Below are 144,179 nucleotides of genomic sequence, written 5' to 3' on the forward strand. Positions count from 1 at the left end.
ATTCACACTTTTAACAACCACCCTCACATAGGAGGGCCCTGGGAGCCACCAGCATACAAGGCCATTCTTGGCTGTATCTGCCACTGTGCTGGCCTCTTCAGGCAGTGGGCAACTCCTCACTCACAGGTCCCTCCTTGGTGTCAGGTTGGGTCATGAGGGGTGTGAGGGCAGGGCCTTGTCTGTCCCAGCCCTGGATTGTCATTACCCAAGGAAATGTCAGGGTTTCAAGAGAGATTTCATTTGAACTAAGGACTCCAAAAGGATGAATCTGAAAACCACTGAATTTGCAAAATTTTAGCAATGGCAACCCACTCCAGTACTCTTGCCTAGAAAATCCCATGGACAGAGGCACCTGGTAGGCTTCAGTCCATGGAGTCGCAAAGAGTCGGACACGACTGAGCAACTTCACTTTCACTTTTCACTTTCATGCATTGGAGAAGGCAATGGCAACCCACTCCAGTGTTCTTGCCTGGAGAATCCCAGGGACGGGGGAGCCTGGTGGGCTGCTGTCTATGGGGTCACACAGAGTCGGACACGACTGAAGTGACTTAGCAGCAGCAGCAATGTTATGGTAGTAATGTAATTTAAGCCTAGACTTAAGTTATATATGTATCTCTGGGCTAGTCATTTCAAAGTAAGACAGTTTTTACACCAAAATACTGAATGTGGCAGCTTCCCTGGAGAAGATGCTTTCAGAAGTCATTCAAATATTTCTTGAGCACCTACTGAGTGCTAGGCACTTCTCTGGGCACAACAGAGGATATAGACTTAAATGAGGCCGACTCAAATTCTTGTCCTCATGGAATTGTTGACTTAAAGAAATGCACACTGTGACAGTTGTGAGTCAAGTTTTACTTAGGGCAAAATGGACTATAGCCCAGGAGATAGCTCTGAGAAACTGCTTCAAAGAGGAAGGTCAGTATATACGTGTGATTCTGGTGAAGGGGGAGCACATGCAATCAGGCACATATTTTTTGCAGAAGTTTCTGCTCGTCATGTGAAGGTTACCGCTAATCACAGGGAACACACATCACCATAAGTGATTTTAGTGGTTTTCTAGATATGAGGAGATACACGAATTGGGCTCATAAAACTGGCTCCTGAAGACATCTAACTATCTGAAGCCTTGTGCTGCCAGTTCTCCCCGGAGCATAGTGTGCCTCATTTCTGCTCTCTCCCCTGGATTCCTTCAGGGGGTGTTGAAAACTAGCAGCTGCAGCAGCACATGATCTAATCCTCATAGAAGCAGGTGCCAATTTGTAGTTGATAAAAGTTTATATTCCAGTGGGGACCCTGAAAATGAAACAGACAAAGAACCAGAATATATTATCAAGTGTTAACCACTAAAGAGAAAAAGAGAACAAGGACGAGTATGAAATGCGTATGGATCTGAATGTTCCGAGTAGGGAGGCAGGGTGTTGCTCAGTGTTGAAACTGTAGGTGAAATGGCTGGGGGAGGGCTCATGGGGGTGACGGCTGAACAAGGTCTTGAAGGAGGTGAGGGAGAAGATGTGAGGACTGAGATGAAAAGCACTGCAGGCAGATGAACAGCAAGGGCCAAGGGACCGCTTCTAGGTGTGCTGGGGCAGCAGGACAGCGGGGTGTGTATGTATGTGTGCTCGGTGGGGAGGGGGCAGAGGGGCTTCACACGGGTGTTATTTAGTGAGAAGAAAAGCCACTGAGTTTTTAGAACGAATGGGACCACTTTGACTGCTGCTGCTGCTAAGTCCGACTCTGTGCGACCGCATAGACGGCAGCCCACCAGGCTCGCCCATCCCTGGGATTCTCCAGGCAAGAACACTGGAGCGGGTTGCCATTGCCTTCTCCAATGCATGAAAGTGAAAAGTGAAAGTGAAGTCGCTCAGTCATGTCCGACTCTTAGCGACCCCATGGACTGCAGCCCACCAGGCTCCTCTTTGACTACTGGGTGTAAATAGATTGTGATGGGGTACAGGTACAGCAGAGTTCATGGAAGAGTCCAGTAGACCAGGTGGGAGATGGCCTGGTGCCATGGACCAGGATGGTGGCCCGATTCTGAATATCTACTGAAGGTGGACTTGATGGCCTCGATGTGGCATGGATGAGAAAGAGAAGTCAAGACTGGCATCCATTGTTACTAATCCAGAGGACAGGTTAAAGGAGTGGACCAGTTTGCAAGCCTGCTTCAGAATTCTTTTTAGCAAGATAGAAGATCTGGTCTCAACTTTAAAATGAATGTTCATAAAGATTTTTAAAAGCTTGTTAGTGCTTTTTTTTTCTTTCCTGTAACCTCGTGCTTAATCTCACTATCAATTAACTCACCCTCAGATGCAGAACAGTGGGTTTTGATGAGCCAAAAAAGGTTTCAATTAGTCTAAATTGTTTCAGTTAGCATAACTGCTTCTGCACTAATTGTTGGTGATTGACTTTTAAGATCCAGCAAATGTAGATACTGCCTGGAAAAATGCTCCTGGGGCTCATGTCTGCTCCAAGTCCTCAAAGTTGAAAGAGGAAGGCAGAAAGCTTTGGCTCCCAAAGAGGAAGGGCTCTCTCTTCCCAGCCCCAAGGTCCAGAAACTTCCATGAGGTTCAGGTTCAGGCTGTGGCCCGGGATGGAGGTATGACAGTTAGAGCAAGGCTGGCATTGCTAGATTCTCAGAGTCAGGACCAGAGCCCACTTTACTTGGCTTCCAGCACAAAACTCACAGCTGCAGCCACCCTCATTCAGCAAGATCACGGCTCCTGAATTAAGGTCACCTGGGAAAACTGAAGTCCATTCATTGCTCATTTCCCCACCCCACACCTGCTTGTCTGATTGTCTTACTGGATACAAGGTTCTTCTAAATACATACTCTGAAAGGGAAGCCCTTTTCAGGAGAGCAAGCAGTCCAGCATTTCATATGGCTGAGAAAGTGCACAGTGGTGCAAAAGTAGGGAAACACTGCAAGGAACAAACCCAATGACAGCCCCTTTGAGGGATCCCCCAGGGCTCACCTTGACTACATTGTCCCTGACCCCCAACACACACAATCCACAGAGTCTGGGCCCCCACGGGGCAGAGAGCCAGTGCACATTTGCTCTTGCAAACAGGCCCCCTTCTCTGCAAACCCAATAGCACGTGACCCAGGGCTAGATTTCTCCATCCAGCATTCACAACAGTAGTTCTGCAGTCTTCTTTCTAGCCAAGCTGGAGTGGATTTAGATTTTGAAAATAAAAAATCAAGCTTTTTTCATTTAACACAGAGCCACACCATACCCTACCCCCAACCCCCCAGGCCCAGCACAGATTCATCTGCCTAAAGCTCTACTGATGGAGGATTTTTTTCTTGTTTTCAGATGAGGACATAGCTTCTTTAGTAGTAAAGGACTGTCAGCTCTGGGTTAGACATGTGTCCCACCACAACACTGCCTGTGTGTCTGAGTCCATTTCCTGTGCACGTCTGCCTCCAGAGTCAATGCTTTACTACGATAATATCTCACCTGCAGGAAATGACATTGAACAGGAAAACGAGAATGGTCGCAGATTCTGAACCCAAGTATCAACCAGCACAGAGAAGTCAGGCCAAGGACAGACGACTCCCACTCAACCACCTCTGCTGGTGACTCCGAGGAGTAAAGGAGAAAGCTTTTACTTAGTCGTTTACGGACCAACCTACTAAAATCTGAAATCATTCTGTTCAACCAGGTTTCAGAAAAGGAAATGAACTCTCAAGGAGAGCAGAAAAAGAACTGATTCAGGTGACAGCTCTCCCCTCTCTAAGCTAGAGCCTCTTATGTTTCCTGCATAATAACTCTCTCAGCCCTCCTCACAGCCCCACACAGCAAACAGCTATGCGTACTTCGTGCTCTAGCTGTTGGACCGATAGCCCAGTTCTGATACACGTCCTAACCTGAGCAAAGAATCTTAAATGGCTACACAGATGATGTCCAAAGGGTTTTGGTAAATCTACATATTGAGGTACACAGGAATGCTGTGAATCTCCCGATGCTAAGTAAGAATTGTGTTTTGTGGTAAATACCCCAAATGGGAAAATGTTGAACAGTGGACAAGAGATTAAAGTAGAAAGATGAGCAAAGGAAAGAGAAAGAGAATGGGAAGGGGGAGTGGAGGAAAATTTGAGCTTGATAGGGTATTAAGCAAAATTGGTGGTTGAGGACAGAAATGGTTTTGTGGAGACAGACAAAAATCAGTGCTGTAGTCGACCAGAGCCTGGGAGCAGTTTTCATGCCTCTTCCTCCCCTCATTGTCATCTCTAGTGCTGGCAACACCCTCCTCAAACACAGGTCTGCAGGCACAGCTTCTCATGAAGCTAAGTCATGGCTGAGAAGCCTAGACTTCCTAACCTGGCTGAGAATCTGCATTCACAAACTCCAAAGTGTGGGACAAAAAGGAAAGGTCCTGCCCTATAGGGCGAGGGTTATGTACAAGCAAGCATTTCCTGACGGCAACAGACTGTTTGGAACTGTGTTAATAAGTAACTGAGTGCTCAGATGGTAAAGAATCCGCCTGCAATACAGGAGACCTGGGTTCGATCCCTGGGTCGGGAAATCCCCTGAAAATGGGAACCCACTCCAGTATTCTTGCCTGGAGAATCCCATGGACTAAGGACCCTGGCGGGCTACAGTCTGTGGGGTTCCAAAGGGTCGGACATGACTGAGCGACTAACACTTTCACTTTTTCTTCTTTTTTAAAGGACAGTAATATTTAAATTACCTTAAGGGTGAAAAGAGAGAACACAAAAGGACCTCTCTTAGAATAGAGCCTGGCACATGATAGGCACCCAGCAAACGTGCTATCTTCCCTGGAAACACTGAGCTCCAACCACTGAAGTCCTGAAGGGCAGGTGGGCAGAGGAGAGGCCTGAACCCCCAACACTGGACGAGGGAGGCAGGCTATGAGCCGTGGAGGGTTCATGAGAGCACGTTTACGGACACTTCACCAGAGCAACATAAAACAATGCCTGCTAAATTCATCTTTTCTGAAACTTTGGTATTTTTAATGACAACTTTTAACCTGTTGTCAGTAAAAATTTTGTTCAGAAGATGCTTCCCCACTCTGGAGTGGGGCGGGAGTGGGGAGGGCTCAGCCTTTCTATGGCTTGAGCCAAAATATCTGTTTTAGCAGAGGTTTTCCTAAGGGGGCTTTCAAAACTTTGCTGTCTGAACATCAAAACTCAGTAAACTGGCTTGAAGGGTGCACATACGTGAGCATTTTTCAAAGTTCCAGTGATTCAGTGTGCATGCAGGGTTGGGAACTACTGTCCTAACTCTCACTGCTGCAAAAGGTTTAAAAGGATGTATCCTTAATCATGCAAGAAAGGTCTACCCTCACAGCTGGGAGAACAGAAGTCACCAGCACCAGAAAAACTCCTGGCAAGAGGTCAGGGCCATAGGCTCCAGCTCTCAGGTATTTCCTGGTGATGCTCCCAAATAATAACCAATTTCCAGGAGAGCCATTAATCCCTTCCACATGATCCTAACACAATTACTGCTTAGACGCAACCCAATAACCGAGATTTATTGAAGAGACAGGTGAATTTTGAGGCACAATAAAATTATTCATCCATTCATATGCTGAATCTTCAACTAAACTTCTTTGGGGTGGACAAATGCCAAGCAAACAAAACCTGCCTTACACATAATCAGACTATCAGCAAAGATGCTGGTGCAAGGCTCTTTAACGTGATTGATGCTATCCAAATCTCTTCATCCTAGCTCCTCCCAAGAGATGCAGATTAATAGTTATCCCTGGTGATAGGAGGTTAAGTGCAGCTGCATCCAGAGATAATTTGGATTTATTTCTGGTTTATTTGGTTCTCTTGTGAATAGACTCCACTAGGCAAGACAGTCACTATCATTAGCCTAAGTTTATATCGGTTAAGGGATTAATAAATAAGGGTCTAGAATCAAGGGATTTGACAAAATGATTTTCAAATTGTTATCACAAAGACCTTTGAACATCTGACATCTCTAGTACTATCTGACTAGTAGGATCATTTATTTATTTATATGACTTCACAATGAATTCTGGAGCACTCTATATTATTTTATTATGAGCCATTAAGCAGTATTAAGGTTCTGGACTCCTGCAGAACTCAGGCACCAACCACCTCTCTAGACACAACTCCTACTTGTCTGAATGTCCTGAATTCAACCTGTTTTCAAGAAACTACTGTTTTCTTAATGTACATTGCATGGGAATCAGACTGTCACCCTTCTTCCTATTTTTGAGAATAATGGAGAACAGGTGTGACAGTGCTACTGTCCGGGACAGTGCTACTTAGCCAGTTCCCAAGATAGCCCACAGTTTGATACAAATGCATAAATGATGGGCTGCATAGCACATCAAGCCAGAAAGTCCCTGGCTTACACACTGGACTTGAACAGAAGAGAGGAGTTGTACACACAACTCTTTAGTGTGTAGAGCCTCTTTAGAAAACAGCTCTTCCCCTGCTTGCTTAGAAGCAAGCATATGACAGACAGAACCATTGGCTATTGACCCAGCTTCCCCATGCAGGTAATCAATCACTTGATAGGCAGTAGGGGCTCTTTGGGGAGAAATCATGCATTGCGCCTAGAGGAAAGACCAGAGAAAGCAGGGCTTCTAGAATTCATATCCACCATCTAACATATGACAAATGTGTTTGCCAATGAAAAGTGAAGAGAGCTTTGGTTCCAATCCTTTTATGATCCAAAGTAGATAAATCTACGTGTTTAATATATTTTTCCTATTAAGCAGCTCTTAACAGTGCCTGAGGTTGGGGTGATTGACTAGGGAGGTGCTCACTGTGAAAAGTTAAATAAATGTTAAGTAGTAAAGACAACTGCCCCCTTATACCTCTGTCCCAGCCCCAATGTGAGAATACTAGAATATACACCAAGTTAAGAGCTATATTATAAGGGGTGAAAAAAATACCTAGAAAATAAAAACTCAAGTTTATTTAAAAGCTAGTTTCTTCTAATTTAATAATGAATACTTTAAAAAGCATAGGTCAGAGGAGAAATAAGCATCAGTGAAATGATTTATACCCCAGAGATTTGTTCAAAATCAAGACTCATGCAAAGTCTATTTACTGACTACATACTGTGTACAGCACTGTGGTAGGCACTATTGCAGAAGAGATAAAGATGAGAGAATCCCAGTGGGATTCTTCAATTGCGCTTCATTCTCAAGACAAGGAAAACATTCTAGATATGGCACCCCACCCCCCCTACTGTCTGAGAGGACGATGGGATGCTAGACAGTCTTAACACAGCAAATAAATAGCTGGTCAAACTCACACATCCTGAATTTCTTCCTAACAAATGAACACATGTGTTCTGACTCTATACAAAATCATCATAGCAGTGAAGTCCCTCAAAAGCGGAGCCAAAAACTACTAGGCTAAAATCAAAGACACTGTGACAGTTGAGAAGTGCTACGTCAAGACACGGCAGATGGGGCTCCTCTAGCATCAGGAGTTCAGCCATGTCCAGGGCCATCTGGGAAGCCAAGCACACCTTAGAATTAAAATAGACGGTTTCTGTTGATGCACCCCACCTGGACACTCTGAAGAGCCGAGTGTCATCAGGATACTGGGGTGAGCAGCCCTGACCCCCCCCCCAGCAAGTCTCTTCCTTCTCCACTGCTTCTGCAGCCTCCTCCACACCGCAGCACCCCCCAGACGCCAGTCCCCCTACTCAGAGACTGCTGCCTCTTCAGCACAATGCATCAGCTCAGAAAAGGAGAACAGAAAAGGCAAATCCATAGAGACAGAAAACAGGAAGCGGGTGCTTTGGCCTGGAACGCGCATGAGATTTCTTTTAGGAGCGACGGAAATTTTCTAAAATTGGATGGTGGTGGCAGTTGCACAACTCTGTAAATACACTACATGTCATCAGCTTGTTCAGGTTGAGTTTTACGGTCTTATGACTAAAGTTAAGTTTAAGGTGTATTCACTGTTTCACATTAAGTCATGAGTGTCTACCCAATGTCGGAAAAATAGCAGAAACAAGAGCATGTAGGTTACAAGTCTGTTCAGAATTCCTTCCACTTTAATTGTGGGAGTAAGATCAGGCAGCCACTGAGGATAAAATGTAGTCCTGGGGAGGAACTGAGATGCTGTTTTGTTTTTTTGTAAAGTGGACATGGTAAGAGTTATTCTTTTATTAAAGCAAATGGTCAGAAGTTGCCAAAACTGTTCTCATTCTTCAATTGCCTCTTTTTTCCCAGTTTCTTGACCTTCGAAGACAGGATATCTGGCCTCCACATCTGCCCACATGATGCTGCCATTGGCCAGATCGCGGACAACACCAGGCAGTTCAGAGACCTGGGGTAAAAGAAAAGAGAAGTCCCAGAATCAACCAACTGGATCAGGCTGTCAAAAAAAGAGGATTCACCCTGAACTCAGGAAACGACATAGTCGAGTCCATGTCTACACAGTGACAGGATCCCTCCAAAAACTGGTCCCTACGGTGTGTTTCTAAGTGACTCCCACCGAAGCCTCTTTACCTAGTTATGCTTACCTCCCTCCCAGGCTGGGGTCCTGCTCTTCCTCCAGCCCAGAAGCCCTGCCAGCTCCCCTTGGTACCCCAATTCCCCACAGAGCCTTTCCTAGTCATTCCAAGCCTCCAGGCTATCTGAAGTCACTTCATTCGTATTAATTCAACTCAGAACCACGGTCAGTCAAGTAACAGGAGTGAAGGGAGTCAGGAAACTGAAAAGGCCCTAAGGAAGGGGCCAGCTGTTCATCAGCCAGAACCAATGGTGGCCACCACACAGCAGGGGTTCTCAAACCTGAGTGACCAACCATAGGAAATCATCTGGGAGGCTTGTTTCTTTTTTAAAGTTTTTTTTTTTTTTTGGATGTGGACCATTTTTGATGTTTTTATTGAATTTGTTATAATGTCATTTCTGTTTTCTGTTTTTGGCATTTTGGCCGTGAGGCATGTGGGATCTTAGCTTTCTGACCAGGGACCAAACCCGCCCCTCTGCATTGGAAGCACAGGGTCTTCACCACTGGGCTGCCAAGCAAGTCCCTGGGGGGCTTGTTAAAACAGTTCTGCCCACCCTCTTTCCCTCTCCAAACCCCAGCTCCATCCCAGTTTCTGACTTAGCAGGTCTGGGGTGGAGATTTCTTTTCTCTAACAAGTTCCCAGGTGATGCAGATGCTACTGGTCCAGGGACCACACTCTGAGAACCCCTGCCTGACTGGAATACAGGTTCAGAGTAGCCAGATCTGGTATTGTAAAAAGATGAGCCAGAAATCTGTGACCTCTAAGGTAGACTGAAAATTCCTTTGGGAAAAAAGCAGCCTTTCACTCCTGTTTTCCCTATTACAAACTCTTAGTAATAAGCAAAACAAATGAAAGATATTCAAAATACAAACTCGCTCAACATAAACTGGTCAGGCAGCTGTCAAAGTGGCCACTCTTTTCTTTCCCTCCTGTACTTTTCCCATCTCCATGGTTCCCTTCCGATCAAGTACAATTACTGAAATATTATTCACTGTTTTGAAATTGATTAGCATGGAGAAGTTTATACATACTCGTGTGTATACTTACATGGAAATATGAAGATAAAACTGTCTAAGCCCCCCAAAGCCTGCCAATAAAACTACGGCAACAACCACTTGCGATCATATTTCTCTTCCTCAGATAAACAATCATAAATGCAAACTGTCAGAGAATGAGCCCAGAGTGATACAAACGGCCGTAAAATATTAGAGAAGTGTTCATGAATATTTTCATAATTAAGCCTAGGGGATTTGGGAAATCTGTGCTCTGTCTGATCCAAACTTACGATTAAAATGAAAAGACAAAAACAAGAAGGGAAGCATAAACACAACAAAATCCATCTCAGCTCAGAAGCAACCAGCATTTTTAAGACTACAAATGCCAAAGCGAAGGCAGCCACCTCTGCTCTGATCTGCCGCATGGAGTCTCGATCCCGCAATGTGGCCGTGTGAGGGGTCTTGTTCACTGTATCGAAGTCAATGGTTATGCCGAAAGCCACACCAATCTCATCAGTCCTGGCGTAGCGTCTTCCGATGGATCCCGAGGAATCGTCTACTTTGTGAGAGATGCCGTGCCTGGTCAAGGCCTCCGCTATCCAAAATAAATTCAGTAAATTAAAAATGTCATATGAGCTCAGGAAACTTATAACAGGAGCTGACACTAAAGAGCAAGAAGTTGCAGCTGCAAGAGACAGAAACATTCCCAGAGTTTAAGCCCTTGCTGGAGCCCAAACCCTCACTCATCCCTGTACCTCATTCGGCTATAGGGGCATGAGCAGCCAAGGTGAGGAGACTGGTGTGGCCCCAAGCAGCTCAGTGGATGCCTCCCATCTCCCAACTCTGAAATGTGTGGCCACACCAGACGGCCGCAAAGATCCCTTTCAGTGCTGTGAGTCCAGCGGCTGCAGATCTGCAGGGTTGTCACCCTCCATTCGGTGTCCCCTGATGAAGTGACCGGCAGGGTCAGCAGGAGAAGCAATATGCAATCTGACTCTTCGGGTCTATCCCAACTCATTCAAATGCTAGGGGAGAACATCCCGAGCAAGCATACTCTTTATTCAATACTTTTTTTTTTTAAGAGACATTTCCTAAAATTCAGTCTGCCTGACAGTATTCCCATGGAGATTAACCAACTGGATTTACTTACATAATTCTTTGACGAATGGCATGAACTCTTGGTTCTGGCTCAATGGAAGGACGGAACATTTGAATGGAGCTACTACAGCAGGGAAACTGAAGAACTAGACGATTTAAAAAGACATCCAAATGCGTTAGTGTATAAAGATTTAAACATTAACGTCCAAATTTCACTATCAAAATACCGGAAAATAGGACGTTAAAAAGCAGTGTGATAAAACAGATAGCGAGATAACCAGAGTTAGAATCACAAAGATCTGGTTTTCAGTTTAGAATCTGGACCAACTCAGTGGACTCTACCTCTCTGGATCTTAGCTTCTCTGTCTAAAACGTAGGTCTCTGCTATCTGCTCTGTCTACTTTGCAGGTCAATCATGAAAATATTAAATGATGTAGAGTATTTTGAAAACTGACATCTAAGATGGTAATTATTTGGTACTACTTAAAAGCCTTACTTCTTTCTGTGGAGATCCCTAAGAACCTCCCCCCAAATCATCAGAAAAGTAGTGTCAACATTGTGACAAAATTCCATTCTGTCCTTTAAGAGATTCAACAGAGTTGAAGGATGTCTGAGTCTTAGTGACTAAGTAAAACAGAACAGTTTAATTAGCTTACAAATGCATGTCCCAAATAAACAGTAGGAAGAAAACAAACAAAAAACCCAAAATGAGGTTCTGTATACCCAGAGAGAAATACAGCCCTCCTAAACTGCTCCTGAAACAGATTTCAGAGTTACTCAGAAATAAAAGAAAGCGAAAATATTTGGCAGAAGATGAACAATTCTACCATTTTGGATTGGAAATGAGAGCTGAAGATAGTTCTTAAATAGGATCTGTACAAAAGGTTCACTTGAAGACAAGAATATGGGACTCAGAATGAATAGGTCCCATAAAAATAATGAATGGCATGGGGTCCAGTTTGGCTCCCCAAAAGCCTAATTAATCTTAAAATGTCAAGCAATGGTGAATATTCCACTGTAAGTAAACCCTAGACTGCACCAATATGGCAAATGAATTGTGGAACACTCCTAATTCCACTCCTCTCCTCCTCTTATGATAATTCCATTTAATGTGAGAGAGAAGTGGGGAACTGACTGTATAGAAAAATGGTGTTTTTTTTTTTGTTATCGAACCAGCAATGCTTTTATACCAAATTTATAGGAAAGTGGATCGAGGGACTATGTCCTAGTAATTTAGAAACATTTTTGGCTTCTTACAGCCTAATCAAATTCCTTTTCATGGTGAAATCTCTATGTAATTCATAAAACACTATAACTTATTCTTGCCTAGCCTTTAAGAAATTTCTATTACAACTTTGGTTTTATCACGATAGAGTCAAAGGAATAGCTGAAAGCTTTTTTTAAAAAAAAACTCTTAATTAGAAAAGTAACCAGGAAAAGTTTGAAGCGAACTTGGTCTCTAAAAAAGGGCACATTCAGTAAAGTATGATGTCATTCCTCAGGAAGAACCATCCCTTATGTCTTATCTCTGGGGTCCAGGCTCAGGTTCCTGCTATCTGTTAATGAATGAAAAGCCACTCCTTAAACGTCAGGAAATGAAGATGTGACTTTAGGGCACAGAATAAAAGAGTAGCTTTATTAGCTGTACATTATCAATAGTTATGTCAAACTTTTAAAAATATTGGTGCCAAGAACTCATCAGTTCAGTTCAGTTCAATTGCTCAGTCATGTCCGACTTTTTGCAGCCCCATGGACTGCAGCACGCCAGGCTTCCCTGTCCATCACCAACAGCGGAAGCTTGCTCAAAAGTCATGTCCATCAAGTCAGTGATGCCATCCAACCAAGAACTAATCAGTTCATCTTTAAGGCTAAACGCCCTAGGATAAACTACAGAGCTGATGTCCAGCATTGTGTACACACTCAGCTTTAGTTGGTCACACAGGTAAGAATGCTTCTTTCAGTTACTTTGACCTGTACAACCTTTCCTCTCTAGCATTCTTCTGAGTGATCTTCCTGGAAACCTGTAGTTATACATCAAAGGAGTATAATTTCCACAACCCGAGGTTAGGTGAGGAAGGTGAAATAAGCCATAATGAAGAGCTATGTGGAAGACATGGAGCAGCAATTCAAAAGCACTGGAGCCAAAAGAAAGCTTGGTGGATGAAGACTTCCTAAAAACATGCAGCGTTAGCTAGGTTTGAATGCTGGGAAAGCCTACACGTCACATACTTCTGCTCAATTTATAATATGTCAATCTCCCACAAGGGAATCATCTGGGTTTCTTATAAACACACATACACACACAAACCTGGATCCTGGAGTCTCAGACCTAGTGAATCTGTATCTCTGGACTAAAACCTAGGAATTTACATCTTTACCCTCAAAATACCCCAGACAACTACATGCAGTTTGAGAAGGTTCCTTTTAATGCTTTACCAAGGTATAAACACAGTTACAGACAGCTCTCCCAAAGTAATATGTTGTCTCAGAACTCAGAAGCAACTAAAACAATGGCATCTGGAATAACCTACACATTCGAAAGCACAAATGAGATAAGGAAGTGCTTTGCTTCGTAAGCAGTTAAGCAAAGGTGTTAATATTCCAGTAAATAATAACTGATTGTTTCAGAGTTGTCTTAACATCACTCAGGAGATGTCATTCTCTGACACTGCAAGACAACAACAGTACACTTTGCATGGCAACTCACCGTTCTCTGTTCATCTCCCTCGCGAACCTGGAATGTATGTTCAAATACCGTATACATGATCCTGCCCAGGCCAAAAGAGGGTTCGATTACACTTGGAATAACTTCTTCCACTGGAAGAGAAACAGAAATTCAGTAAGACTCTCTTAAACCCCACATGATGCACTTCGGGTCCTCTCGAAACAATTCTAACTGGCCCTAAAAATATCTCTATTCTAGAAGGATTGTGATTGATCCTGTACAGCAGGACCAAAAAAAAACTCAGAACATTCCTAAAAACCATTTCCTGGTAGAAAACATGATGCCTTTAAAGAGGAAACAGAAGAGGAAAACTTTTTTTTCCACCAAATTTAATTGTTTATATACCATAAAAAATAAAACAAGATACCAGTGTATTCCTTCACCAAGTTGGTAAACTATGAGCAATGCCTTCTGCCTCACCTATGCAGAAAGCATTGAAACTCTAGAGCTTCTGTAAGACTTTGCTAGAATTAAAAATCCACTACCGCAGCTGGCAAATTTAATGAAAACAACTCCTACATACAAGTATCATGTGATTCGTGCTTTACTCTTTATCTTACTATCTGGATGAGAACTCAAGACAGTCAGGTTACTGCTATTGTATTTCCAAGATTCTTGGGTCAGGAGTCCGTTAGAGAAGAGCTTGCTCAGGTACCAGAAGTCAATCAAAGACCAGGAAACCCACAGCTCTTCCCATGGGTGCAGTTATACTTGTGGTATACATAGGAATTGTCTTCATTATCACTTATTATTCAGAAAGGAACCATGGCTAAGCACTATCCACATCTAACTAAACTGACCCTCACCTTGAGAGCTTGTTTCAAGAGAAATGAGATAACTGGAACCCAAAGCTCGCACATGCGAGTAACATTTGAGAAATGACCAAGGCATTTTCTGCCCATAAGGTGGCATCTTGAAGGACAGCTCTAAGCCAGCTGCCAGGATGTGGCTAAAAGGCCTCAGAGCATGAAGAAGGGCTCCCCTGCTCTCTCCTATCACTGCTCTGACTGCTTTTACAGCTCCATGTGGCCTAGCAACAACGAGGCAAGCCAAAAACAAATGGAAAAGGAGGCCAGCACACTCCACGGGCAGTAGTCTCAAATACCCACTACTTGCAGTTTCTAGGAGCATCAATTCAACCAAGAATCCTTCATACCTTCTCCAAAATATTCACTTACCAACTCATAGAATTTGTCCTACAAAACAATAATCATCTCCTTGGCTTTTAAAAAGCATGAACGACCACTAGCCTAAATGACTTTTAATAAGTTAATCTGCCAGAAAAGACAGTGTGGATAAGTTCTCTCTTTTGCTTAAAAAATAAAAGAATTTTTCCTTAAAGTGAGGGAAAAAAAAAAAGATGCTTTTAATCAAAGAGATACTCTTCATATGTGCCTTGGTCACAGAACATATAAAGATGGCATTATAAGTTATTTTTAAGTATGAGTATAATTATGTTTTTTTTTTTTCTTTTTTAAAAAACAAGGTAATGTCTTGAACATATTCATCAAATTTAGGGCTATAACATTAAGGATTCATTTTCTTCTTCAAATTTTCCATAAAATAGTTATGCTATGAAACTTAAAAAAAAAACAATGCTGTTAAGGAGTAATGATTTTTGTCTGCTTGTTCCTTAATTATTTTTACAAATTTACCATGTAGTGTTTTCTGGAATCTCTTCACATTGACCATATCTTTTGTCAACTGAAATGTTTTCCCTTCAGTTTCAACAGTAAATTCCCTACAATGAAACAAAGCACATATTAGTGAAAACGCATATGCCCATGCCTTAATTTAAAGGAGTTTTACAGACTGCTAAACCTCTTTTCATTTTATGTGTAATACAACTTGGTCAACAATCCAGATATAACAACTGAAGTCAAATTTAAATTCTTCATAAGGAGTACCAAATTAAGCATTATTCTAACAACAGCACCAAACAGTATTTTGGAAGGCACCCAAATATGTGGCTAGTCTTATAAAATTCCACAAGTGACTTAGTGACCAACTCCTTGATTCTGAGATCAAGATAAAACTAAAGAAAATTTTTTTAAAAACTCAGTTATAGAATAATTACATTTGTCAGAAACAGGTCTGCTGGCAAAAAGACCACTGTTCTCATTACTATCCCAACAAATGTAAAAATGACCAACTTGTCATCTTACAGAAAGAATTTTTAAAATTCCCACTTTTTCCAAACTAAAGTTTTATACTTATGCTGATGAAGATCAGCTTAAAAGAAGTTTAAAGATTCTGCTTGATATGTCAATATAAAATACTATCCCCCACCCCCCAAATCACTGACTGCTTCATGTTTATATCCTGAGATATGCCCATTCCATTTCGGGTTATAAGAATTCACCTTTATAAAGCACTTCATGCAATACCTGTATTTTAGCTTATGAGGCATTTCATTACATTATGATCAGTTTAGATGTGTCTGGTCTCACGAGCAGCTTGGTGCTGGGAAGAGAGCCCTCAGGTGGTTGTCCTTGGAGCTGTATGGCTGCTACATGGTGCACTGCATTCTGCTAGTTTCTAGCACTGATGATCTCACGCATCATATGAATGATTTTCACTGATTTCTTCCAATTTTACTATTCTGGAGTTTGTGCATGCATGTATTAAAGACTCCACATAGACAGTATCATATATATTTTCTCTGTGACCACAGTCTAAGTGTAGGGTATGTAACAATTATAAAAAAGCTGAAATTAGCAAGGAGACAGTTACTATTTGAGAATAATTTTTAAAAAGCTGTCTTGTTTGTATATAAATCTGTTAGTAACCTATGTTAACTTTAATGGGATATGAGGTTATTCTAGCATAAACAGACATTAATTCTAGGAGACCAGAAATGTTTTAAAATTTTCCTATTGAAATAGATAATTTTATTTTCAACTTCGAAGTGTTCATCTTGCAATAGCTGACAAATACCTATACATATGCACCCACTATGGCCCCGAAAGTTCCCCTGGGGTCCCTTCTCTCTCGATCCCCTCCGTTCTCACTCAACCATTGATGTGCTTTCTATTACTCTAAACCAGGTTTGTCTTTCCTAGAGTCTGGCATATAATCTTTTGTGTAAAGCTTCTTTCACTTAGCCTAATGTCTATGACAAGGTTTGGCAAACTTTCTGTATAGGGCTAATCATGAAATATTCAGTTATAAAATGTGCTGGGTTTGGAGACCATAAGCAGACTCCCATACTGCGTTTTTTAAAAAACAGCCCTTTGAAAATGCCAAGTCATTCTTTGCATTGTGATACAAAAAATATGAAAGATGTTCCAAATGTATTTAAAAGTATATACTCCAGTTATTAGGTATTCTACAAACAACAAGTAGGTTGATAAATAGTGTTTATACCTTCAAACTCCTACCAATTCTTTTTTGTCTACCAACCACTGAGAGGGGTATAAAAATCTCTAACTGTCACTGTGAATTTGTCTAATTTTCTGTTCAGTTCTGTCAAGTTTGCTTTACATATCTTGAGGTGATTTTTAGTGGCACACATGGCTAGAAGTGATGTATGTTCTCGATGAATTGATGATCCCTTTATCATTATGAAATACAACCTGATAATTTTTCTTGTTCTTAAGTTTCCTTTGATGTTAATAAGGCACTCCACCTTCTTGATTAATGTTTTTATGGGGAATATTTTAAAAATTCTTTTCCCTTTAAACCTAAAATTTGAGTAGAGGCATACCTTGCTTTCTTGTGGTTCACAAGAAGCACAAGCGTTGCATTTTTTGGCAAATTGGAAGGCTTGTGGCCACCCAGCGTTTGCACGTCTATCAGCGCTGCTTCTCCAACAGCATTTGCTCACTTCATGTCTCTGAGTCACATTTTGGTAACTTTCACAATATTTCAAACTTTTTCATTATTATTATACTTGTTATAGTGATCTATAATCAGTAAAAGACTTTGATGTTACTAAAGATTTCCACTTGCTGAAGGCTCAGATAGTGGTTAACATTTTTCTGCAATGAAATATTTCTAAACTAAGGTACATACACTGTTGTTAAAAATATAATGCTATTGCACACTTAACAGAGTACACTATAGTGTAAACATAACTTTTACATGCACTGTGAAACCAAAAAAATTTGTGTCACTCACTTTATTGAGACAAATTTATTGCAGTGGTCTGGAACCAAACCCACAATATCTCCAAAGTATGTCTGTATTAAAATTACAGTTGGTTTCCTGTAAACAATATTTAACTGGGTCTCGAATTTTTTAACCAGTCTGACATGGCTATTAATTTGAGTGTTTTGATCATTATATTTAAAATAACTATCAATACTGTTGAGTTGAAATCTACCACTTCCTGAGTTGTTTTCTATTTGTCTCATCTGTTCTTTGTTCATTTTTCTTCTCCTATCTTTTTCTAGAGCATTTATTATTCCATTTTAGCGCCCTTATTGGCTTATTAGTTACATCCCTTTGGTTTCTCCGTGTCTTATCCAGGCAATTATCTAAAGTTGATTACAAGTCCCTTTTTATTAAACTTAGCATATGTAACATGTGCACCTTACAAAAGTATACATATTCTTACATATTCCCAATACTTGGCTCCCATCCTTTGGGCTGATGACACAAATGCTATTTCTACACATTACAAATTTCACAATACACTTAATATTTTTCTCTAAACAACCCGTTATCTTTTAAAGAAATTTAGAGATGTCATTTTAAATCAATGAAAGAAAATGTCACTCATATCACCCACATAGCCATCATTTCTAGAGCTCTTAGTTTCTTTGGGTAGATCTAAGTTTCCACACTTCTGCCTGAAGAACTCCTTTAACATTTCCTGTAGTGTAACTCTGGCTGACAATGTATCCTCCAAGTTTTCTGTCTGAAAATATTATCTCTTCTTTTTCCTCAAGTATTTTTTTGAAAAGACATTTTCGGCGGGTATAGGCTTTTGTCTGTAAGAACCTGAGAAGATTTCATTAGACTGTATTGTGGCTACATACACACAATTACATTTGTGATATCACCTCTATCTAGATGTTCCATTTGGTTTCTTAAAATATGTACTTTTCCATTTCCCACCTCATATGTTCATGGTTTCTCTTATGACCTTGAGCACATGAACACGGTTTTAACATCCTTCTGTATTATTTCCATGATGCTTGTCACTTCTGGGTATTTCTTTTGATTGATTTTTCTCCTTATTTTGGGTCTTTTCGTGCTTTTTCATATGGCTAGATATTTTTTTATTGTTTGCCAGACATGGTAAATTCTACACTGTTTAATGAATTTTGCTGAATTCCTTTAAAGATTCTTCTCTATGGTTTTTCATTTATACTTACAACAATTATGCTCAGGACTCCAAAACTCAGAAAAAGGGTATTGACTTGAGAGATAGATGGAGTTTCTAATTACCGTGGGTAAGTCTCCTTCTTTAAGAAGGTTATTGGGAGGAAGAAAGGTCTTTGTAGTCCATTTCAAGTCTACTTCCAGGCCTCAATGGCAAAATCTCAACAAACAGTCCCTCAAAAGTAGCCAAGAGATGGTACTCACTTGCAAAAATTTCTAAAGAAACTAATGTCCCCCTAATTTTCAAAACATGGCAAAGAGAACATGGCTGACTGGAGCCCATGTTAAAGTACACATCTTAAAACTTACCCTTTTTCATTCAGCAGTTTCTCCATTTCTGTAATGTAACACTCATCACAAATGGCAAGGTATTCCATCACCAGCTTTGCATCCTTCTTATACGCCTTACCAATTGCTCCCTTATTGGGTTCAAACTGAACAACACTGACTGTTTTGTATGAAGGGGTCAAGGAATACAAAGTTACAGAACTGCCCCAGTACTTCCAGAAATGATTCTGAGGACAAGCCTTCATTGACTTAAAACAACTACCAGTTCCCAAGATCCTCTTTATGCTGACTTCAAGTACAAGACAAAACAACTACTCATAAAACCATTCAGATAAACCCCACTCAAAATAAGTGAACATCATCAAAAAAGACTTTTCCAAAGTTACAATGAGATAAAAGGACATTATCTAATCAGCAATAAACCCAATACATAGCATAATGAACTCTGATAACAATTCATTTGTTTCTTTATGTCAGCACAATAGGATCTACTTCCTGTCACCACTCTAGCCCTTAGATAAACTTACAATCTCACTGTCTGGTAAAGGAAGGAAATTTCTCCTTTGCTGATCTACAGATCAAATGAGATATATTATTTCATCATAAAAGGGCATTCATCTTTTAACAGAGAAAACATCCACCAAGCACCCTTTATCTAAAGAGCATGTACGCAGACACAGATGTTGGAAATGGCTGAGAAAAACTGGTCAACATCCTGAGAGATACAGAGCATTTTTCTCTCAAGGACCAAACACTGAGTGGGCACATGTTAGACTATAGGTAAAGAGAACAAGAAAGGAACAGTGAGATGCATAAAATGATTGGTTTAAATAAAGTACCAAAACATCTCAGTTTATCCACAGATAAAGGTACACTCTTGAACTTATCCATTTTCAAGATGTTTGCTCCTGATTTGCAGAAGTGACCAGAAAGGATATGGGCTCTTTCAAAGGTTTCTCAGCTACGAGTGGGACTTTGGTTGCCCTCGCATGACAAGACAGGTCATAACAGGAACGGTCAGCACATCCAACAATCTCGATCCAGCCCTAAGAAGACATAATAAACATCTGTAACTCACACAAGGTTCATTCACAAATGTATGCAGATTATACGTACTCATGAATAATTCAATTACAGAATTTCCACTCAACTTTTACAAATGTTTGAAATGGGTACAGTTTTATACATCAAGCAGTAGCAATCTTATAAAATATAATCCACACATGTACACAAAATAGTCTTTTTATTTTCTGGACAGAATTATTTTGCCATATTGTGAATGTGGGGTAAACTAGTATTTGCTGGGATTTAGCTATGCAAATAAAATGTGAACCTAAACAAAACTTGTAAATCTCTTTCAAATTTTTGACCAGAAGTCAAAATGAATGTGGTAGAAACCACTAGCACAACACTCTGTTCCATAAAACACTTTAGCATTGATGGATTTTGGCATCCACAAGGGGTCACTGATAAACTGGACATGAACTTGGGCAAACTGGGAGATGGTGAGGGACAAGGAGGCCTGGCATGCTGCAGTCCCCAACTGGGAAACCAAACAAGAGCAACAACAACAAGGGGTCTTAGAACCAATGCCCATGGATTCCCAAGGACGACTGTAATGGTTCCCTCCTGCCCATACAATTGTATTGTTAGCACTTTGGCTCAAATCAAAGAATTTCCACCTACAAAGTCATTACTCTCTGTGCACTTTTAAGAACTGCCAAAGAGAAGGGCATGGCTAGTTCAGAAGAGCTCTACACTAGCAAGTAAATCACAGTCCTGGCCAGAAGTTGACCTCCCGAATTCCACAGGACACACACAACAGCACACTCCCAGATACTTCCTGTTGCCGCTCACGTGGAGGACCCAGGGGTCAACCAAGCTCCCTTTTGTGAGTCAGCACAGAACATATGCATCCACAAATCTAAATGTGGTGCTCACCTCAAAAAAAAGTTTGTGGAGAAGGAAAACAACTTTCATAATCTTTTAAAAGCATGGAAGACAGTCAAGAGGAGGAAGGGTTTTACCAGTCTTTACCACGGAAAACAACAGTCAAGGGTGAGTGACCCAATTAGCCCCTTGAAAATCTCTTGTGGGTTCAGAGACCAACACAGGTGATGAAAAATAAGGTCAATAATAGCTGCAGGCAGGAAGGCAGGGATTCACCAAAGGCACTGGTAAGCTGGGAGGAGGAGACACTACCACAGACGTCATGGCATTACAGCAGAAGAGCAGCAGAAAGAAGAACGTGCTATTAGGGTGCTGTGGCGATGGCCACTCTGAACGCAAGTGACAAAGATACGACAGTAACACCTGTGGGGGAAATCCACTGGGAGTTAAGCTATATCACAGCATGCCCTGCACCTACAGTCTCGCTTGTAACTCTTCACTGGAAGATATTTATGAGAAATTATAAGGAAAATAATACAGCATGTATACATTTATCTGAATCATTCACAAAGAAAGAAAAAGAAAAATAACGAGACTACACTGGAGGAGGAAATGAACAGAGTGCTAATGCATCACATCAGCCTTGATGGATACACAGAATGGACATATGCCAAAACCAGGACTCAGGGATCAAGGGAAAACCTAAGAACTAAGAGGAATGTCAAAATGCTGGCCTAACAATGATGGTGATACCAAAGTCACACTCGATTTTTGTATACTGGAAAGACATTATTAAACTGGAACACAAATATATGAAATGTCATCTATTTCCTCTTCTTTTTAATCTGTTAATTTAAGTGGGTAAACTCTGTGTAAGTACTCACCACACGGAAAGGTCAAAGAAGAAACCATACAAATGTAAACTTAGCTGAGAGGACAGATGGACAAAGAGGACAAAAGAACTTTATCCATGTTGTTACTTCATTGTTTTATTGGCCTTTTCCCTCTAAAAAGTTTTTGAAAAACCGTAAGTAGATTCTGAAGGGTATATTTAAGTGTTAACACCCAACAAAACAGCCCGTCCTCTGTATCTGTGGCTTCTACATCTGCAGATTCAACTGTGAATTGAAAGTATTTAGAAAAAAAATGTTCAGAAAGTTACAAAAACTTAAACTTTGCTGCAAACCTGGCAACTATTTGCAAAGCATTTACAGTATGTTTGATATCATAAGTAACCTAGCTAACTTAAAGTGTATGGGAGGATGTGCATAGGGTCTGCATAGATACTAAGCCTTTTTACGTAAGAGACTGGAACATCCCAGGATTTTGGTGTCGGTGGGGGTCCTGGAACAAGACCCCAGCAGCCACTGAGGGATGACTGCATTCTCTTTGTACGAAGTGTCTACTGCCTTCAAAACTTGGCATCAGATGACTGTACTAACACACATCTCAGCTGGCCACAAATGTGGGCGTCTGTACTCAATCCAGTTTCCTACCCAACAAAAGAAAACTCAGTAAAGAATAGGTACTGTTTAGATCACAGAATAAAACTTAATAACAGCATTACTATCACAGCAGTGGCAGGTTCCATTTCTTGTTATTGCCCAAGTCACTTTTCAAAAGCACAATCTAAAGTGTTTTCAAAGACTCTTAAGAACCTGTTATTTGAGTAAGAACCAAAGAGGCAAAAGGCTTATTAGTTCAGCAGATATCTAGTTAGTCCTTCTCATAAATACTTATTTTTGCCTTTGATCCAGAGTTTGGGAAAATTCAACCATAATACCTAATAAGCTTTCCAAGCACATATTACTACATGGGGTGTTTCAAACAAAGAGGCAAAAATAAAACTAATATAAGCGCAGAAACCCCAGCACATAAAAACAACAAAACAGGAATTAAGGGGGAAAAAAAAAGCTAAAAACATGTAACTTGATCATCTGAGTCACTAAAGATGCCAACTAGTATATCTATGTTCTTAAACATATACTTACTCATTATCATTTACTAAAGATATTTATGAAGATATTTATGTACTAAATGGTGAAACTACAAAAATATGCCTGAGAATGGTAGACAACAATTTTGAAATCATGGTGACCCCTTAGGAGGGAGAAGAAAAGGTTAGAGCATTAATTGTATCAGTAACTTTTTTATTTAAAAAAATACAATATGAAGCACACAAAAAGAAAATATTCAAGTCTCTAAAAGCATTTCCCTCTCTCCTTAAAAGTTTATTACTTCAGAGCTTTTGGTTAGGTGTTGGAGAAGACTCTTGAGAGTCCCTTGGACTGCAAGGAGATCCAACCAGTCCATCCTAAAGGAGATCAGTCCTGGGTGTTCATTGGAAGGACTGATGCTAAAGCTGAAACTCCAATCCTTTGGTCACCTCATGTGAAGAGCTGACTCATTTGAAAAGACCCTGAATCTGGTAAAGATTGAGGGCAGGAGGAGAAGGGGACGACAGAGGATGAGATGGTTGGATGGCATCACTGACTTGATGGACATGAGTCTGAGTGAACTCTGGGAGTTGGTGATGGACAGGGAGGCCTGGCGTACTGCAATTCATGGGGTCGCAAAGAGTCAGACACAACCGAGCGACTGAACTGAGTCCAGTCTTCTTATGATCTTACACAAAAATGTGAGGCCTAATCTCAAAGCTAGGCCCACATTTTCTTTTTAATTTTTTCTTTAATTCTTTTAAATTTAGATATAATTGACGTACACAATGATATTAGTTTCAGGTGTATAATGTAACAATTTGATATTTGTATATATTGCTAAATGATCACCACAGTAAGTCTAGGTTACATCCATCACCACACACAGTTATAATCACGTGTCTGTGTGTGTGATGGGATCTTTTACAATCTACTGTCTAGGCAATTTTCAAATACACAATACAGTACTATTAACTATAGTCACCATGCTGTATATTCCATCCTCAGGACTTCTCAGACCCACATTTTCTGACTTCCCATCCTTGAGGGTTTGGCCACAGCTCACAGTGACACTCAGAAAGGATGAGCAGGAGTGCAGAGGGTTTATGAGATCAGTGTAGCACCATGGTTAAGGGCAGGGGCCTGGAGTCAGACAGCCCTGGTTCACATCCCCACTCCACCACTCCCTTGCTGAGACTTGGGCAAATCAACTAACTTCTCAGCACTTCAGTCTCCTGAGAAATAGAACCAATGAATGGAATTATTGTGAGGATTACATAGGCTGATACACTTAGAATGGTATATAGCCCTTAACAAGTACAAATACCGAATGAACAAACAAATGAAATGCCATTCAGGCAGGATTCAGAATCTAAATTGAAAACAGCAAGAATTTGGGTCTGGTTTAGCTTGAAATCTTCTCACACAAAATACTTTCTCGGTTTAACTTGAAAATAAAGAGAGATTTCAGAATATCTAGTACATATAAAGAAACTAACGATCACCTATAATCCAAGACTAATTACCACTATCATTTAAGCAAACATATGTCAAGTAAGTTTGTGAATAAAGTTAACATAACAAGAAAAACCTAACAGATTCTTTCCTAATTCAATAAAGTTAAGAGTATATGCTAAAAACAATATCAATAATAGTCACTACAGATTTATGCATATACACATGCGTATTTTTAAAACATTTTATTTTTTAATTAGTGAGAAATTGCTTTTTAATTTTGTGTTGGTTTCTACCATACCTCATAGTTTTGATTTGCATTTCTCTAATAATGAGCGATGTTGAGCATCTTTTCAAGTGTTTATTGGCTGTCACTTATGTATATATTTTTAAAGCATATAAAATTACTTTGAATAGAGGTTGACAAATCAAGGGTCATGGAACTAAGAATAGTTTTTATGTTTTTAAAGGGTTATTAAAAAAAGAAAAAACAAAAAACAGAAGAGAGCCACAGAGATCCACAAAGCCTAAAACACTTAACTGTGTTTACTATGGAAAATGTTTGTTGAGCCCTGACTGAGAAAACAGACATGGAATACTCTTGGGGAGCACAGTTGGAAGTTTCACTTTTTATATAACACACTTAAAGAATTGTTTTTCACTTTCCGTTTTACAAAAAAAGGTTGCCATTTTTTAAATGACTTTTTTTTTAAACTGGAGGATAACTACTTTACAACGCTGTGTTAGCTCCTACTGTACAACAACGTGAATCAGCCCTCAGTATATACATACCCCTCCCTTGTGAGCCTCCCTCCCACTGCCCTCGCTCCAGCCCTCCAGGACATCACAGAGCACCCAGCTGAGCTCCTTCTGCTCTACAGCAGCTTCCCACTAGCTGTCTATTTCACACACGGTGGTGTAGATGTGTTAATGCTCCTCTCTCCTTCCTACCCTGTGCCCACATGTCTGTTCTCTACATCTGCAGCTCTATTCCTGCTCTGCAAATAGATGTATCAGTACCATTAAAAAAATTTTTTTTTATTAAAATAAAAAGAACCTATTTTCTCAAAGAAAGGCACTTTAAAATTTTTACTTTTTAAGAGAAACCAAGGGCATGTGAGAATCAAGGACCCTGAGTTAAGTCTCTGTATGGGTGAGAAGTCTCTCCAATACCAAATAAAGGAAATGCAGAAGACTCTGGGGCCCGCTTCTTGTGGTTGCTGCCCTGTTCCCACTGCTACCAATGCTAAAGCACCTCCTATATCTAAATGCCTTTTAATCCTAGACTTTAGTACTAATGTTCACGTCTGGGGGGTGGAGGGGGGAAGGAACAGTGAAGAGGTAACCTGGAGGTCTTCTCTGAATTATTATTAAATACACAGAATTTGAGAAAAGGTAGTTCGTAAATAAGAGATCAGAATCTCCTAGTCTATCCTGCATATTTACCAAACAGCTCTCCAAACGAAGAGCACTATGGGCTTCTTTACTCAGCCTGGCCACCACTTCCAGTATCTGCGGGGGTCAGGAAGGTGGCCACTCCATCTTAGCTGCGTTCAGGCATGTTACCAATCACACTGCCCACACCAGCAAAGGACATGCCAGGAACACACTGTCACCAGCCTTCTCTCTCTCTCTCTGTAAAAGCCATCCATATCTACAAAGGGATCCTGGGACATAAGGGTAGCCCCCCCTTATGAGAGCACACCGGGGCAACTACTTTTTCCATTTTGCTCAGGAAGAGATCTCTTTCCTTTTTGTTCCACTCTGACAAGAAGCACATAAAAGGCAGCTTTGACATCTATGCGTCTAAGTTAACAACGTGAAAATCGCGTGGTTAGAGCCACTGCGTTCTACTCACATAGGATGTTTTGGACTCAGCGTCCCAACAGTCACAGGCATAATGGGCCATCTCATTCTCCATGTGCTGCCGGAAGCGGAGCTTCTCCGGAGAGACTCCAACCTTCACGAGGTAGAGGTAGATGCGGCCAATGAAATAGCCCAACACCGAGTTGTTAATCACACCCTAAAATAAATGAATAAACAAGCTCATAGACAAGTAGGCAAGCAACATGCAAACAAGCACAGAGGAATTTTAGAAAATCACAAACATTAAGGCTTCTGAAGGCCAAGGTACCATTTTCCATTGAGTTATTTATCATCTACTGAAAAATCTTTGAAACACAAAGCAAGCTAATGTATACAGCTTTCAGAATGATCTGAAATACCCCAAAGATGTGATTAAGGCTATTTTCAAAAGTTTAACTGTCAAGCTAACAAGCAGATAATAATGAATGATGTCATTCAAAATCTTTCCACCATACTCACTGGGTCAGCAAAAATTCAGCCTATTACCTCATACCTTCTAAATCTACAGTACTAAAAATGACATTCACAGTAATGACCCTAAGGAATGGCATATATTCCTTCTGAATTAACAAAAGTCATAAGACATGCTGAGAGGGCTTTAACGTATTCTTATCCACTAAAACTTGTGAACCCCATATAGTATAAATCCCCTTACAACTTTAGTACAGAAGGGTTTTAGAAATCGTCTAGCCCCATCTCCTACCACCTACAGGGCTCTTCTCTGCAAAATGGCTGACAAATTATCACTCAGCCTCCACCTGAATATTTTCAGACAGGAAGCTCATTGTTCCCAGGGCAATTCATTCCATTATTAGGCAGCAACTACTGTTACCAAGTTTTTACTCATTCATTTCTCTAGGCAAATAATCATAGAGAAATTCTATTATATGCAAGCCCTTATCCCAATTGTTATGGGTATACAGAGGAGTTTAAAATAAAGGGCTTGCTTCCTGTGAGTCAAAATGTCTCCCCAAAAGCAGTCCATAAAAGTCAGATTGATGGGGGACTTCCCTGGTAGTCCAGTGGTTAGAATCTGCCTGCCAATGCAGGGGACACGCATTCGATCCTTAGGCTGGGAAGACTCCAGCTATTGTGGGGCAACTAAGCTGGTGTGCCACAACTACTGAATCTGAGCCCTACAATCTGCAAGCTGCAACTACTGAGCCCACACACCACAACTACACAAGCCTAAGACCCTAGAGCTCGTGTTCCACAGCTCAAGAAGCCACCACAATGAGAAGCCCATACCGCAACTAGAGAAAGTCTGCATGCAGCAATGAAGACGAGTGTGGCAAAAAAAAACAAAAAAAACAAAAAACTGATGCGGTACAACTCAAACCAACAAAGTTTTTCCACATGCCCTACTAAATTTTTTTTCATGTTAGTCCCAATGGCCCACACATTGGCATATTCAGGTAATTCCCTCCCAATATAAAAACAGTGTGTAATAAATACTGTAAAAAAAAACAACCCACATACTGTATCAAAATAAAGTGACTGTCAAAACATTTTATCATCCAGTACACAGAATCTGCTAAGTGCTGAACTCCAGGAAGAAGTATGCTCTAAATTAAGTTATCTATGGAATCTTACCTGCTCAACAGCATCTCCCAGGCGCATTTTCCGAGCAGACTGTCCGCTGACCTGGGCTTTCGCTGAATACAAATAAAGGTAAATGTCTGCCACATTCTGGAACTTGGGATGGTCTTTCTCACTGGGATCTACAAAATGCTCAATTTCTGCCATTGTGAATTCTCTGAAAGCAAAAATATAAAGGATAAAAGTGGCACACTTAAAAAAAGTGAACAAAGCCCTTATTTTAAACTTCATTTTACAATAACACAGAATGATATGGAAAATAGTTGTTAAAGAACAGATTGATACAGTTTTTTAAAAATTAGGAAAACCCAGGAACTTCCCTGGTGATCCCATGGTTAAGACTTTGCTTTTCAATGCAGGGATGTGGGTTCACTCCCTGGTTGGGAGTGATCTTGATCTTGATCCCACATGCCTCCTGGCCGAAAAACCAGAACATAAAACTGAAACAATAACATAACAAATTCAATAAAGGCTTTAAAAATGGTCCACATCAAAAAACAATCTTTAAAAAATAAAATTTAAGAGACTCTGAGCAAATGTCAGACACACACAAAAAATGAGTTACTGAATAGTGCCTTCCAAATAAAATGATTTTCCTTAAAGCACTGGCAAGTCTTTACTAATGCACACTAAATGAAGTGCCTGATATTTACTTCTTCAAGAATGGCAATTAAAAGTGAATTTAGCTTTTATAATAGTCTGATTTCTTCCTTTTTATTGCTCTGAACAAGTAAATGACTGATAATGGCACCATACAGTTGGTGTCTTTAGAGTAACAGCTTCCTAAATGATGTGTTATTCAAGGCAGAGGACGTAAAGCATGAATTGAACAAGCTAACATCAAGCGAACTGCATAATGATGAGATAAATATGCACATAGTAATGGTTTCCTAAAAAGATTTCCCTGAATGGCAATTTAGTAGCTATTGGGGGGGAATGTTTTAAGTTAATTTTATGAGTCAAAATCAAATCTCTCTTCTTTAAAACACACATACATAATTTACTAGGGCACTTCCATGATTATCTCAGATGTTTTAGAAGTAATGAAAAATTGCTTAAATGGGTCCTAAAAATACATGAAATGCATTGCAAAAGAGCTTTGATTTTTTTTTTTTTTTACTTTTACTTTTTAATGTCATCTCTTGTTCAGTCCAGCAGCACCTATATCTTAATTGCCTTTCAAAAGCTATCAAACATCTTCTGCGAGCATAGCAATGAGAGACAGACAAGAGAAGCTTGATGTCTGTCCTCACAAAGCTTCCAACCAGGACGACAGCAAGAGAACACCTAAAATGAAGGGCAGATCAAAATAAAGAGCCTGCCCAGAATCCCCAGATAATCAGCTGCCAAAGTCCTGTCAATTAATCCAAGCTCACAGACAGGAGACGGAGATCATCACAAGCACTGACTGTATCAGCTGTCTCTCATCTTTGAGTTCAGAGACTCTACCTGAACTGTGGAGACAAAATAGTCATCAGACTAGAAGACAGAGCCAGACAATCAAAATGAAATTTAATTTTAAAAAATTTCATATGGACAACTGATACTCCCCACCTAAACGAAAGGGATCACAGCTATACAAAGACTTACCACCTGCCAACTCTAAGTCAAGAAGAAGCTGAAACATTAAACAAGTCCTAGCCCTGCTGCTGCTGCTGCTGCTAAGTCACTTCAGTTGTGTCCGACTCTGTGCGACCCCATAGACGGCAGCCCACCAGGCTCCCCCGTCCCTGGGATTCTCCAGGCAAGAATACTGGAGTGGGGTGCCATTGCCTTCTCCGTCCTAGCCCTATCATGGAGTAAAAACCATGGAGATACTGACTTGTGAAGGATGAATGGATTTCCACCAGGATTCTGCAGAGGCACATGACAAAATCAACCAAAATCCAGAAGACCAGGAAATAAAATGGCAGGAAGCCCCAGTGGACTTTCCCCCATTAACTCCTGGGACCGTTTCTCTGTTCTAAACTGCTTTCCCTGCTTATCACTTTTTATTCCACAGGCCCCAAGTTTTGCCTTACTTCATGGTCCTTTATAATCACTCAACGGTTACTCTCTTTGATGTAAACCCTCTCCAAAACACTGGCTTTAGACAAGCTCAGTCTTAGACAGCTATTCTGAAAGCACGCTTGCAGACACTTTCTTTTCCAAAAGCAAAAGGAAAAAAGACATGGAGAAACCCAGAGACTGAGAAATAAGACAAATTCAAGTCTGACAAGTTTGTCAATGTTACAATACCCAGTTAAAATTTAGGACTACTTTTCATTTTGCAGCAAGGCTCAGCAGGTCCTCCGCATTCCACTTCTCTAAGTTGTACAAGCTCCTTCCTCATGAACTCTCCCTTTCCTAGACCATTCAGCTGAAGGGACTACAGGCCTGAAGATAAAGTCTGGTGAGAACATAGGAGCATCTCCTCAGAGGGTGTCACCAGGACTCACAAGATTAGGCAGGGGCTTTGCATGCTCTGATAGTTATAGGAGGGATATGCGATGCCTGATGCTTGTAATTTCAGCAAGGAAGATCCATAGTTCAGTTGGTAAAGAATCTGCTTGCGATGCAGGAGATCCCAGTTCGATTCCTGGGTTAGGAAGATCCCTTAGAGGAGGGCATGGCAACCCACTCCAGTATTCTTGCCTGGAGAATCCCCACGGACAGAGGAGCCTGGCAGGCTACACTCCATGGGGTCACAAAGAGTCGGACGACTGGGAGACTAAGCACAGCATGACAAGAAGACAACAAAGGAAGTGGGTGGGCTGCTGGGGCTGTGGAAAATACTCTGGAGTCTAAGAAAAAGAAAGTGAAGTTTACCAACACAGCCCATTTTATATGAAATTTATTACCTTAAAATATCACTAAGAAAATGTATAGAAATTGCAAAAAACCTAAGTCATAAATAGCTAACTCATAATGAGAAAAACATAACTCAGCAGGGCCAAGATGCCTTCCTGCACATTCCTGGATACATCTGACAAAGGGAGGTTATTAGAATAGGGACAAGAGACTGTCTGAACTAGAGTAGACAGAAGCAGGCTTGCTAGCTGGACTTTCTGTCATAAAGGTACCCCAAATATGTGGAGGAATACCAACTGGCTACTGAAACACCCTCACCCCAACACCAGCAACACTGTCTGCCCTGGATGCCTAGGATGGCCCTCCTGCCATAACCCTCACCTCCTTCTAAATCACCCTACTCTCATCTCCACCACCACTTTCAGGAAATGCCTGCGTTGACAATCAAGATCTTGCCATCCTCAAAACAGAACATGAACAAGGGGAAAAGATCATTTTGGAGCAGATGTGAAACGTCAGCTATTCACCCCTCCCCTTCAAACCACACAGTCACTCAAAACCGCCCATCATCCCAGAGACTACAACTGAAGGTAACAAACATGAAACAAACTTTTTTGAAAGATAAAAATAAAGATATAATCATGTAAGAAAGGACTTCCCTGGTGGTACAGTGGATAAGAATCTGTCTGCCAATGCAGTGGACACGGGTTTGAGCCCTGGTCGGGGAAGATTCCAAGCAGCGGGGAACAACTAAGCCTGGGCGCTACAACTACGAGCATGCGCCCTAGAGCCGGCGCTCTGCCACAGGAGAAGCCGCCCCAGTGAGAAGTCTGTGCACTGCAACAAAGAGCAGCCCCTGCTTGTGGCAACTAGAGAAAGCCCGTGAGCAGCAACGAAGACCCAGTGCAACCAAAAAGAAATAAGTTTAAAAATGAGGTAAGCAAGAAGAAAGCTGTTTCAAATCAGCAAGCCTTTGTTTCCACTTCAATGCAAAAGTCACTCACTAATTTCACCAGCAGAACACCATGGGTGGTACCTGACTCTGATCAGTCCAGATCGAGGGGAGATCTCATTTCTGAAAGAATTTCCAATCTGGGCAGCGGCAAAAGGCAACTTTCCTTGGTTGAATTCCAAAAGCCGTTTGAAATTCAGGAAAATCCCCTGTGCAGTTTCTGGTCTCAAATATCTATAAATTTAAACAAACCAGTCTGTTACAAAGGAAGAAATCATGTTTTCCAATAAATCTGAAATTCTAGATACAAATCCTAAAAGTCCTAAATATACTATTCACACAAAGCTGAATGGGCCCTAAAAATGTTTTAGAAATAGATATTTTCCTCAGCAGCAAACATTCTCACACAGGTAACAGAGAAGGTATCAGGTGATTGGTATGGAAATACCACTGTTAGAAATGTCATTTTATTTCATCACTCCAGTGAATCAAAAATGACTTCTCTCATGATGTCTCTAAAACTTCAGATATTCTCCTGATTAATCACTTACTTTGGAGGCAGATGACAATTTTAGATCCTTTTAAAAATAAAGTTAAGCATCCCTCTGCTGTTAACCCACATCAAAGCATAACCGTGGAACTATTAATAAAAAGAAGCCAGTACAGGCTGACAATTAACATCAGAACTCACTCAACAAAACCATTACATCACAGCAGGCAATTTTCAAGGCTTTCCATATAATTTTCTTCTTTGTACCCAGAGACACAAAGAAATAGGAAAATCCAGAATGATCAAATCTTCGTGGTATTTTGTATTTTCAGCCCAAGGCTGCTTCTGATTTTCTCCACATTTTAAAAAGACATAGTCACTCAAATATACCATTATACCCATTGTTTCCTTTTCAATTTCACAGAAAATATTCTGTGTAAAATATCACACAAGAAAGCACTCTCAAGAACTTACTTCAAAAGAAACGTTTTATGGAAAAAACTTTTTAAACAAAAAATAAAATTTTACCGTCTTCTCACTCTAATATATCAATTCTTTTTATTTTTTGGTTTTTATCCAAATATAAGCATAGTTACAGTTACTATGCATATTTATTAAGTAGAATGTACTAAATTATTAATTCTTTCTTTTATGCTTTTCCATTTTATAAAAAAAAAACAGTAAAATTTTCTTATTAACAGTTGCAGAGTATTCTACTAAAATAAACTACTATCATTTATTTAGCAGTCCTCAAATTACTGGATGAATAGGTTATTTTTACTTTCAATTTATATACTCTATTTTTCTTTTTGGCAAAGTAGTCACATTTGTTTTCACATCCATAATAAAATCCCATTATGTTACTGCTTAAAGACATAGAGCAAGAATTAGATGTTATAAACCACTTTCAGAGCACAGGTTATCTTGAATTATCTTTTAAAATCCTCTTTTAAAGTAGGAATAGTTAAAGACATATTAAAATTAGCTGTTTTTAATTTTTTCCCCAAGAACTTTACTGAACAACATTTTTGCTGTTTTGTTCCACTATCTTCTATCATTAATTAATACACTCTTGATAAGTATACCTTCCTTTCCTGTTGAATTCTTTCCTTAGATAAATTCACAGCAGTGGGAAGGCAGGTCACAGGTCATGGCCCATTTTATGACTCTCTATATTAACAAAATGAAAGGCTCATCCTTTGCCTCTTTCCACAAAATATCCTAAACCAGCCCACTGTCTTATTCCAATAATACATTGTCACAATTCATGTTTGTTATTCTTTACTCTCTACTCCAGGAAGCATGATCTAGTTTTATCTAGCAAAACCTATCCTGTCTTACCCTAAAATGAGACCATGAGAAAAATATCTGAGGCTATGAAATGGAATACTTTGACTAACTTTGCTAACAATGAACAAAGAATCTGAACATATAAATTCTGGATCATACTGCAAACTGTTACAGGTTTTCTACTCTATCTGCAAAAACCACCTTTTAATGAATCAACAAGCTAAATGTATCTGGTCCAACAGGGTAGGCCACTAGTCACATGTCTAGCGATTAAGATCTGTTTCCAGCACAGGGGCCACAGGTTCCATTGCTGGTCGGGGAACTAAGATCCCACATGTGGCATGGCCAAAAAATAAATAAATAAGTTTAGAAATTCAGTTCCCCAGAAGCACTAGCCCCATTTCAAATGCTCAACAGCCACATGGCAGTGGCTAGTGGCTACCATATTGGACAGCAACAGCTTATAGACTATTTCCAACACTGCAGAAAGTTCCACTGGGCAGTGTGATCTACACTAAATGGTTTCTAAAGTCTCCCTCAACAGTGGGTTCAATATCCTTCAAAATCATTCTTCAACTCTTTCTCCTGCCCTATGCAGGAATAACTATAAGAAGTGATGATTACAGACTTCTGTATTTATGCCCTCCCCCAAATGACAATATATAATAAAAAAAATTATACTCAGAAAGAATTAGAAGAAATAAAATTTTAGAATATATCTATCATTATTTCTCCTTAATATATTTCTGTGTACTTCGTACAAATCATTTTTCAAACATTTTCCTTTATGGTTGCTACTAATATTTACCTTTTATTACAAGTAGTTATAATAAATTACATAAACAATAAGTGATACATACCCAGGCATGTTTCCTCCAGGTCCAATGAAGGTCTTAAACATTAAGTTAAAAGGCACTGGAGGGGAAAGATCATTTCCAGTAGTGGGAGATTTTACATTGTAGTTTACAAAAAGATCTGCAAGTTCTTGCTGTCCATAGTTATCGAGCTGAAGAATACATCAAGAAAATGATTAGTGTAAGAGACTGAGAAAAAACAAGGCATACCAATAAAATATTATATATAAAACCCCACCCACCATTAAAATTCACCCAAAATAAAAATATCAGATTAACCTAATCTTCAAGATGTCTATATTAAAACCATTGCCAATTTACATAGCTTACATTCACCAACAGAGAAATGGAGTGTCTTTGTAGGACCGACCTAAAATTCACACGTGTACCATTTCACAATGAAAGATAGGGCAAAATATCTCTTGTTCAATTATAATAGCTACTGGTTGGCAAGAATCATGCAGATAAGTCTACACAATGAATTTTACTACTCTGTATACTTAAGAGTCAGGTGCGCTTCCCTGTCTATTAATTAAATGTGCATGTAACTTTCCTCTCCCATTAGATACCACGGGAGAAGCTTGAAGGCAGAAGCTGTGTCTTATCCACTTCCGCATTTCCCAGTGCACTGCACATCCTATACACTGATGATCAATGCCAAACTCTCTAAAATGATATAGGATCTCCAATTCAAGAACCTCGAATGATGATGACAAACCATCTAATAGTAAAGAATATTTAAACTTAAAAAATGTCTAATAAAAATAATTAGATAAATCAACTAATGATTTATGGCCATTCGGGATCAGAAAATCCTGGGTAAATTGCCCAACTCCACCACAGATGGGTTGTGTGATTCAGGATCAAGTTCCTTCCTAACCTCTCTGAGCCTGTTTGCTTATCTGCAAAATGGGGAGAACAGATTCTACCTCGTTTCTTAGCCACAGAGGGTGAATCAATGCCTTTTAGATAAACTATTAATATCATGCTTCATAAAGCTGAGAAGGAATCACAAGCATTAACAGATGCAAAAAATGCTATTATATGCTGAAGCAACAGATGGGCCTCTGCCCAGGAAATCCTTTGGGGCCATTTCAGCATCAGGCCACTTCCATGGGTTTCTAACACTTCACTGAAGATTAAATTGACAAGAATACAGAACTGACCCTTGAACAACACGTGTAACCTACAGCCAGCCCTGTCTATCCACAGTTATTCTGTATCTGCAGATTCAACCACCTAAAAACTGTGTAGTACTGTAGAGTTTACTACTGAAACTCATCACAGTTTAAGTGGACTTGCAAAGTTCAAACCATGTTGTTCAAGGGTCGACTGTGTGTGTGTGTGTATGAGATATCACAGATATATATGATATGGCAATCAAAATCAAAATCCAAACTGTTCTCCTGGAACATATACCTGATGAAACAGAAAGTCAGTGCTCAAACTATAAATTATGACTTAACAAAACAACTAACTACTTCCTGTTTCTGACAATTTATTTGGAAATGAACGAAGCTGTTAAGATCAAAGACACATACACACAAAATCCCTAATAAATCTACAATTCTGCATGTGAAAGAGAATAATTTAGGTGTAATCTGGGGTTCTTTTCATGTCTTCTTTCTACGAAGGGTCATGTCTTTGGAAAAGGAAGGAAATGAGAAATGAGGGTGTGGCCCTAACAGTATTAAAGTATAAGAATTCATTTTCTAAGCCATAAGCAACAACGTGGAAGAAATGAGTTTCAAAAAGGGAACAGAATATACTTCATATGGCCCAAAATAAATTGGCAGATGAGTCAACAGCCAGATTAAGAAGTTTTTCAATTTAAATGACAAAGGAGAAAATTTCTCAGCTAATGTTGGGAAAGCCAGACACTGCAGAGGAAAATCAGCAGGTTTAAAAAAATCAAGGCAACAGTGGAGAAGTGTCCAGTAATTTCCATCAGAGGAAAGCAGTGTTAGGGAGTCCTCAGTTTAGTTGCTTAGTTATGTCCGACTCTTTGCAACCCCATGGACTGCAGCACGCCAGGCTTCCCTGTAAATCACCAACTCCGGGAGCTTACTCAAACTCATGTCCATCAAGTCAATGACACCATCCAGCCATCTCATCCTCTGTCATGCCCTTCTCCTCCTGCCTTCAATCTTTCCCAGAGTCAGGGTCTTTTCTAGTGAGTCAGTTCTTTGCATCAGGTGGCCAAAGTATTGGGAGTTTCAGCTTCACCATCAGTCCTTCCAATGAATATTCACGACTGGATTCCAACATTCCAATATTCCAATGAATATTCATGATTATGATTGACTGGCTGGATTTCCTTGCAGTCCAAGGGACTCTCAAGAGTCTTCTCCAACACCACAGTTCAAAAGCATCAATTCTTTGGCACTCAGCTTTCTTTATAGTCCAACTCCCACATCCATACATGACTACTGGAAAAACCACAGCTTTGACTAGATGGATCTTTGTTGGCAAAGTAATGTCTCTGCCTTTTAATATGCTGCCTAGGTTGATCATAGCTTTTCTTCCAAGGAACAAGCATCTTTTAATTTCATAGCTGCAATCACCATCAGCAGTGATTTTGGAGCCCAAGAAAACAAAGTCTGTCACTGTTTCCACTGTTTCCCCATCTATTTGCCATGAAGTGATGGGACCAGGTGCCATGATTTTTTTTTCTGAATGTGAGTTTTAAGCCAACTTTTTCACTCTCCTCTTTCACTTTCATCAAGAGGCTCTTTAGTTCTTCTTCACTTTCTGCCATAAGGGTCGTGTCATCTGCATGTCTGAGGTTATTGATATTTCTCTTGGCAATCCTGATTCCAGTTTGTGCTTCATCCAGCCCAGCATTTGGCATGATGTACTCTGCATATAAGTTAAATAAGCAGGGTGACAATATATAGCCTTCATGTACTCCTTTCCTGATTTCCAACCAGTCTGTTGTTCCATGTTCAGTTCTAACTGTGCTTCTTGACCTGCATACAGATTTCTCAGGAGGCAGGTCAGGTGGTCAGGTATTCCCACCTCTTGTAATTTTCCAGAGTTTGTTGTGGTCCACACAATCAAAGGCTTTGGCATAGTCAATAAAGCAGATGTTTTCCTGGAACTCGCTTGCTTTTTCGATGATCCAACAGATGTTGGCAATTTGATCTCTGGTTCCTCTGCCTTTTCTAAAACCAGCTTGAACATCTGGAAGTTCATGGTTCATGTATTGTTGAAGCCTGGCTTGAAGAATTTTAAGCATTACTTTACTAGTGTGTGAGATGAGTACAGTTGTGCAGTAGTTTGAGCATTCTTTGGCATTGCCTTTCTTTGGGATTGGAATGAAAACTGACCTTTTCCAGTCCTGTGGCCACTGCTGAGTTTTCCAAATTTGCTGGCATATTGAGGGCAGCACTTTCACAGCATCATCTTTTAGGATATGAAATACTTCAACTGGAATTCCATCACCTCCACTAGCTTTGTTCGTAGTGATGCCTCCTAAGACCCACTTGACTTCGCATTCCAGGATGTCTGGCTCTAGGTGAGCGGTCACACCTTCATGGTTATCTGGGTCATGAAGATCTTTTGTGTACAGTTCTTCCGTGTATTCTTGCCACCTCTTCTTAATATCTTCTGCTTCTGTTAGGTCCATACCATTTCTGTCCTTTATTGTGCCCATCTTTGCATGAAATGTTCCCTTGGTATCTCTAATTTTCTTGAAGAGATCTCTGCTGCTGCTGCTAAGTCGCTTCAGTAGTGTCCAACTCTGTGCAAACCTATGGACAGCAGCCCACCAGGCTCCTCTGTACATGGGATTCTCTCGGCAAGAATATTGCAGTGGGTTGCCATTTCCTTCTCCAGAAGAGATCTCTAGTCTTTCCCATTCCATTGTTTTCCTCTATTTCTTTGCACTGATCACTGGGGAAGGTTTTCTTATCTTTCCTTGCTATTCTTTGGAATTCTGCATTCAAATGGGTCTATCTTTCCTTTTCTCCTTTGCCCTTTGGTTCTCTTCTTTTCTCAGCTATCTGTAAGGCCTCCTCATACAACCATTTTGCCTTTTTGCATTGCTTTTTCCTGGGTATGGTCTTGATCCCTGTCTCCTATACAATGTCACAAACCTCCATCCATAGTTCATCAGGCACTCTGTCTATCAGATCTAATCCCTTGAAATCTATTTGTCACTTCCAGTGTATAATCATAAGGGATTTGATTTAGGTCATACCACTGGTTCCAAATAGGAAAAGGAGTACGTCAAGGCTGTATATTGTCACCCTGCTTATTTAACTTATATGCAGAGTACATCAAGAGAAACACTGGGCTGTAAGAAGCACAAGCTGGAATCAAGATTGCCAGGAGAAATATCAATAACCTCAGATATGCATATGACACCACCCTTACGGCAGAAAGTGAAGAGGAACTCAAAAGCCTCTTGATGAAAGTGAAAGAGGAGAGTGAAAAAGTTGGCTTAAAGCTCAACATTCAGAAAACGAAGATCATGGCATCTGGTCCCATCACTTCATGGCAAATAGATGGGGAAACAGTGGAAACAGTGTCAGACTTAATTTTTGGGGGCTCCAAAATTACTGCAGATGGTGATTGCAGCCAAGAAATTAAAAGACGCTTACTCCTGGGAAGGAAAGTTATGACCAACCTAGAGAGCATATTCAAAAGCAGAGACATTACTTTGCCAACAAAGGTCTGTTTAGTCAAGGCTATGGTTTTTCCAGTGGTCATGTATGGATGTGAGAGTTGGACTGTGAAGAAAGCTGAGCACCAAAGAATTGATGCTTTTGAACTGTGGTGTTGGAGAAGACTCTTGAGAGTTCCTTGGACTATAAGGAGATCCAACCAGTCCATTCTAAAGGAGAACACAGTCCTGGGTGTTCTTTGGAAGGAATCATGCTAAAGCTGAAACTCTAGTACTTTGGCCACCTCATGTGAAGAATTGACTCATTGGAAAAGACTCTGATGCTGGGAGGGATTGAGGGCAGGAGGAGAAGGGGACGACTGAGGATGAGATGGCTGGATGGCATTACCGACTCAACAGACATGAGTTTGAGTGAACTCCGGGAGTTGGTGATGGACAGGGAGGCCTGGCGTGCTGCAATTCACAGGGTTGCAAAGAGTCAGACACGACTGAGCAACTAAACTGAACTGAACTGAATGGTCTAGTGGTTTTCCCTACTTTCTTCAATTTAAGTTTTAATTTGGCAATAAGGAGTTCATGATCTGAGCCAGTCATCTCCCAATCTTGTTTCTGCTGACTGTATAGAGCTCCTCCATCTTTGGCACAAAGAATATAATCAATCTGATTTCAGTATTGGCCATCTGGAGATGTCCATGTGTAGAGTCTTCTCTTATGTTGTTGGAAGAGGGTGTTTGCTATGATCAGTGTGTTCTCTTGGCAAAACTCTGTTAGCCTTTGCTCTGCTTCATTTTGTACTCCAAGGCCAAATTTGCTTGTTACTACAGGTATCTTTTGACTTCCTACTTTTGCATTTCAGTCTCCTATAATGAAAAGGACATCTTTTGGGGGTGTTAGTTCTACACTCAGCCTTACTTATTCATATACAAGATAGAGAAAATCTTACTTCTTGGATGAAAAAAAAAAAAGTACTGGTTGTTTTTTTTTTCATCCAAGGAAGTAAATAAAATTTAAGAGATGAGCTGTGGTGGATTTCATGATCAAATATGGTGCTGGAGAAATACTTTGCTTAAAAAGATAGATGAGGTGAGAAATCAGCAACATTCACATATAGGCATGTGATCCTCCTGGGGCAAAGGTGTGCAGTATTCATCAATTTTTAAAGCAGTTTGTGGCCCCCCAAAAAGATTAAGAACTACTTCTGATATAGAAGGTATTTCTGCATTTGGCTAAAAGTTAGAATAGATGATCTCCATGCCTTCCCTAAAACTTGTCAACTTAAATACAAAACTAAAGGTCTACAGGAAAAGCAGGGGCCTGCTCCATCAGGTTCTAAGAAGAGCACATAGTCAGGGACAGTCCAATCAGAAGTAGATCAAGTGGCTGATGAGAAAGTCTCACACAGATGTCTGCCCCAGATCTCCACACTGAACACTACCCATCCTTAGACACTGTCCTGGTTTTTGCTATTAAACCCAGAAAACCGGTTTCTGAGGAGAGAAAACTAATTTCATTCCTATTTACACTGACTTGCTAGTTTGACATAAATAAAGGGTTAACCATAAAATGCTGACAGAGAAAATAAAAATGCAAAAACAGATGATACGAAGGACAGAAGGTAAGCTCTCCTTCTATACTACTGTGACCAGGTCAGCACAATATGGAATTCAAGTCATCAAATGCTGAAGAAAGACAGCACCTACCTGGGTTATCATGATAACATTTCTCAAGTACTTACCTGGGCCAAGACACTTTCCATCTCTGATTTCTTCTCAGCAGAACACTTCTTATCAGACATCAATTTCTGTAAATGAGCTGCAAGAATAGTGTTGTACATGTCAATTTCAATCAGTGGGAAAAAGGGACAATGTACTTTTGAGTTTCAACACTGGACAGGTGAAAAACTGAACCCAAGGATAATATTCTTAATTTATATGAATCCTATGGCTGATTTTACAAAGACAGTCATAATACTCTCTTGATTCTTTCATTGACTTAGAATTTCTAATTATCTGTATATATGTGTGTATATATTTATTTTTTTTTCAATAAAGGACTTGTTCTATATACTAAGATCTGTGCACTTTATTCTTTGTATATTATGTCCCAAGAAAAAAAATGTAAAAACTTGAGAGAAAAGTTTAATGCAAACCCTTTGCTTTGATCAATCCTACTTGAAAAGGTGTTTACTTGAGATGAAAAGCCATACCTTTCAACAGATGGTCAGCACGGAAACACTCTCCATTTTTTAAATCTTTCACCATGAAGTCAGCAAATTTGTCTACATGGCCAGAAGTCCTAAGTTAATACCAAGTCAATTAGTCATTTTCATACAGCTTAACACATAAATTTTACCTTTTAAGACAATCTGCCATCTATATATTTATCCATAGCTTACATCTGTGTATCTGACAGATGAAAAGTCCCATATCCATTATGGAATATCCCATGGTAGATAAAAATGTATGCCAAAGAAAATTCTTCCTTAAATCTATTCCTACCTGCTTCCCAAGTTCTCCCTTCCCTTAGGAAAAAAAATATTAGCTAGATTATAGTTTTTCACAAATTGTCAAGGTCTGTGCTACTTTCAGGATCAGTTACTCCATGCCTATCCCATTATTATTAGTGATCCAAGCAAAAGCCAAAACCATGGGGAATCTGACTAGCCAAGAATCTGTGAGAACTCAGTACAGACACTGAACCTTAAAGAAAGAGTTTTCTGCTGCTGAAACCTGTAGGGACACTGGTATTATCGCTACGTGGCTCCTATTAGTGGAGCAAGCAGCTAAGAATAGGTTGTCCTGATCTTTTAGATCCATCATCAAGAATTTCAGCTTATTTTAATTGCCTGAAATTATTGAGAGAGAGCTTAAAGTATGCAAAAGGCTCCTCTGGTGACTTAGATGGTAAAGAATCTGCCTGCCATGCTGGAGACCTGGGTTCGATCACTGGGCTGGGAAGATGCCATGAAGAAGGGAATGGCTAACCACTCCAGTATTCTTACCTGGAGAATTCCATGGACAGAGGAGCCTAGCAGGCTACAGTCCATGGGGTTGCAAAGAGTCAGACACGAATGAGAGACTAACACTTTCACTTTAAGGTATACAAAAAGTGAAAATTAGCTCTTTAACAAGCAATATTAAATGAAATGATGAAAAATAGTAACAATTCCTCTTTCAGTTTCATATCTGAGAAATGCTGACCTGCTTTCAACAATGTTGGTAGGAACAATCTAAATTTCGGCATTGAAACGTCAATACACATAGTAGTATTTAATTTAAAAAATGTACATAGTTTTGCCCAGAACTTCTATGAATTTATACTAAAGAAATCACCAGGATATACAAAAAATTCATCTATTAGGATGTTCAGCACAATCAAAACTCAGAAACTAAAACTTAAACGCCTATACTAATGCACCAGCTAAGTAAATTATGCCACATCTGTAACAGAGAATAGTATTCTGTCATTAAAAATACTCTTGAAGCTTATTGATATAATGTTCACCTATATTAGGTGAAAGAAAGCATTGTGCTACTACTAAACGCCACACTATGCTACTTCTAAACTTAAAAAGAAAGGATAAATACGACACTTTAAACTGGCTATCTGTTGGCAATGAGTATATATTTTGTTTTTATTTTTCAGATTTTCACAATGAACATGGGTAATTTTTTTAATCAAAAAGTTACTTAGGTATATAAATTAAAGAATTTCAGCCTTCAAAGTAGAAATCTTACTTTAAAACTGGCTCAGGGGTAAGCATGGTACAATCAATCTCCAGGATCTGTTCCTCTTGGATAAAATGCTGCCTCCAGGTCTGAATAATATTGTTTTTTAAAGCACATCCAACTGGGCCAAAATCATAAAGACCACTCACACCTGCAAAATGAGAGGAAAACGTACTCTGCCTTATCACTCTGAACAAATCAAAGCAAGAAGACATCAGAAAGCCGAAAGACTCACATATTCCCAAAACAGGTACTCAAGCCAACATTTCAAATCCCCCAATACTAAAGAGTCTTATTTCCAACTAGCCGACAGATGTTTAAACTGAAAACGTCTTATTCTATTTACTATTTCTGTATGTGAAGGGTGAAATTTCAAGTAGGATTAGAAAAACCTAAAAACAAAAAGAAGTTCCTCCTTATGCAAGAAACAAAATGAAAAAGCAGATTATAGTTTTCTGCCATAGAAATGAGAAAATAACTTGCTGCATCAGTGGACTAACAATGATGCCCAATACCCCATTCTCCAATTTATTCTTGGTATTTGAGCCACTATTTAAACCTCAAGAAATAAAACATTTATTTAGAGATCTGCTGGGACTAAAAATCAAATCAAGTTTCGGTGGCAAGTATTGAAAGTTTAATACTGTTGCAATGATCTCCATTACTTATGAAAATATCAGTGAATTATATTTGTCTATATAAATTCATGTAGTGTTCAGAGGGATGTAGAAATTTATCTGCATAGCTAAGAAGAATGTTTTCACCTGGCAGTTGCCATAATGAGTAACATAGGAACTAGGGTTTATCACTGCCCTGTGGGGAACAGCACAGTGCAGCTGGCCAGTGCTACAGATGGCCCTCTACTACTCCCAAGTCTCCACTGGGATTTTAAGAAGAGTCTGATATGTACATGGACACATCAAACACTTAATATCTGCCTACCCCTCCAATTCCCTAGGTCCTAATGGAAAAAAAGCCATCTTCAGGAATAAGGAGGGTAGAAGGAAATAAGAACTGGTATCATACCAAATGAATGACTAAACAAATAAATGTAAGGTATCTATCCTCTGCTTTGCATGACCTGATACAACGAGATATCAATTGGCAAGTTGTGCTTTTCATTTAGGAACCATATTAAAGCCACTAACAACACATTTTTTCATTCATTAATCCCTTACCTCCATAAATAGCAAAAGCTTGATCATAGAAAAACCTCCTCTTCAGAGTATCTTCCATTTTTGCTCTGTCTACAACATCATCTTTGGGCTGTAATGCTAGCTCCTGTAAGAAATTTTTAAAGAGAAAATATGTGATTGAAGGAGTGAGTGGGAATTTCAGTTTACACACCTAAATTTACTTTATTCCTCAGAATTCAATATAAAATTTATCAGACAAGATTTTCATACCCTTAAAACAATAGAAACCTTGGGGGTTTTTCCCTCTGAGTTACAGAAAAGATACATTTATTTAACTATTTAGGAAAATGTATGACTATTTCCAAGATTATAAAACTAAGCTTACCCAGATGTCGATACTAATAAGCAGTATTTTAGAGTATTTTTTAGAGGATCACTGTAGTGAAATAGTGACTTAAAACTCCAAATGAGGAATTCTCTGGCTTCCCAGTGGTTAGGACTGGACGCTTTCACTGCTGGGGCTGAGTTCAACCCCTGGCTGGGGAACTAAGATGCCACAAGCTGTGCAGCTTGGCCAAAAAAAGAAAAAACTCCAAACGATTTCAGTTTAGTGATGTGAGATACTATGAAAGGTTTGTGAGCAGGTATCAGATGAATAAAACTTTTCCTTAAAAGAAGAGATTTTAAAACAGCATAACCATTATTTGTAAATATAAAAGAATTCCTCAAGAAGAACACAATTGCCTTCCAGGGAAATTAAAGGAACACAACCAGTCTAGGGTTTTTGTCTGGTGGGAGAAGGAATAGGTTAGGGTGAGGAAAAGTTTTGTAGAAAAGCTGACATTTTGAATTACACATTGAAAGAAAGGAGTCCACCACGTACAGAAGGAGGAGAAGGCATTCTGGATAAACAGAGATAGAGCAACTTTTAGATTTTTTTCTAGGTCTCTCCCACCCACAGAGACTAAGTAAAGATGAGCAATTCTATATCTACTTACGTTTCTTTCCAAGGATCCAAGACTCACCTTTGCTTCCAGAATCCTCTTTCGGGCTTTGAGCTCACCTACAGCCTTGTCTATATCTACTTGGGGTGCTTTATCTTCTTTGAGTTTTCGTACGAGATCTCCCTAGCCAACAAAGAGAATCTGTAGTCATGATTGGTTTCAGAAGTAAAGTTAGAAATGTGCTTTTCAGCAGGTCTTTTAAACAGTATCTGTGTGAGAATGAGGAAATTCAAAGGTTTATTATGTGAAAGGTCATCATGAATACTGTAGGTCTCTGCTCTCAGCATGTATAATCTAAACATATAGACAGGTACATAAATAACTACTCTTGCACTGTGATTATTACTGGTTTGTTTTCTTTGTGGGGAGGAGATGTACAGAGGGGAGAAAAGCACTGATCAAAAAGTAAAAACCCTGCTGGTATCTACCGGGTAAGAATCTGCCTTGCAATTCAGGGGGATGAGGGTTTGATCCCTGGTCGGAGAACTAAGATCCCACATGCCGCAGGGCAACTAAGACCACATGCTACAATTAGGCAGTATGCACTCTGCAGCTAGAGAAAGGCTGCTCCCTGCAACAGAGATCCAGCACAGTAAAAAAAAAAAAGAAAAAAGTAAAGAGCAAGATAAGCACTGAGAACTCAGAAGAACCAATGAGACTACCATCTCCTTGAATCTCTTTTTTTCTTGCATACAAAAAAAAGAGACTGGTTTAGTTTTCTGCTTACTTCTCTGCCCATTTGTTCTCAGTCACTTACCTTCCGCTGCCCTTTACTGGTGCATTTTTTTCCTTGCTAATTTCTTTAGACTACTTTATTCACTTCCGACAACCTACCACCCGCACATTGCTTTTCTTACAGTAAACGTGGTAGAATAAGTAATCTGAGAGAACAAACACAACGCTACCACATGGTCTGGGAGATTTCAAGATGAGAAATTAAAAGGTATCAGATTAATAGAGCCCTGGGGGGCCCAACAGAAGCAACTGCTCTCTAAAGTAGACCTTCCACAGGCCTTTCAGGATTTTCAGTTTAAGGTTACCAAAGTAAGAACTCAGCTCAAAATTTTAAAATCCATGAGGAAGAAAGACACCATGAATGAGACTCGGAAAAAACAACAAATAATGAAATTAGATCCTTTAAAAGTATTAGAATGACCAAACATACTTTTTAAATGCTTAAGATGTTTAAAGTAAAATAAAAAGAGGAATCAAAAACATGAGTAAAGAATAAGAGACTATCAAAAACAATCAGGGGACTTGAAAAAGAAACACATAGAACATTAGGAAATAAATCACTGAAATTAAAAACTCACTGGACAGTTTAAACTGCAGATCAGAGAGCTGAAGAGAGAATTAGTGACTTAGAAAAGAAATTACCCCTGGATAATTTTCATTCCATGGGATGGAACAGAAAGACAAAGTTGAAAATACAGATAATCAAACACAGAAAAGAGACTGGAAATGGGATACATGTTCTCCTTATTCCCCTCCTGTCAGGAAGCATTTAACAGGAGGCTTCCTGTGTGCTGCTTTGCATCTGTCAAGAATCCTCCGTCCCTTATTAATTCCTGAATATTCAGGAACTAAGTGGAGTAGCAGACTATCCCGGGGGCTTAGGAATGCATGCATTGCCTTCCTTAGTTTTTCCATACGGTGATGAGTAACTATTTACTAACCCCTTCCGTTTCATGAACCATACGGTTAAAGTGATTCCTTACAACCCTCTCTCTTTCATATGGATGACCTCATGTTTCCTTGATAACTTCTAAGTTTCGATTTTATCTCTGCTGAAAATAGCTACCTTGTAAGACAGTATAAATACCCACACAATGTTGAATAAAACACCTTTGCTCCATCAGAGCTTGGGTCCCCATGTCTTTCTTTCTTTCCTCCTCTCTCTCTCTTTCAGGCTAATTCCCTGGAGCACAGGAACCCGGTGTGCTCATTCTCCTGCCCAGGCTTCTAAGACCCTCTTGAGAAGGCACACTGTGCCTTCACCCCCTCGAGAGGGCGCCAGGTGCCTTCGTGAGCGACATAAGCCCTGTATCAAGGACTTTATTGGTTTTCTGTGTAAACCAAGGAATATCAGCCTCTTTCTCTCTCTCTTTTACTTTCTTATCGTCGACTCCGGACCACCAGGTTCTGGTCCATTAAAGGACCTCAACAAGTGGCGTCCAAACAGGAGCCTGGTGCACTTGGCAAATTCGGACAAACTGACCCCAAGGGCCTATTGACACTGGTAAGTACTAAGAAATGGGTAATATGGCTGGAAAGCCCCATCTCTTTTCTACTTTAATTCAGCACTTATTTAAAGTTCAAGGACTTTCAGTTTCGCGTCAGCGAATAGAGGCTTGCCTTCAGACAGTGGATGAATGTAACCCTTGGTTCCCTGATGAAGGTAGTTTTGAATTAGAACAACATAAAATATTTCAGAATTTTCCTACAAGCCCTGCCCCAGTTGCTCCAAGCGCTCCTCCCCTGCCAGCAGGCACTAATCCCAAAGTCTCTCCTTTGCTAGAACCTAATGATTCTGGCAACGACTCCCCTAGGACATCTTTTGACATTAAAACTGACAGCACCTTTCTGAATAACAATAATCGACCTACTCACTCTCCTTCACGACAGAGGCTCTCTGAATTGCTGGCTTTACAATCACAGGTCTCTGAAGCCGATGGTTTCTCCGCCTTTCCAGTTTTTAGAAATCCTGATGCTCAAGGGCAAATAATACCTCATTATGAGGGTATTAGCCTTTTTCACATGCAACAAATAAAAAAAGCTATAACTATGTATGGCCCACATTCATCTTTTACTAAAGCACTTCTAAATTCTATAACATCCTCTATTGGAGATTTTACTCCCCATGATTGGCGAACTTTCATAACAGCTTTCCTTAAACCAGGAGAAATTCAAATTATGATGTCATCTCAGATTTTATGACAATTTAAAAAGGGGGATAAAATTGCTCAATTACTTCTTTTACCTTACTTTTCTATTAATTCCTCTAATGATGTACGGACAGGTGGATTCAGCAGTACAGATCAAAAACAGTCCTTTTGGACATCATTAGTATCTGAATTTGCCCAACCGACTATAAATGTCAAAATTACTGGTAAAAGATTTTCTGGTCTCCTCGACACTGGGTCTGATAGTACTATTATTTCCAAACATTTATGGCCCAAATCGTGGCCTGTACAAAAAATTTCTTGCCAAATTGCAGGGATTTCTCAAACCAAAGTATAAGAGGTTTATCAGAGTACTCAAATTTATCCATGTGAGAGACCAGAAGGCCAGTCTGCAACACTAAGACCGTATGTGATAGATGCACCCCTTAACCTGATAGGAAGGGACTTCCTTATGCGATGGCAAACTCAGATATACATTCCACATTTTTCCTAGGGGCCACTGCTCACTTAACAAACAATACAATTATTAAAATAACTTGGAAGAATGATGAGCCTATTTGGACAGAGCAGTGGCCCGTCACCAAAGAGAAATTACAGGCGGCTAAGGAACTTAGATACACAACTAGAATTAAAGCACACTGAGGAATCTTGTTCTCCTTGGAACTCTCCTATTTTTGTTATTAAAAAAAAAAATCTAACAAATCTCCTAACAGACCTTAAAAAAGTTAATGCATCTATGAAACCTATGGGTGCATTACAACCAGGAATCCCATCACCTACTACTATTCAAAAGTGGCATATTATTATTGCTGATTTACAATTGCTTTTTTAATATACCTTTACAGCCTTTAGACAGAGAGAGATTTGCTTTCTCTCCCTTATCCTAATCATACTGGACCCCATAAACGGTACCAATGGACTGTACTGCCACAGGGATGATGAATTCTCCCACCACGTGTCAGTACTACCTAGCCAACGCCCTTGAGCCTGTGAGAAAGCAATTTCCTAACTTTCTTGTTATTCACTATATGGATGATATATTGTTTTCGGCTCCATCTATCTTAGAAACTCAACATACGTTTGATATAGCTCAACTATGCTTAAAAACCTCTGGATTAATCATTGTCCCTGAAAAAATTCAAACCTCTACACCTTACCATTACTTGGGGTTTGTTCTTAATAGACAACATATTACTCCCCAACTAACTCAGATCCGTACTGATAAATGATTAACCTTAAATGATTTTCAAAAGCTCTTAGGTGACATAAATTGGATTAGACCTTCTTTAGACATTGCTAATTATCAACTGAATAACCTATTTAATACTTTAAAAGGAGATCCTGATTTAAATAGCCCTCGTTCACTTTCTCAAGAGGCACGAAAGGAACTCTATTTGGTGCAAAATAAATTACAAAAACAATTTCTTACTCGCATCAAACTGGATTTACCTCTAGAATTATTTGTACTCCCCTCTGCTCATTCTCCCACAGGACTTCTTGCCCAACAAGAACACCCAGTAGAAAGGATCTATACCCATTTTAGGGGAATAAAGTCACGTACACCCTACCTTAATTCAATTGCTCTAATCATTATCAATGGAAGAAATAGGACTAAAACTCTAATTGGCTCTGATCCTCATAAAATTGTAATATCTATCAATAAATCTCAATTTGAGAACACATTAAAAACTTCTACCGATTTCCAAATAGCTTTTCTGGAATATTTTGGAGAAATTTCATTTCATTATCCTTCTGGTAAGCTGTGGAATTTCTTCAAAAATACTGAATTTATTATTTCTCACATTATCAGCTCACAGCCTATACCACAGGCTAAGGTTTTTTATATAGATGGGACTAAAAACGCCAAAGCTTCGTTCTGGTCTCTTAAGGAATATAAAGTCTTTTATACTAAATTTCATTCTGTTCAACAAAATAAATTATACGCTCTTATTCAAGTTATTTGCCTACATCCCTACCCCATTAATATAGTCTCTGACTCTATATATTCAGTTTTTGTATTAAAAAACATAGAAACCTCCACCATAAACTCCAATCAACCTATTATTCAACAACTCTTTTTTGAACTACAAGCTGTTGTTAGAAACTGCAATTCTCCCATTTATATCACACATACTCGAGCACATTCTTTCCTTCCCGGTCCCATGACTTATAGTAATGAGCAAGGTGGTAAACTGGTTTCCTTTGGTACTCCAGAAGAACAGCATGCTCTGTTGCGTAACAATGCTGGCTCCCTACACCAGCTATGGGAAATCCCATACCGCCAGGCTAAAGAAATTATTAGTAATCGCTCTACTTGTAGACCCCTACATCTTCAACTCAACCCGTCGCACAAGGTATTAATCCTCGCGGTTTGCAACCTAATGAACTATGGCAGATGGATGCAACTCATTGCCCTGAACTTTCTCCATCTTCTTTCTTGCATGTCTGTATCGACACTAATTTTCCTTCTATTTGGGCCACACCTCGTCGCAGTGAGGCTACAAAACACGTTATAACTCACTTATTAACTTGTTTTGCTGTAATGGGAACTCCTAGTTCTATAAAAACAGACAATGGCCCTGCCTATATTTCTAGACACTTTAAACAATTTTTACAATCTTTTTCTATCAAACATATTACAGGTATTCATTATAATCCACAGGCACAAGGCATAGTCGAAAGAGCACATCACACACTAAAGTTACAAATAAAAAAATTAAAAAGGGGGAATACACAGGAACACCACTGTCTTTCTTATCTAAAGCAGACTTTACTAGATTCCAACATAAGATATTTTCTAAACCTGTAACTATTGTTAATACAGCTTTGTTTTAAATTTTTTAAACTTATCACAGGGAGACATTTTAATGAGGGCAGAAAAGCATTTCAAGGAATTGAAGAACACTTCTCTTCCTCTGTCCATCTGGTACCAAGACGGGTTAACGAAACAATGGAAATCTGGGAAATTAATCTTACAGGGAAAGGGGTATGCTTGTATTTCCCCAGATGGATCTAACAAACTCACATGGCTTCCTCTTTGGAAGATTCGACCCAAGGGGGACCCCGGCCTTCAAAATGGAGACGGGACAACCCCAGGAGGAAGAAATTCCAATATGGGCCATGGTGGCTCTGAAGATCTCTAGGAAGTACCGCCCTCGGTGGCACCACCCTTATGATCTCCCCACTTGGGGACAAATAAAACCCTTACTAATCAAGCTAAAAATCTGGTTTCTCAACAGAGAATGCCCCTGAGTCCTGACTACGTTCTCCTGAGAATTCTCAGTCTCCTGACCTGTGCCTCCCCTGCTCGAACCAGATTAACTAATCAGACTTAACTGGGCTTACTTACTCAACCCCCCTTTATTGCAGGTCATAAAATGGACGGAGAAGACCGATCCTGTCAATGACTCCACCCTTATGCCTCCTCCCTGGAACGTGAAAGGGCCCTCACACCTTGGGGAGGAGGGAAAACTAATTAACATTTCTTTAAGCTACGAAGTCCTTCCCCTGTGACCTGGGCCCAGGAAAATTATGCATAAATGTCAGCCAACAAACTTGGGCTTTCGTCCTGCCTCCAAAAGAAAACTTTCAGACGTTGCTTGGATCATTTACTGCCCTTTCTTTGTCTGTGAACCATGTCTATACTACCGAGACTTTAGGGAAAGAGTCAGGGAAAGAACAAAGAACATTATGCAAAGGGTTTACACATAAGAACTTTACATAAACTCCTGTTCATTGGGACGTCAAACCAAATCAGGAAAATTAATGTTTGTGGCTAGTCATACAATTGTTGACCCCATGGTATGTGGTTATCTAACTGCTCAGAAGAGGTTAACAGCATGGTGTATGACTGTTACACAAGTGACATGGAAGGTCACCGATACTACGATGGAGCATTACGACAAAGGACTTCTTGGGTGTCCTGATGGTGGATCAGCCCCACCTCATCCTCGATAAACACAGTGGGCCTGAACAATGGGACATTTGGAAACTTGCTGTGAGCACCGAAGAACTTGGAACTTGGACTGCACATTTCATAGGGACCAGTCGTGGTCATAGTAACTATTTCTCTCTCTATAATCAGTCATATTATATACAGGCCTGTGTCCCACTTCCTTTTGTTATAGCCACAGGAAATTTACAATAAGACTTTAGTTCTGTAACTTATATTAATTGCAAACTATATACTTGTCTTAACTCCTCTATCTCTTTAAGAAATGGTTCCCTTTTGATTCTTCAATCTCGACCTAATTAGTGGTTACCAGTAAATCTCCAACGACCCTGGGAAGAAGGTCCTGTGGCTGGACTTGCTTCCAGATTACTTCAATTTTGTGTTACTCCTGTTCATTTTAATCACAGTGCCTACAACTGAGAAAAAATCAAATTTCATTTACAAAACATACATGATAATGCCTCTCTGAATGTACAATCACTGCAAAAGGAAATCTTTGAAACTTTTTCTAAACGTCTCCCCTCCTCCACTAATTTGGAAACTTTAGCTGAACAACTAGCCGATCAATTATCTGGGCTAGACCCACGAAGATGGTTTCAAAGTATTACCCACAGCATCAGGTCTGGAACTGTAACTTTGGTTGACTGTCTTGATAATTATATTTGTTGTTTATTATAGCCTTTCTATAAGGTTGGTTAATACTAAACAACGGAGAAGGCAATGGCACCCCACTCCAGTACTCTTGCCTGGAAAGTCCCATGGACGGAGGAGCCTGGTGGGCTGCAGTCCATGGGGTCGCTAAGAGTCGGACATGACTGAGCGACTTCACTTTCACTCTTCACTTTCATGCACTGGAGAAGGAAATGGCAACCCACTCCAGTGTTCTTGCCTTGAGAATCCCATGGACGGGGGAGCCTGGTGGGCTACTGTCTATGGGGTCACACAGAGTCGGACACGACTGAAGTGACTTAGCAACAGCAGCAGCAATACTAAACAAACTCAATTGGTCAGGACCTTTTTCACAAATATAATAAAATAGGGGGAATTGTCAGGAAGCATTTAACAGGAGGCTTCCTGTGTGCTGCTTTGCATCTGTCAAGAATCCTCCGTCCCTTATTAATTCCTGAATATTCAGGAATTAAGTGGAGTAGCAGACTATCCCGGGGGCTTAGGAATGCATGCATTGCCTTCCTTAGTTTTTCCATATGGTGACGAGTAACTATTTACTAACCCCTTCCGCTTTACGAGCCACACGGTTAAAGTGATTCTTTACAACCCTCTCTCTTTCATATGGATGACCTCATGTTTCCTTGATAACTTCTAAGTTTCGATTTTATCTCTGCTGAAAATAGCTACCTTGTAAGACAGTATAAATACCCACACAATGTTGAATAAAATACCTTTGCTCCATCAGAGCTTGGGTCCCCATGTCTTTCCTTCTTTCCTCCTCTCTCTCTCTTTCAGGCTAATTCTCTGGAGCACAGGGACCCGGCGTGCTCATTCTCCTGCCCAGGCTTCTAAGACCCTCTTGAGAAGGCGCACTGTGCCTTCACCCCCTCGAGAGGGCGCCAGGTGCCTTCATGAGCGACGCAAGCCCTGTATCAAGGACTTTATTGGTTTTCTGTGTAAACCAAGGAATATCAGCCTCTTTCTCTCTCTCTTACTTTCTTATCTTCGACTCCGGACCACCAGGTTCTGGTCCATTAAAGGACCTCAACACCCTCTGTACTTTCAAACTGATTCCTCCTTTCTCCTTCTAAAGCCCCAAGTCCTTTGAGGGGCCTACCATCATCCTTTCCCCATTGTGGATATTTTCCCGAGCTCCTGCCTACTTCCCCCATTCAGTGAACAGAACCCCCTCTCCTGTAATTCATGCTATTTCACAACGTCCCAGTTAGGAGGCGAAAAAGCTGTTTAAAATTATCTGAACTAAGAATCTAACTATGCTTATAAATGAGAAGTATTTCCCCAGTTTTAGCATACATTGAATTTTCCAGGGATGCACCCAGGAAAATGTAATTTAAAGGAAGACTAAAATCAACTATGCGTGAGTGCTCAGTTGCTCAGCTGTGTGGTACTCTTTGCGACTCCATGGGCCGTAGCCCACTATGCCATGTGTCCATGGAACTTTCCAGGCAAGAATAATGGAGCAGGTTGCCATGCCCTCCTCCAGGGGACCTTCCCAATCCAGGCATCAAACCTGTGTCTCTTGCATCGTCTGCACTGGCGGGCTGATTCTTTACCACTGTGCCACCTGGGAAGCCCCCAAATAAACTACACCTCAACTAAAAAAATAAAAAAGGAAGACTATACCTTGCTTTGTTCAGAATTTTAGAAAGTTGCTATTGTTTGGAACAAAACACAAAGAAGACATGTGACTGCCGGCTATGCTGCTGCCCTATCTGAGTAAACAATGCAATATATCTTTATCAATGTGCATTAGTAGCAACTGCATTCACAGTAAATCTGTATAGGGGTATAAGCATCTGCTTCAGAGAAGGCAATGGCACCCCACTCCAGTACTCTTGCCTGGAAAATCCCATGGACGGAGGAGCCTGGTAGGCTGCAGTCCATGGGGTCGCTAACAGTTGAACACGACTGAGCGACTTCACTTTCATTTTTCACTTTTCATGCATTGGGGAAGGAAATGGCAATCCACTCCAGTGTTCTTGCCTGGAGAATCCCAGGGACGGGGGAGCCTGGTGGGCTGCCGTCTATGGGGTTGCACAGAGTTGGACACAACTGAAGCTTCTTAGCAGTAGCAACAGCAGCATCTGCTTACTTCAGTATAACTTCCAGTGGAGTCATACCCCCAAACTTATGCACTGAAATACATATTATTTATTATAAATTACTTTTTATTTGTATTACATTTAGAGCACGATGTGTACATATATTTTTCTTATGAAATATGGTATTTCTGAGGCATGAATTTCATTACAGGGAAGTAAAGAATTTCAAAATATGTGGTATAAAAGGGGACACTGAGTCTGATATGGTTGAGAGTCCCTGAGTTGGTTCTTCTTTTCATTCTCTTATTACATACAAATAGGTCTGGTCTGTTATTATACTAACAACTTTTATTATCTTGACCCCTCTAGCTAAAGCAACATCCTCAGTCACCTTCTAATATTAACTTCTTTATTATACACACAATACTTGAAATCATCCCATCAATGGATTGGCTTATTTATTTACATGCATTTTATTTGTCCCTGCCATTATACAGCAGGCTCTTTTAAGACAGGAACCCTAGAATGTCAGTGCTGGCACTCAAATATTTCTTGCCTGCTATCACAACCTAAACCTAGCACAATCCCAAGCACTTAATACTTGGTAAATATCTACTGGCTTAGCGTTTACACATTCAGTGGTTCTTTTCCCTTCCTCTACCTGTCAGAACACTTATCTCTTAAAGGTTCACTAACAGTCCTTTTTGATGGGGATAAGAACCTATGAGAGTCTGTGTTCTGAAAAGAGGGCGGCAAGCAGTTCTTTTTGAATGTCTAAAAGAAGCAAGCAGTTCTTTTGAATACCTACCTTTGTGTGTCAAGTACTGGCACTCCCATGTTTTCTTTTGGAGCTTTTCAAAGGACACTGGGCAAGCAAGGCCACAACTCGGTAAAGGTAAGAAGAACTTAAAATTAATATTCCTGAATCATTTTTTTTCTGTTTTTTAAAGTTCAGGCATAGAATGAGGCACACACACATTCCAGGAGAGGCTCACTATCAACAGAAGCAATGGAACAGTCAGGAATCCTACACTGAGTTAATCATCTCTAAAAACCTCAGTCAATCAAGAAAATACTTGACCTACAGGGGTGGGATGAGGCGGGAGATGGGAGGGAGATTCAAAAGGGAGGGGATATATGTATACTTATGGCTGATTCATGTTGAGGTTTGACAGAAAACAACAAAATTCTGTAAAGCAATTATCCTTCAATTAAAAAATAAACAAAATTTTTTTAAAAAGAAAATAATCGAGTTCATTCTGAATAATGGAATAATTAAAACCATGATTTATAATGATCTAATTCTGAAAACAAAAGGTGCAGTTGATCTAAACATGGAAAGAAAGTACTTATGGATTCCTAATTTCTAATTATTTTCTCTCCTTTCTTCACCACTAACTACTGTGTGTGTGTGTGTGTGTTGAATGAAATCAATGTGAAATATCAATATTTCTAAATTACCTTTAAGATACATCAACTAGAAGCTTAATTTCTATATAAATTCTTACCATAAAGACATAGATTAGAACTAAAAGTCTGTGTTTATAAAATGAAATAATTACAGGTAAGAAATCATTCCAACAGACCTTTTTCATTCATCCTTCATACATATCATGGTGTATATTCAGTCAGCCAAGAAAAACAAAAAAACATTACCTTTAAACGATGTTTAACTTTCTACCTATGGACCTGGACAGTTCTTGTGAAGATTAATAAACGAATTTCCGATTCCCAAATGTTTTACAACTATTGACAAAAACTTCATAAATGTATCATTTGTCCTTTGTGGATTAAGCAAGAGCTCTAATGTGCCCATTAGTAAAACAGGCCAGCAGTTTTACTCACCATGTTTTGCACCATCAGTGCAAATGTCCAGAGTTGAAGATGCCAATAATATCTTAGTTTTATCATGAAAATGGTTTTGACCCTGGAGACCTCCAAGGGTTTGCAGACCATACTTTGAGAAACGCTGCCCTAGAGCCACTTCCCAAACAAGACACTCCAGGATATGTTCATCAGCATGGTGGTGGTTGTGGTAGTGGGGTGCCAATATATCAGAACATTTTTCAAATATAAAAGACTGTTCTTTATTCCGAGTTATGGCCTGTCCTTTCTTAGGTATTAAAATAGATTTTCTTTTATGAAATAAAAGGGGAAACCAGATGGTAGTTTCTTGATTGCACTGCTTTGTTTTTTTTTAATGCCCTTATTTGGCAAACTGGGGCTTCCCTGGTGGCTCAGTGGTAAAGAGTCCGCCTGCAATGCAGGAGACCCGAGTTTGATCCCTAGGTCAGGAAGATCTCCTAGAGAAGGAAATGGCAACCCACTCCAGTATTCTGGCCTGGTAAATCCTATGGACAGAGGAGCCTGGTGGTGGGCTACAGTTCACAGGGTCACAAAAGAGTATGACACGACTTGACAACTAAACAACAACAAATCTGGCAAAATGAAGTCTGGCCACTGTATGCTAATTTTTTTTTTAGCTCAATGCCCTAGGGTGTCCTTCATCAAACAATTAACAGTTTTCTAGGTGCTCTGAGGCCCTTTTACAAGCTCCAAAACTAAATTCTTCAGGAAACAACTAAGAATGTGCCATGGTGAAACACATTTCAGCCAATCAACAAACGAAATCTGTAAAAAAAAGCAGCATTCACATGACATAGCAGATTGGCAAATTTATAGGAACTAGCCATCTATCTGAAACACGTGCCACTAACGAAACCCGTTACTAAGCACCTTACAAATCCCACTCCAAGGATGTCTTCAACTGCACAAACTTCACAGTGGAAATTGCATCTCCTTTCTTCGAAAGCAAAAAAAAAGGTTAACCAGATGATCTTTAAATTCCCTTCCAGTTGACCCTGAAATCAGTGCGATTCAAAGTCCCAGGTAGTTAACTGATTTATGTGTGGTCCTGAAAAATTAGGAAAAGAAAACACAAACTGACTGACACAGACTAACTTACATATTTGGAAAATAGCTTGAAGCACCAAATATCTAGCAATCAAGCCAACATAAACAATACACAAGACAGTAATAACAGGGGAAGGCTATTCCCCCAACAAAGTGTACTTCAGTTAACTAGTTCCAAAGTCTTACTACAGATGGATAATGTGCACTGCAGTTCCAGGGTAACGTGGCAGAGGGAGGGGTTTGGGTGTGCGTTTTTCCAAATTAGATGTATTCTCCCTTCTGAAGTGAAGGATATGAAGAAAGAGGGGGAAAAAAAAGTTGAGAGAGAAAAGACAAAAGGAATCACACTTAATTTTATTTAAGGAGGGTGTGTGGAGGAAGATGGAGAACAAGCATGCATAAAGCTCTGATACCAAGAAAAAAGAATAAATTAAGCCCACAGTAAAACTTCAAAATTAAACAGGATAGAATCAATCAGGCTCAAACTAGAGAGAAGTAGATAAAGGGGAAGAATTTGCCGAATTTTCTGCAGCGCTTCCCCAATGAATTATTTCCGAGAGAGGGATCCACCCTCCGTAGCCAAGGCAAGTTATTGCATCAGGCGCCGGTGCTGGAGAAACCCGTTCGGTGCTTCCTACTAGGTCATCTACTCTTGGGGTTCTATTCCGAGCCTCTGGTTCTACCTGACTGGATGTGAGAATACCCTGTCCTCTCTAAATTCTGATGTCCATGCAGTGCCCTAGGAAAAGGAGGCCTGGATTAAACCACCAAGCTCTCCACTCCATGAAACCTCCCTCCCTTCCACAAAATCAAATTTCAAAATGTTCCATACGAAGGATGGCTGCCTTCACCAAGTAACTCAGGAACATTTACAGCTTCCCACGTTTATGATCTGAAAGCTCACTCGTTTCAAGTGGTCTTTTCGGAACCCAGAAAATGACAGGAGCGAAGGATGATGAACTCACATTATTAGAAGAGAGGGAGGAAGTTCAAAACCTCCCCTTATCCAGGTTTCAACTATTTCACTTTTTCAGCGGACCATTCGGCTCACTAAGCACCGAATGAAGATGTCAAGGAAGAAACACTATTTAAAGCATCTTGAAGATTTAAAAAAAAGAGGCGGTAAGAAGAGAGAACCCGCAGCTTCTTCGGCTCGTAACTGACCAGGGAGGAATTAGGAATCTCGCCACCCAGGAAGCACAAAGAACATAGCAGGGACAGGAAATCTAAAATTGAGGTTATTGAGCTAGAACAGGGTGGAGAAGCTAAGGGCTACAGATCCCAGCGTCATCGGAGAGGGAAGAGGCAAGGCAGTAACAAGGACTGGGAAAGGAGAACAGATGGCGAGAGAAGGGACGCAGGATGTCGAGGGATCCGCGGGAGTCACCCAAGGAGAGGGGAGGAGAGGGGTCCACGGGAGGGAAGGTGGCCGGCGCACGCGGGGACTTGAGTTCAAAGTGAAAGAGGCGAGGAAGATGCCTGGAAACCAAGGGCTTTCAGAGAATGAAAGAGACGGGTAACCGATGAGGTGGACCGGTGCCCGGGAAAAAGAGAGAGAGAAGATGAGAAGGAGGGGACCAGGAGGGAGGAGAGCCGGGGCTGAGTGCAAAGCGCAGAATGCCGGTACCTGCTGGCGCACGGCTAGTCTGAGAGGTGCCAGCACCTCCTCAGCCCCGGCGCCGTCCATGCTGCTCCGGGAGGCGGCGGCGGGGAACCAGGTCGGGGCGCGGGCGGGCTTGCTGATGGGCCGGCAGGGCAGGAGGGGAGGCCGGGCCGGGAGACCGGCTGCCAGCGACTGCAGCAGAGCGGCGCGGGCAGCTCTAAGCAGCGCCGGACGCAGAGAGGGCATGAGCCGGCAGCGCTGGGAGGTCGGGAGCGGGCGGCGGCGGAAGCGGCGCGCGCGGCCGGGCCGGGAGCATGATGAAATCGCCGCGTAAACGCGGCGGCGCGCGCAGCCGCACACTCCCCACCCCGCGACGCGGCGCCGGGTCGCCACCGGCCGATTCGACACAAAACCCCGGAAGGACCCGGAATCATTCAGAGCCCCGAAAGGGCTTGAGCCGCCTCGGGCGTACAAGAGGGCTGTGGGGCCCCAGGTAGACCCCGGGCGAACAGATTTGCACAGTGCGTTAGTGGACATTTAAGGACTCAGCCCTGTCCGAGACACGCGGACTGAGACTCACGAGGACCTTCAGAGCACAGGCGTGTACAGGGACACTGACGTTCTGGCCGACCCACGGGAGTACACACTTCTGTTTCTGTTCTTTCGCCCCCTGGTTCTTAAAGGGTCATGTCCGACTCTGCGACCCCATGGACTGTAGCCCGCCAGGCTTCTCTGCCCATGGGATTATTCAGGCAAGAATACTTGAGTGCGTTGCCATTTCCCCCTCCAGGAGATCTTCCCCACCCAGGCATGGAACCCAAGTCTCCTGCATTGGCAGGCGGATTCTCTACCACTGAGCTACCTGGGTAGACGTCAAAACAGATAGAGACTTAGACTTAGTGTTGCCCAAGCTCAGATGATCCTCAGATAAGGAAACAGATAAAGAGAAGTGAATGATCTGTTCATCTTCACCCATCCATGCCCTTCCCAATGTCAAGACAGAAGCTGAAGAAAGGGAGAATGATGGACTTATTTGGAGAAAATCAGTGCTGACCATCCTTTGCTGGGCGAACAAGATTTCAATCAGCAAAGATGAGGAAAGGCAAGAGGCAAAGACATGAGAAAGACTGGAAAGCGATACAGTGCCAGGGAGTGGAGAGAGCATCCAAGTGCCCCGGCTTCCCTCTGCTTGGCCCTGCCTCAGCTGACCTGACTCAGGGTTAGGCCCCAGATGATGGACCGTCTGGAAGTGGCTTCTTCTCTCCGTCCTGCCGCAAGGGCAGGTTGGCTGAAAAAGCTGGATTCTGTTTCCGCAGAGAGAATAGAAAAATAAGGAATGTGTTAATTTTAGAAATAGCATTACACACACCCACTAGAATGCCTAAAATGGAAATGATGGAAAATGCTAGATGCTCAGGGACCCTCCCACACAGCTGAGGGAAATGTGGATTGGTACAGACTTTGGAGGACAGTTTTGACAGTATCTCCTGAAACCAACGGTACACACCTTAGTCCAAAGTGGAGGAGGTGAGGAAGATGCCTGGAAATCAAGTCTTCCAGGGAATGAAAGGGGTCATGGGCAAAGAGGACCCGTGCCCAGGAGTGTACAAGAGTGCACAGGCTCAACAGACTGAAGTCACCTTTCCCAGAACTGTGAAAACTTCATAGTACTTCTCCTCCTCTTTCAGTTTGTGGTTCTAGAGAAGTACGCACAACTTAGCATAAGCAGAGCGGGTGCAGAATGTTAAATAATTTGTATTCTTAAAACTTTTATTTCAAGATTTAATTTTGGGGGGTAGAATATATACTTTTATTGAAGTATAATTTACAATGTTGCATTTCAAGTGTATAGCAAAGTGATTCAGTTATACATTCATACATATTTTTTTTTCAGATTCTTTTCTATTACTGGTTATTACAGTATACTGAGTATAGTTCCCTGGGCTATACAGTCTTTGTAGTATGACTGTTTTGTACACAGAGAATATATTTAAGTTTGTTAACCTGACGTGAAACTTAAATATTAGGCACCTGCTAGAAGAGACTTCATTTAGTACAAGCTTTGATATTTATTAATTATAACTTTTATTTGGCTTTATTTTAATAGGTAATTTTATATTTTTAATTGAAGTATAGTTGATATACAATACTGTATAAGTTTCAGGTGTACAAGATAGTGATTCACAATTTTTAAGGGACTGAGAGAGGGTGAGCTGGTTGGATGGCATCATTGCCTCAGTGGATGTGAGTTTGAGCAAACTCCAGGAAATAGTGAAGGACAGGGAAGCCTGGCATGCTGCAGTCCATGGAGTTGCAAAGAGTCGGACACAACTGAGCAACTGAACAACAGCAACAGCACTCCGCTTACAGCTTTTTATAAAATATTGGCTATATTCTCTGTGTTGTACAACATATCCTTGTAGCTTATTTTATACATAATAGTTCATCCTCTTAATCCCTTGCCCTTGTGTTGCCTCTTTATCCTTCTCTCTCCCTACAGGTAACCACCAGTTTGTATTTTATTTGTTGTTGTTCCTTCACCAAGTCTTGTCCAATTCATTGTGGCTTCCCTGTCCTTCACTATCTCCCAGACTTTGTTCAGATTCATGTTCATTGATTTGGTGATGCTGTCTAACCATCTCATCCTCTGCTGCCCCCTTCTCCTTTTGCCTTCAATCTTTCCCAACATCAGGGTCTTTGCCAATCGGTCAACTTTTTGCATCAGGTGGGCAAAGTATTGGAGCTTCAGCTTTCGCCCATCAGTCCTTGCAATGAACATTCAGTGTCAATTTCCTTTAGGATTGACTGGTTTGATCTCCTTGCAACCCAAGGGACTCTCAAGAGTCCTCCAGCACTACATTTCAGAAGCATCAGTTCTTTGGCACTGAGCTTTCTTTATGGTCCAACTCTTACATCCGTACATGAGCCTGTTTCTTTTTTGTTATAGTCACTAGTTTGTTTTATTTTTTAGATACCACATATAAGTGGTATCATACAGTATTTCTCTTTGACTTATTTCACTTAGCATAATATCCTCCAAGTCCATCCATGTTGCTGCAAATGCAAAGTTTCATTCCTTTTTATGGCTGAGTAGTATTCCAATGTACCACATCTTCTTTTTATCCATTCATCTGTTGATGGACACTTGGGTTGCTTCAGTATTTTGGCAATTGTAGATAATGCTTCAGTGAACATTGGGGTGCAGGTATTTTTTTCAAGTTTGTCTTTCTGGTTTTTCTTCAAGTATATATGCAGGAGTGGAATGATATTGTAGTTCTAGTCTTAGTTTTTTGGGAAAACTCCATACTGTTTTTCACAGTGGCTGCATCAATTTACATTCCTGCCAACAATGTGTGAGGGTTCTGTTTCCTTCACATCCTAGCCAGCATTTGTTGTTTGTATTCTTTTTGATGATAGCCGTTTTGACAGGTGTGAGGTGATATCTCACGGATAGGTTTTGATTTGCATTTCTCTGATGATTAGCAGTGTTGAGCATCTCTTCATGTGCCTGCTGACCATCTGCATTTCCTCTTTGAAAAAACTTCTGTTCAGTTATTCTGCCCATTTTTTAATCAGTTGTCTTTTTTGATGTTGACTTGTATGAGCTGTTTAGATATTTTGTATATGCACCCTTTGTCAGTCATATCATTTGCAAATATTTTCTCCCATTCAGTAAGTTGCCTTTTTTTGGTCAGTGGTTTCATTTGTTATGCAATAGCTTTTAAGTTTACTTATGTTTATTTTTGCTTTTACATTTTACATTTGTTTATTTTTGCTTTTATTAGGAAACAGATCCAAAAACAAAAAACATTACAATGAATTGTGTCAGAGTGTTCTGCCTGTATTTTCCTCTAGGAGTTTTGTGGTTTCTGGTCTTACATTTAGGTCTTCAAAACATTTTAATTTAAGTTTGTATAGGGTGTGGGAGAATGTTCTAATTTCATTCTTTTATTAATACATGTAGCTGTCCACTTTTCCCAAAACCACTTACTGAAGAGATTGTCTTTTCCCTGTTGTATGTGCTTGCTTCCCTTGGCATGGATTCATTGACTACAGCACGTGAGTTTATATCTGTGCTCTCTATTCTGTTGCACTGAGCTGTCTGTTTTTGTGGCAGTACCATGCTGTTTTAATTAGCTTTATAGTATAGTCTAGAGTAAGGGAGGGTGATTCCTCCAGCTCTGTTCATTTCTCTCTAAATCATTGTGGTTATTTGGGCTCTTTTATGTTTCCATATAAATTTTAGAATTATTTGTATTTTTAAATTTTTTATTTCAAATTTTGATATTTGTTAAGCATAGTTTTTGGCTTTATTTTAATACGTAATTTTGAATTTATCTTAAAAATTTTTAATATGAAAAGCAATTAAAAATTTTAGATATACTCTTATTTAGATTTTTATTAAACCATGTTTTAACTCTCTACACTTTGGATATAATTATACATTTTAAAAATTCTTTCAATCAATAATGTTGCATCCATGTTCATGCGAGGATAGTCTTATCACTGTTCTCCAAATCTGTCCTTTCCTCCCTCCAGTGCATCCTCCCTACTTCTGCCTCAGTGATTATTTCTAAAAGGCAAAGCTGTGCTTCATGCACCTCTGCTCAGGATACTTCAAGAACCTTAGCAGAATTTCCCAAGTGGTTTCCCTTAGGCATCTTAACCACTGGACCACCAGGGAAGTCTCCTCTCCAGCTTTTCGATGACTAGTACCAATGGCCAACGAAGAGATGAATCCTACTACCATAAGCCAAGTAAGTGAGCCACCTACCAAGCAAGCCCTCCGGCCCCACTCCAGCCTTCAGCTGACTGCAGCCCCAACCAACGTCTTGACTCCAACCTAATGGAAGACCCTAATCCAGAACCACCCAGCTAAATAGCTCCCAAATTTCTCACCTACAGAAACTGTGAGGTAATAAATGTTGTTTTTTAAGGTGATAGATTTTAGGGTCATCTGTTATACAAAAACAGATAACTAATACAGGGTTCTTCCCTGAATTGACCATAAATCTGTTGTCTTGAGAAGTGAGTAGCCAATCTTTTGCTTTTAAAGGACCTTTGTGAAGCTTTGACATTGAGAGTGTCACAGCAGTGACTGTAGTGTCCTTCCTGAATCTCCTTACTATAGAAGAGCCAGGCACTTATCAAATAGTCATTCAGTAAACATTTAACCCCTGAGAAGCAGAGGACCCCAAGGCTTGATTGTTATGGGTCTTCTGCACTTAGGTGCCAGGAGCAATAGTGGGAACTAAAGCAGGGAGGTGCCCTGAGAAAGATTCCAAATGTAGGAGGAGTGAACACAGGCCACGATCCAGCTGGGCTGGCTTCCTTAATTCTCTCTCACTGCCTCTTTTCTGGCTCCCGTGTGCATGTGTGTGTGCTAAGTCTCTTCAGTTGTGTCCGACTCTTTGTGACCCCACAGACTGTAGCCCACCAGGCTCCTCTGTCCATGGGATTCTCCAGGCAAGAATACTGGAGTGGATCGGGTCGCCTTACCCTCTTCCGGAGGATCTTCCCGACCCAGGAATCAAACCCACATCTCCTGCATCTCCTATGTTGCAGGCAAATTCTTTACCACTAGCACCACCTGGGAAGCCCTTTCTGGCTTCTGAGTCATTAATAAAGTTCTGTCTCAACCTCCAGCCTGCCCAAGCAGAGATTTGTTTCAGCCTCTGTCCTCCAAAAACTAGGAGGCAAGGTCCTGAGTGATAATATCTTTGGCTGCTTCAGAGTCATTTATCACCAGAATAATTTCTGTTTCGAGTTTACTGGTGTGGAAGCATCAGGAGGAAAGAGAACCGCTGCCCTTTCCTTCCCTCCTTGAGTCCTTGGCATAGTTAAGGAAAGATTTTATCTTCTAGCACTGTTAACATAGGGGAGATGGGGGAAGATGCCTACCCAGGGGCTTGGAACATGAGCAGAAGTGGCTAGAGCGGCAGAATTTTCTCTGAGACCGGGAACCAAGGTCTGTGAGTCTCAAGAAATGGAGACCAGCAACTGTTCAAACACCATCCTGGTCACTGTGCCAGGATCTTGGTGAGACATGCTTATGCAGCACCCCTAGGGAGGCTGGATGCAAGCCCTGGGACTCCTAGTCTTTGAAACGATTCCTGTGTTCCAGCTTGGCACACAAGTGACCAAACTACTGGCCTTCAAGGGACTTCTGAAGACTTGCTCAGTGAATGTCACAGCAGAAAGAGGTCACCCCCCACCCCCAAATCTTGCATTCTGCTTAAAAGCCCTGGCACCTGTCACATAGTCAGTGACATTTACAAAGTGCCTACTAGGTGCCAGACATTGTTCCTAGACACTGGATGGACAGCAATGAACAGACAGACTTCCTGTTTACAAGGAGCTTATGTTCTTTGCGACTAGACTGGCAAGATAAAAATGAGCTGACTAGTAAATAGTTTCAGACAGTGATAAGGACTCTAAAAATAATAAAGGGGAGAAATTATATGAAATATGACTTGGGGTAAGGGTGGTGTTTAGATAGGTGGTCTGGCCCCTCTGAGGAGGTGACATTGCAGATGACACCACCCTTATGGCAGAAAGTGAAGAGGAACTAAAGAGCCTCTTGATGAAAGGGAAAGAGGAGAGGTCAAAGTTTGGTTTAAAGCTCAACATTCAGAAAACGAAGATCATGGCATCCGGTCCCATCACTTCATGGGAAATAGATGGGGAAACAGTGGAAACAGTGTCACACTTTATGTTTTTGGGCTCCAAAATTACTGCAGATGGTGACTGCAGCCATGAAATTAAAAGACGCTTACTCCTTGGAAGAAAAGTTATGACCAATCTAGATAGTATATTCAAAAGCAGAGACATTACTTTGCTGACTAAGGTCCATCTAGTCAAGGCTATGGTTTTTCCAGCAGTCATGTATGGATGTGAGAGTTGGACTGTGAAGAAGGCTGAGCGCCGAAGAATTGATGCTTTTGAACTGTGGTGTTGGAGAAGACTCTTGAGAGTCCCTTGGACTGCAAGGAGATCCGACCAGTCCATTCTGAAGGAGATCAACCCTGGGATGTCTTTGGAAGGAATGATGCTAAAGCTGAAGCTCCAGTACTTTAGCCACCTCATGTGAAGAGTTGACTCATTGTAAAAGAGTCTGATGGTGGGAGGGATTGGGGGCAGGGGGAGAAGGGGACGACTGAGGATGAGATGGCTGGATGGCATCACTGACTCGATGGACGTGAGTCTGAGTGAACTCCGGGAGATGGTGATGGACAGGGAGGTCTGGCGTGCTGCGATTCATGAGGTCGCAGAGTCGGACACGACTGAGCGACTGAACTGAACTGAATGATGACAAAGAATTAGCCATGAGAAGACCTGGGGGTAATAGCATGTGCAAAGGCCCTGAGGTAGGAACCTACTTGGCCTGTTTAAAGAACAGTAAGAAAACCCATGTATCTGGAATGTGAGTGAAGAGAGAAGTAAGAAATAATATCAGAGAGGTAAACAGAGACCAAATCATGTAGATCTTGTTGGCCATGTAAAAATAAATCATTTATTTTCAGTGCAATGGGAAGTCACTGAAACATGTGAAGCAGAGGAGTCAATGGTCCGATGTGTCTTTTACTATGTCTGGCTGTGTGTGGAGATTGAGCTAGAATGAGATAAGAGTGGAGGTGGAGAGACCAATTAGAGATAGTTACCTGTAGTTGCCTGTTCGATTGCCTGGATCAGAATAGTAATAGTGGTGATACTGAAAGAGGATGGGGCTTTTCAAGTTTCTATTGGAGTATAATTGATTTACAGTGTGGTGTTAGTTTCAGGTGTACAGCAAAGTGGATCAGTTATATATAAACCTATATCTTCTCTTTTAGAGAAAAGGGGATTGGATTTAGGAAATATTCTAAAGGCAGAGCAAATCAGACATGCTATAGAGAGTTGTGTTGGAGGAGAAAGGAGAATCGGGAAAAGCAAATAATAAAAATGGATTTGTAAGCCAGTGGGTATATTTCCTGGTGTGGAAAAAAAAAATGGGAAAGGTGCAGGGTTCCTGCATCAGAGGACAGGGATCCAAAACAGAGGCCATAGATTAGACCTAAGGATGAATATGGTGATTAAGGACAGAAGAAGGAGGTGGAGAAAGGGAGAGGCAGACAAAGCTTAGGGGTAAGGGACTCCCCTTGTGCTGGTTTTTCTGTGAAGGAGTAGGTAAAGTCATTAGTTGAATGTGAAGAGGAGGGTTGCAGGGCTGTAACGAGGAGGGTGGAGAAGGTTTGTAAAAGCCTTTGTGAAGAAAAGTAGAGTAACCCTGTTGGGGCGGGCAGGGCCTTCCCCAGTGGCTCCGCGGTAAAGAATACGGCCTGCAGTGCAGCCGGCGCAGAAGGCACAGGTTCGATCTCTGGGTCAGGGAGATTTCCTGGAGGAGGGCAGAGCAACCCACTCCAGTATTCTTGCCTGGGAAATCCCTTGGACAGAGGAGCCTGATGGGCTACAGTCCATGGGGTGGCAAAGAGTCAGACTTGGCACGCACGCACACACCACCCCCCGCTAAAATATGTTGAAATCCTAACCCCTGATACCTCTATATGAAATCTGCAGGTTCTGAGATTACCCAGAGCGTCTTTCGTTCAGACAAGTCTTTTCTGTCTTCACCACCTGGGTTAAATGACTCCAAAGAGAGCTGGAGTCAGGATACGAGGGAGTAGTCCCCCGTGCTAGACGGAGTCCTCCAGGATGCAGACGTCAAGACAGGATGAAGCGCATGAGGATTTTATTGGGGGGAGCTCCGATGTGAAAGGAAAGAGGGAGGAAACGAGGGAAGCCGGGAGAACCACCAGGCCACAGGGAAGTCTGACCCCACGGGGAGGAGAGAGGGAGAGACAGCCTAGTGAAGCATCCCAGCCTTCCCTGTAGTCTAAGGAAGGCTCAGCAAAACCCCTGGGAGTTCGGGAACAAAGTCGAGAGTAGAGGAGTCCCCTGTACTCAAAGGAACCAGCTGCCTTAGTGCGTCAGCTGCGCTGTCAGTGGCAGGGAGCAGCCTGTAGGGGGCGAGCTTTGGCACAGACTCAAGGATTTCAAAGAGCAGCACCTGTGGTAGGAAGTTTGCCAGGTGTATTCTTGTATCGCCACGCCTCCCATCAGATCACCATCTAATCCCGGTCTGGATTGTTTTTGTTTTTTTTTTTTCCTCGTCCTTTCCAGGTCCTTTGAGTTCTAGCTAATGGAACATGACTAAAATTTGTTGTACATCACTTCCCAGCCTATGTACCATCCTCTATGCCTTTCCCTTTTCTGCTGGTTGGGTCTCAATGTCCATGAGTTAAGGATGGCAGAGGCTGGTGCCTTCGCGACTATGGGGAACAGAGCCCCTCCCTGACTCCTTTCTGATAAGCTCTATGGTCTGTTGACACCAGCAAAAAGTGAGTTTCCATTGCATTTGAACTATGATACGTTCTGGTATTTGCCAGAGGAGTAGACTTGGGCAAACTTCAGGAGATGGTGAGGGACAGGGAGGCCTGGCATGCTGCAGTCCATGGGGTCAGAAAGAGTCAGACATGACTGGATGACTGAACAACAAACTTGCTCTAACTACCATCCTACCACTGGGTCACAAGTGGGAAAGATGGTCAGGTTATCTGGGACACAGGAGGAGAGGGAGGGTAGGAAGAGCATTTGATTTACAAAAGTTCTGTCTGTCCATGACTTCTTAGGAGTGTGGAGTTAGACTACACACAGGCTGGTGGGGAATCATCCTGAGTGAGTGGCCTGACTGGTGGTCCTGGCTGTCTTCCTGGGTCAGGGTCTGTCTAGCTTTCTGATGCCCCTACTTCTTTACCTTCTCCTTCTCTGGCCATTTGTTGTCCAAGCTCAGCCGTGTGCAGACTTCCAGGGGCCCCACCCTGGCTTTCTTCCAGCTCACAGCCCCAGGATCCTAAGAGATGCTTCCCATACCTTAGTGTAGGAGGAAGGCAGCGCACGTCTGGTCTCTATGGGACCTGAGACAAGGCCTTTCCCCTCTGTGGCCTCAGTCTCCCCACTGAATAATGGGGAAACTGGCCCTGCTAACCTCTAGCCCCTGACTGTTTTTACTATGGGTTTGTGAACCTGCAACTTAGGGAAACACATGCTGAGAAATGGAAGGAGGGCAGACTTCCCTCTGTCCAGCAGAGGGGAGCATCTCCCCACAAACCAACAGCTCCGCAGAGCCAGGGCTGTGACATGCATGTGGAGCCCGAGCCTTTTGGGGCGTTCGTGCAGGAAGTAGCCTCTGAGCAGGTTTCTGAGCACCAGGGACCCTGCCCCCAGAACGTGACCATAAGGAAGCCCTCAAGCCCCTTCTCAGCTCTTCCCTAAGGCAGTCAGACCCTCCATACCTGTCCTGTAGAGAGTTGGTCAGTCTGTACATATCAGTGGAACTCTGGCTTTGCCAGTTAGGTGGAGAGGAGGAAGCTTATGCAAGCTGGGAAGATAGGACAACAAAACCAGACAGATAAGCATGAGGCTCACCCAAGCTAGCTGTACGCCTAGGCCGACACGGCTCCAGCTGGATGGGACCTCAGACTCCCAGTTATGGTTTGAGTTGTGTCTCTCAAAAAAGATAAGGCCACCTTCCACTGTGATCTCATCTGGAAATAGGGTCAGTGAAGATATAACTAAGTTATCATTATGACTTTTGTAAATTGAATTTGTCCTGGTGTATGGCGGCCCTTAATCCAATGTGACTGGTGTCCTTGTAAGTAGAGGGCAATACGGGGGAAACGTGGCCACGGAGACAGAGGCAGAGATCAGAGTTGTGCTGCCAAAAGCCAAGGGGCACCTGAGGCTGCTAGAAGCTGGAAGGATCCTTTCTCAGAAGCTTCAGAGGGAGCACAGCCCTGCCGGTATTTTGATCTTGGACTTCCAACCTCCAGAACTGTGAGATGATGAATTTCTGTGAAGCCACCTAGTTTGGGGTACTTTATTATGACAGTCCCAGCAAGCTAATACCTCCAGCAGCCCACCACCACCACCTCCCTGGGCAGAAGCGCTGCATCCACTCAGTCACACCTCTGCAGCAGGCTTTGTTCTGTATGCATAGTGCTTGCTGTTGCTGCCATTGGTTTTAGCTTTGATTTTGTGTGCCATTGGCTGGACTGCTCCTACACGTGACTCACCTGGCACCTGTGGGCATTTGAGCTGTGGTCCCTGTTCCACACATCCCTGGTGCCTAGGAGGAGGAACCCATTAGGTACCCCCAAAACTCCTCTCAGCAGGGACTGTTCTTTCCCTCCTCAGGCTTCCAGTCCACACGGGGCAACTCTGACCCAGATAATGTTTTTATGTTGCAGAAGTCTGCCTACCTACAGCTTCTGCCCACCTGTCCTTGCTCTGTATTAGGGCCACCAAGAACCCTCTGCCCTTAGACATTTATGCACAGGACCTTATCCCCTTAAGAGCTATCTGGTCCCAAGTTCCTCAGAACATCCTCATTGCTGTGTTTTCCTGACAGTCACCTTACCTAGACTAGCTCCAGTTCTCTTTGTGGTTAGGGGTCAAAACTAGACACGATATAGCTGAGGTATGTTCTAACAGAGTCAAGAGGGCAGGAGCATCACCTCCCTTGTTCTGAACTCAGTATCTTTGATGATGCAGCCTGAGACCACCTGAATGGCTGTGACCATGGCAACTCCAGGGGAGAGATGAGAGATGGTGAGCTCTTTGGTCACTGAGAACACTTCCACAGGTACCAGAGTTTGGTATGAGGATGATAAACTGCCTGCTGGAGGAAAAAACGTGGTATCCATCTGGGTGCTCAAGACAGAATTCTTTTTTTAATTGAAGTATAGTTTATTTACAATACTATTAATATGTTAGATTCAGGTATACAGCAAAGTGATTCAGTTATATCCTTTTTTCAGATTCTTCCATCTCCCCCATCATGCCCCTCATCTCCTTAGTCCTTCCCACATGGCTTATGCCTTATACCAGGAGGGTTCATGGATACAGGCAAGATCCCATTCAGGCTAACCCAAATGACTGGGCATCTAACTTGAGGTACAACAGGGAGTCAGTGGGAGCCTGGGAACCAGGATGTGCAGACTTGAGAAAGGTCTGCATGGCCAAGAAGCAGAGAATATTAGCTAGAAATTGCTTCTGGCTGCAAGTAACAGAGACATGGGCGTAACAACACAGTGCTCTGTTTTCCTCTCATCTGAAAAGAAGCCCAAGGGTAAGAAGTCCAGGGTGGGTGCGAGGCTTAAGGATGTTGCGGCTAGGTTCTTTGAGCTTCTGTTGGCTTTTCCAGGGCTGGCTCAAGATGGCTAGTGGAATGCCAGTTAATAGGCTCACCTCTTGGACAGGAAGGGTGAAGAAGAAGTACCATGACCCGGGCCAGCATAGCTGTCTCCCTCTTCAGGAAGCTCTGGGTACTTTTGCTAGCATCCCATTGACCAGCACTGGGTCATACAGTGTAATGTTTAACTTTATGCGTCGCCTGGCTAGGCCACACTGTCCAGATATCTGGGCAAACACAAGTGTTCCTGGAAGGAATTTTTAGATGAGATTAACATTTAAATCAGTAGACTTTGAGTAGAGTAAATCTCCATCATGTGGGTGAGCCTCATCCAAACAGAAGAAAGCCCTTAGGAAAAGACTGAGGTCCTCCAAGGATCCAGCCCACAGGCTAGAGTCTGGAACCCCTGTCTTAGGGTAGCAGCAGGCAAGGAGGTAGAAAGGACATTGAAGGGGGAGAGAAAAAACTGGCATGAGAACTAAGGGAACACTGGCAAGAGGTGAGCCCTTTAAAGCTGCCAAGGATAGAAAGAAGGCAACTCTTCAATGTTCCTCAACAGTTTGCCTGCCTGGGAGAAAAGGGCAGAAAGGTTTCTGTGTAGCTGGAAGTGTGTCTCGGCCATCCCAGGGTTAGCACAGCATCCACGCTCCTGGAGCCCGCAGACCCTGCTGGCCGGATGCCCGAATGTAGTCGACTCACTGTGGTTTGTTCCCTTCGCAAACAGCAGGTGGACAAGTGGCTCTCTCAGCTCCAAGGCGAGCAGATCACATTCTCCTCTCACAGGGGGATCATGAGCACACCCCTGCAGTCACAGATCCATTGGTGTGCCCTGAGCTCCTTTCAAGGCCAGACCCTGGGCTTGGAACACAAAAATGGATAAACCCAAGTCCCTGTTTCCAAGGAGTCCACAGGCTGGAGAAGGAGACAAACCCTAGGGGTCAACAGAGTGACGGTAAGTGGTTGACCAAGGAAAGAACACACCAAGTACCTCCTCTTTGGGATCAAGAAGCTGACTTGCTGGGCTTCTCTAAAGAGCCTTGCTTGGGCTGAATTGGAGAGAATCAGTCAGACTTGGTCAAAAGGATGAGCTGGTGAAGCTTGAGAGCCACAGCACCTTTGAGGAACAGCAAGCATGGCCCGGGCACTTCGCTGGCAGCTCCGTCAATAAAGAATCAGCTTGCAATGCGGGAGACCTGGGTTCGATCCCTGGCTTGGGAAGATCCCCTGAAGGAGGGCATAGCAACCCACTCCAGTATTCTTGCCTGGAGAATCCCCATGGACAGAGGAGCCTGGCAGGCTACAGTCTATGGAGTTGCAAAGAATAGGACATGACTGAGCAACTAAGCACACAAGCTTGGCCTGAGCCCAGGGCCCTCGAGGGCCTTGGAAATGGACAGGGAGAGACCCACAGTATTAGTCCAGAGCTCTGTACCCACCCTGTTCTCACCAGGGTCCACCACCAACCAGTGCTCCATCCAGGGGCCTTTTTCCAGCCCATTTTTGAGCCCTTCCCTTCTCTCTCTCTCTCTCTCTTTTTTTTTTCCTTCTCTCTCTTTTAAAAAATGTATTTAATTATTCTTTGGCCATGCCGCTTGGCTTGCAATATCTTAGTTCCCCAACCAAGGATTGAACCTGGGCCCACGGCAGTGAAAGCCCTGAGTGCTAACCACTGGACTGCCAAGGAAGTCCCACCCTGCCCCCACCCCCCGCCCCCGCCCAAAAAGACCCTGTCTTGATATCATGATGATCACAACAGCAGGATGCCACCAGCTCCTGAGGTTTCCTCCCCTGTCTGGCTGCCCTAACTCACTGTTCTTATTGACTTCCTCATTTCCTTAAATTCTAACTTCCTTTTCCAGCTGTCCCACCTCTAAGTGAATCAGAAACCTCCTCCTTTCTCATTTCCATCTCTAGTTCTCTTTGCATATTGGTCTCAGTTCCTCCTACCACAAGATAAGCCCCCTGTAGTGTCTGGAAATGTGGCTGCAAGAACTCTAGAGAAGCAACCCATGGGGATTCCCACGTTCACCCATCCATCCTCCAGAAGGACTCTGACTGGCAGTGGCTGGGACATGTTATTGCCCTGGAGCTCATCACTGTTACTAGCACAATGAGGGTAATATGATTTATGATGGGAGAAATGAGGGGCCATGAGTGGCCCCATCCAAGTCATACTGAGAGAAAGGCAGTTCCCAAAGGCAGGTGTGTTGATCAGGGCTGCAGTCAGGAGATAGGAACTACATAATATGAACAAGGATAATATAATTATTAACTGATAAGAGAGAGTTAACCACTAAAGGGTAAGGAACTCTAAAGAATATAGAAGGAGATAAATGGATAAACACAATGTGATATATACATACAGTGGAGTATGATTCTGCCAAAGAAAGGGAGGAAATTCTGATACAGGCTGGAGGTCTCAAACTGCAAACATTTACTTTCTCGCAGTTCTGCAGGCAGGAGATTAATGATCAAGGTAACACAAATCTGGTCTCATGTGAGAGTCCTCCTCCTGGCTTGTAGCCAGCTTCCTCCTCACTGCATACTAGCCTGGCACCCCTGCCTGCATCTCCGCCTTCTTATAAAGTCACCAGTCCTGTTGGATCAGGGGCCCACCCTTAGGACTTTATTGAACTTTAATTCCCTCCCTAAGGGCCATATTTTCAGAGACAGTCCCATTGGGGAGGTTATGGTTAGGTCAGCCCAACAGTGACCAAGGCATGGAGAAGACACGGGTAAAATTAGAAATTCTGGAAAATTCATTTTGAGGAGGCTTTGCTGGGTACCACCAGATGCCTGCCAATGGGAGGGAGCAGGAGTAGTCCATGGAATACCCTGACTCTGCACCTTCTTTGGGTGACTGTATGGCTGTTAGCATATCAGACCCCATCTCGGGACCTTACCATTTCTCCTGTCCCTCTGCTGACCCTACCTAGGGCTTTGCTGTGCAGTAAATCTCTTCTCTGTCATCAAGGGCTTTGTAGTTCATAGATATTATTTAATAATCATTGGGATCAGGTGGCCTTTAAACTGTTGGTTCCCAAACAATGATGAAATCTTCACTGACGTATTACCAGCACCCATGAACCCAGTTAGCATTCAGAAATCTTGACTTAGGAATGCATGTCCTGTTTCCAGGCTCATACCTCTCGATCTTAGGCTAGCTATAAAATTGTCCCTGTGGCCCCTCAGTGGTGTGGAATTCGCTGCAAATGCTCCTGGATTGCTGACCACCTGATCTGGATCCCACCCTGTGAGTAAGTAACTCTGTAATAAACTGATCCATTGACCATATAGAGCCGCCTGTCTCATTGTTTTGGCTCAAGATGCTTCTCAGTTCAATGGATACTTTTCATTCCCTTGGTCCTTCGACAGTGGTCTTTGCATTTTCGACTTTAGATGGTCTGGAAAGCTGAATATGAGACACGACTTTGTTTTGGGGGCTGTAAGGGCCCAACCAGTGTCAGCTTTGCAGCTGCTGTATTTCTAGAGTTGGGGAGGAAGAAATGGTCCTCTGCCATCCTAGGTTCTTCTGGCTAGTGTAGGAGTTAAATTGACATGAGACTGATCATCAGGAGAAAATCAAACAAAATTTTAATAACATGTATACGTGGGAGAGGGCTTCCCAGGTGGCGCTAGTGGTAAAGAACCCACCTGCCAATGCAGGAGACATAAGAGACGAGGGTTCAATCCCTGGGGTGGGAAGATTCCCTGGAGGAGGCCATGGGAACCCACTTCAGTATTCTTGCATGGAGAATCCCCATGGAGAGAGGAGCCTGGCGGGCTACAGTTCATAGGGTCGCAAAGAATTGAACATAAACAACCATTCCATTCTGAAGGAGATCATCCCTGGGATTTCTTTGGAAGGAATGATGCTAAAGCTGAAACTCCAGTACTTTGGCCACCTCATGCGAAGAGTTGACTCATTGGAAAAGACTCTGATGCTGGGAGGGATTGGGGGCAGGAGGAGAAGGGGATGACAGAGGATGAGATGGCTGGATGGCATCACTGACTCGATGGACGTGAGTCTGAGTGAACTCTGGGAGTTGGTGATGGACAGGGAGGCCTGGCGTGCTGCAATTCATGGGGTCGCAAAGAGTCGGACACGACTGAGCGACTGAACTGAACTGAAGCAACTAAGCACACATGCACGCATACATGGGAGAGGCCCAGGAAAACTAACTGTCCAAAGTGAATAAAACCCTCACCTTAAATACCATTTTTAGCTGAAGACAAAAAACGATGTTGGGGGTATTGGTTTGGGACCTCAAAGGGGAGGAAGGCAATTCACATGGTGATGAAAAAGCAGCCATTTGGCAAAGGAGTGTTTGCTGGGCTGACAGCGAGACAATGGGACGCAGCGTGGACTCTGCTCTCTGTTGAGTTCCCCCAGCAAAACTGGCTCATATTCTTTGCAGATGTCACTGGTGAAGGCTCTATTCCAGGAACAGAGCCGCTATCTAAATTCTTTCAGGCAGTTAAGCAGAAGATCAAAGTCTCTTCCGGAGTTTTTGGGCCTTGATTGTTTTCAGCTCAAAATGATCCGTGTGCCCAAGAAATATTTTGGGGAGGCAAGTTTGCTGCCCTACACTGGTGCCTAGAATAGTGCCTAGTACATCATAGGTGCTTAATAAATTAATTAACAAACATCAGGTGTCTTTGCCCATCTAATTCTCTTAAACTCATTTATTTCCATTTCATTTTGCTGACATTTTTTGTTATTCCTGCCCTCTGTGTCCTTAATGATATTTTCAGCAGTGTTTTTTTCTTCCTTGGGCTCATTTCTGTTTTCTTTTTCCACTTTTCTTCTGAGCTCATGTTTCACCTCCAGATGCTGCACCATCCTTCCCCCGTACTCTCTCTCCTTGGAGGGGAGCATCTCACGGTTGTTTAAAATGCCAGGCACTTGTTTGGTCCCAGCCCTTGTCTGCTCTAAGGCGGTGTTTCTGTTGAGGAGTCTGCATTTGCTACTTGCTTTTCCTCTCCCTTTCCTCTGCCCAGAGAGACTCTTTGCAGCTTCCTTTCTGATGACTCATCTTTGAACGAGTGGAGCTTTTCCTAGCTCTTTACTAAATCATTGGAGGGGAAGGGTCAGGGCAGTGTTTCCTGTTAGCTAGAACAGGAAACCTGTAGGACCCAGGGTTTTAGATGTGAGCTTGATCGGGCTTTACTTCTCAGCTCAGACATGTCAGGGCAAGTTTAACAATCCAGAGATGCTTGGCCTCTGCCAAGGAGACCTGCATGATTTGACTTTCTTTCACTTATTTATTCTTTTGTTGTCCTCATGCCAATTTACTTAGTTCAGTCGCTCAGTCATGTCCAACCCATGGACTGCAGCATGGCAGGCCTCCCTGTCCATTGCCAACTCCCGGAGTTTACTCAAATTCATGCCCAATGAGTCGGTGATGCCATCCAGCCATCTCATCCTCTGTCATCGTCCCCTTCTCCTGCCTTCAATCTTTCCCAGCATCAAGGTCTTTTCAAATGAGTCAGCTCTTCGCATCAGGTGGCCAAACGATTGGAGTTTCAGTTTCAACATCAGTCCTTCTAATGAATATTCAGGACTGATTTCATTTAGGATGGACTGGTTGGATCTCCTTGCAGTCCAAGGGACTCTCAAAGGTCTTCTCTAACATCACAGTTCAAAAGCATCAATTCTTTGGCACTCAGCTTTCTTTATAGTCCAACTCTCACATCCATACATGACTACTGGAAAAACCATAGCTTTGACTAGAGGGACTTTTGTTGGCAAAGTAATGTCTCTGCTTTTTAATATGCTGTCTAGGTTGGTCATAACTTTTCTTCCAGAGAGGATGTTTATGTCTTAGTGCCTGGGGGCAGAGACACAGGGGTGGAAAGACAATATCTGCAGCTCAGCCTCACAAGGACCAGGCCTGAGCCATCTGCAGAGAGGAGCTGCACGTGGCAGAAGACAGGGCTCTGCTTCATGGGCCAGATGCCCAAGAGCAAAGGCAGAGAGGGCAAGAGCTTCTCCCCACTCCTGCCAGGATCGGGAGCTCAGGTGCGGGGGCCAAAGAGAACACAGCCAGGCTTTGGCGTCACATCAACTGAAATCTTAGGTTGCAAGGGACAGTAACCATCTCAACCAATGTGTGCGAGCACCCAGATTTCCTTTCTCCCTCCATCTTCCACGTGGTCCTGATGCAGATGTCCATGTCAGGAGGAGCACCATTGCAACATCTGGCCACATCTCACCTCCCCTCACCACCTCCCCCTGGGCCCAGGACCCAAGTCTGACTTAGAATATTTTAAGACCCAGTTAGGAGTCTCAGTGTTTGGACATCTTAATCGAAGGAGCGTCTAGTGTAGATGGAGGGATTGAAGGAGGGATTGAATATCGAGACTCTGCAGAAATGGGGCCTGCTGTAGAGTTTCCATGTCTCGCAGGGTCCCTGCCTCAGGTGGCTTAGCAGTAATTATTTTTGGGCTTCTCATCAGATTCAAATTACCTGGAAAGAGAGAATCCAAGGTTTATCAACAATGTGAGGAAAGAACTAAAATGCATCAGCTGCCAAGGGCTGATGTCATCTATTTTGCTTTTGCTTCTTTAAAAGAAATGCTAGAGCAGTGTTGTGCCCAAGCCTGTCCTTTCTAGAGAGAGCCCCACAGTTCCACTCATGCAAAGTGAAAATCAAACGAAGCAAAGGGTAGCGACTGCCAAGCTTTATCCTCCATAGCCCCACACCCTCTACTCCAGATAAAAGCAAACCACCCTCTTCACCATGGGTTCCAAGTTAAAAATAGAATACATTTCTCGAAAAGTCTATTTCCTTTTAAAATCTTTTTGTGAAATCTAGGTCACCCCGGCACTCGTGTCTTTGTTTAGCTACTAAAAAGATTGATCTCAACTCAAACCCCATTCATATCTCCTCCTGGTAGGAGTTGTGCGGAGCTCAGGTGAAAGGCTTTCTGAAAACTCACCTGAAACCAGCTCAACAGTCTAAGAGGAATTCTCATGGGAAGGATTTGAAGACGATTCAATTAAACTTCTAAAAAGATTCTAAATTGGACCCAAGCAAGGGAAAAAAATCATAGAAAAAGAAAAGATGTTCAGTCACACTGAGAAACTAAAATCAGAAGCAATTATCACTGAGATTTTGTTCAAGAAATGAGTGTTGACTACCTGCTGTTGTTCTTGTTTAGTCGCTAAGTCATGTCCAACTCTTTTGTGCCCCGACAGTCTGTAGCCCACCAGGCTCCTCTGTCCAAAGGTTTCTCCAGGCAAGGATGCTGGAGTGGGCTGCCATTTCATTCTCCAGAGGATCTTCCTGACTCAGGGATCAAGCCCTCGTCTCCTGCATTGGCCGGTTCTTTACCACTGAGCCCCTTGGGAAGTCCATATTCACTACCTACTACTGGGTTTCAAATGATACATTTAATATTAAAGATATCAAAATAGGTAAGACATAAGCCTAGCCCTCAGAGCTGATTGAGCAGTGGAGAAAATACTTCAATATTTCAGTGGAATCACCAGCAACTTGTGTCAATAATCTATTACATTCTAATTGTCTTTTTCATCTTTTTCCTGATCGTAAAAGCGATGCATGCCTAGTGAAAAGTATTTGGGAAACAGATAAAAATTGCTCTAATCTTGCCACTAGAAATAATCCTTGTTAACAATTTGTATCTTTTTCTGTGGGTATATATACTTATAACAGGGCTTCCCCGGTGGCTCACACTGTGAATAATCTGCCTGCAATGCAGGAGACGTGGGTTTGATCCCTGGGTCGGGAAGATCCCCTGGGAAAGGGAATGGCAACCCAGTATTGTTGCTTGGAGACTTCCATGGGCAGAGAAGCCTGGCAGGGGTCGCAAGAGTCGGACACGACTGAATGACTAACAGTTTCACTTCCTTTCACTATGGTTATAAGCACTAACATTGATCAGTCCATTGATCAGTGCCAGGGACTATGCTAGACACTCATTTAATCTGCACATCAACCTGATGAAGTGAGTATCATTATTGTACCCATCTTACAGATGAGGGAATGGAGGTTTCAAGATCAGTCTGCTCAAAATCTCATACTTAGGGATGGGGAGAGGTAGAAGTCATTTGAGATCTGTCTTATTCCCAAGCTTTCAGCCAGTCCAGCGACTGGAAAGACCCAGCAGCAAAACCTTCATCATGAGAGGGTCAAGCCCTGTGGCTGTGACTCAGATTTGGCTTTGGGAGACTAAAGGTCTGATTCCTATGAAAAGACAGGGGCTGTGAAACTTATATCCTCTAAAAACAAAACAAAGTTTGTTCTTTAAACGTAATACAAAGGGGAGAAAAGAATTCTTCGTGGTTATCTGAGAGGAAGGCTCTGGGAATTGATGCCTGTGCCTGGGGCTCTAGTGCTGCCACCTGGTGGAGAAGATGGTGTAGGACACAGCGTTCAACAAAACCAGCCCTGAGAGACAGACGGTTCCTGGGATGGGGGAAGAAATATTTAATATTTAGAGACAAATTTGCAAGAAACGGGAAGTTGTTTTTAAAAATATTTATTTTTATTTATTTATTTGACTGTGCCAGAAGTGTTTCAGCACTCAGGAGCTTCGATCTTCCTTGCGACATGTGAACGTGGCACGCGGGATCTTAGTTCCACAACCAGGGACTGAACCCATGCCCCACGCAGTGGAAGCTTGGAGTCTTAACCTCTGAATCACCAGAGAAGTCCTTTTAAATAAAGGTTTTAATTTACACGACTTTGCCCGAGGAATCCCACTAGTGATGAAGGGTCAGCCCAGACACGGCTCAGACAGACTTTTAAGTCTGCCTGCTTTGGCTACTTCTTAGGTCCCATTTCCCTGAACCTCTGTGTGAATGAACTTATGACCTGCAGGCATAACTGAAGGTCATTGGAGGCTGTGTGAGAGGGCCCAGGGCATCAATAAGGAGTCCCCACATACTGAGCCCGACTCTGCTCAGAAAAGCTTGGTGTCTTTAGGTGCTTAATTCCCCTGACCCTCTCTTTTTTTTTTTTTTTTTTAACTTGAATTGGAAAAACCTAAAGATGAGAGTCCACTCTGTCTCATTGTCCTTGCATGGCCCAACAAACATTTATTTACCAAACATTTTCTTTTGCATCTTCACATGAAGTTCCTTCCTTCTTTCTGAAGTGCTGAACCACTCCCCCAGTGTCTTCTTTTGTCTTTAACCAAAGGCGGTATTTAAGGTGAAGGTTTTAGCCATCAAGGAGTGTTAGTTTTCCTGAGTCTCTCCCATGTACATGTTGGGGAGGGGGAAATTTCCTACTTACCCCTGTTGAGTTCTTGTGGCTGGAATAATAATAAAATTGATCCAAAGATTAATAGGAGAGACAAACTTAAGTTCATTCACACAGAGGTTCAGGGAAATGGGACCTAAGAAGTAGCCAAAGCAGGCAGCTTTTATACTTCTTAGACAAAGGAACTGTAAGTTTGTGAGGAAGTGGCGGAAAAAGAAACCGGTTTTGGGTGCCCAATTAATGAAGAATTTAAACAGAATGTGGGCTTGAGGTAGTAAATGAAAGAAGGAACACAGTTTGTTTACAGAGGCTTCTTGGCTCTGAATTCCCCTTCTCTGGGGATAAGGGCAACCTTCTACCTGCAGAGACTTCCCTTTTGGTGCAGTGGTAAAGAACCTGCCTGCCAACGCAGGAGACATGGGTTCAGTCCTGGGTCAGGAAGATCCCCTGGAGGAGGAAATGGAAACCCACTCCAGTATTCTTGCCTGGAGAATCCCATGGACAGAGAAGCCTGGTGGGCTACACTCCAGGGGGTCACAAAGAGTCGGACCCGACTGAGCATCTGAGAACACACTACCTCCTGATGCAGGGAGGGCACCTTTCACAGGGATACTGATTTCCTGCTTTCATGGAGACAGAAAGGAGGGTCAGAATGTCCCTCTTGCTATGGCTGTTAAGAAACTTTATTTCAAAATAATCAGTATGCTATCGCTGCATGTGTTGGGGTAACCTTCTCTGGGCCCTAACATACAGATGCTACTAAGCTTTTGCTTGATTTTCTCCTGCTAATGTCACATGTCAATTTAATTCTTAGACCATCCAGAAAAACCTAGAGAACAAAGTAGAAGACAGTTTCTTCTTCTCTGACAAGGGCAACAGCACAAAGAACTCCTTGATTTCTCTGCCTTATGAATTCATTGGTTTCTTTAATAATATACTAAATTTGCAAATTAAAACCACGGTGATATATAACTATACACTTCCCAGAATGGCTAAAATTAGGAGAGCTGATAATATAAATTATTAATGAGAGTGTGGAGCAACTAGAATAAGCAGATATTGCTGGTGGAAGTGTAAGTTGGTACAATCATTTTTGAAAATCGGCAGCATCTTTTATGTCTACCCTATGACCCAGCAGTTCCATTCCTGTGTATCTTCCTAAAAGAAATGAGTGTCATGTTCACCAAAAATTGCACTGGAAAATGTTCGTAGCAGCTTTATACATAATAGCCTCCAATCTGTTAACACCCCAAATGTCTATTAAGAGTAGGATGGATAAATTGTGACGCATTTGTAAATGAAATTCCACACAGCAATGAATAATACAGACTCCTTCTTCATTCACTAACACGGCTGACTCTCGCAGATGTAACATACAGCACGAGAAGCCAGACCCAAAAGAGTACATAGGGTATGATTTCACTGATACGGAGTTCGAGAATCAGCAAAATTAATCTCTAGTGAAAGAAAACAAAATTGTGGCCGCCCTTGTGGGGGTGAGGGGAGTTGACTGGGCAGGGTGCAAGAGGGCATCTTGAGGTGCTGGAAATTTTGGTATCTTCTGAGTGGTGGCTACACATATGTAAAAGTGTATCCACCTGCATAAAGTTTTATGCACTTTGTGTAATTTATTAATCCGCAAAAAAGTAAAGAGAAAATCACGTCTGAAATCCATCGGGCCATCAGGTAGTGGTGACTCCGTGTCCAGGAAACATCAGGCACAGTGTCCTCTGGTACTCTGCCTTGCCTGTAGTCCTCTGCCCAGGGGACCTCCAGGCGCTGCCTGGGTGGAGCTGAGTGTGGCGGCCGCTGCAGCAGGCCAGCCAGGGGCCAGGACCGCAGATGGAGACCCACCAGGTGCCCTCTGCTGGCTGGCCTTGGGACTGCAGATTTGGGGGCAGCAAGGAGAGAACAGAGGCACAAGCCCCAGAGATGAAGAGAGGCCGGGGGAGAGGTTGGGCTGGAGTCGCTGTCTCACAACATGCTTGGCTCTTAACAGTTTTCCTGATCCAGGTCTAGTAGTTGTAGTCTTAGAGCATCTGCTCATGGCCTTCAGTGATTTTTGAAACCTTGTCTAAATGAGGACAACTGTATCAGTTGGGATCTAGCAGGAAAGGGTGATTCACTCAGACAAGGTAATGGAGGAGAGTTTAATGGAAGGACCACTTATACAGATGTGAGCAGGCTCAGGGATGGCCCTGCTCCATCTGGATCTCCATCTGGGATCACCTGACACCATCAGGTGTCCCCTTTTCTCCAAGCTCTTGCCCCAGCCCTCTTCCTGCTCCATCCCAGTCCAGGTGGCCCAACTTTAGTCTTTCCAAGGAGCTCTGCCAGTGGTTCTCAATCCATGCTAGCAATAAACTCACCTGGGGAAGCTTTAAAGTACCTCAGTGCCTGGGCTCTGCCCTCAGAAGTCCTAATTTAATGGGTCTTGGGTAGAGCCTGGGCATTGTGCCATTTAAAAGCGCTCAGGTGCCTCTTAACAGGCCCAGATCAATTATTTCAGACTCTCAGGTGTGTAGGACCTGGGCACAGGTGCTTTAGCAAATTTCCCCAGTGCGGCCAGAGCCAAGAAGCTCTGCTCTGTTTTCTTTCAAAATCAATTGTTTGGTATAAACTTGGAGATCTGGTCTCCTCTGTTTTCCATTAAGGTGTTATTTCAGATGTAAAACAATACAATAAATTTAAAACCTTAAGATTGCTTATTTTCACCCTAATAACCCTGAGGTAACCTGGCCAGAGTCAAGAACAAAAGAATAAAGAAAATAACATCCATATTCATAATAGCATTATTCACAATAGCCAAAAAGATGAAACGACCCAAGTGTCCACTGACAGATGAGTGGATAAACAAAATACTTAGAATGACCTATTTTTCAGCCTTAAAAAAGGAAGGAAATTCTGACACATGCTGCAACCTGGACGAACCTTGAGGAGTGGTTCAGTTATGCTGGTTGAAATAAGCCAGTCTCAAAAAAGACATACTGTATGACTCCACTTATATGCAGTACTTAGAATAGTCAAAATCACAGGGACAGAAAGTAGAAGAGTATTGACTATACTTCAATAAAACAAATTTAAAAAAAAGAAAGGTGGTTGCCAGGAGCTGGGGGAGGGGGAATGGGGGGTTATTTAACCCTGGGATACAGGGTTTCAGTTTTGCAAGATGAAAAGAGTTCTAGGCATTGGTTGCACAACAACCTGGATGTATTTAACACCACTGAACTGAATATTCAACATGGTGAAAATGGAAATTTTATGTATATTTCACCACATTTAAAATTAATGTAAAGCAGAAATACTTAGTTGGTTTAAGCTGTATGTTCATGTTCATACACAAGTTTGACGAGAAAAACTCCCCCTCCTCTTTCTCACATGCCCACCCCTGTGGATTGTTCTGAAGGCAGGGAAAGAAAATTTTATCAACTCCCTTTCTTCATAATCCAGACTGATAGGAAGACACAGCTGAGCCTAAGGATACAAACTAGAAATGAAAAACAACTGTGCAAGCTCCTGCTGGTTCTGCGTTTCTTTAGGGAGGACACCCAGAGCAAGGGGCTTGGCTTCTGGGAAGGAAGCCAGCAGGACATCACTGTGGATAAGACCAGCGGCAGGCTGGACTGCGGAGGAGGGCAGAGTGGACAGAAAACTTCTCTGCGAGGTAAGATAGAAGAGGACGTTCTTTTCCAATCCTGCTGCTTTAGGAAAATGTTCTTTTTCCTTAACATGAGTCCCCAGTGTACTGTCTGTGAGCATTGTTTATCACGCAAAGCTGTGGGTTTCCCATCCAAGAGTCACCCTCAAGGGCTGGGAGATCATAGGGAAGGGAGGGGAGCTGTGACCTCACCTTGCCCTGGGTGAGGGGCCAATGCCAACCCCGGGCTCCTCTGTTGGAGCTCCTTGGTAATATAATTCTAAACCAAATTTATACCTGGGTAAAGGGGGTCCTGTGGATTATCATGCTCCACTGAGTTGTTCAGGGTGAAGCAACAGATACCAGGGCAAGACCAGTCTGTGTGTGCTTGCCTACCCAGCTTAGGGAGGTGATGAGGATGGTTACATTTGAGAAACCCAAAGTGAGGCTAAGCATGAGAGAACACTTATAAAGCCCACTTTGGGCTTTCCTCATGTCTCAGATGCTGGAAACCTGAGTTCAATCCCTGGGTCAGGAAGATTCCCTGGAGGAGGGAATGGCAACCCACTCCAGTATTCTTGCCTGGATAATTCCATGGACAGAGGAGCCTTGTGGGCTGCAGTCCATGGAGTCGCAAAGAGCCGACACGACTGAGCCACTTTCACTTTCCACTTTGATTCTGAGAACAATATTGAGCATCTGGCTTATAAAACCTTTTTCTACTGTGGAAATAGAGTCCAACCAATTGAGACCAAGCAAAGGCTATTTAGGGATTGCAACAGCAAAGGAGTCCGTCAATATCTCTGGGGTTTAGCAGACACTCAAAGGCAGGCAGAGGAGTGGGAAAGCTTTGTAGTAGACAGAGGAAGGCTCCAGGTGTGTCCTGATTGGAGACTGTTGGCATAGAAGCCACAGGCAGGCTAACCAGCACAGCCTCCTACTCCATCAGTCAGAGGAGCATATTTGCTTTTTCCAGTTGGCCTCAAGTTGGAAGTGGTAGCAAAAATTAGAGAGGCTGTCAGATGAGAGTAAAGTTCTGGTCATTTGAGTCCAGTTATTTACAGGAGTTATTGTTGCGTTTCTTGGACTAGTTGTTAGAGATAAAAGTCTGCCTTCAAATAAGTCTGACTTGAAGATAATAGGTTGGCTTCCTGGACTGGTTGCTGAGGACTGTGGGTCAGAATTCTGTTTTCATATTTGGTCTGGCTATGGTCCATTTATATATCCAATCTCTCACTACTGAACTGTAAAGAAAAAAAAACACTGCCTGCCATTCCATCTCTAACAGAATCAAGCCATCAGCCACTGCAGTTGCCCACTGACAGGGCACCTGAGGGGAATTCAGGATGGAGGAAAACAGGGAGCATTCTGTACTTTGGATATACTGGTCTCTTAGGAGATGAAGGAGACACAGGAAAGGCTGTTTCGATCTCTAGGTCAGGAAGAATCCCTGGAAGAGGAAATGGCAACCCACTCCAGTATTGTTGCCTGGAAAATTCCATGGATAGACTAGCCTAGCAGGATGCAGCCCTTGGGGTCACAAAGAGTAGGACACAGCTAAGCACACATGTGTATGTTTTTCCAGTCTCCCGCGACCGAAATTCATATATAGCCTAATTCCTCCTCCTTCTGAGAAGTTGCTCAGAGCTCAGTAAGTTTCCCAGAGAGAACTTCACACAGAACTTTTATGCCATGGCTTCTTATTTCAGTTAAAAAACCCTGGGGTGTCTCCGACTGATAGTCTGACTGTGGGGGGGCTGCAGAAGTGAAGCTGTCTTTGCTCCTCCCTCTCCTCAGGCCAGTGTAGCTACAGCAGTATCAGATCAAGGCAGGGACAGTGGTCCAGAGGGTCCAGGATCGACCACTGCCACGGCTGAAAGCCTTGGGGGCAGTGGGGAAGCTCCTGCTACAGTGCGGGCAGACTCGGGAATCTCAGTGAGAACGGCCCTTTCCCAGATACAGAAGTGGAAGGCCGCCTTGACAGCAGAACGGAGCACTCCAGGTCCATAGTCTGTATAAGTGGAGGGAGTTCCCAGAGAGCGAACCCCTTTTGCTAAAATCCCTCATACCCTTGACTTTACACTTCAGAAACAGAGTTTGCTGCTGCAAGTTATTGAGATCTGTCAACATTTGCTTGGATCAAATTTGTAAACAGCTCCTCCACTTCCTTTTCCTACTATCACCTGGCCTCCACCGCTAACCGTGGAACTCTTTCGAGTTGTCTCTGGGACTCATTTTCCCTCACCTGACCGCCATAATACTTGGTTCATAATTCTCCTACAGAGTTTGGCTTGCTCTACAGTTTATGATCTTCATATTTACTTCTCTTAACCTCTGCCAGACTATAAACTATTTTGTTTTGTTTTTAAATAACCTGCAGTGTTAGTATAGGCGCTCTGATCAGTGTCCTAATGCTGGATGACATGTTGATTCACCAAATACTTGTTGAGAAGGTTCTTGAAGCCAAATCAGAAGACAGACACCAGAGGGTTCGAAGACAAAGCAGAAACTGCCACTGGCCTCAGGGTGGGAGCAAAAAGTCAGATAATTACCATACAATGTGGTAAATGCTGAGTAATGGAGTGGAAAAGTCTGTATGAAGTGCTTTGGAACACAAATAAGGAAGCGATTTGCTTTGATGAGCGAATCAGGGGAGGCTTCAGGGAAGAGCTGATATCGGAAGGCTGAGTGGAGGTTTTCCTTGCAGAGAAGGAGAGAGCATCCAAGTAGAGGGAACTGTGATAGAAAGAGGAGGAACTCAGGTGAGGGCATCCAGGGAAGGGCAGGTGGGGTTGGGTCACTGGTAGAGATGTGGCTTCATAGGGGCCAGATCATGACAGGCCTTGCATCCCGTTTTTAAAGGCATTTGTACTTAATTCTACTGGTAACGTGGGGTTCATCCAGGCTGTTAAACAAAGGGATGGCAAACATCTGTGTTCTATTATGACAATTTTGGCATCAAGTAGCAGATGGATGGGGGCACCCAGTTAAGAGGCTGCAGATGATAAGGAACTTATTCTGAACTAGAATAAGAAATAATTGAAAATCCTTTCTGCTCTTCTGGGCAAACTGTTCTCTTTGGGTGGGTGGGAGGGTGGGGGCGCGCACGCGCGCGTGTGTGTATGTGTGTGTGTGTGAAGTTGTTTCAGTCGTCTCCGACTCTTTGTGACCCTATGGACTGTAGCCCACTAGCCTCCTCTGTCCATGGGATTCTCTAGGCAAGAATACTGGAGTGGGTTGCCATTCCCTTCTCCAGGGGATCTTCCCTGCTCAGGGATTGGACCCTTGTCTTTTATGTCTCCTGTACTGGCAGGTTCTTTACGGCTAGTGCCACCTGAGAAGCATTCCCCTTGGTACTTTTCAGGCAATTAACTTGCCCAAAGGCAAAATCCAAGGCTCACTGTTTCATGTACTGTGTGATTTTTGCTTTCTCCTACTCTGGATTTTCTTTGCACTTTCTTGATGATGCCCTTTGAAGTGCAAAAGTTTTTAATTTTGATGAAGTTCAGTTTATCTGTTTTTTTCTTTTTCACATGTGCTTTGAACTCACACTTTAGTAGGTTTTGTCTAACCTAAGGTAATGAGCTCACCGCTGTGTTTCTAAGAATTGCATTGTGTTAACTGTTACATTTCGGTCCATGACTATTTCCAGGTAATTTTTGAATATGAGAAGAGTTCAACTTCACTCTTTTGCCTGTCAATACCTAGTTGTCCCCACACCATTTGTTGAAAAGCCTGTTCTTTCCCCCCACTGAATTACCTTTGTTGAAAATCAATTGACTGTAAATACAAGGGTTTGTTTCTAGACTCTCAGTTTATTGATCTGTGTGTTTTTCTTTATGCCAGTACCGCACTGTCTTGCTGCTTTGTAGTAAGTTCTGAAATCAGAAGACATGAATCTCTCAATTGTGTTCTTTTTCTAATTTATTTGCGTCCTCACACCAGCATCCCAGAAGTCCCATCAGGCAGCTTTTTTTTTCTTTTTTTTTGGATTTGTTAATTACTAGAGATTAATTAGCCACAGGAATTTGTTATTTGTGAACACCATAGGTTATATCTAACTCAGACACATCTGCTATCAAATGGGAGGGAAATGTTGGCAAAGAAAAAATTGAAACTTTTTTATGACTTAACGAACTAGTTTGTGTAACAGTTGTGTAAATGTGTCTAATCGTGTTTTGGGAATGCAGATGGAGTAACAATGATTGCTTCTGGCTTATCTTTTAGCTTCATGACATCTCAAGAAATTGAAAGAGTTCTAAGTACGAGACTCTTCCTCCATTCCCTAGTAAAAGAAAGAGGGAAGTTCCATGGAATAATATATAAATACAATGAGCCACATCAAGACATGAGGGAAAGCTTTGTGACCCAACAACAAGGTGTTAAATAAACTTGAAAGCTGAATGAACCCCTAGCTCAATTTACAAATAGACTGAACAAGTGTGAGAAAATAGCATATCATAAAGTAGAAATTCAGCTCTTTATCTCACTATAATTATCTAGCTTTCCTGAAAGTTGGATAAGAATTTTTTTCATTGTATGGGTATGTCAACGTCAATTTTGTGTTAACTTGGAGGGTGTTTTGGAATGAGATTAATATTTAAGTCTGGATTTGTAGAAAACAAATGTACGGCTACCAAGAGCGAAAGGGAAGTAGGATGGACTGAGAGATTGGAATTGGCATATATAAACTAAAGGAGGAGAGTGAAAAAGTTGGCTTAAAGCTCAACATTCAGAAAACGAAGATCATGGCATCTGGTCCCATCACTTCATGGGAAATAGATGGGGAAACAGTGGAAACAGTGTCAGACTTTATTTTTGGGGGCTCCAAAATCACTGCAGATGGTGACTGCAGCCATGAAATTAAAAAACGCTTACTCCTTGGAAGAAAAGTCATGACCAACCTAGATAGCATATTCAAAAGCAGAGACATTACTTTGCCGACTAAGGTCCGTCTAGTCAAGGCTATGGTTTTTCCATTGGTCATGTATGGATGTGAGAGTTGGACTGTGAAGAAAGCTGAGCACCAAAGAATTGATGCTTTTGAACTGTGGTGTTGGAGAAGACTCTTGAGAGTCCCTGGGACTGCAAGGAGATACAACCAGTCCGTTCTGAAGGAGATCAGCTCTGGGATTTCTTTGGAAGGAATGATGCTAAAGCTGAAGCTCCAGTACTTTGGCCACCTCATGCGAAGAGTTGACTCAATGGAAAAGACTCTGATGCTGGGAGGGATTGGGGGCAGGAGGAGAAGGGGACGACAGAGGATGAGATGGCTGGATGGCATCACCGACTCGATGGACATGAGTTTGGGTGAACTCCGGGAGTTGGTGATGGACAGGGAGGCCTGGTGTGCTGCGATTCATGGGGTCGCAAAGAGTCGGACATGACTGAGCGACTGAACTGAACTGAAGCATGAAACAGGCAACTCATGAGAACCAACTGTGTAGCACAGGGAACTCTACTCAACACTGTCGTGGCCTAAATGGGAAGGAAATCCAAGGAGGACTGGGTATATGCATACATGTGCCTGATGTACTTTGCTGTGCACAGCACTGTAGAACAACTGTACTCCAGTTAAAAAATTAAGCCTGGATTGCCCACCATAACATGAGTGGGCCCCATTCAACCAGTTGAAGACCCTAATAGACCAAAAGACTGGCCTCCCTATACATAAGGGAGTTCACCAGCAAACTGTCTTCAGACTTCATTTGCACCAGCAACGCTCTTGGGTCTCCAGGTGCTGGCCCAGGCCAGAGGTTTGCACTTGCAACCTCCACAACTGTGAAAAGTTGCAAGTGCCAGTTCCTTATAATAAATCTGTCAGTATATGTCCACATCCTATTGTTTCTGTTTCTCTGGAGAATGCTGATGAATCTAAGGCATAAATAGCTTCTAAGCAAATAGATTAGTGTATCTTTGCCCACCTCCAGAGAGAATTTCTAAATTGCACTTTAAAAGTAAATGAGCTTTGATTTTGACTTAAAGAAGTGAATACTTTTTAATATTAATAGAAGAGAATTCAAGAAAATGAAAAGGCTTAATTCCATACACTTTGAATCAACTGGTTTGACAATTTTGATTTGAAAGCAATAATGTTTTCTCTGTTTTTAAGAGGGTAAAAAATAATGCTGGCTAATATTCTAGCTTTTGCAAGACCTGGATTTATTTATAGAAATCCTTATTAATGTGGACTCTGTATATCTTTTACTAGTCTTGATCCTTAGATAAGCTTACATTAGTAATAATTTTTGAAATAATTTATTTGAACCAGGTCTTCGTTGCTATGTGGGGGGGCTTTCTCTAGTTGCAGCGAGTGAGGTCTGCTCTCTAGCTGCAGTGCGCCGGCTTCTTATTCTGGTGGCTTCTCTTGCTGCGGAGCACAGGTTCTGGGGCACACTGCCTTCAGTAGCTGCAGCTCTCAGGTTCTAGAGTACCAGCTCAATAAATGTGGCACGTGGGATTAGTTCTGTGGCATGTGGAATCTTCCCAGACCCGGGACTGAATCTGTGTCCTCTGCATTGGCAGGTGAGTTCTTATCCACTGTGCTACCAGGGAAGTCCTGTAATCATTTAATAATATAAAAGTATAAGAAATCTGTATGTCAAACTACACTGAGTTATAATTATATCTTTTAAAAATATTTGCTGCTAAAGAATTTCAGAAGATGTTAAAGACTACTTAGAATTAGTCACTCCACTTCCACTGACTATATCAATTTTATGATATCATCTATCTGACAATCTTTTTGATAGCAGCAGTGCCTGTATTATTCTCTACCCTCAACCCTAAATCATCATATTGAGAGCCTAAGCTGGCTTTGAGAACTTGGACTAATCGAGTTGATGAATAAATAATCTTTGGATGCACAATTTCTTGGCAGAGCAAAACTCAAAAGTAAGAGAATATAAAACAAACAAGATAGGGAATAAAAGCAGGAAAGTTACTCTGGAAAGTGGTTAATGTTTGCCAAATTTGTTTTACTTGTAAATGACATACCCTGTAGGAGGAAATGGTAACCCACCCCAGTGTTCTTACCCGACAAGTGTAAGTTATTAATTAAAAAGAAATATGGAGGTGGAAGCAGAAATTGCATGTGTGCACGCATGCTTAGTTGCTCAATCATGTCTGACTCTTTGTGACCCCGTGGACTGCAACCTGCCAGGCTCCTCTGTCCATGGAATTTTCCAGGCAAGAATACTGGAGCAGTTTGCCATTTCCTACTCCAAGGGATCCTCCCAATCCAGGGATTGAACACACGTCTCCTATGTCTCCTGCAGTGGTAGGCAGATTCTTTACCACTGAACCACCTGGGAAGCCCACGAAGCTGTAATTTGGGGTTATTACCATAGGTGTGGTATGGGAGATTTTGTAGTAGATTACCCAATAAAGCCTAACATAAAAATGATGAGTCACCACTGTCTGGGAGGAAGAAATTTTCTTCCATCCTTGTAGGTTCCTGTGGTTGCTTTAAGAATTAAATTGACATGAGACAGATTAAGGAGAAAATCAAACAAAAGTTTAATAACATGTATACACAGGAGAGCTCAGCAAAACTGAGTAACTTTCTTAAATGACCGAAACCCTCACAGTAAATACCACCTTTAGCTAAAGACAAAAGAGGATGTTGGGGTTGTGGTTTCTGACCTCAAAGGAGAAGGCAGTTCACCTGAAGATGGAAAAGCAGGTGTTTGGTAAACAAATGTTTGCTGGGCCACACAGAGACAATGGGACACAGAGAGACACTCACAAGCAGACTTTGCCAGGGTCCTCCCTGTCCACACACCTAGCTCATACTACAGTTCACCTACTTCACACTATAGTTATCTGTAACGACAGTCCCTTTCCTGGAATAGGTCCTCTGTCTACATTCTATAGGAAGTTAGGGAGCCTCTCAAAGTTCTTCATGAATTTTTTGGACCTTGATTGTTTTCAGGTCAAAACATGCCAAAGATATTTTGGGGTCCTATACCACCAAATTATCTACACCACTCTCTGACATGTGTCTGAGGAAGACGCGCTGATGACAGCAAAGTAGAGCTATTGGGAGGGAAAGAGGAGAGCTTGTTCACAGGCACGTCTGACTTGAGAGTGGGGAGTTTCCAGGATAAGGCAATGAAATTAAAGAGGAGCAAGGAAATTTATTCTATCACATATGAAGTGCCATTGCCTTTAAGACATCTAGATTTCAGAAGTATGAAAAATTGTGCATCTTAGAATTGATGAAATAGAGCAAAATGCGGGCTGAAGAGGAAGCACTGGATTTGGAAATTAGGAAGTCATTGATTACTCCATTTTACTAAGTGCAGGCCTGGATAGTTGTGAGTTGGAGAAAATAGGAGTGAGGAACTGTTTGCTGACCACTACTTTACAAATGGGCATATGTGGTAAAGCTTGAATGAGGCAGGACACAAAGGAAGGTAATTTCTATATGAGGAAGAATTGAGCCTCTTTGAGAAGTAAGAAGCAGCTGATGGAGAGGCAGAGATCAAAAGTCCATGAGGAGCCATATCAAGTAGATTCGTGGAGAACAGCACAACTATGCAGCCAGCCAGTCAGAGCTGGGCTTAAGTAACCACTTTCCTACCTACGAGTGATCTGACACTGGACATCTCAGTTAAACCTTCTGAACCCTGGTCTACTTGTTTGTAAAAGCAAGGTAATCATTCTCCTTCGTGGAGTTGTATATTTTATATTAAGTGAGATTATTCATTTAATAAAGTGTTTGACACTGCAGCCTAGACACAGTAAATGCTCAATAAACAGGACCTACTATTGAGAAGTTAATAAAGAACATAGTCGAGGGACTTCCCTGGTGGTTCAGTGGTTAAGACTCTGTGCTCTCAGTGCATGAGGGCCCAGGTTCAAGTCCCTTGTTGGGAAACTAGATCCTGCATGCCTCAACTAAGACCCAGCACAGCCAAAATAAAAAGACAAAAAAAAAAAAAATTTTTTTAAGAAAAGAAAGAACACGATCAGTTAGTGAAATGCAGGTGGGAAAGTATGGAATCAAGTTAATGTGTGGAGGAATTAGCCCTGAAAAGGAAGAGGGATCTTTCTGTGGAAGTTCTAAAAGATGCTCAAATTCTTTGATTCCCCTTCCTTCAAAAAATGGAGCCTAATTAGCCTTCCCTTGAGTGTAGGTGGTACTTGGTGTATCACCTCTAATAGAATGTAGTGGGAGTGATGACGTGAAACTTTGAGAGTAAATTGTAAGAGGTGATGTGACTTCCTTACTTGTTCTTTGGATTACTCAATCTGGGGAATGTCAGCTGCTATTTCATGAGAACATGAAAGCATTTCGGTGTAGAGGCCCATGTGGTAAGGGATTCCAGCCTTCTGCCAAGGGCCAGGTGAATGATCCATCTTGGAAATTGGTCCTCTAGCCCCAGTCAAGCTTTCCCGTGAGTAAAGCCCAAGCTGACATCTTGCCTGCAACTTCATGAAAGACCCTGAGCCAGGCTCTCGCAGTTAAGCTACTTCAAAATTCCCAATTCATGGGAACTGTGAGAAAATAAACATTCTTTTAAACTGTTAAATTTGGGGATAATTTGTTCTACAGCAAATGAACACATCCTCTTCCTCTGAGACAAGGAAAGTGGAGAATGATAAGTGAGGACTTGCATAATATGGAAAGGAAGAAATGTAGATGCCTGGTGGTCTCTATTTTCTCTTAAGGTTAAAATACAAAACATGTCATTTGCTGACCATAAGTTAGCCTCAGGAGACTGATAAAGAATTGGAAGAACCAGGCAGAAAATAGGCAAGGGAATTGACCAGGAACTCAAGATTAATAATTTTCTTTCTTGTCTCTCTTCCTTCATGCCAAAACTGACCACAGAAATCACACTGGCTCCTGGGACTACATCAGCCTCCATTCACCAAGCCTTCACCTCAAGTGTGAAACTCCAAGGCATCGCAGCCTGTCTGAACCAGCTCGGGAGACTGTCTGCCTGCCTGGGCAAACTGCTGATGAGTGAGTTCAGGGCTGAGGATGGCTCAGGCTTACCTTGGAAACATACTCCCTGCTGCCCAAAATGATTTTCAACAACCATATGGAATCTAACACACTCTTTACAAAGAGAGACAGACTATCAGGGAAATACTGTAAGAGAAAGAACAATAGGACTTAGGGATCCTGCAAAAAGCATATCACAGTAACGGGAAAACCCTACTGTCTTTTAAATATCTCATTTGTATTATTTTTTAGTCTTGGTCCATTTTCCCTTCACCCCATCCTTTCTGGTTATTAGCATGGAAGCCCTGGCAATTTTCCTGATTTAGCCAGCTGTCTTTATTTCAGAACAGGGTGGAGCTTCAGCACATAGAAGAGACCAGGCTAGGACTGCCATCTCCCAGTTATACCACCTTATAGCTCTGGTCTCTTTAAACCCTAAAGGCTCACCAGAAATTGAACCACTGTGTCTCTAGCAGAATGACAGTTCCTGCTCTCCTTAGGAAGTTAACCTCTCTCTGTACTGATTCTGCCTGTAAACTGGGAAACTTCATTAAAACAAAACTGGTACCTTTTCTACATTACACAATAGAATCAATTCATTCATTTATCCTTAGTTAACTCAGTTATTCAATTATTCAGCACCTCATTGCTGAGTAGTCAGTGATGGGACAGCACATCCTAAGTGCAGGGAATGAAAAGATGAGTACTGTGGTCTTGAAAGTGTTGGTTGCTCAGTTGAATCCGACTCTTTGTGACCCCATGGACTGTAGCCCCCACCAGGCTCCTCTGTCCATGGAATTCTCCAAGCAAGCATACTAGAGTGGGCAGTCATTCTCTTCTCCAGGGGATATTCCCAACTAGAGATTGAACCCAGGTCTCCTACATTGCAAGCACATTCTTTACCATCTGAGTCTGCTGGCACATAGTATCACTCAATAAATTTGTGTTGAATGAGTTATAGTTCCTACCCTCTGTTGGCATCCTAGGCTAGTAAGGGAGGAAGTATATTAACAAATAATTAAAATTGTTTTAGTGCAACAGTAAAGACATAAATCCAGAATTATAGAGGGTTGTATCTACCTGGAGGTTAGGGATGGTTTGATAAAGCAAGTAACATTTGTTTGATTTTAAAGAACAAATAAGAGTTTTTCTGGAAAGAAGAGTAGGAAAAGTCTTTTTCAGGTAGCCCCAAACTCACAGGTCTTATTTTTAGCAGGAATCTTTTCACTCTAATCTCAATTTGCTAATGTAAATATCAACCAATATTTTGCTGGGTTTCAGTCTTTTGAGTTTTTTTTTTTATTTTGTTCCTTAGGCAGTGATAGGTTGGCAAAATTAGATGCAAAATAATTGTACAAAGGAGATTATTTTTAAGAGGGTGGATGAAATGATTTAATGGGAAAAATATATATTTTAAGTTTCTTCCTCAGAGATATCTTAATTTCTTATAATTTCTAAGATAGATGGAAGACAGTCTTCCTAAAAATGGTCTCACTATTAACCTCTAAACTTTCCTGTCTGACACCTGGCTGAGAACCCAGCAGACATGCCTCGTTCTGTGCCAAACCAGCGGTTTCTGCTATTTGCCCACTTTGGAGCCCCTCAGGAGCCCATCCGACAATACACACCAGGTTGGCGGTTGGACTTGGAACCACCAAATATAATAACGATTGTCATCATCAATTCATTAGTGATTACATGTATTGCGAAAATTTTTGATTACCTGACAGCATGGAAAATCACAGTACACCAGGGAGGAGAACTTGCTAAGCCAACAGATCCCTTCCACATTGGAATTTAGAAAGAACCCTTAATCTGCTGCCAAAAACATGAATCAGTACTGACACTTAGTAAAACATTTTAATGACTAAGCGCAAGCATTTTGTTTCAAGAAGCTCCTGGCCTAACAGCACCTGCCGCTGCTACCAGTGCTAATTAATTTCCATGAAGTTGTCTAACCTGTTCTGTCAAGACTTTAAACTGCTTTGACAGTCTTAAAGGGATGAAGTCAGTTGGGAGGGAAGTAGAGCCAAATCTTTTTCTACTTTTAATTGAGAATTTTGTATTCTCTCACGCCTGCACTCAGCCTTGAATGAAATTCTTATTTTCAACAGCTTGCAGCCATTACTGCATTTAATAGAGGTTGGTGGTTGATAAGTATTTTTATACATAACTACAGTTTCAAGCTGATTCTCAGGTGTTTAACCAGCAAAGCCATGCAACATTCTGATGAGTCAGTCCCATGAGAAAAGGTTATTACCTGCGGAGCCGGGCCAGGGTAAATCAGACCAGTACAAACATTTAGAGTCTTCCCTTGCTAGCTAACATACTGTTACCGAACCCCAGGTCCAGCAGTTTGCCACTCAAAAGCCATTAAAGAGGCCATGTTTGTGGAAAGGAAAGTTTGTTTTATTTTGGAAGCTGGCAACCAAGGTTGAAGGGGGTGGGAAGGTGGATGCCTGTCCAAAGGCTGACCCCCTCATCCCCTCCCACTGACAATCTGGGGGCAAGAACTTTTACAGACAAGGGAGGAGGCTCTATGCAGAATCAGCACAGTTCAGTTCTGACAGTCATCCTGAAGTTGGTCATCAGTGGTCTGACCAACATCATCTTTTTTAGGTACAGTTAATCTTCAGCTCCAGGGTCAGTTTGTGCCCATTTTCTTGAAGCCAGTTCTCAGAATTGTGGCAGCTAATGTCATGGCTACAGTCTGTTCATCATGTTAACTTCTTTGACCTGGTGGGGGTTTCAGTATCTATAAGATCAACTCACAGGATAATGGCTCAGATTATTATCTATATTCCTTGAGACGGAACTAAAGGTCCTTGACTATGCTTAATGACATTATTATTAATTGGTCTCCTTTGACTCTTTTCTGTTTGTATCTGCATTTTCTCACTTTTCTGATTAAACGTATTCTTTGGCTAAAGTTTTTCCACAGACCAAAGGCAAGTAGAGGGGATGGGGGACTGTGCAAGTATCATAGCATCCTGCTGTTTCAATATCACTACTTCAATCTTCTGCATAATCTATGATTTCATTTAATATGACTTTTCAAGAATTGAACAATCATCCTAAACAAATCAAAGTCAGACGACTAACACCGAACAGCGTTTCCCACGGCCAGTACTATACTTTCCACTTTAGAAGGGTTCTGTGACAGAGGTGCTTTGGGAAAGTCGGGAGCTCACAAGGTTTCTTTACTACAGGCGTCTTCACATTTCTCTGTGTGGTAGCAGACATCATGGACATTGAGGAAGAAACAGAATATAGTGGTTTCCAGCTCATTGGACCACAGATGCTGTTTTTGAATGGAAGACCATCTTATGGGTCAATGTGTAACAGAGAAGTACTTTGGGAAATGTTCCTGTTCAAGTAGAACTGGTATTCTTGAACACTCCACATTGTTACTAGAGCACTGGACAGGCTAAGAAGGATACTCCAGGGAAGGGGCAGCATATTTGCAATGACAGACTTTCCCTTTCCACAGCATCCACTGACTAACGGCTAGGGACCAAGGTTCTGGCACCAGCCCTTTCAGGAGAGGAAGGGTCTCGTATTCCTTGGGTGCAGTACCTATGGGAACGGGAGTGATGTGTTAGGGAGACACGTCAAATCCTTTAAACTCCTCATTCCCACTTTAAATCAAAGGAACCTGATGTCCAAATTACCTACCAACATTCTGCAGTTACCTCTCACAACCTCTAATCAGAAACCCTTGGAAATAAAGGTTTTTTTGTTTCTCTGCTTTTTTCTATTGAGGTGAAATTCACATAACATAAAATTAACCATTTCAAAATGAACATTTTGGTGACATGTAATACATCTACAATGTTGTGCAACTACCACCTCTTTCTAGTTCCAAGACAGTTCCAAAATAAAACCTCATGCTCATTAAGTTATTCCCATTCCCGCCCACCCCCCAGCCTCACTCAGTAATCACCGATCAGCTTTCTGTTTCTGATTGAGGGCTTCCCTGATAGCTCAGTTGATAAAGAATACACCTGCAATGCAGGAGACCCCAGTTCGATTCCTGGATTGGGAAGATCTGCTGGAGGAAGGATAGGCTACCCACTCCAGTATTCTTGGGCTTCCCTTGTGGCTCAGCTGGTAAAGAATCTGCCTGCAATACAGGAGACCTGGGTTAAATTCCTGGGTTGGGAAGATCCCCCGGAGAAGGGAAAGGCTACCCACTCCAGTATTTTGGCCTGAAGAATTCCATGAACTGTATAGTCCTTGGGGTTGCAAAGGATCAGACATGACTGAGCAACTTTCACTTTCACCTGGCTATTTCACCTAAATGGGATCATATAATTTGTGACATTTTATGTCTGGCTTCTTTTAATTAACATAATCTTTTAAAGGTTTAGGCATGTGGATATAGTACTTATGTCATTTCTTTTTATATCCGAAGGATTTCCTACAGTAGGGATACACCATCATGTGCTTATCCTTGATGGACTTGAGGTTATTTCTACCTTTTGATTATTGTAAACAGCACTGCTATGAACATTCATGTAGAAGTATTTGAGGGCCTGTTTTTGATTCATTTGGCTATGTACATTGGAGTGGAATTGTTGGGTCATGGAAACAAAATTTCGCCACTCCAATTCTGTGGCACCCTAAGGCAAATCAAAAAGTTCATATGATTAGCTTGAGACATACTTTTTAGGGCATTGGGGAAAGATGTGTATAAAATGCACTACCCATAGGCAGCTTAGAGAATGACTTACTGAAGCAAGTTTCTTCTCTATACACAAAACATACCTATTTCTCCCATGAATACCGTTTGTTTTCAGTGAGCCATTTGAGTTTCCGTTACTCAGCTGTATAGAGCATCTGTTGTCTTCTCAGCCAATAAGCGTTTAACAAAGACAATAAGTAGAGATGCCTTTTGGTAGCTCTATTATTGGGATGTGTTGTACTCATGTGAGAGCAGAAATAATAAAGAAGAAAAAAGGTTGACACCAGCACTAGATCAGCTCTTCTGGAAAGATTTCGAAATATCCAGACTTGTACTATAGTCAAGTAAACCAGCTTCACTTGCACATAGGTCTCTGAGAAAAGTTAGTTGTCAATTAAATATTGTTGAATAGACTGAAAACATGAAATCCGAGAACACTAATTGAGCAGAGAACCCAAGCATAGTTCTCATTTTCCAAAAATGTTTCCAGACTCTAAACTAGGCCTCATTCCAAAGTCAGTCTTCTTATAGGGATGTTAAGAAAATATTGGCTCTCACCTAATTATTATGCATGATATTAAGAATTTGCTAAGTTTAAATTACTTTTTAGGAAGAAAAGAATGAGGTCTCACCAAGGGAAATATTGGGATTTTCATTTAAGTAAATCTACATTCTAAAATGTTATTACTTATATTACTTCTATTATTAACAATAAAAAATGCAGCAAATTATTTTTTTTAATTTTAATTTCAGATTAATTTGAGGTCTTACAAAAACAGGAACATATAAGCCAAGAAAATGAATATATTATGATGCAGTTTGTCAAACTTTAACAGTAGTCAGTCTTGAGAACGGTTCCTCTGGGTCTAATACACTTATGGTAAATGACAGGGTGATACTGCTATATTTCCAGTATTTCCAGATACTGCTGTATTTCCAGGACCTTCTGAAAGTGATTTAAAGTTGGCAGTAATATCTAACAGGTCATTGTCCTAGAACATACATGTGACCTTTTTCGGAGCCAGATTTTGGAAATATTCTGGTTCTTATGTCCGCTGACATCTCAAAGAAGAAAGAGGGAACATCGAGAAAGGCACATGAGATTCTGCAGCTTTGAGGCCCGAAGAATGAGATCATATCCTTCCACAGAGTGAGGCTGATTTGATCTGACCTAATTATTTGATTGATGTCTTGAGAGGCAGACCTACTTGGATATGTATTTGCTGCATCAATTTTCTCTTTAGGCAATTTATTTAGTCCTCGCCCTCTTTTTATCTGTGTGGCATGAGACCTTGAGATACTGACCTAAAATTCCATAAAATGTGAATTTAATAATATAGGTAATTTTAAATAATAAAAGAAATACCAAAATACATGCACAACCATGCAAAAATATAAAAGAATACAGAATGAAAAGATGAAAGTTTTTTGTTCAACTTGTTTCCCTTCCAATGCCATTTTTCTTCCCACAGGCAAACACTGTTAACAGTTTGGTGAGTGCCTTTCCAAAGCATATAGTAATAGGTAAAAATAGACATAGAAATCAAAAGAGACCATTTTCCCAAGCACTAAATAATAAACTTTATTGTAACAACTACCTCTCAGGATTAATCTCAAAATAAGAATACAGATTATCAAATTATTGAGAAATTACTGCCTGCTGGGGTTTTATGGGCCCTTCCACCACAAAAACATTTTGGAGTTAACATATTCTGACATACTTCTTGGTCATGTGCCAGATCATAAGCTGCTAGGAGACATAAATACCACCATAGTTAATAAAATTTACATAGGATCTTATATGTTAAGGCATTAGTATACATTTTAAAATCTTAACTCAGAGCTGAAGTGCCTCTCAGTAAATCAAGGAAAGCTGGAAACAAATCATAGAGAAAAAAAGATTGGGGAGACTATGCAAAGGGTAGAGGAGATTTTGACTCTGGTTCAATTAACCAGCAAGTATTCACTATTCATTTCTGCTGTGGTAAGCCCTGTAGATACACGGAAATATAAAGTGTGGTCCCTTCCAGTGGGTTTACTATCACCTGAGAAATCAAACTAGCCAGACAGAATGGAATCAGATAATAAAGGCTTGCACAAGAACTTGAACTTGATAAAGTAATAAACAGCAGGCAGCCTCTGAGGTCTACACAAAGGAGTGATACAATTTAAAAAATTAAAAGACTATGTCTTCAGTCTCTTGCATGCCTTCATTTCCCTTCCATAATTACTGCCCCAGTTCATGTTTTCATGACTTTGGCTATTGCAGTGAACTTATATCCAGCACTCAGCCATCTTCCCATCCTACTCCCTCCCAATCCATCCTACGCATAGCTACAAGATTGAGTTTCCAAAGGTGCAGAAGAGCCTCACTGGCTCAACTTGCTCGTCCACTTTGAATACCATCCTGGTAATCAGTTTTAGTGCTATATTAAAAAAAAAAAAAACACTTGAAGGCGAAACATTTGCACATTGTGGCAAGTTTGAAGAGGTATGCATTAAAAAGGCAGAGGGTCTGCTGAGGAAGGGCAGCTGGATGCTTCAGTTCAGTCACTAAGTTGTGTCCTAGACAAGGCCATTCAGGCCAGTAGAACTTCAGTGGGACAGAGGGGCTGGGTCTCATGAAGCTGTCTCTTAGCTCTGTGGGCTGAGAAATTCTGTCTTGGCTCAGGGAGAAGATTCTCACAACCAGACTCAAGAGAGATTGATGTACACATCAGAAAGCCAATTTACAATGAGAACAGTAACAGATAAACCAGATATCTGTGTTCATTGATCAAGCATTTTCTTCCACTAGGAAAATAAAAGCCACGCGAGAAGGCTTCAAGTGTGAGTTTAGCATGTTGGAGGAACATCACGGGAGTCAGCTGGTTAGAGAGGAAAGATCAAGAGAAGGAGGAGTAGAAGATGAGATCGAGAGGTAGGCAATGGTCAGCTCATGTAGCACCTTGAAGACCATGATAAGGAGTCTGGATTTTATTCTAAGAAGTCAAAAGCTATTGGGGTGTTTTAGGCAGGCATATGATGTGACTTCCCTGGTGGCTCAGACAGTAAAGTGTCTGCCTACAATGAGGGAGACCTGGGTTCAATCCCTGGGTCAGGAAGATCCCCTGGAGAAGGAAATGGCAACCCACTCCAGTATTCCAGAGGAGCCTGGTGGGCTACTGTCCATGGGGTCCGAAAGAGTTGGACATGACTGAGTGACTTCACTATCTACTATCTATGATGTGACTTACTTTTTGATAGGAAAATTCTGGATGCTGAGTGGAGAATCAGTTCCAAAAGGATAAAAATGACCATTAAGGGACAAGTAAGGAAGCTATTCTAGAAGTTTGACAAGAGCAGATGGTGGCTTTGGACTAGGGTAGTGGTGGTAAAGGTAGAAAGGACTGATTTGGCGGGGGGGTGGGGGTGGGGTGGGGTGTTGTCTTTTTTTTTTTTTTTTATGGCAGAGAGGATTAGAATGCTGAGGGATTAGAGGTGTGATTCCATGCCCACCAAACAGCTTTCCCATTGAAATCTGTCTTTTTAGTAGATTTTCCTAGAAAGAAGTACTGATCTGGGAACCAGGGATCTGGTTTTCCTGCTAATTCCAGTTTTCTACCCTGAGAACTTGAACTTGAGCCTGAAATGGTTAGGTTACTCTGTGGATGCCAAGGCTGTAGATTATAACATTCCTGAGCTGGTCTCAGGTAATCTCACCTTCCTTGTTCTCCAAACCAGTCTGGAAATGAAATAAACAATTCTTATTAAATGCATATAGTTTATATGGAAAGCAGCATATTTAATTCCACAATGATATTTTAGAGTATCTCTTGAAGATTTCTATCTCCTTGGAGACCTAAAAGTATTTTGCTCTGCCGGTATTATTTTAAATAAATATGTATTACTGACCTGAAGTATAAAGAAATCATTATTTTTTTAAACAGAAGAAAAATCAAACAAAAGTTTAATAACATATATACAAGGAAGAAGCCCAGGAAAACTAAGTAACTTCGAGAAATTATTATTAATTATATGTGGTCCTAGGTTACACCTAGGTATAAAATAAATACGAACAACTACAAGGATGTGAAATAAGCAGTTATGGGGAAGGAATTCTATTCACTGCCTAAAACCCAGTGAGTTCCCTTTGACTGATCTCTGCTCTCCTTGGAAACCTGTATCGAATCGGTCAGTACCATCTGTTACTGCTGCCTTTGTTTGCCTTCCTCTGCACTCCCACACTCCCCAGCCTCGCCCTGTGGCCCTTATCACACACCTGAATCACTGCAGCAGCTTCGTGGCTGGTTTCCCGGACTCTGATTTTCTGGGAGGGGGGATGGGGTAACGGTGCGAATCACACGGGACAGCACAGAAGTGGATTTGGAGAGCGGTAAGTAGTTCAATTTCAAGAGAGCGATGGATTTATAGCAGGAAATGGGAGACAAGTCTGGAAGGAGATTAGCACAGTTGAGAGGGCCTTGGATTTGCGCTCAAAGTTGATGATTTGGTGGAGATATCATAGGGGAGATATTTTTTTTTTTAACTTTTGAGCCAGTGAAGTGGGAAAACTATTCTATTTTTGTTTTTAATCTAAGATATTAGATTTTTAAAAATATGCTTTGCCTTTACTGTATTTAGTAAATATTACAAAATACAAGAATTTTGCTTTAACACTAGACCCCATGGTCAGTGGGACTGTCGTCATCTGTCTCATGAGATGTGAGGTACCCTGGGGGAGGGGCGGGAGTGCTTTCTTGAGGAGGGGTTGACTGTGGCCCTGGCCCTCCTTCATTCACTTTCTGTGTCTGGTGATTTACTGTAATTTGCTTGGCTAAGTGGATTTCCAGAGAGCTAATTAATTATCACAAAGAAAATTTCTGCCTAGAACTAGACTGAAGCTCTTACTAAAATTGCAAGCACAAGAAAAGAATGAAGAAAGGCACCGAGCTGACATTTCTGACTTCCGGTACAAGCTCTTCATTCTGGACCTAATGATATAAAAATAATGAAGATCTAATAAGACCTGACAAGATTAGCTAGAAAATGGAAATTTGAGGAGGACTATTTGAAATATGGGTTTTTATCCACTATCTGTAATTAATTTTACATATAAAACATATGTATGTTTTATATTGATATGAGTTAAAATAGTTACTTTAAAATTTTATATTTTGTAGGTATTTTATATATATATGCTTAGTCACTGAGTCGTGTCTAACTCTTTGCGACCCCATGGACGGTAACCCGCCAGGCACCTTTGTCCATGAGGATTCTCCAGGCAAAAATACTGGAGTGGGTTGCCATGCCCTCCTCTATGGGATCTTCCCAACCCAGGGATCAAACCCAGCTCTCCCACATTGCAGGCAGATTCTTTACCATCTGAGCCACCAGGGAAAGGAAAGGAAAGTGAAGTCGCTCAGTCATGTCCGACTCTTTGTGACCCCATGGACTGTAGCCTACCAGGCTCCTCTGTCCATGGGATTTTCCAGGCAATAGTACTGGAGTGGATTGCCGTTTCCTTCTCCAGCGGATCTTCCTGACCCAGGGTTGGAACCCAGGTCTCTCGCATTGTAGACAGACGCTTTACCCTCTGAAGCACCAGGGAAGCCCATCATATATATAACTATATATACTATTATATATAGTATATGTGCTCAAAAGTCTTAATGATACAATCAAAAACTTAGTCTACTGGATTAAAAGATGGCATTTGGAAGAAATCTGTCCTCAATATCTTTATCAAGTAATTGAATACTAGTACTACTATTTCATAATGTTCTTATAGATATGATAGAGATTACACTTGAATAATAACCAGTTATATTTAGACCATGAGGGCTTTACAATTTGAGAAATTTGGGAAGCAATACCAAGTAATGACTCCAGAATCAGATTGCTTCATCTCTTCAGTCATTGCTTCCTGGGGCAAGTTATTTAACCGACCACACCTCAGTTTCCTTGACTATAAAATAAGACATAGTAGTAATTTCTGCATAGGGCCCTTTTCAGGATTAAATGTAAAAGTTTAAACTGGCATACAATAAGCACTCAGTGAATGTTAACTAATATTAACCAGGCTTTGGTTAAATTTGGGGTTTTTAAAGTGTGCTTTGCTTTTTAAAAAAGTTTTTTAAAAATTACATTTTTTACTTTAAAAAATTATTTTAAAGTTTTCAATGAAGTATGGTTGATTTACAATGCTGGGTTAGTTTCAGGTGTACAGCAAAGTGATTCAGTCACTGATTCTTTTTCAGATTCTTATAGGTTATTATAAAATATTGAGTATAGTTTTCTGTGCTATACAGTATCTTCTTATTGGTTATCTATTTTGGTTAAATCTGAGGGACTTCCCTGGCAGCCCAGGGATTAAGATTCTGTGCTTCTAATGCAGGGGGCACAGTGTCCATCCCTGGGTGGAGAACTAAGATCCCCTGTGCTGCACGGCCACAAAATAGATAAATAAATGGGAGAAAACAACCCCCCCTTGCTACCTGCTGCCTCTTGTTGGCCAACAGGTGTCAGTACATGGCAATCTACATGGGGAAGCTAAATAAAGTGCTTCATTGGGGCAAGAAAAGATTTTCAGTGTCTGAGGAAACATCTATGTTTAACTTCAGAAAATTTTCACAAACTGGTGTTGCAAAAAATCAGTCACGATAAAATTAAGCACTTAGAAGTATAGAAAGAAAAAAGTCAAAATACTTTAAAAAGTAATTAAATCATAAATATATTTCAAATGTTTAAAAGCAGTTTAAAATGCAGAAAGATGTTTTAAATGGTAGTTCTCTGCAGCAGAGACCTTGGGAATTCATGGTGCAGTAGAGCACGATCTTGCCAAGAAAAGCAACTTGCTTACCGAAATGACCAAATATGTACGTCAAGTTCTGCTGCCTTCATGTCTGGGGTGGGGGCAGGAGAGAGCTTGAACCTTCCTATTTGCAGACTATATAACAGTAAAGTTCATTATTGAATGCTCACTATGTCCAGTGTTTTACTTACATCACCATTTTTTTCTTTACTTTTTAACATGAAAATATTCAAATATATAGAAAATAATAAAATAAGCGTCCATATACACACAGTTTAACGTTTAACAGTTTCCTTATTTTAATTTTTCTGAATTATTTTAAATACAGATAGCAAACATTTTGCTCCTAAATACACCAATATATTATCTTAAAAGAGAAGTTTTTCTAAATAAACACAGTGCCATTGTATGCGTGCATGCTCAGTCGTGGTGACTCTTTTCGACCCTATTGACTATAGCCTGCAAGGCTCCTCTGTTCGTGGGATTTTTCCAGGCAAGAATACTGGAGTGGATTGCCATTCTCTCCTCCTGGGGATCTTTCCCACACAGGGATTGAACGTGTGTCTCCCGCGTTTCCTGCATTGGCAGGCAGATTCTTTACCACTGAGCCACCTGGGAAGCCCAGAATACTGTTAAAAAACAAAACAAAACAAACAACAAAACTATCTAGTATCATCTAATGCTTTAGTCTCTATTCAAATTCTCCAATTGTCACAAAATATCTTTTATACCAGAACCAAGGATAAGCCATTGTATTATGTTTCTTAGGCTTCTTTTTATCTAAAACAGCCCTCCCTCAGTATTGCCTCTCTCCTTTTTTCTTTTCTTTTTCTTTTTTTAAAGGCACTGCGTTAATTTAAGAGACTGAGCCATTTGTTCTACAGGATGTCTCACCACTTGCTCTGGATTTTTTCTGATTGTTTGCTTCTATCCTTCATCCTTGCAGTTCCTGCTTGATTGCTCTGAAGTTAAAGATTTTTGGAAACAGTGATTCACAAATGATGCTGGTGCTTCATATTATATCACATCAGGAGACGCATGTCAGGTTGGTCTAATTTTAGTGATGATAAAATTGACCTAGGTTAAGGTGGGAAGGGACCAGATTTCTCCAGTCTTTATGGATTTCCCCTGATAACTGGCACATGATCCCTGGCTCTATGTGAATATCCTGTTCCCTATCACACTTTTACCTGTTGGTCTCATGATCCTGGTATGAATTAATCATTTCAGTAGGGACTGCAAAATGGTGAATTTCTAATTCTGTCCTTCATTTTACATTATTTAGCTGGCATACTTTTGTAAAGGGAACTGTTTCCTCACCAACTGGGGCCATTTGGTTACCCTGAAATACATCTGCAACTAGAAAAGCAGGCTAAATGTTTATTTTCTTAAATTACCAGTTTTCAGAGTAAAGAGTTGGTATAAAAGTCACTACCAGTAGTATGGTAGACAAAGTTTTTTAAAGGTTTTTTTTTTTTTTTTTTAGATTTGTTTACTCTTGTGGGGGTTTAGTTTTATGTTTGACATTTTAAATCAACTGCAGTTATTTGTGATGCTTAAATCATTCTAACTTTAGCCAGTGGGTGTTCCTTCAAGTTGGCTTCTGTGTCCTTTTCAAAGAACTTTATTTTTTAATACCTCCTGATTTTCTGTCACAAGACGTTCTGAGTGCTCCTCTTGACCCAGCATCAGCCATTTTTCCAAGGAAACCTGGTACCTTTTAGTGGAAAAGTGGTATTTAAAAATCAAATTCTGGGTGCCAAGGATAGTTCATATTAATTTTCATTTCAAAGTTAACAATATAGAGTTTTAATGTCATTGTTATTATATTTCTTTACATGGGAGCTTTTACCCTAATAACATTAACAAAATTACTTTTAATATTTATATCAACCCTATGAGATAGGGGATCATATCTTACGTTTATAACTTGTGATCATAATTTATGTTACAATCTCTATTTTAAAAGGAGACACCAGAGACAAGAGGTTCAGTTCAGTTGCTCAGTCGCGTCCGACTCTTTGCGACCCCATGGACTGCAGCGTGCCAGGCTTCCCTGTCCATCACCAACTCCTCGAGCCTGCTCAAATTCATGTTCATCGTTACACGTCCAGTAAACAGCACATCCAAGTAAACAGCAAGTAAACGTTACACGTGGGAGGTTACACGTCCAGAAAACAGCAGCGTCGGGCTTTGAGGCCCTCATGCAACTTCCATCATGGGAGACCCTCACTCTCAGAGGAGCTTTCCCAGGAGGCAAAGGGTCCTTAGAAAAGGTAATCAGGTAGATAATCAGGGCTGCTGTTCAAACTCGCGCGTCTGAATTCTTTGGGAGCCCATGGACTGCAGCACACCAGGCTTCCCTGTCCTTCACTATCTCCCGGGGTTTGCTCTAGTGCGAGGTCTTATCCACCAAGCCCTCTGATCAGCGCTAGGGTGCAGGAAACAGCGAGTGGTGTGAACAGACCCCCTCCTCATTCCTCCAAACCCAAAGGGCGGGACCGGGCGAGCTTCCGGCAGAGGGACCGTCGGGTGCATGGTCCGAGCCGCTGTTTCGCTTTAAATGGATCCCAAAGCTCCCTAAAGAGTACACACTGTCAGGGAACCACGCACGCATCACCCAAACCGGAGAAAATCCAAAAGGGACTTGTGAGCTGCTCGGCAGAGGACCTGACCCGCCCCTTCATAGAGCCCCGCCCACCCGCCAATCAGAGAGAGCCTTGAACAGGGGGCGGGACAAAAGAGGAGCAGGTCCAATGAGGAATCAGCCTCCGGTCGCCTCAGGACCGAATATTACAAAGTCCAAGCTGCTAGCCTAGAGGAGGCGGTGGGTTGGCCAATCAGAGCGAGTAACTCACAGCGTTGGGTACTGGCAGCCAGTCAGAAGAGTGCTCGCAGGTGACTCGCCCGGCCCCAGCTTCCCGCCTTTCCCCTAACCTCTAAATCTGGGGGCCGGTGGTTCCCGGGTTAAGTTCTTCCGACACGGAGCTGTATTTCTTGTCCTCTCTTTACGCTTGTACTACCGACCCCAGGCCTGTGCAGGCGTCTGGTGGGACATGGCGAACTTGGGCTGCGAGGCCCTCCGGAGTCAGGATGGGGAGAGTTTTTTCTACTTCGCCTATGGCAGCAACCTGCTGACGGAGCGGATCCACCTCCGAAACCCCTCCGCCGTGTTCTACAGCGTGGCCCGCTTGCAGGTCAGTGCTCTCCTCCTGGCCCCCGAGATGTCTTCTGCTCTCTCTGCAGACAAAGCGGACAGGATTTTGAGAACTCACTTTCTCAGGGCCGCTCATCGCCAGCATTGGTCTGGGAATGCAGCTCTCTCTGCTCAAAGTACATCAGGGTTCCCTGCACGACCCTGCCCCCACCCCCTTCCCCCACGGGTCCTTCTCGTCCTCTCTCAGCCCTCTGCTTGATCCCGGCTGCGCTGTGCTACTCTGGCTCCTGTGCCTCCCAGGCTGCCCTGAGCTCGCCCTCCTGACGTTCTCACCAGCTGCTCATTCTGCCCAGCTCCCGATGCCTCTCCCTTGGCCACTGACTTAGGGACATCATCACAGAATCCACTTGGTTGGTCCCCCTTAGAAATCTTCTCTGACCCAAGCCAAGGAATCAGTTGCTTTCTGTTCTACATTTGCTCCAGGACTTGTCACCTAGTTTTGTAAAAATCCGTTTACCAACCTTTTGCTCTCTACCTGAGGGGTCCCGAAAGCTGGAGCTATGTCTCATTCATAGTAAGGGCTGTGCTCACTTAAGTCTAATGGCTGAATGAACCTTCACTTGCCTTGGTAAGAATCATACCTCTTAGTACAGTACATTTATTCATTTAGTTCATATTCTTCCAGCACTTACCTGGAGATACAAAGATGACTGAGTAAAGCTAGCAGCTTTCAGGACCTCCCCATCTGTAGGAGAGACAGGCAAACAGATTACCTACAGAGCCTTTTGACATCATTTTACCAGACAGACATGGTCTCTGCTATCATTGGTTGGGTTCTTAGTTGCAAGCAACAGAAGTAGCTGATTTAAGCAGAAAAAGAATGTGTTGAAAGGCTGTTGAACAGCTCACAGAATGACCAGGAAGGTAGGACCATAGAGCTGACAAAACAGGCAGGCATAGAAGGGAAGCTATAAAATAGCCAGTATCGCAGATGGAAACAGCCCGGGAGGCCACTGTTGACTCACCCTTGAGCTTGGTAAACACGGACATTGCATCATGAATCACTCATTCTGGACCCTGCCTCTACTGTCACTGTATCTGGAAGCTTCTGAAACCCAAATACAGCTCCCACCCCCAGAGTGGAATTTCTGCTCCCCTATGTCGCTGACTTCTAATTCAGAACCCTAGGTGGGTGTCCTAGGCTAAATCTTGGCCATATGCCCATGCCCTGACTCCAAGCAAAGCTAGAAGAACCAGTCTCTGGCATTTGAAACTTCAAAAACAGGAGTTGGGCTCTGAGCACTATCTACCCATCAAACTCATACGATAGGGAATTCCGCAAATATGGTAAAGAAGCTTAGATGTTTATAGTTGGGATGCAGCAAAGAACTATCTAACCAATGATATTCAGTCACAGGTATGGTCAGTCTTAAAAGAAGATGAATTGTACCTTGCTCTCAGTTTTGCTCTGAACCTAAAACTGCTCTGAAAAGAGTGAAAAAAAAATTGTTTTAAGGAAGCATTGAAGGTGCTATGGGAGTATGTGACTTAGGGATCTGACCTTACTGGGATGTCCAGTAAAGCCATAGCTGAAAGCTGAGATCTGAATGACTGGCGAGGGGAGAAGCAAATGGAACAGCAGGGACGAAAGATTTCAGGAGAGAAAAAAGCTGGGTCTTCTAGCTAGTGTGGCTAGAATTTAATGTGTAAGGAGGATGTAGCATGAAGCGTAGAGAGGCAGGGGAAGGGCCGCATGTTACAGGGCCCCAGAGGCCAATGAAGACTTGGATCTTGATCTTGAGAACAACAGTGAGAAGACCTCTGCCAAATTTAAGCAAATAAAATATCAGGTTTACATCTTTGAAAGGTTGTTCTGGTTGCTGTGGAAAGTGCTTTGAAAGGGTCGGGGCAACCTACCAAAAGGGCTTTTGGAAGTGGATGTGGGAGCGCAGTTAGAAAGCTTTTGTAGCGGTCACTACCGAAGCTAATGGTACCTTGGAGTGGTAGCCAGGGCAGGTAGATGGTTTTTTGGGGTGTTGAGGAGAGAACACTGTTAGGCTTTGGTGATTGTGAAATGAAGAGTAGATAATGGTTTTTGATGCAACAGAGTGGATAATAGTGATATTTGTTAAAAAGAAAAAGAGGATTAGTTTCGGAGGGAACATCAAGCTCAGCTTGGGCACACAATTGGCCCTTGAACAATGCCAGGGTTAGTGGTTCCCACCCTTTGCTGAGCTGAAAATCAGAGAACTGCCATCTCTGCCTCAAAAACAGAGGAATCGATAAATGACTCGCCCAAGGGCAGGAAGCTGAAGAGGTTTGGACAGAATCAGGACTCGGACCCTAGTTCCTTTGACACATATTCGCTATTTCAGTCTCTAGTTGAACACAAACTTTCCCCCATTCTTAGTTACTTTGATGATCTGAAAATTGAAAAAAATTCACAGATAAGTAGACCTGTGCAGTTGAAACTCATGTTCAAGGGTCAGCTGTACTGAGTTTGAGATGCTTGTTGCATACCCAAGTCAGCAGAAAAATGTTAGTGAACATTAATGAAGTACTTGGGCTTCCCTGGTAGCTGCCTGCAGAGCAGGGGACCGCGGTTCGATTCCTGGGTGGGGAAGATCCCCTTGAGACAGGTTAGGCTATCCACTCCAGTATTCTTGGGCTTCCCTAGTGGCTCAGTCAGTAAACAGTCCATCTGCAGTGCAGGAGACTTGGGTTCGATCCCTGGGTTGGGAAGATCCCCTGAAGGAGGACATGGCAAGCCACTCTAGTATTCTTGCCTGTGAAATCCTAGACAGAGAAGCCTTGTGGGGTGCAATACATGGGGTCACAAAGAGTCAGACACGACTGAGCGACTGAGCACAACACAGCACATGAAGTACTTACTATGCTCTAAGCACTTTCAAAGTCAAAAGAGAGACCTGAGCTGGATAAAAGACAGTTGGAATATTGGATGGTATTTGAAGTCATCGGAAGGTATGATTTTTGTCTTGAGCAAACTGCTGAGAAAAGGGCCTAAACTGAAACTTTTAGAAACTCCAACATTTAAAAACTAGGTAGGGGAGGAGGAGTTGGTAAAGGGAATTGAGATCAAGGAACAGCTGAAAGGAAAGGAAGCAGATCAAGACAGTGTGGATAACTATGTCAGAAACATCTGAGAAGTAGAGCAAGATGAGGAATGAAAATTGTCTATGGGATTTAACAGTATATCAGTTCAGTTCAGTCACTCAGTCATGTCCGATTCTTTTCGACCCCATGGACTGCAGCACGCCAGGCCTTCCTGTCCATCACCAACTACCGGAGCTTACTCAATCTCATGTCCATTGAGTGGGTGATACCATCCAACCATCTCATCCTCTGTTGTCCCCTTCTGCTCCCACCTTCAGTCTTTCCCAGCATCAGGATCTTTTCAAATGAGTCAGTTTTTCGCATCAGGTGGCCAAAGTATTGAAGTTTCAGCTTTGACATCAGTCCTTCCAATGAATATTCAGGACTGAATTCCATTAGGATGGACTGATTGGATCTCCTTGCAGTCCGAGGGACTCTCAAGAATCTTCTCCAACACCACAGTTCAGAAGCATCCATCCTTTGGTGCTCAGCCTTCTTTATGATCTAACTCTCAAATCCATACATGACTACTGGAAAAGCCATAGCCTTGAATAGACAGACCTTTGTTGGCAAAGTGATGTCTCTGCTTTTTAATATTCTGTCTAGGTTGGTCGTAACTTTTCTTCCAAGAAGTAAGTGTCTTTTGATTTCATGGCTCCAGTCACTATCTGCAGTAATTTTGGAGCCCCAAAATAAAAGTCAGCCACTGTTCCCACTGTTTCCCCATCCATTTGCTATGAAGTGATGGGACCAGATGCCATGATCTTAGTTTTCTGAATGTTGAGCTTTAAGCCACCTTTTTCACTCTCCTCTTTCACTTTCATCAAGAGGCTCTTTAGTCCTTCTTCGCTTTCTGTCATAAAGGTTGTGTTGTCTGTGTATCTGAGGTTATTGATATTTCTCCCAGCAATCTTGATTCCAGCTTGTGCTTCATCCAGCCCAGTGTTCTTATGATGTACTCTGCATGTAAGTTAAATAAGCAGGGTGACAATATACAGCCTTGATGTACTCCTTTCCCAATTTGGAACCAGTCTGTTATTCTATGTCCAGTTCTAACTGTTGCTTCCTGACTTGCATACAGATTTCTCAAGAGGCAGGTCAGGTGGTCTGGTATTCCCATCTCTTTAAGAATTTTCCAGTTTGTGGTGATCACACAGTCAAAGACTTTGGCATAGTCAATAAAGCAGAAACAGATGTTTTTCTGGAACTCTCTTGCTTTTTTGATAATTCAATGAATGTTGGCAATTTGATCTCTGGTTCCTCTGCCTTTTCTAAAACCAGCTTGTACATCTGGAAGTTCACGGTTCACGTGCGGTTGACCTGGGTTGGAGAATTTTGAGCATTACTTTACTAGCACGTGAGATGAGTGCAATTGTGCAGTAGTTTGAGCATTCTTTGGCATTGCCTTTCTTTGGGATTGGAATGAAAACTGACCTTTTCCAGTTCTGTGCCCACTGCTGAGTTTTCCAAATTTGCTGGCATATTGAGTGCAGCACTTTCACAGCATCATCTTTTAGGATTTGAAATAGCTCAACTGGAATTCCATCACCTTCACTTTGTTCGTAGTGATGCTTTCTAAGGCCCACTTGATGTCTCATTCCAGGATGTCTGGCTCTAGGTGAGTGATCACAGTATCATGATTATCTGGGTCATGAAGATCTTTTTTGTATAGACAGGTTCTAGTGTGGTTTTATCTTTTATCAGATCTCCTGATGTCTTGCCAAGGATACGTGGTCCTAGAACATCTAATATACCATTCAAAGGTACTGGTCACTCAAACCAACCTTTTTAATGAAATTCTAAAGGTTTTTAAGAAAATAAAGGTAACAGAGATAAAATACAAACTTTAGATTTATTATCTAGTCCAACTTTTTCTTTTATCATTAGGAAACTAAACTCTGAAAAATTGGAAAGAAATCTTCGTAGTCTAAAGAGCTGAGTAAGGATTCTTAATCTCCCTCATTCTGTCCTTTGATTACTCATCTCTGTGAGGGAAGAAACTAACAGCTTGAAACTTTGACTCCATTACTTTAGTTGTGAGACCTTAGGCAAATTGCTTAATCTTTTTGAGCTACTGTTTTTCTTTCTGTTAAATGTGTATAAAAAGTTGTTGACAGGATTTTGAAAAGTCCTTATGAAGCCCATAGCAGAGTACAGAACCCAGTAATTGTTAGCTGCTCTTATGATTATTATAGATATGTTAATATAATTCATGAATATTAAAATTTATAAGTATACAAATCACCCTCAAATGACAGCTCCCTTAGGGCAAAAAAATGTGCTAATAGGATACTCTTAACATGCAGGAAAGTAGAAATAATGTTATAACCCTTATGCAGCCATCATGCAGCTTCAACAATTATGTACAGTATGATTATTGCTGTTTAGTTGCTGAGTTGTGTCTGATTCTTTTGGAACCACCAGGCTCCTCTGTCCATGGGATTTCCCAGGCAAGAATACTGGAGTGAGTTGCCATTTCTTTCTCCAGGGGATCTGCCTGAGACCCAGGGATCAAACCCTCGTCTCCTGTGTTGCAGGCAGACTCTTTACCACTGAGCCACCAGGGAAGCCCACACTATGATTGCCTCTATGTTAAAATTTATGTGTAAGTAAGTGGATTGGAAAGCAGTTTTCAAAAATAAAGATAGCTGTGTTAAGGCATCAGGATTATGGGATTTATTGTCCCCCTTAACCTCCTATTTATGGTAAGATACATGTACATATTCAGTATACAGTTTATTTTTAAGAAAAATATAGTCCTTGAAATCTGGGTCCTTCCTTGGTTGTTTATCTTTGTGTTTTTTATAGAAGGAACTCAAAACTTATGTTTTAGTTACATGGTGTTGAAGGTAAATCTGTTTTTATTTTGAAAAGGGAAATTTTGGTTCATGTGGATATTGATCATATCACTTTGGTTTCCTTTGTAGGATTTTAAACTTGACTTTGGCAATCCCCAAGGCAAAACAAGTGAAACTTGGCATGGAGGTATAGCCACCATTTTTGAAAGTCCTGGCGATGAAGTATGGGGAGTAGTATGGAAAATGAACAAAAGCAATTTAAGTTCTCTGGATAAGTAGGTGGCTTCTAATTATAAGTTAAATCATTGCTAATTTAGAAGGTGGATCATATGCAAGAATGTGTGTGTATATATATGGACATATTCTTCACACTTGAGAGTTAACCCAAAAGGTATAATGTTCATTTCCTAAAAAGAAAAGCCAAGAAGGGTTACACACTCTAAGATTTGGGGAGACTTTTGTAATCTCTTCTATGATTGATGGAAGTACTTATTTTCTATTTGTTTTTTTTTAATAAAAATATCTTTGTAGTTTTATATTGTGAGAAAGCATGAAGATTTTTGTAATTATTACATACTTTTACTGATTTCAAAAACAGAAACTCAGTTTTTATAAGAGTCAGAGTTTTAAAAAATATTTCTTTAAGGTAGCAGTTGAATCAGTAAAAAAAAAGTGATAATTTGTAAAAATTTCAAAACATACTAGAAATGCTTTGATGCTTTTTAGAACTCAAGAGTTGTGTGGCAGAGCATTTAATACAGAGAAAGTGACAGAAAAGAGTAGGATTTGAGCAGAGCAAACATCTGACATGCTTACTACTTTACTTCACTTGCAAACAGGAGTGAGCTGTCCTGTCTTAATTTTGCAGAATGGATATTCTCTTGTCAGAACACAGAGTCCCGCTTTCAGAGATAAAGAGCAATGTTTCAGGGTTATAAAGCCTGCAATAACTAAAGATCTGTTAGAAGTATACCCAGTAATAGTAAGTCTCCAGCTTTCTAATTGAAATGCTAAGCTTACTTTTGATATGGTGGTATTTATAGTATGTTCTACTCTATCCCCAAATACATAGAGAACACATACATCCATAAATAGTTAAAATTTTAATCCAGTAAACTAACTTGGCTGAGTCAACGTATGATTAAAATGTGGCTGTTCTGATTCCAGGCAAGAAGGGGTTAAAAGTGGAATGTATGTCCCAATAGAAGTTACTGTTTCAACTCAAGAAGGAAAAGAAATAACCTGTCGAAGTTATCAGATGACAAATTATGAGAGTGTTCCCCCATCACCCCAGTATAAAAAGGTATCCTTTTTAACTTACAAAGACTTTTGGTGATTCCTTGTTAATTTTCACAGAGTTAAATGACAGAATATCTTGTTTTTGAAAGGCTTTGTGTTTTAAATTCTATATGAACAATTCATTTCAATCAATATGTTTTTAATACAAAAATGATAGTTATTTACTGAATAAACGTTCCAATTTATTTGTAATGATAGAACTATGTCCCTAAAACTTTGTTTATTAAAAAACTCTCAGAAATGTACTTGAGTCATACTCCTAGACATATTTTTCTTTAAAAACATATATGAGTGTATTTTTTGTAGTTATTCTATACCTATGCTTTTTAATCATTTTTTTCTTCTCCACAAAATAGTATTTCATAAACCCCAAGATTCATTTTTATAGGGCAAAAATATATTTCCTACTGTTGAAACGTTTTCCATTTCTAGATGGAGGGATAAGTCGTGCCTCTTTCAAAATCAGGGACACCTTTCCAGCATGCACGCACAGGAAAAGAATTAAGGAGAGAGAGGCTGACATCCCTCTTCAGAAACCCAAACTTAGGTACTTCTTGGAAGGTCCAATCAGGACATGATACTTGGAGAAGGTGACCCAGTTCCTGGGCCTAATCTGGAATTTTCTAGAATGGAGCCTAGAGGAATTAGCCTGGTGTGGATCTGGGGAGTACCACTGAATACACTTGCTGTTTATTCCCCCATGTGTAATTCAGAGGTAGAGTAGACTCCAGGATTCAACTAAAAACTGCTCCCTATAAACTTTAAATTTCTTTGAAGAATGGTGTTTGTTTCTTAAAAGATTTTGTTCGTTTCATGCAAATTCTATACAATAAGTTTTATATTAAACATATTTTAAACCATAGTATTGAGTACAGTTGCTATTACATAGGGATGGATTGTATGGCTATGAAAACTCCCTGTACGTTCATGCTCATCGTGGGAGGAATGACTCTTCATTTTGTTCTACAGTTTATTCCAGAGTTATCTGAAAGCTAATATTTCATACTCTGATACTACAAATAAAGCTGTGGTATACTAAACTAAATTATGTTCCTAACTAAAAGAGGGTTTTGTTGTTGTTTAACCATTTTCTAGGTCATTTGCATGGGTGCAAAAGAGAATGGTTTGCCACTGGAGTACCAAAAGAAGTTAAATGCAATAGAACCAAATGACTACAAAGGAAAGGTCTCAGAAGAAATTGAAGACATTATCAAAAAGGGAGAAGCAAAGACTCATTAGAACTTAATGGAATATATCTACATGTATTTTCTCTATATGCTAATACCTTTTTAATATTTAGAACAGGATCTGGGATGTATCTCTGTTTAATATATTTCAACAGTGTTCTGGAGGGTTATTTCACTTGGGTGCTTTCTTGTTTTCAGACTGTAAAAAGACCGAGATAGGAGTTAGACAATTGAAAGGTGGGCTGTGAGAGGTCTTGGAATGCATGACAGTTAGGTGTGAGTACTCCTGTGAACCCTTAAAGTTACTTTATTGAGTTTATCTGAAGTGTATTTTTGCTCTGTGACTGAAGATAAATTTGCAGCTTAATGATGGTGCTAGTAAATCCCTCTGCTCTGGGATTTTTTTAAATCAGCTTAATAAGAGCAAGCAAACTGAAGAGACAATTGATTATAAAATTTAAAAATTATTTTAAAACTATTTTAAAATGTTTAAATTATTTTAAAATTTAAAAGATGGCATAATGTACTTAGAGGAATAAATGTATTTGTGGTTTAACCTGTATTCTCTGTGAAAATACTACATTTCATTTTATGAGAAAGACTCACATCATCACACATACTGGGCCTGGTCTTGGCCATATCCACTCTATACTAAAGGATTATTGCACAGACTCTGGAATCCAGTATATTAGGGATCGGCTGTCAGTTCCACCACTTTCTACCTGGGAAACTTTGGGTTATTTGACTCAACTTCCTCGCCTGCAGACTGAGGACAGCCCAAATATCTAGGTCTTAGGATCATTTTGAGAGGTATATGTATAAGCTTGGAACACAGCCTAGCATGTAATAAGTATTAGTAATCATTATTCTTATTGAAAGATTAAGTTTGTACTGACCCATCTTTAGAACAGAATTTTAAAGTAGAAGAGTCAAGATCATGAGGGAAAAGTATTTCTTGGAAGCTAAAATTTGATTTCTTGGCATATTAAGAAATGGTCACCTTAAATTTATTTACTGAATAAATGGAAGAGAGTCATGAATAAAACAACACTGGTTATCATGCAGTCTCTCATGTCTCTGTGGAATCCAGTGAACTGGACCTTCGAAATAGGTTATTAGAATGAAAGAGAAGAAACCCCAGGAGCATAAAATAAAGATTTGGTTTTTACTCTTGGGAAGAAGGCCCAAAGAACTTTTAAGCTACAGCTGCAATTCTGTAGTGAGGCTTCACTATCTCCCAGAGTGGAGTACAAATTGAAGATTTTCCTTATTTTCTTTCAAGCTCAGAAATGCTTTTCAAAGACTACGTTGGCGATAGTGTCACCAGGAGCTGGTTGTATTTTGAGAGGGCCAAAATCATTGATGGAAATTCCTTACATATGACATTTGCCAGTACTACCTTGAAAACAACTAGAAAGAAGATAAAATCAGCTGAAAGGCTAGACAGTGATGGAAAGTATAATATACGTAGAGGTAATGTTATTAACGGGATTCCCTGGTGGCTCAGATGGTAAAAGCGTCTGCCTGCAATGCGAGAGACCTGGGTTCGATTCCTGGGTCAGGAAGATCCCCTGGAGAAGGAAATGGCAATCCACTCCAGCACTCTTGCCTAGAGAATCCCATGGACGGAGGAGCCTGATAGGCTACAGTCCCAATGTTATTAACAACTATAAAAGGTGAAAAGTAAAGTGAAGTAAGGTTTTTATACTTCATTTGAACAGGTAAAATGACACCAGTAGACTAAAAAATTATGTATGTATAATATGTATTATATAGAAGTATGCTACCTATGGGACTTCCCTGGTGGCTCAGATGCTAAAGCATCTGCCTACAATGCAGGAGACCCAGGTTCAATCCCTGGGTCGGGAAGATCTCCTGGAGAAGGAAATGGCAACCCACTCCAGGATTCTTGCCTGGAAAATCCCATGGACTGTAGAACCTGGTAGGCTACAGTCCATGGGATCGTAAAGAGTCGGACACGACTGAGCAACTTCACTTTCACTTTCATGTTACTTACTTAAAAAGTATACAAAGAGCTACACTTAAAAACACCACAGGTAGATAAAAACAATTCTAAAAAATGTTCAGGTAACCCACAGGAAGACAGGAAAAAGAAAATGGGAAATGACAGAACAGAAAGAACTGGGAAATGAAAGAACAAAAAACAATAAAATGGCACACTTATACCCTAATGTATCAATAAGTATATTCAGTGAAATGATCTCAAGACACCAAGTAAAAATTGGTGGAGTGGATTAAAAGCATATAATTCTCTTCTATATGTTTACAACAACTTTATCCATCCATCCATTGATGGACATTTGGACTGTTTTCACCTTTTCACTATTGTGAATAGTGCTGCTATGAACATGTGTATACATATATATTTTTAAGTACCTAGGAATAGAATTGATGGGGTCATATGATAATTCTAGGTTTAAGTTTTTGAGGAATGACCAACCTGTTTCTCACAATGGCTGAAATTTACATTCTTACCAATGATGTATATAATTTTTTAAAGGAAATACACAAGTGAAAATGTAACCAAACGTTTTAAGACTTGTATACTGAAAACTACAAAACACTGATGAAAGAGATCAAAGATCTAAATAAAGTGAGAGGTATACTATGTTCATAGTTTGGAAGGCTCAACATAATAAAGAGCTCAGTTCTCGCCAATGTAGGTTTACCACAATTTCTATCAAAATCCCTTCAAGATTTTTTTTCTTAAATTTATATGGAAAGGCAAAGGAATCAGAATAGGTAAAGCAACTTCAAAAAAGCAGAATAACATGGGAGGACTCAATCGGCCCAACTTCAAGGTCGTGTGGTACTGGCAGAGGGATAAACATACAGATCAATGAAACAGAATGGAGAATCCAGAAATACGTACAAGGTGCACAAGTAATTTAATGGAGGAAAGAGAGCCCTTCAACAATTAAGCCCTTCAACAAAGATACCTTTGCCCTTCAACAAAGACAGCCCTCCCTTGGAGAAGGAAATGGCAACCCACTCCAGTATTCCTGCCTGGAGAATTCCATGGACAAGAGGACGCTCCATGGGGTCACAAGAGTCAGACATGACTTAGTGACTAATCCACCACCACCATCAACAATGATGCTGGAGCAAAAATAATAGGCAAAAATAATAATTACAATAAAAGTTAACTGAAGTCTCATTCAAAAATTAACTCAAATGCCTGACATAAAACTATAAACTTTGGGGCGGTAAATTTTCTTTGACATTTAGGAATTTGCAAACAGAGTTCTTAGACTGAATACCAAAAGCATGATCCGTACAAGGAAAAATGGATAAAACTAGTGTACATCGAAATTTAAAATGTTTGCTCTGTGAAAGATCCTATTAAGAGAATGAAAATACAAGCTTGAAGTGAGAGAAAATATTTACAAACCACATATCTAACAAAGGGTTAGTACCTACAATATATAAAGAACTTTTGAAATTCAACAATAAAAAAGCAAATAATTCAACTAATAAATGAGACACGAAGAGACATTTCACACAGGAGGAGACATAGATGGCAAATATGCACATAAAAAGATGTATACCATCATTAGCAAGTTAAAACCATAATGATAGACCATTAAACTACACACACATAGAACGGCTAAAAGAAAACACGACAGTGCCAAAGGCTATGAAGATGTGATGAAACTATATGACTTACACATTGCTGGTGGGACTGCAAAACGGTCCAGCCCCTGTGGAAGACAGTTTAGCAGTTTCTTAGTAAGCTAAACATGCAACTATCATATGACCCAACAGTTGCACTCCTGGGCATTCACCCCAGGGAAATGAAAACTTACGTTCACATATAAACCTGTAGATTAATGTCTATGGCAATTTTATTCATAACAGCTAAAAACTGGAAATAATCCAAATGTCTTTCTACATGTAAATGATTAAGCTGTGGTATCTTTGTGGTAATGCCATGAAATACTACTCAGTAATAAAGAGAACCGTTGATACATGCGATGCCCTAGGTGAAGTTCCAGAGACTTAGGCTGAGTGAACAAAACCAGTCCCCAAACAAAATCTCAATATGTACTGTGTGCTTCCATTTATGTAACATTCTTGAAATGACATAGTACAGAAATGGGGAACAGGTTAGCGGTTGTCAGGGGTTAAAGAAAGAGTGGTGTGGTGTAATGGCAACGTGGGGGCTCACTGCAGTGGTGGAAATGTTCTGTATCTTGACTGTATCATTCAGGGTCTGCAAGATGTTACCATGAAGGGAAATTGGGTTAAAGGTATAAGGGTCTCTGCATTATCTCTTACATCTGCATGTGAATTCACAGTTCAGTTCAGTTGCTCAGTCGTGTCTGGCTCTGCAACCCCGTGGACTGCAGCAAGCCAGGCCTCCCTGCCAATTTTACATTCTTGCCAACAATGTATATAATTTTTTAAAGGAAATACTTAAGTGCAAATTTAACCAAATGTGTTAAGACTTGTACTGAAAACAACAAAACACTGATGAACGATATCAAAGATCTAAATAAATGGAGAGGTATACTATGTTCATAGTTCGGAAGGCTCAACATAATAAAGACCCAACTCCCGAAGCTTGCTCAAACTCATGTCCATCAACTCGGTGATGCCATCCAATCATCTCATCCTCTGTCATCCCCTTTTCTTGCTTTCAATCTTTCCCAGCATTAGCCTCTTTTCCAGTGAGTCAGTTCTTTGCATCAGGTGGTCAAAGTATTGGAGCTTCAGCATCAGTATGAATATTCCAATGAATATTCAGGACTGATTTCCTTTAGGATTGACTGGTTTGATCTCCTTGCAGTCCAAGGAACTCTCAAGAGTCTTCTCCAACACCACAGTTCAAAAGCATCACTTCTTCGGCACTCAGTTTTCTTTATGGTCCAACCCTCACATCCATACCTGACTACTGGAAAAACCATAGCTTTGACTAGGACTTCCCTAGTGGCTCAGATGGCAAAGCGTCTGCCTACCATGTGGGAGACCCGAATTCAATCTCTGGGTCAGGAAGATCTCCTGGAGAAGGAAATGGCAACCCACTCCAGTATTCTTGCCTGGAAAACCCCATGGATGGGGGGACCTGGCAGGCTGCCATCCATGGGGTCGCAGAGTCAGACACGACTAATTGAATACACTTTCACTTGACTAGATGGACCTTTGTTGGCAAAGTAATGTCTCTGCTTTTATGCTGTCTAGGTTGGTCATAGCTTTTCTTCCAAGGAGCAAGTGTCTTTTAATTTCATGGCTGCAGTCACCATCTGCAGTGATTTTGGAGCCCCCTCAAAATAAAGTCTCTCACTGTTTCCCCATCTATTTGCCATGAAGAGATGGGACCGGATGCCATGATCTTAGTTTTCTGAATGTTGAGTTTTAAGTCAACTTTTTCACTCTAGCAAATTTACAACTATCCCCAAATAAAAAGTTTAATTAAAAGTAAAAATAACTATAAATGAATTTTTGAAGCAGCGGAATCAGCAGAGAACAGGAGACTATTAAACATGCCCAATAAAATTAGAAATAAGACCCAAATACTCTTGGAAAATAAATATTGTTGAAATTAAGAACTTAAGTGGATGATGTATTGGTTGCCTATTGCTGTTGTAATGAGTTGCCACAAATTTAGTGGCATAGAGCAACACAGTTTTTATTATGCCTCTGGAGTTCAATAGTCTAAAATGGGTCTCACTGGGCTGAAATCAAAGTGTCAGCAGGACTGTATTCCTTCTGGAGCCCTGCTAGAGAACCCATTTCCTTGTTTTCTGCAGCTTCTAGAAGCCACTCTCAATTTCTTGGCTCATAGCTCCATTCTTCCTCTTCAAAACCAGCAACATCAGACCCAGTCCTTCTCAAGTTGCTCTCTCTTTTAGCTTTCCTTCTTGGCCTCCCTCTTCCATTTATGAGGACTCTTGTGATTGCATCCAGCCCATACCAATAGACCATGATTAATCTTTCCATCTCAAGGTCAGCTGATTTGCACCCTTAATTCCATCTGCTACTTTAATTCTCCTTTGCCATATTCATAGGTTCCAGGTGTAGGACTTGAACATTATAGGGGGCCTGAAGGGACTATTCCACCTAGCGAAGACCAGTAACACAGCAGATTCAAATAACCACAAAAATAATTGATTAATGGAAAGAACTGAAGAAGTTAACTGAAAGTGCAGCCAGAGAAGCAGGATATAGAAAATGTGAGTATTTAAAAGATATGGAAGATAAAATCCAAAATCCTAGAAGAAAGGACAAATTTTGCAATTTTTCTACCGGAAGTTCATGTAAGGATAAATTTACGTGAAGGAAAATTGGTATCTTTAGCGTCTCTATATTAGGTTTGACAAGTTTGCACGTCTCCCACCAGTGTTACCTTTGCAAAGTTTCACTTTTGAGTTATGAACAAACTTCTCAGAAGGCAGCCTTTTTTGGGAATCTAAATATTCATGAGCATATGGGGTTACATGATTGAATGTATTTTATTCAGTGTGAAACTTATTTATAGCATCGTTATGCCTTATGTAGCCCTTCTCCATTTACAATCTTTTAAAAAACATATCTTACTGGGAAATGTATTAGCTAGCATGTTACAAACTCCCTGACAGGTCATCACAGGGTTAACAGTATACAATGTACACCGCCAAGAAGAGATTTAAGGGCAGGAAGAAAACCTTAGATTTTTTAAAAGTCCATATCGAAGTATATGCTCTGTCGTAAAGGTTTGATTGTTTGGAGCTGCTTTTCATCCGGGAGCAAGTGTCACGTGTTAACAGGAGTTTCACGGGGGAGCACGTGTTCTAACAGGCATTTCCACCGTCGTGTTTTGAAGCAGCTGCCTCTGGTTGCGGACTCTGGGCTAGCACTTCTAGCGGGACAGGTCTGAGCTCGCAGCGGAAGGGACCGAGCTGGCACCACCAGTAGGCGCTGGGTCACCTCTGGCGAGCTCTCAGGCCTACCCGCGCAGTGGCCTGGCCACTCTGCTGGGGCAGGGACTGCCCCTCCAGGCTGCCCAGGGCCACCTTCTGCGCGCAGCCTCTCTGGGCCGCCCGCGTCCGCCTCGCTCGCCTCGGCCTTTTCGCGCAGGCCGCGGAGGTTCGGGGCGCGGCCGTCGTTACGGCCGTGACAGTTCGCGTTCCCGGCCCGCGCGGCGGCTGTACCTTCCCTGCAGCGGGTGAAGTTGCCGCGCCGCGCGCTCCGGGGTCGGCGCTCCCCAACCTCCGAGTTCCCGCGCGCGCGCTCCCGGCGCACCCGACTCCGGCTCTGGCTCCCCAGTACCGCGAGGTCTCCACACCTGGCTACCAAGTAAGTCCCAGCGCCAGGGGGTGGGTCGCTCGGAGCACACGTTTTCTGGGGGTCCTGGGCGCCGCGGCGGAGGAGGCGGCGCAGAGAGGCGGCGTCCTGCGAGCGGGAGGAATTCAAAGTTACGCTGGAAGAGCTCCGGGTGGATCAAGGAGAAGAAACCCGGTGTTTGTGGAACCACGAAAGTTCAGGGGGGTGAACTTCAGCGTTAGGGGAATCGTTTATCCCATGGTGGTCCAGACAGAGCGTCTCAGTCCTGCCTGCACTGTAGAATCACCTGGGGTGCTTGTAAAATTCAGATGCCCAGGCTGGATCCATCAGAACCCCTGGGGCAGTAGAGAGGGTGGGGGTCTGTATCGTTTACACTTCTCAGCTGATTCCACTGTGTGGGCAGAGTTGAGCACCAACGACCAGAGTGGTTGCCAAGAGAGGGTGGAAAGGCGGGCAGGGGCTTTGATAAGAGTCCAGCCTGCGACAGATCCGGCCGTACCCAGCGTCCCGCGTGGCCCTGTGGAAGGGGCAGTGGCCCTCCCTCTGGTTTCCCGAGACGCAGAGAGGGGAAGTGAGACAAGACTTGGCAGCATTGCCGGAATACTGCCTGAGCTATGCACACAGTCTTTTGGCATATTGTGAAACACAGAAGCTTTGCCAGATCATGATGCCTCGCTGGTTCTGCTTTCTGGGAAATGCCTCTGTTACTGTCATTTAAAGTTAAATGAAGAGAAGCCAGTAAACCCGTTGACAGCTTCTGGGATCTCTGCTTTAAGGGTGAAGTTAGGTGTGCTTCGGAGAAGGCAATGGCACCCCACTCCAGTACTCTTGCCTGGAGAATCCCATGGACAGAGGATCCTGGTAGGCTGCAGTCCATGGGGTCGCTGAGAGTCGGACACGTCTGAGCGACTTCATTTTCACTTTTCACTTTCATGAATTGGAGAAGGAAATGGCAACCCACTCCAGTGTTCTTGCCTGGAGATTCCCAGGGATGGGGGAGCCTGGTGGGCAGGTGTCTATGGGGTCGCACAGAGTCGGCCACGACTGAAGCGACTTAGCAGCAGCAGCAGCAGCAGGTGTGCTTGCCGCAGGGTCGGGTTTGTATCTGCTAAAAGCCCCCTATCTGAGACTTCCCATATCCAAGGAACTTGGATATTAGGAGTGCACAGAATTTACCCTCTTAGCACCCAAGGGTATGTGCTGGGGGCAGAAAGCGCTAATCTCAGCAACCAGGGCCCCTGGACAAGACACAGATTTCTACTGCATGTGTGGGGCAAATAGGAAAGGTGGATTTGAAATAAACAACAGCCTAGGAGAACAGAGGGCTTCTAGAGGGTCCAAGAAGAGTGGATTGTGGTTTTGCATAATGAAGAGGTTTAAATTCAAGCTTTGGAGCCCATCAAACCTGGGCCCAAATTCAGATTCTGTCACTTCTGTGATACTTGCATGATCTCCCTGAACCCCTATTTTCTTCCTTGTGAAGTGGGAAAAATAGTAGCTCTGTCCTGAATGAGATAATGTGTATCAAATGCCTGGCAGGCCAGGTTGCTGCTCCATCAGTAGCAGTTACTAGCCACTGTAGTGGTGATTTGTGTTCAACAGTTGTTTACTTAGTACAGCCGCAGTGAATAGAGTGTGCAGCAGTTGTCTCCCTTGAAACTCCATTCCCTTTTTCTTTTCCTGCCTTGCTCAGGAGAGGGGTTTGTACTCCTCCTCGGTCACTGTGTAGTTTAAGGTCTGGAATTTCAGGCCACCAGCCTGTTGCTCAGTAGGGCTTATTAATGGCTCTGGCATACAGTTTTACTCCACGTGATAGGAATGACAAAGTGGTCCTTAAGTTTGAGCCTTCCTCTGTTCTACTGCAATATATATATATATATATTCACACATGCATGTATGTATACACATATATACATATGAGCTCCCCTGTAGCTGGGCCGTTTACAGGGTTTCAGAATTGACATGGGCACATACACGTGACTTTTGTGCTGTCAGCATCCTTGGGCTGTGCCCCAGTCGTACCTGTTTTGCTACTAACTCTTGGCCTAGGGACAATGAATCCTTCTTAGATGAACAAGAAGTCAGAAATTTGGGGAAGGGAAAACCTACATCCTGCAGTTGGCAATGGGGGCATCCTGAATCTTTCACCTTAGTTCCACTGTGTGTGTGGATCCTCTGACAGTAACAGCAGCACTGTTTATTTTATTTTATTTATTTTTTAGCACTGTTTAGATTAAACAGTAGAAATACTATAAATAATGATTTAATGTTGATATAAAAATCAAGTGCTTTTACAGCACTATCCCTGATACTTGCCTAATGAGAATCTTAAATTCTTGTCTCCTTTTATAAAAAAAGTTCAGTATTTATTCAGTATCTAAGACTTAAATTTAGGATTTGAAGTTTAGATTACCAGTTCCTTCTATGATTCTTCTATTTTGGGGGTTTGAGGCAAGATGAAATTTTAAAAGAGAAGATTTATACTTTTGCTGAATTTTTGTCATCTTTTAGGTATCTTGGAGGTTTCTGAAAAGTCCTGTTTTCTTTTATCTTTTGGGCAGAGTCAGTTGCATCTCATACAAAGGGCTTCCTTTCATCCATCTATAGACCAAAGTTGGAAGGAAGGAAGGTTGTTTCAAGGAAAACTCTTTGGTGCGTCATTACTCAGTGACGTGTTTCCCCCGCCCCCCAAACTTGGCTCTTGTAGTAAGAGGTGAGTAATCACTGCCCATTTCAATTAATTAATGTTTTTTACCCAGTGCTGGAAAGTTTGTCAAAGCAAGACTTTATGGGTTGAATTCTTCTTGTTGTGTTTTATCTAAAACCCACCACAGACCAAACTGTGGGCAGAGACTTTAATGCAGGCCAGGACAAGCTTGCCACCCTCCCTCCCCTTAGTCACCCTCCCTGCCTCTGGAGCTGTTGAGTCTGGGATGCTGTTACTCTGTGGTGGTCTTTCCTTGGCCCTCTGAAGGGGCACGATGCCCTAACAAGGGATCTGCTTCTATAGAACCAGCAAGGCAATTTTGTGTTATACTTCACTTAGAGTGCTCTCTAGTAATCTGTTGCTTTGTTATTTGTTTTGCTGAGCAGTCATTTTCCTTTAAATTAAACTATAGTTTGAGGTTTCAATTCAACTTCAGTGGCTCTGAGATCAACTGGCCCAGCGAACTCATTGAGAAAGACCCTGATGCTGGGAAAGATTAAAGGCAAAGGAAGAAGAAGGTGGCAGAGGATGAGATGGTTAGAATCACCAACTCAATGGACATGAGTCTGAGCAAACTCCAGGAGAGTGGAGGACAGGAAAGCCTGGTATGCTGCAGTCCCTAGGGTCACAAAGAGTCAGTCATGACTGAGCAACTGAACTGATGTTGTTCAGTTGCTAAGTCGTATCCAACTATTTGTGACCCCATAGACTGCAGCACACCAGGCTTCCCTGTCCATCACCAATTCCCAGAGCTTGGTCAAACTCATGTCCATTGACTTGGGGATGCCATCCAACCATCTCATCCTCTATTGTCCCCTTCTCCTGTCTTCAGTCTTTCCCAGCATCAAGGTCTTTTCCAATGAGTCAGTTCTTCGCATCAGTTGGCCAGAGTGTTGGAGCTTCAGCATCAGTCCTTCTAATGAATTCTAATTTTAATTTTATGGCTGCAGTCACCATCTACAGTGATTTTGGAGCCCCCCAAAATAAAGTCTGACACTGTTTCCACTGTTTCCCCATCTGTTTCCCATGAAGTGATGGGACCAGATGCCATGATCTTCGTTTTCTGAATGTTGAGCTTTAAGCCAACTTTTTCACTCTCCTCTTTCACTTTCATCAAGAGGCTTTTTAGTTCCTCTTCGCTTTCTGCAGTTCTCCTAGGTTTCCTTTCCCTGCTACTCTCCACCCGCGTGCCCTTTCCCAATAAAATCTCTTGCTTTGTCAGCACATGTGTCTCCTCAGACAATTCATTTCCAAGTGTTAGACAAGAGCCCAGTTTCGGGCCCTGGAAGGGGTCCCTCTTCCTGCAACAAATGGCAACTCTGGTGGGGACTCTTCTTCGCTGAGACTGACATCCTGACCACTCGGGGTACTCAGGGGCCAGCTTGCCTGCCAATGGACCAGACCCAGCAGCCGCAACTGGGACCCTTTGGTCCCTGGTCTCCCCCTGATGCGGACAACTGGCCAGAGTGCCCCGACCGGTAAGGAACAAGAGACTTTATTGACCTCTCTCCCCTTCCCTCTCTTTCCTCCCTTTAACCCTTCCTATCCTTCCCTGTTTTTCTAGTTCTCTGGTCCTGAATGAAAGAATCTGGTTGAAGGGCCCTCAGCCTGAGCTGAGGATTAGAGACTGATCACCTCCTCTTGCCAGAGAACTCGGATTCTGGTTCTGGTCTGGTAGGGCCGAGTTCCAGTCCTCCCTTCTCTGGAGGTCCAGGGAAAAGTCCCGTAACGCCTGGGTACCTGTAGGTGGCAGGAGACGTCTGTAAGGCCACCCCTTTCGCCCCCCTCTCCCGCCTCCTCCCCCTTCTTCTTTCAACCTGGCTTCCTTTCCTCCCTTGAAATCTTTGATGTTAGTACTTGGATCTGAAGTTCTATGTCTCTATAGGAGGTTTTCTGAGAGACTGTATTCTTGTACTTAAGGGATTCCCTGGTGGCGCAGAGGTTAAAGCGTCGGCCTGCAATGTGGGAGACCTGGGTTCAATCCCTGGGTCGGGAAGATCCCCTGGAGAAGGAAATAGCAACCCACTCCAGTATTCTTGCCTGGAGAATCCCATGGATGGAGGAGCTTGGTGGGCTACAGTCCACGGGTCGCAAAGAGTCGGACATGACTGAGCGACTTCACTTTCGCTTACTGTCATAAGGGTGGTGTCATCTGCATATCTGAGGTTACTGATATTTCTCCCAGCAATCTTCATTCCAGCTTGTGCTTCATCTAACCGGGCATTTCGCATGATGTACTCTGCATATAAGTTAAATAAGCAGGGTGACAATATACAGCCTTGACGTACTCCTTTCTCAATTTGGAACCAGTCTGTTGGTCCATGTCCAGTTCTGTTGCTTCTTGACCTGCATACAGATTTCTCAGGAGGCAGATAAGGTGGTCTGGTATTCCCATCTATTGAAGAATTTTCCACAGTTTGTTGTGATCCGCACAGTCAATAAAGCAAACAACAACACAGTTTCCTATAGAACTATTGAATGGGTCAACATGAGGGTCTAGGTAATTTGCAGAGTGAGCACCAGGTTAGCACCAGGTATTGGTTGGTTACTGTTTTAAGAAACCATGAAAAGTCACCGTCACTACATCTTTGTATTCCTCACTATATCTTTGTTGCTATTGGCCCTTCTGTATGTCATCTCCGCAATACAGTTTAGGGACAGGAAATAGATGGAGCGACTTGGTAGATATTTTCAGAGTCATGCTTAGCTGAGTAGGGCAGTCAAATACTACTAATGAAAGGAAGGCCTTTCCATGGTAGAAGAGCTGGGAGCAGATGATGATTTACATGAGAAAATATTTGTGGTATTCTAATTCCCGAAAGATAAAAGTCTAATGACTAAGAACTCCTCATGCTTCTTTTTAACACATTCCCCAGGTGCTATCAGTGACCCCCCCCAACCAAGCCTTCTAGAAGTAACCAGGTGGAAAGCTAGGCTTTTCTTTGGGGATATCCTAACTCCGTGCTATTCAGGACAGCAGGCCCCTTCATGGAGTGGGACATTCCTGGACTTCACTTAACAAGGCTAGTGTTGTTTACATTTAATATGAATTCAGGCACACTGATGATTTCAAGTGAAGTTACAAGATCTATGACAAATACTAAACAGTCAGGACTTGAATGGAAGAGACTGTGAGCTTTGGTGTCAGAACTAGGATCAAGCTCCCACTTCATTCCTTAACTAACAGTCTGACCTCGCCCAGGATTTAATTCTTCCAACCTTGTGTCCTTGTTTGTATGAAATAGTTACAGTTCTTTCCTTAGAGAGTGGTTTTGAGTATTTGATAAGATAGTTGCTGTGACATGCTCAGTGTACCGCCTGACTTCCAGGAAATGGTGGTTAAGATGATGATAATGAGTATAATGATTGTCTGGCTTTGAATTAGCTACTTAATCCTCAGGAGCCTCAGTTTTTACATCTGTGAAAAGGGGATAACTAACAATCTGGAAGGGTTGGCTTGAGGCTTTAATGAAATGAAGTGAAATAAAGATGTGTCCAATCTCATAAACCCTAAATGATGATAGCCTACGTAGGTTTACTCTCTGCAACACTTGTTGAAGGATTTTAGGTTCCTGTTTTGTTTGTTAGCTCATTTAATCTGCCCAACAACCTCATATTGTAGTTATGCTCAATGAGATTAAATAACCAGCCCAAAGTGAACAGATTGTTAGTGCTGCACTCAGGATTTAAAGCAGAAATCGAGGTTCTAACCACTCAGGACTCAGTGAGTGCCCCTCCCTCTCTGCCCACCTCCCCCCCTCCGCCCATGCCTGCCTCCTGGAATTGACCCACAGATGTGCTTGTGCTCTTTGTAGCGTGGTACTCCTGGATACAAGGCCCTTGCAAAGAACTGCCTGCCTCTGCCTGCTGATGAAGTGAACATGAGCGCCCCCCTCCACCTCCGTTTATAACCTTTAAACCTCAACCATTGCTTTCACTGGATGTTCTAATACACACTGGGAGTGGTGATACTGGTACTGACCGAAGTTATTAGAATGAATTATGATGTTTATTTTGGGATAAATGTCGATCATCTCAGAGTACTGAGATTGTTAACCTAGCTGTAATAAAACACAGACATTCTGTGTTTCCAAACATATTCTAAAACAGTCACCCAGATAGGTGTGCTGGGTATTTGAGAAAACAGAAACCAGGCCTGGAATTTCCCAGGATGGGGACCCAGGTGGACATGCCAGTGTTTAAAGGGCATTCCATCAAAAATACAGTGGCCTGTGCCAGGCCCACTACCTTTAAAGAAATTCCTTACTCATCGCCCTTCTACACCCTACTAGCATTTGCATTGTTTGGCGCTCTGGCAGCCTTCCAAGAGGCCTGGACCAGTGGAACACGGAGCCTAGAAAAGGGAATTCTCCATTGAGTGACTTGAGGATGATTTAACATTTCTGATAATGAGCTGGCACTTGTTTTTCTGGCTTTCTGAATGAAAAAGAAACTTCATGGGTAGGAAGTTCTTTGCTGGCTTCCCAGCCTGGTGTTGAGGGCTGTCAGAGAACTGTTTATATCTCCTGGCTCCTCCTGGCTATTTGGGGTTTCAATTCTGCAACCCATTGATTCAACAGATATTATCAGAAGACCTTGCTGGTGCCAGGAATCTACCCAGTTTTGGGGATACAGCAGTGAATGAATCCCAGGGCCCAGCACCTGGCCAAAGGGAATTTGCCAGCTATTGGAAGAGGAAGGGGTGGTAAACACAAGTACCTAGGTATAAATGGGCTAAGTGCTGTAAGTGATAACAATAGTACGTCATGACACATGTACTGGGCTCAAGGGAGTCTGGGATCTGCCCCTCCAAGAATGAACCTTTTCAAGTAGTTCTTGGGGATGAAGAGAGGTAAGGCCACACCAGATGCAAGCAAGAGCATGTTTGAAGGCTCAGAGGTGGAAAGAATGGAGTGTATTGAGGCGAGTGCAATGAGGAAGGCCAAGCAGAGCCTCCTGGGCTGGGAAGGATTTGGAAATTTATTGTAGAGGGCAATAGGAGGCTTTGAGGAGTTCCCACCCGTACCTTTTCTCAGTGTTAGTAATCTATAAGAAAAAGATGATTAATGACCTTTACTTGTTAAGCTTTATAAACCTTGTCTTGGGCTTCCCTGGTGGCTCAGTGGTAAAGAATCCACCTGCTAATGCAGGAGACGTGAGTTCAACACCTCGGTCAGGAAGATGATCTGGCGAAGGAAAGGGCAACCTGCTCCAGTATTTTTGCCTGGGAAATCCCACAGAGAACCTGGCAGGCTACAGACCATAGGGTCACAAAGAATCGGACACGACTTAGCAACTAAACAACAACAGCAAACAACAAACCTTGTCTTAATGTGCAAGACAACTATGGAGACAAATTGCGGTTTTCAATTACTTTTTTTTTTAATCTTTATTTGGGTGCGTTGAGTCTTAGCTGTGGCACGTGGAATCTTCATTGCATCATGCGGGATCTCTTTGTTGCGGTGCCAGACTCTCTCGTTGTGGTGTGTGGGCTTTGTGCGGGCTTAGCTGCTCCTTGGCATGTGGATAATAGTCCCCTGACCAGGGATCAAACCCGTGTCCCTTGCATTGCAAGGCAGATTCTTAATCACTGGACCACCAGGGAAGTCCCTATGGTTTTCAGTTTCTAATGAAGGAACTGAATCTCAGAACAGAGAAAAGATGGCAGAACCAGGACTCAGAGACTGGTCTGCCTGGCCCACAGCACCTGCTCCGTGGTTTTTCGGGAGGAGATGTGTGTAAATGCATGCCAGCAAGCCATGTGCCAGCATCCTTCAGTGGGAGCCTCTGTGCATGCACATGGGTGGGGTCCGGTACACCCTAGCTCCTTAGAAACAGGAACAAAAGGTTCCCAAAAGGGGAGGCAGGATGGCAGCGTGGGTGCCAGACTATCTGAGTCTGTGGGTAAAAATTCTGGGAACCCCCTGGCTCTGGGGAGAAGCTTTGAATGGTAGTTTATGCTAGTCTGTTTCTCTCTGGCTTTAGCCCCAAAGCCCGGAAAGAGGTGCATTCTTCATTCTGTTCATCTACCAGGGAAGTTGCATATACTTAAGAAACTGGAGACTGGCTCCAAATAGGAAAAGGAGCACGCCAAGGCTGTATATCGTCACCCTGCTTATTTAACATATGCAGAGTACATCATGAGACACGCTGGGCTGGAAGAAGCACAAGCTGGAATCAAGATTGCCGGGAGAAATATCAAGAACCTCAGATACGCAGATGACACCACCCTTATGGCAGAAAGTGAAGGGGAACTAAAAAGCCTCTTGATGAAAGTGAAAGAGGAGAGTGAAAAAGTTGGCTTAAAGCTCAACATTCAGAAAACTAAGATCATGGCATCTGGTCCCATCACTTCATGGGAAACAGTGGAAACAGTGTCAGACTTTATTTTTGGGGGGCTTCCCTGGTGGCTCTGGTGGCTCAGAGGTTAAAGCGTCTGCCTCCAATGCGAGTAGGCCCGGGTTCGATCCCTGGGTCGGGAAGATCCCCTGGAGAAGGAAATGGTAACCCACTCCAGTATTCTTGCCTGGAGAATCCTGTGGATGGAGAAGCCTGGTAGGCTACAGTCCACGGGGTCGCAAAGAGTCAGACACTACTGAGTGACTTCACCTTCCCTGGTGGCTCAGAGGTTAAAGCGTCTGCCTGCAATGAAGGAGACCTGGGTTCGATCTCTGGGTTGGGAAGATTCCCCTGGAGAAGGAAATGGCAACCCACTCCAGTATTCTTGCCTGGCTCCCAAATCACTGCAGATGGTGATTGCAGCCATAAAATTAAAAGACGCTTACTCCTTGGAAGGAAAGTTATGACAAACCTAGATAGCATATTCAAAAGCAGAGATATTACTTTGCCAACAAAGGTTCGTCTAGTCAAGGCTATGGTTCTTCCAGTGGTCATGTACGGATGTGAGAGTTGGACTGTGAAGAAAGCCGAGCGCCGAAGAACAGATGCTTTTGAACTGTGGTGTTGGAGAAGATTCTTGAGAGTCGCTTGAACTGCAGGGAGGTCAACTAGTCCACCCTAAAGGAGATCAGTCCTGAGTGTTCATTGGAAGGACTGATGCTAAAACTGAAACTTCAATACTTTGGCCACCTCATGCGAAGAGTTGACTCATTGGAAAACACCCTGATGCTGGGAGGGATTGGGGGCAGGAGGAGAAGGGGATAACAGAGGATGAGATGGCTGGGTGGCATCACTGACTCAATGGACATGAGTTTGGGTGAACTCCAGGAGTTGGTGATGGACAGGGAAGCCTGCTGTGCTGCGATTCATGGGGTCACAAAGAGTCGAACACGACTGAGCGACTGAGCTGAATTAAACTGAAAAAACTGGAGTGTTTAAAAAAAACAAATTCTTTACGTGGAGCTTTCAGGTACAGGAAAAGCCTCTTGTTTTGGGGCATCTGCATTACCCCCTTTCTTCTCACCCCTGTGTAGCTGTTGTGAGGTCATGGAGTGAGAGGTCACAGCAGGTCAGGTGTATCTGGGCTGGCAAGGAGGACCTGTTTCCTGAGATAGGCCCTCGCCAGGCGGGGGCCCAGGGCGTGCCATCTCTCAGAAGAACCTGGCATCTCCTCGACCTCTCGATGGACCTTGGGGTCCCCTCCCACGTATCCCAGGTACTGTCTGACTAAGCTCCAGGGAGATTTGTGTCCCAGACAGTAAAAGTCCCCAGCTAAGCATTTCGGCTGATAGTTAACTGACTGTTTGTTTGTTCAAGACCGGTTTCACGTCAAGCCTCCGAGGTGACTAACGTGTTTTGTTCTTATAAAGTGCCTTTTATTTGAGAAGTTCCAGATACGTTCTGTGTCATTCTCAGTGCCGTCTCCTAATGTTCTCTGGGTTCCAGACCCGCCCCTTCTGTAGAACTTTCTTTGGTATAAGCACCTAAACCCACTTATAGGGTTCCAGATCTGGGTTTCTGATTCAAGACTCTGTTATCTTTTGTTGGCTTCCTTTATTAACATATTTTAATTCACTGGGCCCTCAGAGATGAGTACCAGCAGGGGAGTTTGGGAACTTTGTTTTTCAAAGCCTAGATAAAAACAGGAAAATGTCCACCAACAATTGTATATCAGCCCCATAAAGCATGGGCTTCCCAGGTGGTGCTAGTGGTAAAGACCCCACCTGCCAATGCAAGAGACATAAGAGAAATGGGTTCAATCCCTTGATTGGCAAAATCCCCCTGGAGGACGGCATGGCAACCCACTCCAGTATTCTTGCCTGGAGAATCCCATGGATAGAGGGGCCTGGCGGGCTACAGTCCATGGGGTCGCAAAGAGTCAGACACGACTGAAGTGACTTAGCACAGCACACCCATAAGGCACAATGGAGGACATTGTCACAAAACAATGGGTGATTGTGTACCAAGAGAATGCTTGGCAAGTGAGAGCTGTACTTTGGTTAAACTTTTTAAGGCAGCTGCTCACGGAAAAGTCTTAGAGCAATAGAAAATTTTGGTGCCTGCAGATCTGAGTTTATCTACTAATGATCTTTCCTGGTGACACTCCTAAGTGAGCCTGTGAATTCTGGAAATCTACATACTTGTTCAATGATCGTTAATGGAGCACCTGTTATTAGCAGTATACTGTGCTAGGTTCATTCATTCAACATTTTTTTAACTCAGCATCCTCTCTGTGCTGGAGATATAGGGACTAACCATAGGAACACCATCCCTCACAGTCAAATGCTGGGCCTCAAAGATGAACCAGTCCAAAGCTCCAACTTATACCATCTTCTTGGTCATGATACATGCTTGCAATGTGACCAGTGTTGTGCTAAATGCTGTCTAAGTATTCATTCACTGAATCCTCATACCAGTCCTAGAGAGTATGTGTTACAGTCTGCATTTTGTAGACAAGAACATTAGAACATTGAAACACAGAAGGCTATGTATTTGTCCAAATCCCACAGCTAGTGATTGGAACCATATAGCCTGGTCCTGGGCTTCCCTTGTGGCTCAGCTGGTAAAGAATCTGCCTGCAATGTGGGAGACCTGGGTTCAGTCCCTGGGTTGGGAAGATCCCCTGGAGAAGGGAAAGGCTACCCACTCCAGTATTCTGGCCTGGAGAATTCCATGGACTGTATTGTCCATGGGGTCACAAACAGTTGGACACGACTGAGCCGCTTTCACTTTCAGCCTGGTTTTAGAGTCTTGCCCCTTCACTGCCACCATCAATTGATAAGGAGAAAGAATTCAGGAGAAGAAAAAAGTGATGTACCCCATCCTGTGACACTGCTAAGTCTACTGCTAAGTCGCTTCAGTCCGACTTTGTGCGACCCCATAGACGGCAGCCCACCAGGCTCCCCCATCCCTGGGATTCTCCAGGCAAGAACACTGGAGTGGGTTGCCATTGCCTTCTCCAATGCATGAAAGTGGAAAGTGAAAGTGAAGTCGCTCAGTCGTGCCCGACTCTTAGCGACCCCATGGACTGCAGCCCACCAGGCTCCTTCGTCCATGGGGTTTTCCAGGCAAGAGGACTGGAGTGGGGTGCCATGGCCTTCTCCAATCCTGTGACACAGGTGGGGATAAAGTACCATGGGAATTCCCACTGAGAGGAGAGAGGAGCTTAGGGGAGGACATGGTGAGGTGGGGCCCCTGTGCTTTCCACATCTGATGGGCACCGGTCCCTGCTGGGGGTGGGGTGGGGTGAAACTCTTGGCTGCTGAGGGGGTCACTCTAACCAGAAATAAATAAAAGAGCGTTGGCCTCAGTGCCTAGAGGCCTCAGTGCCTGGAGACCTCAGTGCCAGGGTTCTAGTTCTGGTTGGTATAGATAAGTCTTGGCCTTGCCTAGAGCTTCAGTTTCCTCATCTCTAAAACAGGGGTGTTAGACAGTATTCTGTTTTGCGGTCTACGATTCCAGCAGGAAAGGGAGGGGCTGGCTCTGCACTCTGAGCAGGTTTCTTGGCCAGAAGGAGATGCTTGGCTCAGGAATGTGGAGCCAGACATTCGAGTTCCCTGGAGGCCCAGACAGCTGTGAAAGGTGATTGGTATCCCATGAGCATCCACCCCCAAGCACTCACGTGCTCTGTGTCTGCATCCCTGCCTTTGTCGTGGCAGGGCAGCAGTGTCTGTGCCTAGAGTTCAGTCTGAGTGGTGCTTTCACAAGAGAGAGAGAAAGGGAGACTGAGAGATGGAAGGAGAGACGGAGAACGAGACAGGAGTTCTGAGAGATTGTGCTTTCAGATACTTAAAGTAAATGAATGTTAATGGAACTTAAGAGCTTTGAATAATGACTGTAGCCTCACCTGTCTGCTAAATTTTCTCTGGAGGGGGCTGTTAGTAGTTTTCAGGTATGGCAGAGGCATGAAGTACTAGGCTGGTTTTCCAGGTTAATAAATTGGAAACAAAACAAGAAAAATGAATAACCTCCCCAGAACCCCATGCTCATGAGAGACAGAGTTCCGTGTAGACCCAGTGAAGAGTGGCAGCTTGAGTTTGTCTAGTTTCTGGAAGCATAATTGAGCTGATGTTTCTGTGGCTTATGCAGCAGAGAAAGTAGAACTCTGACCTGACCCATATTGTGTGTTCTCTGTGCAGTTGTATCAGTGTTGTATAAAGTTGTGCTTGGTCTTAGCTTGCTGTTCAATTGCTGATGGGAGGTGTTGGGCCACCCACCTCATTGTTGGGCAGCTTCAAGTATGGTGGAGCCTTACTGTCCACAGCAGCTATGTCAGCACACAGGGTATAATTGTCTTTTGCACTATGAGACTGGGCTGAGGAGGCCCTGGGTCCTGCTCAAATGAACCACACTCCAGAGAGAAGTCGTTTCTTTGAGGAGAATCCAGCTGTGATCCTCAGTGTTTATGGTTGTGTGTCTTCAGGTTGTGCAGGGGTTTATGATCAGGTTGGCAGAACCTTTATTTTTTAAATTTATTTTTTATTGAAAGATAATTGCTTTATAGAATTTTGCTGCTTTCTGTCAAACCTCAACATGAATCAGCCATAGGTATACATATATCCCCTCCCTTTTGAACCTCCCTCCCATCTCCCTCCCCATCCCACCCTTCTAGATTGATACAGAGCCCCTGTTTGAGTTTCCTGAGACATACAGCAAATTCCCAGTGGCTATCTGTTTTATACATGGTAATGTAAGTTTCCATGTTACTCTTTCCATGCATCTCGCCCTCCCCTCCCCTCTCCCCATGTCCATAAGTCTGTTCTCTATGTCTGTTTCTCCATTGTTCCCCTGTAAATAAGTTCTTCAGTACCATTTTTCTAGATTCTGTATATGTGCATTCGGTTCAGTTCAGTTCCAGTAGCGTGTTGGGCACCTACTGACCTGGGGAGTTCCTCTTTCAGTATCCTATCATTTTGTTTTTCATACTGTTCATGGGGTTCTCAAGGCAAGAATACTGAAGTGGTTTGCCATTCCCTTCTCCAGTGGACCACATTCTGTCAGACCTCTCCACCATGACCCGCCCATCTTGGGTTGCCCCGTGGGCATGGCTTAGTTTCATTGAGTTAGACATGCTGTGGTCCTAGTGTGATTAGATTGACTAGTTTTCTGTGAGTATGGTTTCAGTGTGTCTGCCCTCTGATGCCCTCTTGCAACACCTACCATCTTACTTGGGTTTCTTTTACCTTGGGTGTGGGGTATCTCTTCACGGCTGCTCCAGCAAAGCGTAGCCGCTGCTCCTTACCTTGGATGAGGGGTATCTCCTCACCACTGCCCTTCCTGATTTTCAATGTGGGATGGCTCCTCTAGGCCCTCCTGCACCCATGCAGCCACCACTCCTTGGAAGTGGGGTGGCTCCTCCCAGCTGCTGCCCCTGGCCTCGGGCGCGGGGTGGCTCCTCCTGGCCACCGCCCCTGGCGTTGGGTGCGGGGTGGCTCCTCTTGGCTGTTCCTGCACCGTCGCAGCCTGGCACTCTTGGCAGCTGCCCCTGACCTCGGATGTGGGGTAGCTGCTCTTGGCCACGCTTAGTGTGCCAGTCGCAGCTGCCTGCACTTATTTATCTTTCTCTTTCTGACTCACTTCACTCTATATAATAGGTTCTAGGTTCATCCACCTCATTAGAACTGACTCAAATGCATTCCTTTATATGGCCGAGTAATATTCCATTGTGTGTATGTACCACAACTTCTTTATCCATTCATCTGTCAATGGACATCTAGGTTGCTTCCATGTTCTAGCTATTGTAAGTAGTGCTGCAATGAACAATGGGATACATGTGTCTCAATTTTGGTTTCCTCAGGGTATATGCCCAGGAGTGGGATTGCTGGGTCATATAGTGGTTTTATTCCTAGTTTTTTAAGGAATCTCCATACTGTCTTCCATAGTGGCTATATCAATTTACAGTCCCACCAACAGTGCAAGAGCATTCGCATTTCTCCACACCCTCTCCAGCATTTATTGTTTGTCGACTTTTTGATGATGGCCTATTCTGACTGGTGTGAGCTGATATTTCATTGTAGTTTTGATTTGCATTTCTCTATTAATGAGTGATGTTGAGCATCTTTTCATGTGTTTGTTAGCCATCTATATGTCTTCTTTGAAGAAATGTCTGTTTAGCTCTTTTCCCTACTCTTTGATTGGGTTGTTTGTTTTTTTCTGATATTGTTGTATGGGCTGCTTGTATATTTTGGAAATTAATCCTTTGTCAGTTTCATTTGCTATTATTTTCTCCCATTCTGAGGGTTGTCTTTTCACCTCGCTTATAGTTTCCTTTGATATGCAAAAACTTTTAAATTTAATGAGATCCCACTTGTTTAATTTTGTTTTTATTTCCATTACTCTAGGAGGTGGGTCATAGAGGATCTTTGATTTATGTCTTTGAGTGTTCTGCCTGTTTTCCTCTAAGAGTTTTATAGTTTCTGGTCTTACATTTAAGTCTTTTAATCCATTTTGAATTTATCTTTGTGTATGGTGTTAGGAGGTGTTCTAATTTCATTCTTTTACATGTTCAGTTCAGTCACTTAGTCATGTCTGACTCTTTGCGACCCCATGAATTGCAGCACGCCAGGCCTCCCTGTCCATCACCAACACCCGGAGTTCACTCAAACTCATGTCCATCGAGTCCGTGATGCCACCCAGCCATCTCATTCTCTGTTGTCCCCTTCTCCTCCTGCCCCCAATCCCTCCCAGCATCAGAGTCTTTTCCAATGAGTCAACTCTTTGCATGAGGTGGCCAAAATACTGGAGTTTCAGCTTCAGCATCATTCCTTCCAAAGAACACTCAGGGCTGACCTCCTTTAGAATGGACTGGTTGGATCTCCTTGCAGTCCAAGAGACTCTCAAGAGTCTTCTCCAACACCACAATTCAAAAGCATCAATTCTTTGGCATTCAGCTTTATTCACAGTCCAACTCTCACATCCATACATGACCACTGGAAAAACCATAGCCTTGACTAGACGGACCTTTGTTGGCAAAGTAATGTCTCTGCTTTTGAATATGCTATCTAGGTTGGTCATAACTTTCCTTCCAAGGAGTAAGTGTATTTTAATTTCATGGCTGCAATCACCATCTGCAGTGATTTGGGAGCCCCCAAAAATAAAGTCTGACACTGTTTCCACTGTTTCCCCATCTGTTTGCCATGAAGTGATGGGACCAGATGCCATGATCTTCGTTTTCTGAATGTTGAGCTTTAAGCCAACTTTTTCACTCTCCTCTTTCACTTTCATCAAGAGGCTTTTTAGTTCCTCTTCACTTTCTGCCATAAGGGTGGTGTCATCTGCATATCTGAGGTTATTGATATTTCTCCCAGCAGTCTTGATTCCAGCTTGTGCTTCTTCCAGCCCAGCATTTCTCATGATGTACTCTGCATATAAGTTAAATCAGCAGGGTGACAATATACAGCCTTGACGTACTCCTTTTCCTATTTGGAACCAGTCTGTTGTTCCATGTCCAGTTCTAACTGTTGCTTCCTGACCTTCATATAGGTTTCTCAAGAGGCAGGTCAGGTGGTCTGGTATTCCCATCTGTTTCAGAATTTTCCAGTTTATTGTGATCCACACAGTCAAGGGCTTTGGCATAGTCAGTAAAGCAGAAATAGATGTTTTTCTGGAACTCTCTTGCTTTTTCGATGATCCAGCAGATGTTGGCAATTTACATGTAGCTGTCCAGTTTTCCCAGCACCATTTATTGAAGAGACTGTATTTGCCCCATTGTATATTCTTGCCTCCTTTGTCAAAAATAAGGTACCCATAGGTGCATGGGTTTATTTCTGGGTTTTCTATCTTGTTTCATTGGTCTGTATTTCTGTTTTTGTGCTAGTACCATGCTGTCTTGATAACTGTAGCTTTGTAGTATAATCTGAAGTCAAGAAGGTTGATTCCTCCAGCTCCATTCTTCAAGACTGCTTTGGCTATTCACGGTCTTTTGTGTTTCCATATGAATTGTGAAAGTTTTTGTTCTAGTTCTGTGAAAAATGCCATTGGTAATTTGATAGGGATTGCATTGAATCTGTAGATTGCATTTGGTAGTATTGTCATTTTCATAATATTCTTCCTACCCAGGAACATGGAATATCTCTCCATCTGTTTATGTCGTCATTGATTTCTTTCTTTAGTGTGTTATAAATTTTTTGTGTACAGTTCTTTTTTCTCCTTAGGTAAGTTTATCCCTAGATATTCTTTTTGTTGCAATGGTGCATTCAACAAAATGGTATTGATTCCTTAATTTCTCTTTCTGATTTTTCATTGTTAATATATAGAAACACCAGTGATTTCTGTGTATTGATTTTGTATCCTGCAACTTCTCCAAATTCACTGATTAGCTCTAGTAATTTTCTGATATTATCTTCAGGGGTTTCTATGTGCAGTATCATGTTATCTGCAAACAGTGAGAGCTTTATTTCTTCTTTTCTGATCTGGATTCCTTTTATTTCTTCTCTGATTGCTGTAGCTAGAACTACCAGAACTATGTTGAATAATAATGGTGAAAGTGGACACCGCTTGTCTTGTTCCTGATCTTAGGGGGAATGCTTTTAGTTTTTCACCATTGAGAATAATGTTTGCTGTAGACTTTTACTATGTTGAGGTAGGTTCCTTCTATGCCCATGTTTTGAAAAGTTTTAATCATAAGTGGGTGCTGAATTTTGTCAAAGGCTTTTTCTGCATCTATTGAGATTATCACATGGTTTTTATCTTTCAATTTGTTAATATGGTATGTCACATTGATTGATTTGTATATATTGAAGAGTCCTTGCATCCCTGGAATAAACCCAACTTGATCATGGTGTATGAGCTTTTTGATGTGTTGCTGAATTCTGTTTGCTAAAATTTTGTTGAGGATTTTTGCATCTATGTTCATCAGTGATGTTGGCCTATAGTTTTTTGGTGTGTGTGTTGTCTTTGGTTTTGGTATCAGGGTGATGGTGGCCTTGTAGAATGGGTTTGAAAGTGTTCCTTCCTCTGCAATTTTTTGAAAGAGTTTTAGAAGGATAGGCATTAGCTCTTCTCTATATGTTTGACAGAATTCTCCTGTGAAGCCATCTGGTCCTGGGCTTTTGTTTTTTGGGAGATGTTTGATCACAGCTTCAATTTCAATGCTTGTAATTGGGTTGTTCATAATTTCTATTTCTGCCTGGTTCAGTCTTGGAAGATTGAACTTTCTAGGAATCTGTCCATCTCTTCCAGGTTACCCATTTTATTGCCATAGAGTTGTTCATAATAGTCTCTTATAATCCTTTGTGTTTCTGCACTGTCTGTTGTAACCTCTCCTTTTTCATTTCTAGTTTTGTTGATTTGAGTCTTCTCTCTCTCTCTCTTTTTTTTTTTTTTTTTGATGAGTCTGGCTAAAGGTTTATCAATTTTGTTTGTCTTCTCAAAGAACCAGATCTTAGTTTTATTAATCTTTACTATTGTTTCTTTCATTTCTTTTTCATTTATTTCTGCTTGGATCTTTATGATTTCTTTCCTTCTACTAACTTTTGGGTTTTTTTGTTCTTCTTTTTCCAGTTGTTTTAGGTATAGAGTTAGGTTGTCTATTCGATGTTTTTCTTGTTTCTTGAAGTAGGATTGCATGCTATAAACTTCCCTCTTAGAACTGCTTTTGTTGCATCCCATAGGTTTTGAGTTGTCATGTTTTCATTGTCATTTGTTTCTAGAAATCTTTTTATTTCCCTTTTGATTTATTCAGTAACCTGCTGGTTCCTTAGAAACATGTTGTTAAATCTCCATGTGTTTGTGTTTCTTACAGTTTTTTTTTCTTGTAATTGATATCTAGTCTGATAGCATTGTGGTCGGAGAAGATGCTTGATCCAGTTTCAATTTTCTTAAATTTCCTGAGGCTTGATTTGGGACCCAAGATGTGGTCTATCCTGGAGAATGTTCCATGTGCACTTGAGAAGAAGATGTATTCTTTTGCATTTGGATGAAATGTCCTGAAGATATCAATGAGATCCATCTCATCTAATGTATCATTTAAGACTTGTGTTTCCTTATTAATTTTCTGTTTTGATGATCTGTCCGTTGGTGTGAGTGGGGTGTTAAAGTCTCCTACTATTATTGTGTTATTGTCAATTTCTCCTTTTATGTCTGTTAGTGTTTGTCTTATATATTGAGGTGCTTCTATGTTGGGTGCATAGATATTTACAATTGTTATGTCTTCCTCTTGAATTGATCCCTTGATCATTATGTAGTGTCCTTCCTTATCTCTTGTAATCTTCTTTAAGGTCTATTTTGTCTGAGATAAGGATTGCTACTCCAGCATTCTTTTGCTTCCCATTTGCATGGAATATATTTTCTATCCTCTCACTTTCAGTCTATATGTGTCTTGAGGTCTGAAGTGGGTTTCTTGTAGACAACATATATATGGGTCTTGTTTTTGTATCCATTCAGCCAGTCTGTGTCTTTCGGTTGGAGCATTTAATCCATTTACATTTAAAGTAATTATTGATATATATGTTCCTATTGCCATTTTCTTAATTGTTTTCCATTGATTTTGTAGATCTTTTTTCTTCTCTTGTATTTCTTGGCTATATAAGTCCCTTTAACATTTTTTGTAAAGCTGGTTCGGTGGTACTCAATTTTCTTAACTTTTGCTTGTCTGAAAGCTATTTATTTCTCCATCAATTTTGAATGAGATCCTTGTTGGGTACGGTAATCTTGGTTGTAGATTTTTTCCTTTCAGTACTTTAAATATATCCTGGCATTCCCTTCTGGCCTGCAGAGTTTCTGCTGAAAGATCAGCTGTTAAGCGTATGGGGTTTCCCTTGTATATTACTTGTTGCTTCTCCCTTGATGCTTTTAATATTCTTTCTTTGTGTTTAGTCTTTGTTCGTTTGATTAGTATATGTTTTGGCGTGTTTCTCCTTGGGTTTATCCTGTATGGGACTCTTTGTGCCTCTTGGACTTGATTGACTGTTTCCTTTTCCATGTTGGGGAAATTTTCAACTATAATCTCTTCAAATTTTTCTCATACCCTTTCTTTTTCTCTTCTTCTTCTGGGACCCCTATAATTTGAATGTTGGTGCATTTGATATGGCCCCAGAGGTCTCTGAGACTGTCTTCAGTTCTTTTTATTCTTTTTACT

At 42.1% G+C, this 144,179-nt stretch overlaps 2 protein-coding genes across 5 annotated transcripts; one reads left to right on the forward strand and one right to left on the reverse strand.

The window, feature by feature from the left end:
• Positions 1-7,728: 7,728 nt before the first annotated feature.
• Positions 7,729-58,888, reverse strand: GARS1 (glycyl-tRNA synthetase 1). The gene is made up of 17 exons (XM_068972555.1): positions 58,654-58,888; positions 44,548-44,649; positions 43,565-43,667; positions 42,396-42,537; positions 40,865-40,953; positions 40,394-40,470; positions 34,038-34,183; positions 31,482-31,631; positions 27,650-27,812; positions 26,049-26,213; positions 19,847-19,954; positions 18,930-19,075; positions 14,948-15,033; positions 13,275-13,384; positions 10,620-10,713; positions 9,874-10,064; positions 7,729-8,287 (listed from the first exon to the last, which is right to left on the reverse strand). The coding sequence occupies exons 1-17, from the start codon at positions 58,873-58,875 to the stop codon at positions 8,162-8,164; spliced, it is 2,220 nt and encodes a 739-aa protein (XP_068828656.1). The 5' UTR covers positions 58,876-58,888; the 3' UTR covers positions 7,729-8,161.
• Positions 58,889-108,117: 49,229 nt separating this feature from the next.
• On the forward strand, positions 108,118-117,750 carry GGCT (gamma-glutamylcyclotransferase). Of its 4 annotated transcripts, none has more exons than XM_068973054.1 (4): positions 108,118-108,354; positions 114,356-114,501; positions 115,394-115,529; positions 116,621-117,750. In XM_068973054.1, the coding sequence occupies exons 1-4, from the start codon at positions 108,214-108,216 to the stop codon at positions 116,762-116,764; spliced, it is 567 nt and encodes a 188-aa protein (XP_068829155.1). In that variant the 5' UTR covers positions 108,118-108,213; the 3' UTR covers positions 116,765-117,750. The 4 variants fall into 4 exon arrangements, with proteins under 4 accessions (XP_068829155.1, XP_068829157.1, XP_068829158.1 ...); XM_068973055.1 differs by lacking the exon at positions 108,118-108,354 and adding an exon at positions 113,136-113,191; XM_068973056.1 differs by lacking the exon at positions 115,394-115,529.
• Positions 117,751-144,179: the final 26,429 nt, after the last annotated feature.

Source organism: Capricornis sumatraensis, chromosome 5, assembly GCF_032405125.1.
Source record: "Capricornis sumatraensis isolate serow.1 chromosome 5, serow.2, whole genome shotgun sequence".
Taxonomy (NCBI): domain Eukaryota; kingdom Metazoa; phylum Chordata; class Mammalia; order Artiodactyla; family Bovidae; genus Capricornis; species Capricornis sumatraensis.

Excerpts from the sequence above, each read along its gene's own strand:
- GGCT (XM_068973054.1), top strand. The coding sequence starts at position 108,214 with ATGGCGAACTTGGGCTGCGAGGCCCTCCGGAGTCAGGATGGGGAGAGT. Across the intron at positions 108,355-114,355 it reads ACAGCGTGGCCCGCTTGCAG|GATTTTAAACTTGACTTTGG; the intron begins GTCAGTGCTCTC and ends TTTCCTTTGTAG. Across the intron at positions 114,502-115,393 it reads AATTTAAGTTCTCTGGATAA|GCAAGAAGGGGTTAAAAGTG; the intron begins GTAGGTGGCTTC and ends TTCTGATTCCAG.
- GARS1 (XM_068972555.1), bottom strand. The coding sequence starts at position 58,875 with ATGCCCTCTCTGCGTCCGGCGCTGCTTAGAGCTGCCCGCGCCGCTCTG. Across the intron at positions 43,668-44,547 it reads AGAGGATTCTGGAAGCAAAG|GAGCTAGCATTACAGCCCAA; the intron begins GTGAGTCTTGGA and ends AATTTCTTACAG. Across the intron at positions 42,538-43,564 it reads AGCTTTTGCTATTTATGGAG|GTGTGAGTGGTCTTTATGAT; the intron begins GTAAGGGATTAA and ends CTCATTTTGCAG.